Source organism: Eschrichtius robustus, chromosome 13 (assembly GCF_028021215.1).
Source record: "Eschrichtius robustus isolate mEscRob2 chromosome 13, mEscRob2.pri, whole genome shotgun sequence".
NCBI lineage: Eukaryota > Metazoa > Chordata > Mammalia > Artiodactyla > Eschrichtiidae > Eschrichtius > Eschrichtius robustus.
In genome coordinates, this window is record NC_090836.1 from 17682625 (window position 1) to 17784716 (window position 102092).

Genomic DNA, 102092 nt, shown 5'->3' on the forward strand with positions numbered 1-102092 from the left:
TCCCCCTAGGACTTGATCCCTCACTCCTTCTTTGTTCCAACATCAGCTTTTTGGCGGCCTTCCCTGACCACCTTCTCTAAAATAGTATGCACTGGCCTTCTTTATCCCCTTAACCTTACTCATTTCTCTTTATAGCAGTTATCACTCCTCAATATAGATCTTTTTGTTAATTTATTTATTGTCTGCAAGCGCCACAAAGTGTCAAGGAATAGTTGTTATTCTCCACTGTAATGAACTTGGAACAGAGTAAGTACCCAAAGATTGCATGAATAAAACATCCCAGACTTGAAAAAGGTAGGAAGGACAATGGAGAAAAATCTAGAGATGTAGAAGACTTCTTCTCCATTAAAAAAGAATCCATTTGTCCCTGAAAAATATGTAAATAGATGTCACATACTGGAAGCTAACAAACATTTTACCCAAAGTTTTACATGGGTTACTCTTTACGAAAAGGCTTTCTTAAGGTATTATTTACAATTAATTGGACTTTACAAGTGAGGTTACTCAGGTGCATCTACACCTAAGACCCTTGAATAGATTGCATTTTCTATCATTCAGCCTCCAACATCAGTACAACTAAATCTTAGGTTATACAGTGCTTTAGGCCAGGTCTGGCTTGGGTTAAATCCACATTTTACAAATCCAGGCATTGATTTATTTCATGCCTAAGGCCACTGTGATTGGAACATACTCCGTGCTTCATAAGCAAAATCCAAAGTAGTGAAAGATTCCAATTCCAAGACAGAAAAGTATTCAGGAGGTGAACAAGTGCATCTGTTTTTACCTTATTCAGAAACACATATTAAAAAAAAAAACACAACACCACCCTGCCAGAACCCTGGCCGTGTTGAAAGTATATAGTTTACTGCAATTCTGAAATGGAGTCTTTGCCATTCTAAATCTGGGCCATGATCACCTAGGAGTTGGGCGAGTGCTGTATCGGTACTTAGACATCACCTACCCTCCTCCCCACTTTGCTGTACCTCAGGGAATCCAGTCACCCTCACTACGGGGGCACTCATTCTTTGCCTTCATCCAAAACATTCTACAGTCCTCAGGAATTTCCCAAATAGCCAGGGACATCCATTGCTGTTAATGAGTCCCTGGACCTGCATTCTTCCTTTTTCCTGCCATTTCCATGCTTCCTGCTCCTCCAACTTGTAGACTGCTCAAGAAATTGACACAGGAAATTTATAAAAGCTCTGGGTGTGAAATAAAATACTGCTCCAGCTTTCAGCTTTTCTCCTACATTATATTCCCACTAGATGGTAAGTTCCTTTCTCTCCAGCTATTAAATATTAAAAAAAAAAAAAAAAAAGACAAGAGAAAGTAAAACAAGTCTCTAGTTCCGACAGCTCCCTCTAGTTTCTGTTTCATCCCTCCTCTTATTCTGTAGCTAGGTTTCCAAAACTATTTCTGTAGAATATTAATAAGTATTTATTAATCACTATGCATAGGCATTGTGCTAACTGATGTAAATATAGACCCTCATTTACTGATCAGGACAGTCCAGATGTGTGTACAACTCTTATCCCTGTGTTCGAAATGAGGAGGACACTGAGGCCTAGTGAGGTTAACAGATTTCGACAAAGTTGCACAGAGAGTACACAGCAGACCTGGGATTCAAATCTACACTCTTGCTACAATGCTGCCATGTTCTAAGATGGCCAAGATATGCTCAAGCTCAATACGTAATCATCCTACCATACACTATAACCCAATTTCCAGATAACAAAGTTTCCAACTCAATATATGAATTTTAGCCATTTTTTCTTTCTTTTTTTTTTAAGATTTATTTTTCATTTATTTTATTTATTTTATTTATTGTTGGTTGCATCAGATCTTAGTTGTGGCACGTGGGATCTTCGTTGAGGCAGGCAGAATCTTTCCTTGTGGCACACAGACTCCTCTCTAGTTGTGGCATGTGGGTTTTCTCTTCTCCAGTTGTGGTGCATGGGCTCCAGAGCACATGGGCTCTGTAGCTTGCGGCACGCAGGCTCTCTCGTTAAGGCATGCGAGCTCAGTAGTTGTGGCGTGTGGGCTTAGCTGCCCCACGGCATGTGGGATCTTAGTTCCCTGACCAGGGATCAAACCTATGGCCCCTGCATTGTAAGGCAGATTCTTTACTACTGGACCATGAGGGAAGTCCCTTAGCCATTTTTTCAATCTTTCTTCAGCACTCAATACCTTTAACTCTTTTTACTTGATGACGTCAGCTCTCTAGGCTTCCCTGACTACGTTCTCTTTTGGACCGTCTCCTACTTCTCTGACTGCTTGCTCTCAGCTTCTCCTTCATTTCTATCTCTTCTGAATTTACGTTTTTTATACTCATACTTGCACCCTCCCCTAAGTGATTTCTTTTGTATTCAAAGATTTTTATCTACCATGTCTCCTAAAAGTGACATCTCTAATCTAGAGCTGTCTGTTGGACACATTTCTATTTAACCATAGATGTCTCAAACTTAATTTGCCTGTGAGGAAATTACCCCGACATTACTATGTGTATGTGCCTTTTGCAAGTGGGAAGACCTATAAGGAAAATACTTCCATGCTTGTTATTATATTGGGTCATGGAAGGATAAGGTAGGTTTTAATGTCATTAACCTGGGAAAGACGGAGTCCTTAGACAGAAAATTTGACTAAGAGAGTGGAATGTAGGTCAGTCTCAGGCTCCACTCTGAGTCTAGTCACCAAATGATTGATGTTATAGGTTTTTACTCAATATAGGTTTTGATACAGAGCCCAACATAGAGAGTAACGCCAATAGCTAGAAAGGGATAAAATTCACAAAGGCGGGGGTTAGCAAACTTTTTCTAAAAAGGGGGCAGACAGTATACATTTGAGGTAGGCCACATGATCTCTGTTACAACCACTTAACTCTGCCATCGTAGCATGAAAGCAGCCAAAGACAATACATAAATGAATGAGCATGGCTGTGTTCCAATGAAACATTTTTTTGAGAAAACCATCAAGGGGTTATTTTGGTCCTCAGTATGTAATTTGCTGACTACTGATCTAGAGGAACAGAAAGTAATGATTAATAAGCTATTACTATAAGACCACCCCCAGCCCCTGCTATTCCTAATCCCCTAGCATTTAGTTTGAACGTTTTACTGACTCTTGAACTGCATTCAATGAAATTTAAGGATTTGATAGTTTGTCCATGCATGATCAAGAGTATTACTTAGGGAGCAGCACACCCCAAGGTCATTCATTTTATCTACCATCAGTCTGTGAGCTTCTTGAGGATGTGAACATAACTTATTTGTTTGTGTAGATGCCCAGCTCTGCGTACATTGGTTAGCACATTAGTACTACTCAATAAACTTGTGTCAGTTGAATGAGTTGAGTCTTCAGCACTAGTAGGTTGTATTCAGTCTCCAGTATTCAGCTACTTTCCGTAATCCCAAGACTGATGTAAAAGTTCCTAATGTATAAAGATGACACAAATAATCAGAGATCAGCTCAAGCCTATATTTCTCAACATATGGAAATAAAGTTGACTTTCCCCAGCCTTTAAGTTACTAATGTATTGGTAATCTTGTTCCAAAATTTAGTTATGTGTTAAGGGACTCTACTCCTTTACCTTGAGGCTGACCTGGCTGGGACTCCAATATCAGAGTTTTTTCTCTGACATTGTCTATCCCACTGGCTGTGTCTTTCCTTCTAGGACAGATGGTGTTGACTAGATGGCCTTGACTTCATATTCCATTGGTTATATCCAACCTTGGAGGCCAGCGGAGGAAGAGAGATGAGGGATGAAGATGACAGTTACCACCTGTATTATTTTCCTATTACTGCAATACAAAGTATCACAAACTTAGTGGTTTAACACAACACAAATGTATTTTCTTACAGCTCTGAAGTCACAAGTCTGAAATTAGTTTCACTGGGCTGATGTCAAGGTGTCAGCAGGGCTGGTTTCTTCTGGAATCTCAGAAGAGAGAGAATCTGTTTCCTTGCTTTTTCAGGTCCTAGTGACCTCTTGTATTCCTTGACTCGTGACCTTTTTCCTCCATGCTCAAATCTCCCTCTACCTGCCTCTTAAATGACACTTTTGATTACATTTAGGACCCATCCAGATGATCCAGGATACTCTCCTCACATTAAGATCCTTAATTATATTTGTAAAGTGACTTTTGCCATGTAAGTTAACATTCACAGGGTCCAGGGATTAAGATGTGGATATCTTTTGGGACCATTCTTCAGCCTCCCACATCATCGTTCTCCATTGCCCTTCAACTTCTTATTACCTACATTTTACAAGGGATACTGCTGAGCTATCAAATCCTGAGAAGAGACACCATTCAAACTTCTATTTAATTATTCACAATTTTACTAACAAATATTTAACGGGTATCCACTAGGTATCTGGAACTGTATCTTAGCCTTTGAAGCAAACATTGTAGATATATCCCTGCCCTCATGGAGCTCATAGGTCACACTGAGACAGGCTGGGACCTGGGACCTGGGACCCTTTGCTGCAGTGCTTCCACCTGGACAAAAGTCTCCTCAAACAACAGAATACAAAGAAACTATAAGGGACTAAAAACTGTGTGAATTCACAGTTGGGGTAAATTATGGACAGCAAGATACAAAAAGACCAAAAACAACCAACTGCCACTTCTGAAGAGCCAGGAGCAAAAGCAGGGTACTGCCCATGCCCCCTGCACAGAACACCACCTAAGGGGTGGGCAAACCACCTAAGCAACCCCTTCAACCTGACCCCTGGACACACCCCTACCCTCACCCCATGTAATGAACCAGCTCTCCCCTCTAGGGGAGCGAGCAAGGGAAACTGTTACTTGTTTTTTTACTCACCACTGCCACTGCAGGAGCCCCAGTAAAGCCTTGCCTGAATTTCTTGTCTGGCCTCTTATCAATATCTATTGCTTGGGGAAGGCCAAGAACCCTGATAGGTATCAACATCATCCCCATTACTAAATCACATTTGCCCTCCCACTTACCTCCTTCTCTGTGGATTTGCCCTTCCTAGTCCAATCCTGCCTTCCAGACCCTAAGTCAAATAGCACTGTCTTTTTAGGAGAATGAAGTAAGGTAGAATTCATTTACCAGGTAAATGATTAACTTATTAGCATTAAAAACCTACTCAGATGATGTTTTAGTCTTTTGTTATGTTTACTTCACCTAACCTGCAGTTGCATAGAAAATACTGTAATATCCTAGGCATGGGTTAAACTTGTGAAGGCTCCTAATCTCCTTTGAATAGGGATTAGTGGCTGCATAAATATTGCCCAAGAAAGAGCAGATTCCTGGAGAACGAAAGCTGCTTTTACTGCAAAGTGCTAAATAACTACTCAGATATGTGAGCTGTTTATAGTTTCCCTCTTTACAGACAGGAGTCTGCTTCCACCTACTGGCTGAAGAATTTCACAATCATCAGTACTATACAGGTACTTTCCACTTGGGTCTTGGGATGTGCTTCTGATTTGTAGCCATAAAGTCAGCTCCCATCTACTTAGGACTTCTTTACTCCCAAACCTACCACCTCTTCTTGTCCTCACTTCTGGAATGATTGATTAAGCTAGCCAGTGTGTTGTGTTATGAAAATTGTTAGGCAGCTACAGATATCCAAGAGAACATCTGAAGCCATGAAGTCCATGGGACACGACACACTTAGAGAAGCCTGAGGAAAATGGACAAGATGATTCAAGGAAGTCAGGTCATAACTGGAATTTCAGGGGTTTCTTGATTAGCAGTAGTTGAGAACAGGAGAATTCTGTAATTCTGTTGCTCCAAAGACAATGTTGGGGATTGTGACTGGTCTCTGTTATATCACGTGAGAGCAAATAACTTGAGAATTATCCAGTAAAGTTAGAATTTCCAGAAAAACAATGTTTATTGTGTGGCCTGTAGTATTAAGAATATACCAGAAAATAGGGCTAATCAGGATTCCTATTACAGAAAACCAAATGCTATACTGGTGCTGTTCAAGAGGACACACATTTTTGCCATTTGAGGATGAAAAAACATTATTCTGAGTTTGAGCCAAAGATAACTAGAAAGAGATGAAGGAAATAATACCTGGGTCATATGAAATATATTAGAGGACTTTATCATAAGGTCTTATGGAATTAGCATAAATATGTTCTATAATCAAATAAGTGAAAAATGAAACAACAGTGAGTTTCCATTTTGCAACTAATAATCTAAGATTGAAAAAAAGATATGACAGATATAAATTGAGAAGTGCAATATATGTGGAGGGACTGTTACTGATAGAACCCTTCTGGAAAGCTATTTAAAAAGTGAGTTTTTAAAAGCTTACACTCTTTGAATCAGTAATTTTGGTGCTAGAATAGTACACCATAGAAGTAATCATAGATGTTTTCAAATATTTACATTAAAAGATGTTCATTATGGTATTGTTTATAATTAGAAAAGTCTATTATAATAGCTACCACATATTGAGTGATTATAATATCTGACATTGTGCTTGATCCTTGATCCTGAGAGACAGCAGGAAACTGAAGGGAGAAAATAGAGGAGAAAGAAGGAAATCATATATGAAAATAGAAGTAATAGAGCATTTCCTATCCCCTCTGTGTCTTAACAGCCTAATGATTTGGTATTTTGGTCCTTGGAAAGAGTTAGGTTCAAGGTAAAAGGCTTAAGAATTGTTTAAGTGAGATTTTGTGACAGTCTTCGGAAAAGGCCATTCTTCCGCTCCACCAGGGTACAGATTGACACCCTGAAGTTATGCCATCCAATAAGGTAGCCACTAGATACATGTGGTGACTTAAATCTGAATTAAATAAAGTTAAAAATTCAGTTTCTAATAGCCATGTGTAGCTACTTGCTACTGCATTTGAGAATGCACTTATAGAACATTTTCATCATCACAGAAGGTGTATTTGTACAACACTGCCCTGAAGGCTCAACACAGACAGCCTCGAGTAGAATTTCTATGCCTCTTTGAGCAGTGGGAAAATGCACACCTCTATTCAACTAGAGTCACCCCATCCTGTAGCCATATTCTGGTATTTGTCATCACCTGGAACTGCTCCAAAATAATGTATTTAAATTTCCACTTTTTTCCTTCATCTCATTCCCTCAATTTCTCTCAAATACCCTTTCTCCTAACTCATTGGACTGCCAATTTATTGGACCCTCTATTTTCTCCCTATCCATCAATACCTTGATGTCCAATAAAAATATAATGAAGTATGATAATTATATAAGTATTCTGGTAGAAACTCTGTATTACCTTAAGGAAGTTCTAGTCATAGTTTGCTAAGTGTTTTTATCATAAGTGAATGAAGAATTTCATCAAATGCTTTTTCTTCATCTTTTGAGATGATATAAGTTTAAGGATTTTTTTCTCTTTATCCTACTGATGGAGTGAATTACCTTGATTGACTCTTGAATGTTAAGTCATTTGTTAATGATTTAAAAAAACTCAGAAAAAATAGAAATAGCAGGCAAGTTTTTTAACCTACATCTACAAAAACGTACAGGTAGCATCATGCTTAATTGTGAAATACTGAAAATTCTATCCCCTAACATTGGGAACAAAGCAAGGATGCCTGCTCTCACCACTTTTATTTTGTGATATGAGAGCCCAGAGAGGGCACTGGAAGTCCTAGTCAGTACACTAAGGCAGGGGTTGAAAACATCCAAATTGGAAAGGAAGAAAGAAGTACAAGTGTCTTTATTTGCACAGAACATGGTAACATATATTAAAAATCCTAAGAAACATATTTTTAAAAATCCACTAGAACTGCAAAGTGAGTTTAGCAGGATTGTAGGATATAAGTCCAATATACAGAAATCAATTTTGCACTGAACAGTCAGAAATTGAAATTAAAATAAAACAATAATAGTATAAAAATATGAAATGCTTAACAAATTTGACAAAAGATATGAAAGACTTGTACACTGAAAACTACAAACTGTGCTGAGAGAAATTAAACAGGACTTAAACAAAAGAGAGATATACCATGTTCATGAATTATATGTTTCGATATTGCTAAGATGCCAATTATACCAAAATTGATCTATACAGTGACTGCAATCCTGAGCAAAATTCCAGCAGAGGTTTTTTTCAGAAATTGACAAGCAGATCAAAAAATTTACATGGAAGTGCCAAGGACCTAAAATAGCCACAACATCCTTGAAAAAGAAGAACAAATTAGGAAGACTTAACACTATCTCATTTCAAGACTTTTTTTGAAGCTATAATAATCAAAATACTATGGTATTGATGTATAGATAGACATATTGATCAATGGAATAGAATAAAGAGTCTGGAAATAGACCAACACATTTATGTTTCACTGATATTTTACAAAGATTCTAAGTCAAGTTAATAGGGAAAGAATAATCTTTTTAACAAACGATACTAAATAAATTAGATAACAATGGACAAATTAATGACCCTTGACTTTGCCTCACACCTTACACTAAAATTAATTCAAAATAGAATATAGACCTAAATGTAATAGCTAAAAATATAAAATCTCTAGAACAAAATGTGAAAATCTCATTGACCTTGATTTTGGTAAAGATTTCTCACATAGAACACAAAAAGCACAAACTGTAAAGAAAAAATAAATTAGACTCTATCAAAATTTTAAACTTTTGCTCTTGAAAATGTTTGCAAACATTTATCCAAGAAAGGCCTTGTTTGAAGACATCTAAAGAACTCTTACTATTCAATAATGAGGACAAACATTCCAGTAAAAACTGGGCAAAGGATTTGAGCAGACATTTCACAAGGAAAAACAACTCAAAATGAAAATTATATTTAGGGAGATGGACAACAAATAAGCACATGACAAGATGCTCAACATCATTTGTTATTAGGGAAATGCAAATTAAAACCACAATTAGATACCACTACACATCTACTAAAAGGACTAAAATTAAAAAGACTATTTATACCAATTGTTGGTGAGGATGTGGAGGAACTGAAACTCATACACTATTGATGGGAATGAAAAATGATACAACTGTGTTAGAAAACAGTTTAGCAATTTCTTAAAAACTTAAACACACACCTCCTGTGTAAGCCAGGCATTCCACTACCAGGTATTTTTTAAGGGAAATGAAAGCATATGTACACAAAAATACTTATAAACCAATGTTCACAAGACTTTTATTTGTAGTAGCCCAGAACTGAAAACAACTTAAATTTCTATAAATAGGTAAATAGATAGTGACATATTCATATTTGGAATACTAATCAGCATAGAAAGAAATGAAACTATCGATATACACAACATGATTGAATTTCAAAATAATTATTTTGAATTAAAGAAGTCAGACAAAAAGCAGTATGTACAATTTGATTACATTGGTATAAAATTCTATAAAATGTAAATTAATCCATAGTGCTGGAAGCAGATCAATGGCTTGGTCTAGGATGGGGAATAGTAGAGAAGGCAGGAGAAAACTTCTGGGAGTGACTTTTATTTCACTATTTTGGTCTCATCGGTGAATACATATGTCAAAACATTAAATTGTGTTTGCATTAAATTGTATTGTAGTAAGTTAAGAGGAAAACCACAGAAGATGGTATCCTGAGGAGAAAGTAATCAGCTCTGAAAAAATGCTGCTAATAGGTCAAGTCAGCTGAAGACCATTACATGTAACGTTTAGGTAATTTATGACTTAGGCAAGAGTAGTTTGAGTGAGGAGTTGGGGGCAAAACTTGCTTGAAGTGTCCACAAGGGAGAATATGAGGAAAGGAATGGAAAACATTAATTATACATAAGCATTTTGACAAGATTTTTTTTTAATGTAAAAAACACAGAAATAAAGTTAATACCAGGAAAGGGAATGGGATCAAAAGGGATTTTTGAAGATGGGAAAGTGATGGCATGATGATATGCTGAGGGGAACATTTCTCTAGAAAGGAAAAACTGCTATCCTTGGGAATGCCAGAGGAAGTAATCTGGTGCACAAGTGGAGGCTGGCCTTAGCTAAAGCATAGACAGTTCATCAAAGCAGAGTATGTGGTACTGATGCTATAGGTAGACAGATGTGGTGAAAGAAGATTTGGGAAATTTTGATCTTCATTTTTGTTAGTGAAATCATCATCAGCTGAAGGTGGAAATAGGAAAAGATGTGTTAGAGTTTTGAGGAGAGAGATGAAGGCAAAAGATAGTCACTGAGAAAGCAAGACGACATGGATTGGGAAAATGCAACACGATACCTAAGCCCAAGAAAGACCCATTTGAACTTCATGATCCTAAATTTAAAGTCAACACGGCTGAGGGTTTTTCTTCAATCACGTTCAGCAGCATGGATGAATGGACAGAGTAGTCTGAGAGTTGTATTTAATCCAGGTTGTGTTTTGTCAAGCAATTAAAATGATGCCAGGGTCACAAATGACTTGAAGATATATGGAAGAAAATGATTACCATGACCATTAAATTTAACCCAGATATGGAGGGAAATGACAACATGAAATAAGGCACAGTGAAACCTCTGGTAAAATCAATCAATGGTCAGATAGATCCTGGTCAGTGGAAGCATTCGGGGTACTACAGTGTGGAGCTGGCAAGATAGATAGTGGAACTCCAATTCTTGAAACTTGTATTATGGAGAAGTTGCAGTTTTGATGTGCCAAAGTCTAGGATATGTCCATTGGAGTGAGTAGAAGCAAGACTATTGAAGAAGAGAAAGTTGAAAAGCTAAGAAGTCAGGGAATTAGAAGGATTCTCTTCATGGTCATTAAAATTACCAATAATTATGACAGCAGGAATATTTTGAAAGATTGGCTTTGAACCAAGAGCTAAAACTCATGGAAGAAGTGGGAGTGACTCAAGGACTGGTAGATGATTCCACCAAGAAGAAGTGATAGAGTCTTTAGATATGAGATTCATAACGATGGATTCTGAGAGAAGAGGGTGTGAAAATAGAAAGGAAGTAGCACAGTAAGGGAAATTGGAGACCAAGGCATCTGGTATGGAGCAAAATGGAGAACAATGTAGCCCTCATTGATCACAGCAACTTTGAAAGGCAATGTCATCAGGGAAGGGCCAGGTTTAAGTTAAAGCAAGAAGGTGAAGCAAAATGTGTCAGGGAAGAGGCTGAAGGTAGAGAGAATTCTACTTGTGATTAACCATGAGTTCCAAACATCTCAAGAGAAGTATCTCAGTTCAGGATTGGGAGAGGGATAGGAGATGAGGGCAAATACGGGAGGGCGCAGAGCCATATGGGGATTAGACAGGAGCTGAAGAGAGTGATCAGGGAATCAATCCCTCCCTTCTCATTGTGGTGACCAACACAAGAGAAATGATGGCCACAATAAGATCAATCATGACAATGCCAGGGCTCTAGTGGGTAGAAAGATGTGAGGTTCTTTCCAGGAGTTGTCTGCAGCCTCCCAGAGCTGCCTCTTTTTTTAAAGTTAATTTTATCAGAGTATAGTTGATTTACAATGTTGTGTTACGGGGCTGCCTCTTGACCATTACTAAGAGAAGTATGGCAGGAGGCAGCTGCAGGTTGTCCTTGAGCCTGAAGTCTCCCCCTTCAAGAATGCCTGCGGACCCCTCTGAGTACTCTGGAAATAAAAACTGCTGGGTACATGTCATGGAGATTTTATTTTTACTCATTTCATATGAATTAATTGCTTTGAGTATTTATAATACACTAAGGTCGTACAATGAATCTTATTAGGTATCAAATCTGTAACTTGTCAGGTACTATGCAAAGCACTTTGCATACATTATTTAATCCTTACCCCAAGTATTGTCTTCCTACTTTACAGATACGGATATTCATGTTCAGAAAAGTTTAGATAACCTACTTAGGTTCATACTGCTAGCAAGTAGCAGAGACAAATTGGCATCAAAATCTATCAGATTTCAAAGACCATGATATATCATCAGAACTGGTATGATTATCTCTGAAGTAAATACCAATAAGATTATTTTTAGCAAATTTTGCAATTCTATTGACTCATGGATGTTAGCATAATATTGATCTTGAGAGAGCTGTTGCAACGTCTTTCCTGACCACTTTTATTCTTCCACAAGTCACACAAGAAGAACAGTTCAAGTACTTAAAACAGTCACGTAAGAAAAAGAGCAAATGCTCTTTGACCTCTGGAAACACTCCAGAGTTTCAACAGAAAACTTTAGTTTAGGGATTAAAAAAGGCATACTAATTTGTACTGTTTTACCTTCATTCTTTCAACACAGCTGTCTCAAAACAAAGTGATGTGACTTGGGTAGAACAGAAATTTAAAGAGAAAATCAATAGCATGGGAACCCCTAGACTATATCCCTACTCTGAATGAAAAGGAAGTTCACAAAATTAACTGAAAATGTTCTCTAGCTCTGCTACAGTGGTTCACAAAATCTGGCATAACATAAAAGTTCACTGAAGTGCTTATTAAAACATCATAATCTTTGGTCAACTGAATCAGAATCTCCTGAGTGTGGGCCCCAGTCTGCTATAGATGACTGGATCCTAATCTTCCCAGGCCCAGGTCTTCATTCCTCAGTTCCCTTTAATTGAGAAATTAACTATTTCCTAACCTTTCCCCTCCACAGTCTCTGATTCTTCCCATGATTCCAACATTTCCAAGGATCGAACCAATTTATCAAATAAATGAGATATAGGACCTAAATAAACATTGTTGCAGCTGTATCAAGGATTGTCCTGCAGGAGTGATAAGGGGTAACTGTGTTTTCATATATGCATCTTCACACTGCTATATATGTATGTACGTATATATATTCATATGTGTATGTGCATATCTATGTACATGTATATACATTCACATTGCTATCTATATATAATAGCCATATATATATATACACACACATCTCTCTCTACATACATATATATTATATATAACTATAATGAATAAATAACATATATGTATAAAACATATATAATATACATTATTCATGTGAGAGAAGAAGAGTATGAATTTTATTTGCATTAGTACACCTCCAGAACAGAGCCCAATATCTGAAGTAGAGAGGTATGGCAGGGATTCAAAAATGTTTGAGTTACTGAATGAACAAATGAGGGCATGAAACTTCAAGAACCCCAAGAAAATGTTCAATTGTGTCAAGCTCTCCCCGTCTCTAAAAACCAAGTGAAAGAAATAATGTGACCTACTTTCTGTATACCTTGATATAAGACATCTATTATGTAAAGTAGTCTTGACTTTCATCATCTTTAAAAGTGTTGTCACTTAGAAGACCTGTCTTGTAATGAATTGGCACTTTACTATTCCATATGGGACATCTGGTATCCAGACACATCATATTAGAATTGCACCCAAATATCAAACAAAAGAGTATATTTGATTTTTTGAATGCTAAAGACATTCAAAAAAGATTGAAAGATTAAAGATTTTAATCTTTAAAAGATTTTTTGAATGCTAAAAACCTGTAGACAGATTTTTAGTTTTAAAAATTTTTCCCCATTTTTATTTTTTATTTTATCTATTTATTTTTAAACTTTTTATGTTATATTGGAGTATATCAATTAACCACATTGTAACCGTTTCAGGAGCATAGCAAAGCCACTCAGCCACACATATACATGTATCCATTCTCCCCCAGACTCCCCTCCCAACCAGGCTGCCACATAACACTGAGCAGAGTTCCCTGTACTATACAGTAGGTCCCTGTGTAGACAAATTTTAAAAATTGCCTTGCAGTCTTTTCTATGTGGAATTGTTTTATCACTTTGGATAATCTGTTGTATTTGTATTTTTAAAGAAAAATATGCAAACAACTTAATTGAGTAAGCAAATGTAAATTATTCTCAGAAGTAAAGCTTAATTTTTGAACTTTTACATACAAGTAATTTGTAAATTCTGAGAAATTATTAACATAATCTTTAAACTACAGGCATTCAGAGGAGATTCTTAGGATAAGTAGTTAATTTTCTTCTATTTGCCTGGGACAATGACCTAAGAAGGTAGTTAATCATCATTGGACTGTAAAAAAAAAAAAAAAACCAGCTAACTATTTAACAAGAGACTATAACAACAGATAAAGGGATGGACCTGTGGCCATTGCTGTAGGATCCTAAGTCCAGGTAAGAACCTTTGAGATTCTCGAATTTCAATGTTTCTTATATGTGAGAAACTTCCAGAAATTTCAAGGGAAAAAATTGTTTTGATGGACATGATAAATATTACATATTTTATGTTATGTGTCTTCTACACCCTTATGTTCTAAACCTTTAAAACTTATTAACTATCCCTTCTAGAGGTAGCTCTAGAAGCTCTAGAGCCTCAGGTTGATGTTTTTAAAAATAAAATACAGAAAATCAGACATTTATAATTTAAAAATAAAGACTGAAATCCCGTTCCTATTACTTTCTATTCAAGTGGAACTTCAAGTCTGAAAAAATAATGTGGGTTGGAGAGTTAGTTGGCAAACATCAAGAAATGGGATGTGCCTCATAGCCACCTACCTCAATTTTCCTTGTTTCAACTCAAGGGGAGGTCAAAAGAAGAGGTTTTCCAGATGATTTTATCTCTGATTAAATGAGAACAAAATTCTGCTCGGCACAGTTTCTTGCACAAACTAAGGACTCAAAAATATTAGTTCCCTTCTCCAACTCAGGAAGGTGGCTACCCTTATAATTATTATTAATATTATTTAATTAAAAATTATTAAATTATTTACAGACCCATAAAAGGTTTAAGAAGTTGGTAAATGCTGTTTTCCCTTTTTCCCTCCTTAGTACCACAGGTATTGTACATGGTAGAACCTGGGTCACTTGGATTGCACTGCTTTTCTATGATCACGCAAATAGAAAAAGCTTGCACAGATAAGCAGAGGCTGGTGAGATTCTTCCCTCTGCTCCACGCCAATCAAAAGGGAGCAGAACTGGACTGTACTATTATTCAAGGAAGAGTTGCAATACTGCATCTGAATGCCTATCTTATAGAACATCGTGGTTTATGTTATAAACTTATTGCGTCCCCAAAATTCATTTACATGTTAGCTGTTTAAAACTCTGAGAAAAAAAATATGTCCAGAGAAAAAATTGTTAAATGTCTTCAAGTCAGGCTTAAAATGCCATGGTGACGTGGAAAATATGGTGTTTAGAGTCAACCCTGAATTGATATTTCAACCTTTTAATTACTATGTAGTGATTTGTTATAATTTAATCTTTTTCAGAAATAAGGTAAAAGTGCCTACATTTCCAACTTTTTATCTGGATACTTTTCCCCAATATGTAAGAGAGAGGTGTGGTCTAGCAGTCTGTTTGGGAAAATAGTAGAAATACAGGGAAAAGGAATGACTACATTACAAGGGATATTGTCCAATGGAGCAGCAATGTGGGAAAGGTTATTTCAACCAGGAGTAACAACAGGAAAATATCTAAGAGGGGTGAGTTGGGGCAGAATTACAAACAAGAGATGAAGAAGAACATTACAGGTTAAGAAGAAACATACAGGTGGGCAGAGACCTTTCTTCTGGGGACAGTGGTTCCATAAGGTGGAAAATGTTTATGGGTGTATTGAGACTAAAAACAAAGGCTGGTTTTAGTTTGGGAAGAATATCAAATACTATATGTGAGTTTTATTTTGTGTGGTACAAGAGACCTCTGAAAGATTCTAAGGATGGATGTGATATGCATAGGAAAGGGAGAAGACTAGGAGACAGGACAATAATTTCATCAATTGCAATCAACAAGGATAGGAGTGGTGAGATCATAGCATTCAGGAATGTTTGTTGAGTAGCCAAACCAACCAAACAAGCAAAAAACTAAAGCTAAAGGGTGAAAGGTATCCACCTTTCAAATAATTCAGAGGATTAAGTGGTAAAAATGATTTCCTAACATTTAAGTCCTGAGCAAAGATACAGAAAGAGGTGTTCATGTAAAAATGACATAAAATTTATCAAAAGGCTGCCTGTGACTTTGGGACCAAACTACTGATTCCCTCCTCACTCCACTTCACTCAGTAACTGAACAGGTCCAGGTATATATGGACCACATGCCAGAAGTATAGAATAACTAGGATTCACTTACATGTACATGGGTGTGGGTTTCTGCATTCATGTGTGTGTTTATATACGTTCATATACACACAAGTGATAATATCTTCAGATATTTATCATTTCTGTATTTGTACATTAGCCATTTAATATGCATTATGTATATTCATGGACTTTATATATAAATTCTTGTTGCATGAATTAATGAATAGAATATACAGTTGATCCCCATCATTTGTGGATTCTGTATTTGTGAATTTTCCTACACACTAAAATGGATTTGTAACCCTCAAATCAATACTGCTGCTCTTTCATGGTCATTCACATACCTGCAGAGTGGTAAAAAATTTGAGTTCTCCCACATGAATGTTCCCAGCTGAGGTTGGACAAGATATAAGATATGGCTCTGCTTTCTTGTTTTTGCTCTCCTAATATAAACAAGTGACCTTTTCACAGTCTACTTAGAGCCATTTTTTGCATTTGTGTGCTTTTGCTATTAAAATGACTCTCAAGCATAATGCTGAAGTGCTGTCTAGTGTTCCTAAGTTCAAGAAAGCTGTGATGTGCCTGATGGAAAAGATACATGAATTACATAAGCTTCCTTCAGGCTTGAGCTGCAAAGTGCTATTGTCCACAGATTCAATGTTTGTGATCAATAATACAAATTAAATAAGGTGTCTAACAGGAAGGAGACATAAAACAAGGTTATGTATTGATTGGTTGACAAAAATGTTGTGACCACAGATAAACAGGAACCAAACCCTGTATTTCCCCTAGGAGCAATGTTTAGTAATTGCTAATTCAGCATTTGCAAGAACGTTATAGAACACAACTACTGCAAATAATGAGAATCAACTGTATATAGAACATGTATTAAATATACTGTATAATTAGTGCCCTATTAGTAATCATATATCTATGCTTATGCTTGTTTCTATACATAAATAGGTATTTTTGCTACATAAATATGTATTATGCACATATGAATAAATAAGAATACATTTTCTAAACCTCAGTGAAGAACACACCATTCTACAAAAAAGAGCAAATCTAAGAAATAAGTTGATTCATTTTACTAGTCTTTAAGACAGGGGCTTAATAACTCTCAAAATTTTAATCCCTCTTACATTTGACCTCAAAACTCCACTTGTAGGAATTTTATCCTACAGAAATGATCACACATAAATCAAAAGACATACTAACAAATTTTTCTAATATGGAATAATTAGATGCAACCTAATCTAAATTAGATCCTACCTAACCATAAAACTAGATAGATAAACTATAGACAATGGAATACTGTACAACCATAAGAAAACTGAGTAAGCCATATTAATATAAAGTTAAGTATATAAATAAAGCAGAGCAAAAAGGCAGATAACTGTAGTAACGGTATGCTGCTATTTGTGTTAAAAAAGGAAAATATTGTGTATTTAATTAAAAATGCATATCATATTTCTGGAGAAGATTCATTGAAAGCTAATAATACTCTTCCTCAGAAAGAGAAACTGGAGGAGGGTTAGAGGAAGAAGTTTTCCTATATGTCATTTTTTATGTTTTGTGCTTTCAACTTCAAATATGCTCTCTCTTCAAAAATAAATAAACAAAATTAAAATAAAGTGGAATCATGGTGATGGTAAGTTCAAGCACGGCCACAGTCCCTCTACCAGTTACTTAGAGTACACTAAGCTCTTTTAAACAAATCCAAACTTTCTCTGCTTTTTGAGCCTGGTTCCAGAGGTATTAATATTTTCTCTCTGAAACCTTTTTAGGCCACCCTAATTATAATTAATTACATTATTTTTCTATTCATTTTGACTATCTACTATATGCAAGGTACTGTTTGGCATTTTGTAAAACCAGAAAGATGAATTAAACACTTATTTGCCTTCCTAAATCTTATAATGTAGATATACAGAAAATATAATAAAATTTTATTTCTAATAGGTAATTGTTAATAATTTATTTAATCTAATCTAGTGTGTGATTCTATATTACCTTATTTATTTGTTGTTTCAAGTTCCCCTCCATAAATTTATCTTCCTAAATTACAATCTCGCTAAAGCTAGAAATTTGTATATGTGTGAGTGTGTGTGTGTGTCTGTGAGTGTGTGTGTGAGTGTGTGTTTCCTTTTGTGCCCCAGTGCTCAGGACATGGTAGGTCCTGAATGAATATTAGTGGAATTATTGATTGATTGATGTTGACCTTGAGGCTTTTCTCATTTCTGAATTGTTAAAGTGAAATAAATTATACCTTTCCTCCCCAAAAAGGTGATCATTTTGAACGAAACATCGACAAAAATTGAAAACATTCACATGATATCTGCAGTTCAATGATGGACCAAAATCAACATTTGAGTAAGACAGCAGAGGCACAACATTCTGAGAAAAGGAAAACTAGAAACTACTGCAATGGATTCAAGGTGGAATGCGTTTCATGTTTTAAAACTAAAATAAGTAAAGGGAGAATTTTGATTTAAAGAAAAAGCAGCCAGTTTTTTAAAAGAACATTATATTTCAAATTAGGGTTTTCGACTGAAGCATACATTAAAATATTAACACAATGATATATTTCTTAATATAAATCAATCTTTAAATCTGAAAAAAAGGTCTTTGGTGACATTTCTAGTTAAGAATTTATTAATGTTGAAAATTTAGAAAGATTTTGATATCTTCTCTTTGATTCTTGATGGACAAAAAGATACTTATAAATGTGACTAAAATAAAAGCAGTCTCTGTGTAATGGATAGTATGTAAAAAAAAAAAATTCTTACATTTGACCTATAAACAGAGAAGATTTATCAGTCTTGTGAATCACTTTGTGGTCTTGACCTATTTAATTTTTTTTTTTTTAAAGAACAGCATTTGTTATTCTATTAACTTAAATAATATAGTCTGAAGGGAACTAAAAGACCTGGCCCAAAGACCTAGTTGATGACTTAGGAAAGTCATTTAATTTTTCCATATGCAAGTGGGTAAAAGTGATAATCCTGTCTCTTGCTTTTGTCACAAAATGGTGAGACACTGAATGATATAGACTGTATTGCAATTTTCACAGACAGGAAAAAGCAATCCTTGAGCACAGAGTCAAGGAAACCAAGACTCAAGGAAGTTGAGAAGTTTGCGTGAAGTCATCTAGGTTGTAAATGGAAAACTCTTAAAACTAAATCAAAGCCTTTAAACCCCCATAGAGAAGACTAGAGGAAATTAAAAAATCAATCAGGGCTGACTTTGATCAATATTTAAAATGTTTTCCTCAAAGTTATAGTCTTATCTAGCTGAATAAAGACCAGAGATCAGATTCAATTGCAATCATGTTATATAAAGTCTGTTTTAACTTTGTCCAGGGAACATGAAGTCTGTTTGTTTTTCAGAGATTATTGGTAAAATCAGTTCTGATGAAATATTTAAGTAATATTTAAACAGAAAAGCAGTCACCAGGAGAAAGAACTGGCTAATGCAACTGGACCACATGCGATTGCCTAGGGGTAGTAGGTTGTGCTGGCTTATTTCGCTTTTAAACATGGAGGGTTACAGTGATTCATTTGCACATGCATTCAAGGTGACAACAAACTAGCTGAAGCAAATAAAATTGCCTGGGTAGTCCCTTGCAGCATATTTGGAGAAAATCTTCGAGTTAGCAAGTTGTCAGTGTGTATAAAGTATGTTAATTGCAGCCCAATAATAAAGAACAGAGAAGCAATAACAGTAATAGTATATTGAGCACTTACTAAATGCAAGACACTGCTCTAGTATTTTAGTTCTACTAATGGATTTATTCCTTACCACAACTGAGTCAGCCATATGCTATTATCTCCCTTTTACACATGAAAAAAAACTTAGAGGGTGAATGATTTTCTCTAGGTCCCTAGGCTGGAAAGTGGTAGAGCCAAGGTCTGAAATTAGGCAGTCTGATTGCAAGTCCCATGAGCTCAATTGTACTCCATGTTGCTAAGGTACCTGTGGGTTTCCATAATATTAGTACCCTCAAGATGTTCTGGTAAGCACAGATTTGTAAGTGGGCTATTTAATAATCTTCCTCATTCTGTACTTCTAAAAATTCCCCTTTATACTGAATAATTGAGTTTCAAGCAAGCATATTTGCCTGCACACACACAAATACACGTTGTTACTGATGTGGGTATACAGACTCAGCAGGTAAAAATGTGTAAAAGTGCAAATAGATAATAATTTAGAATAACAACAGCGTAGTTTGATTATTTCTTACCCCTTTCCCTCAATTTTTGAACTGAACCAAGTAGGTTATATAAACCCTGCCAGTACATTGTTCATCTTTACACTTGTCATTTCTGTGCTTCAGGTTTCTTGTACCGCTGCGTTGTAATGAAAATTCTTTAAAAACACAAAAGTAGTGCATCATTATCAAAAAACATAAATAATAGGGCAAAAGTAAAAGGTCTCCCATTCTACCTTCATTCCCACTCCCCTTCTGGAAATCATTAGGATAACCATCCCATTTGTAACCACCAACAGTATCCCTACCCCACAGTTTTCCTCTGGCTAACCTTCTTCTGGCCTATTAGACTTTTTGCTGTTTCTCAAGATGTGAAGTGCACTTCTGACTTGGAGAAGCTTGCACTTGCTCTTTCCTCATCTGAAATGTTTGACTCCCAGATATCTTGCTCTTTCATCTCATTCAAATCTCTATTTAAACATTACCTCATCCCTGACCACCCCATATAAAATAGCATTTCCTATCCATAACTCTTGAACCAAATTTTATTTTTCTTCATAGCATTTATCACCTCCTGACACTGACATTCAAATGCACACATATGTATAGGTGTGTATGTGTATGTATGTCTTTAATAAAATAAAACAAAACAAATTTATCACAGTTCTGTAATAATCATACAATTCTGAAGTTGAGAAGTCTGAAATAGGTCTCAGTGAGCTAAAATCAAGATGTTGGCTGAGCTGTGTCCTTTCTGGAGACTCTAAAAGACAATTCATTTCCTTGCCTCTTCCAACTTCTGGAAATTGCCCAAAGTTCTTGACTAATAATTCTCTTCCATATTCAAAGCTAGTGATGGTCAGTGATGGTCATTGACATTGACTTTTCTGCTCCTTTTTCCACATTTAAAGGACCCTTAGGATTACATTGAGTTAACCAGGATAATATAGGATAACCTCTTCAAGGTCATCTGATTAGCAGCCTTAACTCCATTTGCAACCTTAAGACCCCCTTGCCGTGCTACCTAATATATTCATAGGTAGGCAGAGTAATGGCGTGCAAAGATGTCCAGGTCCTAATCTCCAAAACCTGTAAATATATATATTTTTCCTAGAGGAAGTCATTTGCCCTCTTTGTATCTAAGTTTTTTCATCTGTGAAAGGGAAATAATAGCATCTGGCTGACAGAATTATGGTAAGGAATAAATCCACTAACAGAAGTAAAACACGAGAACAATGTCTGGTATATAGAAAGTGCTCAATAAATGCTAGCTACTACTATTTTTATTGCTTCTCTGGTCTTTATTATTGGGCAGCAATTAACATACTTTATACACACTGCCAGCTTGCTAACTCGAAACTTCTCCACATACGCTGCAAGGGACCATGCAGGCAATCTTACTTGTTTTGGCCAGATTGTTGTCATCTTGCTGTACACGTGAGAATGAAATCACTGTCCAGCACATTGAGATGTAAAGTTGGGTGGCTGATTTGAGATCGTTCTTCTTTTTTTATGTAGCTGTTTATCACTATGAAATTCCTTCTTAATACTGTATTTGTACATCCCATATGTTTTGGTATTTTGTGATTTCATTTTTGTTTGTCTTGAGATATTTTCTAAATTCCTTTTTGAGTTCTTGGCCCTATTGTTGTTCAAGAGGGTGTTGCCTAATTTTTACATATTTGTGAATTCTCCAGTTTTTCTTCTGCTATTGATTTCTAGTTTCATTCCATTGTGGGTAGAAAAGATACTTGGGATGATATCAATCTTCTTAGATTTGTTAAAACTTATTTTGTGGCCTAACACGTGATATATCTTCGAGAAAGGTATGTGTACATTTAAAAAGAATGTGTATTTCACTGTCATTGGGTGGAACGTTTTTTGCATGTCTTTTAGGTCAATTTGGTCTATAGTGGTGTTTGAGTTATCCATTTCCGTATTATTTCTATCCACTATTTAAAATAAGGTATTAAAATCTTCCACTATTATGGTATTGCTCTTTATTTCTCCCTTCTGTTGTGTCAATGTTTGCTTTATATATTTAGGTACTCTAATGTTGGGGATAGAAAGATAGGTAGATAGATAGATAGACAGATAGGGATAGAGATACTTATTAAATCTTCCTGGTCAATGGACCCTTTTATCATTATATAATGTCCTTTTTGTTTCTTGTGACATTTTTTACTTAAAGTCTATTTTGTTTGATATAAATACAACCACCCCTGCTCTCTTTTGGTTACCAATTGAGTGGAATATCTTTTCCCATCACTTCACTTTCAGCCTTTGTGTGTCTTTAGATCTAAAGTGAGTTTCTTATACATAAGTCATAGTTGAGTCTTGTTTCTTTTCAATTTTTACTTTTTTAATTGAAGTATAGTTGACTTACAATACTATATTAGTTTTAGGTATATAGTCTCTATATACCTGAGACTCAGTAGTTTTACAGATTATACTATACTAGAACTTATTACAAGATAATAGCTGTAATTCTCTGCACTATACCTTATATCTTTGGTGCTTATCTATTTTATACATAGCAGTTAGTATCTCTTAATCCCTTACCCCTAATGTGCCTCTCCTCCTTTCCCCCTCCCTACTGGTAACCACTAATTTGTTTTCTGTATCTGTAAGTCTGTTTCTGTTTTGCTATATACATTTGTTTGTATTATTTTTTAGATTCCACATATAAGTGATATCATATGGTATTTGTCTTTCTCTGTCTGACTTATTTCACTAAGCGTATTTTCTAGGTCCATCCACATTGCTCTAAATGGCAGATTTTCACTCTGTTTTATGGCTGAGTAATATTCATATGTGTGTGTGTGTGTGTATACCCACTACATCTTCTTTATCTGTTCATCTGTTGATGGACTCTTGGGTGGCTTCAATATCTTGGCTATTGTAAATAGCACTACTATGAACATTGGGTGTATATATCTTTTCGAATTAGTGTTTTTGAGGTTTCCAGATATGTACTCAGGAGTGGAATTGCTGGATCATGTTAGTTCTATTTTTAGTTTTTTGAGGAACCTCCATACTGTTTAGTTTTTGAGGAACCTCCATACTGCAAGTGGCTGCACCAATTTACATTCCCACTGACAGTGTACAGTGTTCCCTTTTCTCCACATCTTCATCGACATTTATTACTTGTAGACCTTTTGATGATGGCCATTCTGACAGGTGTGAGGTGATATCTCATTGTTGTTTGGATTTGCATTTATCTAATAGTTAGTGATGTTAAGTATCTTTTCATGTGTCTGTTGGCCATCTGTATGTCTTCTTTAGAAAAATGTCTATTCAGGTCTTCTGCCAATTATTTAATTATTTTTTATATTGAGTTGCATGGGCTGTTTATATATTTTGGATATTAACCCCTTGCCAGTCATATTATTTGCAAATATTAACTCCAACTACAAAGGTTGTCTTTTTCTTTTAATCCATGGTTTCCTTTATGTACAGAAACATTTAAGTTTAATTAGGGCTCATTTGTTTATTTTTGCTTTAATGTTTTTGCCTTAGGAGACAGAACCAAAAAAAAAAAAAAAAAAACGTTGCTACAATTTATAATTGTCAAACAGTGTTCTGCCTATGTTCTCTTCTGGGTGTTTTATGGTTTCAAGTCTTACACTCAGCTCTTTTATCCATTTTAGTTTTTTTTGTGTATGGTGTGAGGAAGTGTTCTCATCTCATTGTTTTGCACGTAACTGTACATTTTTCCCAGCACCACTTGTTAAAGAGACTGTCTTTCCTCTATTGTGTATTCTTACCTCCTTTGTTGAAGATTAACTGACCATAGACGTGTGGGTTTATTTCTGGACTCTCTATTCTGTTTCATTGATGTATATGTCTGTTTTTGTGCCAGAACTAGGTTGTTTTGGTTACTGTAGCTTTGTAGTATTGTCTAAAATCTGGGAGAGTGAAACCTTCAGCTTTGTTCTTTTTTCTCTAGATTGCTTTGGCAAATCAGGGTCTTTTGCAGTTCCATATGAATTTTAGGATTACCTGTTCTAGTTCTATAAAAGTGTCATGGGTATTTTGATAAAGATTACATTAAATCTGCAGATTCTTTGCGTAGTATGGAAATTTTAAGAATATCAATTCTTCTAATCCAAGAGCACAAGATATCTTTTCATTTCTTTGTATCACCTTCAATTTTATCAGTGTTTTAAAGTTTTCAAAGTATAGTTGTTTCACCTCCTTGGTTAAGTTTATTCTTGGATATTTTATTCTTTTTGATGGAATTTTTTAAACTTTCTCTTTCTGATAGTTCATTATTAGATATAGAAAAACAGCAGATTTCTGTATGTTAGTCTTGTATCCTGACACTTTGCTGAATTCATTTATTAGTTCTAACAGTTTTTGGGTGAAGGCTTTAGGGTTTTCTATATAAAGAATCATGCAAATAGTGACAGTTTTAATTTTCCCTTCCAATTTGGATGGTTTTGGTTTCTTTTTCTTGTCTGATTGCTGTGGCTAGGATTTCCAATGCTATGTTAAATAGAAGTGGCAAGAGTAGGCATCCTTGTCCTTCTCCTGAATTTAGAGGAAAAGCTTTCACCTTTTCACCATTACGTATGATGTTAACTGTGGGTTTGTCATAGATGGACTTTATTATGTTGAGATATGGTCCCTTTATACCCATTTTAATGAGAGTTTTTATCATGAATGGATTTAATATTAAACTGCAAGGGAAGAAACAAAAAGAAGAAAAAATGTATAGAGAAGAACTACAAAAACAACTGGAAAACAAGTAATAAAATGGCAATAAGTACATACCTATCAATAATTACTTTAAATGTTCATGAACTAAATGTTCCAATCAAAAGACATAGGGTGGCTTACTGGATGAAAAAAAAAAAGACCCTTCTATATGCTGCTTACAAGCAACTCACTTCAAAGCTAAAGACACACACAGACTGAAAAGTGAGGGGAAGGAAAAAGATATTTCATGCAAACAAAAACAATAAGAAAGCAGGGGTAGCAATACAAAATAGACTTTAAAAGAAAGACTATAACAAAGGCAAACAAGGGCGTTATGTAATGATAAAGGGATCAATACAAGAAGAGGATTTTATACTCATTAACATATATGCACTCAATTCAGGAACATCTAAGTATATAAAGCAAATATTAACAGACATAAAGGGAGAAATTGGCAATAATACAATAGTAATAGGGGATTTTAACACCCCACTTACATCAATGAACAGATCATTCAGACATAAAATCAATAAGGCAACAGTGGTCTTAAATGACACTATAGACCAGTTAGACTTTATAGATATTTATAGGACATTACATCTCAAAACAACAGGATTCACATTCTTTTCAAGTGCACATAGAATGTTCTCCAGGATAGATCACATGCTAGGACACAAAATAATTCTGAACAAATTTAAGAGGATAGAAATTATATCAAGCCTTTTTTCTGACCACAATGGTATGAAACTAGAAATCAATTACAGAAAGAAAAATGGGAAAGGAACAAACATGTGGAAACTAAATAACATGCTACTATAAAACCAATGGATCAATGAAGAAATCAAAGAGGAAATCAGAAAATACCTCAAGACAAATGAAAATGGAAACACAACACTCCCAAATCTATGGAATGTATTGAGAGCAAAAGCAGTTCCAAGAGGGAAGTTCACAGCATACAGGCTTTCCTTAAGAAACAAGGAAGATCTCAAATAAGCAACCTAATCTATCATCTAAAAAAATTAGAAAAAGAAAATCAAACAAATCCCAAAGTCAGCAGAAGGAAGGAAATAATAAAAATCAAGGAGGAAAAATGGGGATCAAAAAACAATAGAAAAGATCAATGAAACGAAGAGCTGTTTTTGTAGAAAAGATAAAATTGATAAACCTTTAGCCAGGATCATCAAGAAGAAGAGAGGGAGTACCCAAATAAACAAAACCAGAAATAAAAGTGGAGAAATAACAATCAATACAACAAAGATACAAGAAATCATAAGAGAATACTATGAATAGTTACATGCCAATGAATTGGGTAACTTAGAAAAAATGGACAAATTTCTAGAAACATACAACCTGCCAAGACTGAATCAAGAAGAAATAGACAATTTGAACAGACCAATCAGTAGTAGTGAAATTGAGTTTGTAATAATAATAATAATAATAAACTCCCAGCAAACAAAAGTCCAGAACTGAATGGCTTCATCAGGGAATTTTACCAAACATACAAACAAGATTTAGTAACTATCCTTCTCAGACTATTCCAAAAAACTGAAGGAATGGAACACTCTCAGATTCATTCTATGAGGCCCCTATTACTCTGATACCAAAACCAAAGACACTACAAAAAAAGAAAATTATTGGTCAATATCTTTGATGATTATAGGTGCAAAAATCCTAAACAAAATATAAGCAAACTGAATCCAACAGTATATAAAAAGGGTCATAACACCATGATCCAGTTGTATTTATTCCAGGGATGCAAGGATGATTCAATATTTGCAAATCGATCAATGTGATACATCATATTAACAAAGGAAGAAAAAAAATCACATGTTGATCTCAATAAACACAGAAAAAACATTTTTAAAAAAAATTTTTTTTATTTTTTGAAAAAACATTTTTTTAAAAAAACATACATTCAGCCCCTTTATAGTTTTTGATTGGGGGGGGGTTGAACCATTTATATTTGAAGTAATTATTGATAAGAAAGGATTTAGTATTGCCACACTGTTAATTGTTTTCTGAGAGCCTTGTAGTTCTTTTGTCTTTTCCTCTCTTATTTCCTTCCCTTGTGTTTTGTTGATTTTTTTTGTGCTGATATGTTTTGATTCCTTTTTTATTTTTCTTTTGTGTATATTTTGTAAATTTTTTGTGTGTAGTTACCTTGGGGCATATATAAAATATTTATAGTTATAACAGTCTTTTAAAGCTGATAACAACTTAAATTCAATAGCACATAAAAACTCTACATTTTAACTTCTCCCCCTCCACATATTTTACATTATTGCTGTCATAGCTTACATCTACTTATCTATCTTTTAAAATATTTTCTTGTAGTTATTTAAAAAAAATTTTGTCTTTTAGTTTTATGCTAGAATTATAAGTGATTTACCCACTACTATTATAGTAATACAGTATTTTGTATTTGTCTCTATATATACCTTGCCAACAAGTTTTATGCTTTCTTATGGTATCATGTTGCTGTCTAGTATTCTTTTATTTCAACTTGGAGAACTCCCTTTAGCGTTTCTTGTAAGGGAGGTCTAGTGTTGAGGATCTCCCTCAGCTTTTGTTTGTCTGGGAAAGTCTTTATCTCTCTTTCACTTTCGAAGGTTTCTTTTGCTCAATGTAGTATTCTTGGCTGGTAGGGTTTTTTTTGTTTTTTTTTTTCTCTAATACTTTGAATATATCATCCCATTTCCCCTGGTCTGCAAGGTTTCTGCTGAAAAACTTGCTGATAGTCTTCTGGGGGTTCTTTTCTATGTGAAAAGTTGCTTTCCTCTTGATTCTTAAAAAATTCTCTATTTGTCTTTGACTTTTAATAATTTAATTATAATATGCATTGATGTGGCACATTCATATAGATATTCTTAAATTATCTATTTATCATTTTTCTCCCAGAATTCATATATATTTAAATGATTAAAGAAATATTTTATGCCAAAAGAAGTTAGTTTTTTATAAAGCACTTTAAAATTTGTAAGCACTAAAGCTAATCACATAGGCAACTACCAGGATATCACCAAAAGCTAGGGATTATGTCAGTGAATACATAGAATTTGGCTGAAATGACTCAAATAAAAATGCATGGAAATAAACAGAAAATAAAAATGATAAACTCTGTAGAAATGCAAAAGGAATTAACCATAAGATGTTTATTTGTCCACAGTGAATTTTAAGGGAATATAATTGCCTGTAATTAGTAAATAATAGAAAAGAGAAGAAAGATATCAAATATCAAAAATTTTTAAAAAGTGGTTTTCTCAATGTATTAAAAGTATATAAAGCAAAATTAAATAAAAGAGATGTAGATTTACAAAGACAAGGAAATATTTTTAAGGTATAAGGTTAATATTTAATAAAAATTAAATCTTTGGGCTGGGTATTAGACAAGGGCTTTATAATTTTTTCACTCTATAATATACTTGCTTCTAACTCAGTTATGATATGTCTTATAGAGGTGGTAGGAAGGGCTTTGGCACTCAACACTCTTCCTGTTCTTCCACTAGTGCAAAGAACAATATAGTAATTGAAGAGTGTGAATGGAGCAAAGTTTCAGAAACAAGTCTTATATTAATAAGAAGAAAAAGAGAGGATAAATCTATAGTAGCTTTCCAAATTCCAAACATGTTTGGTACATTGACAGACATTCAAAACCATATCCATGACCTCATGAACGTGATTTCCTTTGAACTTTACAGTGACCCTATTAAATAAATAAGGTAACTATTTATATATTATCTTGTAATGGATTAGGAACCTGAAGTTCAGTGAATTGTGTAACTTTTTCATCTTTGTTAGGTTAGTAAGTTAAGAAAAAGACAACTGGATCTAGACCTTCTGATTGCAAAATACATTATTTTTTCTTGCATCACATGCACACCAGATAATCCATGAATAATTTTCTACTTTTGCTAAGAAGAAAACAGTGCAGTGGGTGGGGGGTATCAGAAGAAAGAAGGGGGAAAATATGAGATATGAAATCCAGGTATGAAATAAAGCCAGGTTGAAAAAAAAGAGGTACAATGTATCTAGAACCTAGTTTTTCTGAAACATACAATAAATTGTATTCCAATCTTGTTTGGAAGTAGTATAGTAACTCTATAATACTTACCTTCATTTCAGAATTAAACTAAACCTTATGGAAGTTGAGATCTAATAGTAATGACATTCACAAAGCATTCTAGCTAGGAATTCTTCTAAGCAATTTTACAATTTAAAGATGAGAAGAAAACAATCAATTTATCTCAGGAATGCAAATAGCACAGTAATTTTAGATTACAAATATTCTGAGATTAAGACTAATTAGTGGGTGACATCAGAATCATGGTAAAGTGAGATTCTCCCTTTTTCTGTCCCCTTCAATCTACAACCAGTAAAACATCCACAGCCTAACAAAGGTGACTCTGCCCAACACACCAGGACTCCAGAGAATTCCACACATCTGTACATCCAAAGTTGAGTGGACTGGAATACACAGAGGAGGTGGAATTGGGGCACAGCAGAGGCGGTTCCTATGATCCCAGATCCCCATTCATGGCTGCCCAGCCTGCTGTCTCAGAGAACCTAACAGCATCAGGGGAGGCAGTACATACCGCTCCAGCCTCCCACGCATAGCCGTGCCCACAGCCATAGGAAATAGGACAGCAGTGGCAACAGAACCTGCGATGCTTTCCTCTAGTCTGGGAGGTGCCCATAACTCTGGGACACACCTCCCAACCACAGGAGGTGCACCCATGAATCTGACAAATCTGGATATAGCAGAGGCACCTGGCTTCCAAGCCACCCTTTCCCTCCCTCTGTGGTGGAGGAGCCTGTGACTCATGAGATTTTGGAACGTGGAGGCATCGCCATTCCAGTGACCCAGGTGGTGACACTGGCAGCAGCAAGGCACCAACAACCCCAGAGTCACAAGCAGTGACAGTGAAAGTATCAGGCTACACCTCTGACAGAGGTGTTGGAGGGTGGAAAATGCTCATTCTCAAATATACCAGAGGCAGCTCAGGTAAGAGTAACCAAAACTTGTGCTATACCGTCACCTACTGAAAAACAAAAGAAAGTCCTCTAATTTCTAACCTGTTAAATCATTAGAATCAAGTTTTTTATTTAAAAAAAAAAAAAAGGTTTACCTAAAGAAGAAAGGTGTTCTCTGTTTCAAATGTGATCGCAGAGGAAAACTCATTAAGCATCATGAAGAACCACAGTTACACTGAACCACAAAAAGGTAACAATTCTCCAGAAACCAAACTTAAAGTCATGGAGTATTGTGATCTGACTGATAGTGAATTCAAAATAGCTGTCATGAAGAAACTCAGCGAGCTACAAGAAAACTCAGAAAGGCAGTTCAATAGGCTCAGGAATAAAATTAATGAATGGAAGGAATACTTTACCAAAAATATTGAAACTCTAAAAAAAAAGAGAGAAATTCTGGAGGTGAAAAACTCAATAAACCAGATAAAGAATGCATTAGTAAGCATTGAAAATAGAGCAGACTATATGGAAGAGAGAATTAGTAAGCTCAAAGGTAGAAATCTAGAAATGATACAGGTAAAAGAGGAGAAAGAATTAAGATCTAAAATGAGGAAATTCTTTGAGAACTATCTGACTCTTTTATGAAGGGAAATATTAAGATAATGGATATCCCAGAAGAAGAAGAGAGGAAGAAGGGAACAGAGTTTATTTAAAGAAATAATACCTGAGAACTCCACAAACCTGGGCAGAAATTGGAAATGCAAGTCCATGAAGCTAAGAGAATACTTAATTACTTCAACACAAAAAGACCTTCTCCAAGACACATTATATTAAAACTATCAAAAGTCAGTGACAAAAAAGGCTTTTAAAGGCAGCCAGGGGAAAGTGGATGGTAACATATAAAGGAACAAATATTTTCAGCAGAAACTCTACAGGCCAGGACAGAGTGGAATGACATTTTAAAAATACTGAAAGAAAAAACCTGTCAGCCTAAAATACCCTATCCAACAAAGTTATTCAGATATGAAGGAGAAGTTAAGACTTTTCCAGACAAACAAAACTTGAGGGAGTTCATCAATACTAGACCTGCTTTATGAGAAATGTTGAAAGGAGGTATTTTACCAGAAACAAAAAGGCAAAAATACACAAAACTTTGAGTAAGGTGATAAATAGAATCAGAAAATTGCAACTACATATCAGAATAGGTTTTATAGCATAAAGGTTAAAGAAAAAAAAGTAATAAAAATAACTATAGCTACTTCAAGTTGGTAACAAACTCACAATATAAAAAGTGGTAATTTGAGACAACAAAAACATAAAAAGTGAAGAGGAAAAGGACAGACTCTTACAGGCAAATGAAGATAAGGTGGTATCAGCAGAGAAAGGATTATTTTATCTATGAGATATGTTCAACGAACCTCATGGTAACCATGAAACATAAATCTAAAGCAGAGATGCAAAACATAAAAAAGACGAAACAAAAAATGAATTCTCCCCAAAATTCAAAAAAGATATAATACCTATCCTCAAATTCTTCCAAAAATATGAAGAGGAGAGAACACTTCTTGACTAATTTTATGAGGCCAATATTACCCTGATACCAAAACCAGACAAGGATGACACAAAAAGGAACACAGACCAATATCCCATATGGTCACAGATGCAAAAACCCTCAACAAAATATTAGCAAACTGAATATAACAATACACTAAAAGGATCCTATACTCTGATCAAGTGGTTTTTATTCCAGGGATGCAAGGATGGTACAACCTCTGCAAATCAATCAATGTGATACACCACATTAAGAAAATGAAGGATAAAAATTTTATGAATATCTCAATAGATGCAGAAAAAGCACTTGACAGGATTCAACACCCATTTATGATAAAAAATAATCCTCAATAAAATGGGTATTGAAGGAATGTACTTCATCATAATAAAGGCCATAAATGACAAACCCACAACTAACATCATAATCATCAGTAAAAAACTGAGAGTTATCCTTCTAAGGTCAGGAACAATACAAGAATGACCACTTTTACCACTCTTATTCAACATAGTATTGAAAGTCCTAGCCAGAACAATTAGGCAAGAAAAAAGGGGTATCCAAACGGAAAAGGAAAAAGTGAAACTGCCACTATTTGTGGATGACATAATTTTTTATAGAGAAAACCCTAACGACTCCTCCAAAATGCTATTATAAATAATAAATAAGTATAGTAAAGTTGTAGGATACAAATCAATACACAAAAATCTGTTGTGTTTCGGGCTTCCCTGGTGGTGCAGTGGTTGAGAATCTGCCTGCCAATGCAGGGGACATGGGTTCGAGCCCTGGTCTGGGAGGATCCCACATGCCGCGGAGCAACTAGGCCTGTGAGCCACAACTACTGAGCCTGCACGTCTGGAGCCTGTGCTCCACAACAAGAGAGGCCGCGATAGTGAGAGGCCCGCGCACCGCGATGAAGAGTGGCCCCCGCTTGCCGCAACTAGAGAAAGCCCTCACACAGAAACAAAGACCCAACACAGCCAAAAATAAATACATATGTAAATAAATTAAGGAGTTCCTTTAAAAAAAAAAATCTGTTGTGTTTCTATATGCTAACAAATGAGCTAGCTGAAAGAGAAACAAGAAAACAATCCCATTTACAATTTCAACAAAAAGAAGAAAATACCTAGGAATAAATTTAAGCAAGGAGGCTAAAGACCTGTACATTGAAAACTCTAAAACATTGATGAATGGAATTGAAGACAACACACAAAAAAATGGAAAAATATTTTGTGCTGATGAATTGGAAGAATTAACATTGTTAAAATGTCCATATTACCTAAAACAATCTATGGATTCAATGCAATCCCTATCAAACTCCCAATGATATCTTTCACAGAAATAGAACCAAAAAAATCCTAAAGTTTGTATGGAACCACAAAAAACCCCAAATAGCTAAAGCAATCCTGAGAAAAAAGAACAAAGCTTGAGGTATCACACTCCCTGATTTCAAAGTATATTACAAAACTATAGTATGTTAAACAGTATGGTATTTTAAAAAAAACACATAGATCAATGTAACAGAATTGAGAGCCCAGAAATAAACCCGCATATATACAAACAATTGACTTATAACAAAGGAGCAAAGAACATACTGAAGAAAGGATAGTCTCTGAAGTAAATGGTTTTGGAAAAACTGGAAAGCCACATGTAATGACATTAGACCACTACCTCACACTATACCCAAAAATCAACTCAAAATGGATCAGAATTAAATGTAAGAACGGAAATCATAAAACTCCTAGAAGAAAAGATAAGCAATACACTCTTCGGCATTGGCCTTAGCAATAACTTTCTGGATATGTCTCCTCAGGCAAGGGAAACAAAAGCAAAAATAAACAAATAGGACTATATCAGACTAAAGATCTGCACAACAAAGCACACCTTCAACAAAATGAAAAGGCAACCTACTGAATGGGAGAAGATATTTGCAACTCATATGTCTGATAAGGGGCTAATATCCAAAATATATAAAGAACTCATAGAACTTAACAACAACAACAACAACAAACCTGATTAAAAAATGGGCAGAGGAGCTGAATACACATTTATCCAAAGAAGACATACAGATGGTCAACAGGCACACTGAAAGATGGTCAACACCACTAATTATTTGGGAAATGCAAGTCAAAAGCACAATGAGATATCACCTTACACCTGTCAGAATGTCTATTGTTAAAAAAAAAAAACAAATAAAAAATGTTGGCAAAGATGTGGAGAAGAAGGAACCCTTGGGCACTGTTGGTGAGAATGTAATACTTGGAAAACAGGATGGAGCTTCTTTAAAAAGTTAAATATAGAACTATCGTATGATCCAGCAATTCCACTCCTGGGTATTTATCCAAAGAAAACAAAAACACTGATTCAAAAAGATATATCACCCCTATGTTCATTGCAGCATTATTTATGATTGCCAAGATATGGAGCAACCTAAGTGCTCATGGATAGAGGAGTAGATAAAGAAGGTGTTGTATGACTATAGAATGGAATACTACTCAGCCATTAAAAAGATGAAATCTTGCCCTTTGCAACAACATAGATGGACCTTGAGGGTATTATACTAAGTGAAATAAGTCAGATGGAGAAAGACAAATACCATATAATTTCACTCATATGCTGACTATGAAATACAAATAAACTAAACACAAAATAAATGAACAAACCAAACAAAACAAAAGCAAACACTATGGATACAGAGAACAAAGTAGTGGTTACCAAAGGAAAATGGGTGCAAGGTGGTGCAAAATGGGTTAAAGGGGACACTAAATTTTTAGTGGTTGGCATGCTGTAGTATATAGTAGAAATATAATGTTGTACACATGAAACTTACATACCGTTATAAAATATAATATTATAAACCAGTTACCTCACAAAGAAGATTAATTAAAAGACGGTAAAACTTATACTTGAAAGGCAGAAAAGATGTTAGAGGTAGTTTTCAACAGGTTGTTGAAAACAAAGAAAGATCAAATGTAATTTATAGTATTCAGTCAAAAAATAATTTTGCATCCCAGTTAAACAAGCTAAAAGAATGTCCTTATAACACCAAATTGACATGAAAAATAAACACGTTTTAAAAAGTAAGAGCTCTGAGAATAGTAATGTGAAAATAAAGAAGGATTAAATAAATTTCCACACATTAATTAGTGTATACACTCATCCTATGTTTGCCTGACTTCTTACCATTCCTAAGAATACTAACTTATTAAAGAAGTTTCAAATAGAAAATCAGTTAATCAATAATAGTTTGATTTTGTTTTTAACTCAATTCATAGAATCAAAGTAAAGTTTTTGAAAGGTCTTCCTTCAAAGGTGAAATTTCTAATATTATTGTAAGCACTATTATATATTTAATTTAAAAATTCAACATTAATAATAAAACATGTTTTCTTGTGGTGCTCATACAAATACAAATTTTACTGGACGATGAGAGTAACAATAAAAAACAATTTACTAAAACAAAAAAATAATGGAGCAGAATGTTTTTAGAACTGATTAAAATGAATTTATAATCCATAATTGTGTCCGGCCTGAGATATTCTACCAGTTGAATTGAAGCTGTCATCAACAGTTACATACATATGTGAATAATTGAATATAAAAGTTTTGGGAAGAAACTGATCTTTGTTATAAAAATAAGTATCCTTCAATGACATTGGACATATTCATAAATTAATTCTGTAAATTATCATTGCACTTTCCTCAAAATAGATTTGAATTCTTTGATAAAAATATTTAATGAAGAGTCAAAAACTTCCATTTAAAAAATTTTTTGTATATTGCTATTATTGAAATCACAATTTTTGCAAACAGAATGTTGAGAGCTGAACAAATTAATTGGTTAGAGATCATATAATGTACAAAATGTAATTTTGTAATTCTAAAATTGTATTTTAGAATATCTTGACATATGGAAAAATTATTTTAATACAGGTACTATTTGAATTGGATAAACGTATATTCTTTATCTGAATAAAAAGTAGCTGAATATACCTATAATTTTCCAGTGACAAAAATTGGCAAATGTTAAAAAAAACATAAATTTTTCTTATTTAAATATTTTTCAAGAAAGATACACTAAAGAGAGGCAAAAATGATAGCACCTGTGATATTTAGAATAAAAAATGTACATAGGCAAATATTTTAAAAAAGGAATTGAGAATATTTCCACTTAGCACAATTTGCTGTGGGCTTATTAAGGGAATATTTTCTTCATTAAAAATATTATGATCTACAGAGAAGAGTCAATTGAAATGTTGACAATTTCAAATTCAGTAATCATAAAATGCAATTTTGATGAAGATTTCAGATAATTTTTTAATAAACTAAAATGTCTAATTTGAAAATTATCCTTCAGAAAAATAATAGTGACATAGTAATGGAGATACTCATAAGAAACTGAATAAAATACATGGATATACATGGATACATATTGGCATACATAAAAATATACTAATATATCCACCAAGAATAATTATACTGTGTATTATTTTTAAATATTAAAGTAAGCAATGAAAGGAAAAAAAATTTAATGTTTCCTTCAATTTACTTGGATATGTGTTTTTTATTTGAAAAAATTAGAACAATAGTAACAAGCAATTTATTCATCAATAAAATTTCAAAAACTGTTCTAAGCTTAATTATTTTTTACCACTCATTTTGCTCTAAAAATTATTCCAGTTTATATGATAAATTATATATTTACACTAGATATAAGAGAGATAAAAACCAAATTCCTATTAGTCAATATATAGCTTCACTAAAGAGGTGTCACTGAGGTGGGTATTAAAAAGTTGAATTCATGGAAACAGCATAGAATGGTGGTTGCTAGAAGCAGAGGGTGTGGGGAATTGGGTGATGTTGGTCAAAGGGTATGAACTTTCTGTTATAAGATACAGAAAGTTATATAAGATACATAAGTTCTGGGGATCTAGTGTACAGCATGATGACTCTAGTTAACAATATTGTATTATATACTTGAAATTTCCTAAGAGAGTATATCTAAATGTTCTCACTACAAAAATAAAACATAGGTAACTATGTGAGGTGATGAATGTGCTAACTAATTTTATTGTTCTAATCGTTTCACAATTTATGCATATGTCAACTGCAATGTTATACACATTAAATTTATACAATTTTATTTGTCAATCATACTTCAATAAAGTTGGAAAAATAAAATTACATGCAGTATTCCCATTGCTGCAAATGGAGGAAAGCAGGCAGAATACTACAAATAAACCAAGTGAGACGTAACAAGGATCTGATTTAGGAAAATAAAGAGATGAAGGAAAAGTGGATTAGTATATTGGATCCAAGAACTGTTTTGCTTTTCGTGTGTGAAATACTTGTGTTCAAATCACAGTTCTGCTACAGTTTTAGCCTTATTCCCCTAGTTAAATAACTTTGCATCTCTAAACTTCATTATTCTTACTTGTAAAATGAAGAGAGTAATGCATACCATGCAAGGATTTTGTGAGCATTAGAAATAATACTTCTAGAATACCTGGAACAGTCCTAGCAAATATTAGCTTCCACATAACATAATTCACATTCATATCCTTCCTGTATTAATTGGAAAGAGAAATATCCAGTGGATGGGGAGACATTAAGTTTTCTGTAGGATGTCTGATGCAAACCTTCATCTTTATCTCTGCTATCAAATATTTTTGAAAGCTATATTGACTATTGATAGTTTCTGTTTAGGAAAGTTTGGAGACTTACTAAGATCTACATCATAGGAAAGCATAGGTTACAAAGAGAGAACACACACAACACCTATCCAGGAGATGTGGCATAAATTAACATCTTGATTATGCATATTATTTCAGATACTGTATCTTTTCTCATTCTTATAACTTCTTTTTACAGTTTTCTTGTGTGTGAAATTTTCTATTTTCATTCATTGTGAGATAACTTTCCTTTACATCAAAGAGCTCAGTTAGATTAGTTGCTTTAAAATTCTTGTCCAGTAACACTAACATATGTGTAATCTAAGGGTTAGTCTTGGTTGACTGTGTTCTTTCTTGAGAAATGGTCACATTTTCTTGGCTCTTCATATGTTGGTAATTTTGAACATTGTTACATTCTTCCAAAGGGTGTTGATATTTTTTGTTTGTTTTACAAGGCAATTAAATTTGTTGACCTGAAACTGCAAACTCTATCTCTTAGGAAATAGTTCAAATCTCAATTAAATTACTTTATCTATAGGGCTAACTTGAGTTGCCCTGTTCATGAAGAGTTCAGAGGTCAAAAATTTGGACAGTTTATATGCAGAATTTGGGGCTCCCCATTCTCTGGATCTCTCCTTTATGAGATTCTCCCCTATATTTTAACCTAAACTCTTCTTCCTCATTCTTCAGGCCACAAGGACTGTGATTTTTCTAAAAGAATTTTAGCTTTTGTGAATAATGCTAACTGTGACCTTACCTTAAAGCCATAAGAATGAGAAATTAACCTTAGGCATTTCCTTCTTTTAAGGGTCAACCCCTGTCCAGAATCTGACTGCTTCTGTTTGCTCTCCCAGGCCTTTGGGTGTTTTTTGTTTTCCCCTCAGACTTTACAATGGTTATTTGCTGCAGGATCAGTCCAGTGGGAACTTATTCAGCTACATTGGAAGTGGAAATAGTTATAAGTATTTAAAAATCATGCTGGGTGTGGTGTGAAAAAGAGTTGACAGTGAGGAAAGAGACACCAGTTAGAAATAGTAGTATTCTGGGTGAAAGATGATGGTCATTTGAGGTAGGAATATAAAGTGAAGCATATTAAAAAGAGAGATGTTCACAAGAGTAAATATTTAGCTTCGGGGGACTGATTGGATGTGATATATAAGAGAGTAGATTCTAAGTGGTGACACAGGAAAGGAGGTGAAAGGGGAGGAAGAAAAGGATGCAATCTGGACATTAAAACCAAAATGGAGCTCTAATGCAGGCATTTTGGAACAGCAGCTTAAACCTCAGCAAAAGCAAGCTTGGCTTAAAATATAGATTTGGCATCAGCAGCATTTAGGTGGCAATAAAAACAATGACAATTTATGAGTTCTTCCAGAAAGAGTATGTAGAATAAAAAGAGAAAAGAGTTTGAAACAAAACCCTGAAATAAAGTTTGGAATAGCCAAAGTATCCTAGGCCTGCTGAGGATAGTTTAAAAAATGATGCAAAAAATAAGATCTGATTCATGCGAACGTAAACAACTCTCAGTTTTGACTGGAAAAAATGAGAGAGAGTTATGGAAAAGCGAGGATGCAGTGGGGCAGGGGGAGTTTTTTTAATGGAATAAGACTGAATATGGATTAATTGTACAGTTATCCCCTGGTAGATCTCAAAACAACTTCCAGACAAAACTCTCTCTTGAGCACAAACCCTGCCTTAGTTGTGTCTATTTAGTAGATGTTTATTTTTAGACATCTCAAATTTGAGTTTTGAAAAGATGATTTCATTGTCTTTAACCCTAAGACTTCTCTTTTTCTCATTCCAAATAATAGTATTACTACATACAATTATACAAACTATAAAACAAAATCAGAATACTTATTTTCCATTATTCCCACATCTTAATGGTTCTCCTCTTAAACTTCTTCCAAGTGTGTCTGTAACCTTTTAGTCCCCTCTTCCCATCTCTGCTCATCTTTTTTTCTGAAATCAGCTTTCTAATTAATTTATTTGCCATAAATTCATTTTCCTCATGGCTACCAGAATTAGCCCTCTAAAATTTAATCTTACATCACATTTAAAAATGCAGACTGATCTCCCAATGGTTGGCATACTTCTATCCTTATATTCCACCCACAGATATTCTTTCTGTTTTTCAAATGATCTGTGTTCTTTCACTACTCTGGGGCTTTTCATGTGTTTCCTATTTTGTTTTAAATGTTTATTTCTTCTTCGGTTTCTAAGCTTCTATTAACCCCTAAAGACTTAGTTTAAATGTTAGCACATCTATAGAAACTTTGACCTGTGTAGACAGAATTAATCACTTTTTTCTGTGTACTCATATATTTAAAACTGTGTAGCAATTACAGTACTCATTACATTATTATACTGGCATTAATTGTTTATTTGCCCAGGGAAATATTAGTTCTTTGGGGGCATTTATTACATCTTAATTGTTTTTACTTCCCTCCTTACTCTGTGCCTGTCTCAACTCCAAGGTTTAGTGGAGGAACTGCCATATTGTAGTTGCTCAATAAATGTTTGCTGAGTAAATTTGTTTGAGGTTCCTATGAGTTAACTGAGTTAATCATGGTTGTACATACGGCAATGTAGAAACTTGGAACTGTCTTCTGACCTTAATTCTAACACTCTTGCCATCATAAACAAAGGACTGACCTGCCACGATTGCAGGTAAATATAGACTTTACCTCTTATCTCAATGCTAGCTGTGTCTTTCTGCCTGTGATATTTTAAAATCTATTTGATTGTGAACATTCGTATCTCTGTTTTGAAATCCCTCAATCTTAAATTCGCTATCCTTATGCTTTGGTCTTTTAATATTTTTCATTGCAGATTTCAGTTTTATTATTATTTAATTTTTTATGTTCTGAGAAAATCATCATATCACTCTTTCTCTGAACTTCAGCCTCACATTAGGAACATGGTTAAAAATGCCCATCTCTCAGGGTTATAGTTAGAGAAAAAGAAAGCACATTTATAAATCGTCTATATTAACTCATTTCATATCCTTCTAAAATCCTAACTTATTGGAGGAATCCTACTGTAGCCATTGTGTTTGCATCTGTTACCCTTTTCTTCTTTGAAAAACCAATTTAGGATTATACTGTACGAATTTTGACTTTATTGAGTCCCTCTTTTGTCTTGAGCTAATCTTCCTTTTAAGATTGAAGACATGGACATTACAAAATCTTTCTCTGAACTTTTAGAAAGCTGCTCTTATATAGGACAGGTTTTACATCTGGTTATGCTTGTATCTGCTTACTGAGATGTTCTGTTACTTTATGAAACTCCCTCCTCTTTGATTTTAGCAATTAGTGTTTTGATGATAAGGATTTAGATAAAAGTTTGCCTCAGTATTTCTTTAATAATCAATAAATCATTTTGCCAGTATGCTCATTACTGATTCTGCAGCACCTGAAATAGTGCCTGACAAAAAATGTGTTTGGCTAAATAATCAGAGTCCTATTTTTATTTGACCGAACTTACAGCCAAAAGCTGAATGATGATAGCTCAGAGTGGTAATAGAACCAGACATTTCTCAATACTATGTGCCAAAAATTTTATGTATATTATTTTAATTAATCTTCATAACGATTTTACTGTAATTATCTCCATCTAAAAGCCGAGGAAACTAGGAAATGAGAGGTTTCACTACATGTAAGTTCTGTACCAGATTTATAACCTAAATTTGGGGAACAACAATTTATTCAACAACCAAAAAACATTTATTGAATACTTACTCATTACGTGTCAGGCATCTGAGTTTGATAGGGAGCCTGATAACACTTTTTTTCTATTTATTAGAGAAGGAAAGGCAGAACTTGACTTCTAGTTCAATACGGTAGACAGAATAATAAGGTTGAAGCCATCTCCTCCCCCCTCCAATTTTAATAAATAATGTAAAAGGTATCAAAGGCAACTTGTAGACGTGCTAGAAAAAAAGAAGAGATACATTCTGTAAATCAGAAAATATGAGAGTTTTCTAAAAAGTAAGAAGTAGAAAGAATTAGGTTAAAGAAAGAAATCACAGCCCAAGACAAGTGCAGGAAAAGAAACCTGAAAAAAAATGGACATGGCTCCAAGCGTGTTTCAAAGGCAAAAGCCACTGATAATGGGATCAAGAGAGGTCCCAGGGACCACCGACAGGTTGTTGTATAGGGTATTCCACTCAATCAGAGAAACATGCTTCTTTCCTTGTTTAACATCTCCCTTGATCATCAAATTACCCTCCCCCACTTAGTCCAAGCAGCAAACTGCAGAGACATCTACCCTGGGCAGGAGGTAGTGAGCGTGGGCAGATGCCCTCCCGGGCATATGGTGCAGAACCGTGTCTCAAGTGGCTGGCAACACCCATGAAGAAGTGAGGTGCACATATGCAGATTAACTATTAACTACCCTACTGCTAAAGATTGCTGCCTCTCCATCCCAGATAGACTTCACAAAGACTGAATATTCAGAGACAAGGAAACGGGAGCTTCCATATGTAAAACAAAGCAGACAGGCAAGAATCACCAGAAATTTTCATTCACAACTCTTGAAAGGAGGCAACAAACTCAATAAATTAAAAAATTCTCCCATGGCTGTACACACACACACACACACACACACACACACATATATATAATATATATGTTTATATATATATGATTTATTTATATATATATATATTTATATAAAAGAACAGAACTTTAAAATAAGTAAAGGGTGGGGAGAGGAATGGAGGAGGGAAGGTTTACCAAGAAGTTCTACATCTGTATAAAACTTCACAGATCAGCGGACAACAACACAGTCAAGTTATGAGAAAAAAATGAAATTATGTAGTAATGTACCATTATCCTTCAGCCAGTAACACTTTGAACATATCCAGTGGGACATGTTACTTCTCTCAGCAAAAGACCACCCACATTTTTTTCAATGGGAAAATGCATTTTTTATTGTGGTAAAACATATAATGTTAAATTTACCATCTTAACCAATTTTTGAAGGTACAGTTCAGTGGTATTAGGTATATTCATATTGTCGTACAACAAATCTCTAGACTTTTTCATCCTGCAACACTGAAATTCTATACTTACTAACACTCTCTCTTGTCTTCTTCCAGTTTTGGGGAACTGAATTTTTATTTTCTGCTTCTATGATTTTGACTCCTTTAAATACTTCATATGGGTGGAATCATACAATATTTGTCCTTTTGTGACTGGTTTATTTCACTAAGCATAATGTTTTTGAGGCTCAGCCATGTTGTAGCATGTGATAAGATTTCCTTCCTTTTAAGGCTGCATAATATTCCATTATATGTATATACCATATTTTCCTCATCCATTCATCTGTTGATGGACATTTGGATTGCTTCTACCTCCTGGATATTTTGAATAATGCTGTGATAAACATGGATGTGCAAACATCTCTTTGAGATCCTTTTTTAAAGTCTTTTGGATATATACCCAGAAGTGGGATTGCTAAATCTTACGATGATCCTGTGACTCTGGGTAAAAGCTTTACATGCAGAAAGAAAAGCAAAAACAAAGGAACAATATAATAAGCATGGAATGCTTGAGGTACAGCAAGAAGACTAGGGTTGCTGTAGGGGAATGACCTAGGATTAGAGTCACAGAAGATGAGATTCAAAGGTAAAAAGGAGCAGGGGAGAGGAAAGACCATTTTGTGCCTTGGAGGACTTTGGGAAGACTAGATAGATGAGTGAGATGAAGAACAGGGAATGCTGTCATGATCTACTTTTCACTTTGAAAGACCTTTCCTACCTAATGTGTTGAGAAGAGACCGTAGGGGACCAAGAGCGGAAGCAGAAAGGTCTATTAGGAAACTAATGCAATGACCCATTCTAAACATGATGGTGCCTAACACTTTGTAGAGTAGGAGGTAATGAGACGGGCCTGTCTTAACCAGCTTGGGCTGCTATAACAAAATACCACAGACTAGGTGGTTTAAAAAATAGAAATTTATTTCTCACAGTTCTGGGGGCTGGACATCTGAGATCAGGGTACCAGCATGGTTGGGGGTTCTGGCGAGAACCCTCTTCCTTGTTTTCAGATGGCTATCTTCTTGCTATGTTCGCACGGCGGCAGAGGGAGAGACAATAATCCTACCATGAGGACTGCCCCCTCATGGCCTAATTATAGGTGTACCCTGCTTTCCAAAAGTTCGCTTTACATCATTCACATTTACTAAAGACCTACATTAGTACCTGTTTTTGCTAACTGAAAGAATTCCAAAGAGAAGTTTTGCTTTTACAAAAAAATGGTGAAAAGCAAAAGTAGCATTTAGCCTTTGTTTTGCAGCGGGCCATTAAAGAGGCGGTGGGCACCTCGCGCAATGACGGCAGCACCTCTAATCTCCTTCCCTGGGAACTGCATTCAGGATCTCAGCATCAAGCTGCCATAGATTTGAACTGTGTCTGTGAGCATCTCTGCTTTATCTCAGTTTATCTTGTGCATTTGCTAGCAAGGTGTGTCCTAAGGTAATTGCTTCTTCGCCATTTTGGCTTATGAAAATTTCAAAGGAACGCTCTACTTTTGGATAGTGGGGGAAACCTATACACCCAAAGGACCCATCTCCAAATATCATGACTTTGGGGATTAGAGTGTCAGCATATGAATTTGGTGGAGACACTAATATGCAGTTCATAACAGGATGATATATATTTTTAAACTTTTTATCAATATTTTATATTGGAGTATTGGTGATTAACAATGTTGCGTTAGTTTCTGGTGTACAGCAAAGTGATTCAGTTATGCGTATACATGTATCTATTCTTTTTCAAATTCTTTTCCCATTTAGGTTGTTACATAACATTGAGCAGAGTTCCCTGTGCTATACAGTAGGTCCCTGTTGGTCATCCATTTCAAATATAGCAGTGTGTTTAATACTGGATGTAAAAGGAATTTACTTATGGATATAAATGTGGGCTGTAAGAAAGATGAATAAATAAATTTTGTTAAAATTAAATTGAAAATAAAACATCTATAACCAGTGGGCTTGAAAGTCTTCTATTTTTTTTAGAACACTGACTATATTGTTTTGTTGTCTTCATTTTAATTTGGTTTTCTCCAATATTAGCGAGGTTTTATAAATGAAAATTTTTTCAGCTGACTTCCTGGAAATACTACCTTTGAGAATGTCTAGCTACTCCCCTCACAGTTCTCCTTTGCTATTCATTTGGGACTAAAGAATAGCTTGTTACCATGGCCATCTCACATCATTATCTAGCTTCTTAGAAACCAGCTAATGACATTAATTAAAAAATAACAACTTTGACTGTCCTGCTCTAATAATCTGATGTTGTAACCAAGTTAGAAAATGAGGGACTTCCCTGGCAGTCCAGTGGTTAAGGCTCCGTGCTCCCAATGCAGAGGGTGCAGGTTCCATCCCTGGTTGAGGACTAAGATCCCACATACCGTGCAGCACGGTCGGAATAACTAACTAAATTGGCTTTAAAAAGAAAGGAAGAAAGAAAATGGTGCTTTATTGGTACAGTGATGTTAATGTTAAAAGGACTAAGAAGTACCAACTGGAATAGAAGAAAGGTGGGTATGCTTTTTATGATAAAAATATTACTAAGTAAAGAAGAAAAGCTATTTTAATTCTATGCAGATATAAACATTATGTGATCTTATGATTAATTATTTTTCCCTTTCCTTCTGCTTTTTCTTAGATGTTCTTGGCAGCCCTCTCACTCAGCTTTATTTCTAAGGCACTAAGTGCAATCATTATGAAAAGTTCCATCACTCAAATAGAAAGGAGATTTGACATATCATCTTCTACTGTTGGCTTAATTGATGGAAGCTTTGAAATGGGTAATTTTTGTTTCTGTTTTGATTATTACTTAGTAACGAGATTTGCAGAGGTAAAAAAAGTGTTCACATATGCTCTACACCACTGATCCTTAACCAGGGGTAAATTGCCCCCATCCCCACCCCCTGCCCAGGGGCAATTTGGCAATATCTGGAGATATTTTTGGTTGTCATCACTGAGGATTAGGGAATGCCACCGGCATCTGGTGGTAGAGGCCAGGGATGCCTTGAAACATCCCACAATGCACAAGACAGCCTCCAAAACAAAGAATTACCGTGTCCAGAATGTCAAAAGTATAGAGGTTAAAAAACCCTGATTTACACAAACTCATTGCCTGCAAACTAATATTTTGCAGGGCTAAAACGTCTCTTTCTCAAGATGCCCTAGTGCAAAAAAAAGTTGGAGAGAGGATTATGATTCTGATGATTTGAGGAGAGGAGAACAATTTTGAAGCAATCTTTGTTAGGGTCTACTGTTGAACTGGGTATAAAATTTGGGGTTAAAAGTCTTTTTTTTTTTTAGAACATTGAGTATATTGTTTTGTTGTCTTCATTTTAATTTGGATTTCTCTAATAATAGTGAGGTTTTATATAATTATTTAACATTCTTTTGTCTTATTTTATGAAGTGGTCGCTGATTACCTCCACCCATTTTCCTTTTCCCCCCACTTTTTAACGATTTGAAGGGATTCAAAAATTATGTCTGTTGTATAGATTACACATATTTTTTACAAGTTTGCTCTTTATCTTTTAACCTTTTAAAAATATACTTGTTTATTGAATATTTAAAAAATAATTGTATAAAGGAAGACCCATCTATCTTTTTGTCATGAATTCTGCCTTTTCATGATTCAGAGACTATTACACCATATATATCCTTCACTTTTCCACCTTCTAGGTTTAATGAAACCATCTAGAACTTCAGTATTAGACTGTGATTAGCTTTAAATTCTAATTCATTGTATATCTCTTTATATTGAGGAATTGATTCTTATTATCTTTGTTAAACTTTGTAGTTATTTAAAAGCAATTATTTGGACATGGTTATACTTTTTATTCGTTTCCTTCTTAACACTATTTCTTGAACCTTATGACTTCAAGTCTCATCTTTAGTTTTTCTGGAGTATATCTTCAAGTAGTTTTTTTTTTTCCGGAAATAATTGAACATAAGACATACTTTCTGAGCTCTTGCATGTTGGAAAATGTATTTATTTTACTATCATAGTCAACTGATAATTTGAGTATGAAATTAAAACTTCAGAATCTTTCTTTCTCAGAACGTTTAAAACATTTATCTACTGTGTTATAACACAATATTATACATAAGAAATCATTACCAGTATCATTGTCATGCACTGATAGGACCTCTTCTTTATGCCTGAATTTCAGAAATTTTACCAACATATACCTAGGACAGTCTCTTTTACATTATTTATGCTGTAGAAATGTAGAAATTTTTATCTGATGCCTTAAGCCTTCCTTTAGCTCAGGAAATTTATTTTCTATATTTAAATTTGTTCCTTCCCCTCTATTTTCTTCTGAAACATATATGAATATTAAATTTTCTGGCTATTTTTTCACTTTAAGTTTTTCTTTCTAAAATTCGACCTTTTTTTTTTCTTGAAACTCCATCAGTCTTTGCTGATGCCGTCTTTCATCTTATTGTATCAGGTCCCAATATGTACATTTCTGTATAGTATTTTAAATTTGCAACAATACTTTATTGTTCTCTTATTATTTTTAGTCTGCCAGTTCTTATTTTATGGATGCAACATACCTTTGTACCTCTAGAGATACTAACTGGATTTTTTCAAAATGTCTTCTCTTCTTAGTTTCCTCATTTAACTGTTTTCTTCATGGGTTACTTTATCTGCTGGTTCAGTTTGGTGCTTTTATTTCATGTTATTTTTTTCCATCAAATGTTCAGTAATTCTTGGTTGTTGTCTGTTCGTTATTATACTTGTAGCTCCAGATGGACTGGAATTGGTCATGACCCCCTCCACTTAGATTGCTCTTCTTCCTCTTTTTAATCTAAATAACTTATAGCTAACATTAAATCTCAAGTGACCTATCCTCCAGGAAACTTTCCTGAAACCTCTAATTAATTTAAGCTTCCCCTTTCTGTGGTCTAAGAGTACTTCTGTCCATTTATCTATTTTTGTCACTGGTAGGTAAGTTCTTTTAGAGCAGATACCATGCACTGTTTATTCTTTTCCTCTATTTCTGGCTTCTAACCCCATGACAGGTACTTAATAAGAATTTAAAGATTTCTAGGAGTGAATGAAAAATGCATGAATAAATACCTTCCCTCAGGTATTTTTGTCCATTTTTCTCCATTCCAGTACAACCCACTCAACTCCAAATTCTTCATAAAATTTTGCTTCACTAATATCGCCAAGTAATTCAAGTACTTTAGTTCTTATCTAAAGTCAATTCTGCTTATTATTAACACAATACAACTTTATAGTGAGTGGCTTAAGGTAAGTGAGTTTCATCTTAATTAAATTACCCAGGGACTTCCCTGGTGGTGCAGTGGTTAAGAATCCACCTGCCAATGCAGGGGACACGGGTTCAATCCCTGGTCTGGGAAGATCCCACATGCCACAGAGCAACTAAGCCCATGAGCCAAAACTACTGAGCCCACGTGCCACAAGTACTGATCCCACGTGCCACACTACAGAGCTCGTGTGCTGCAACTACTGAAGCCCGCGTGCCTAGAGCCCGTGCTCCACAACAAGAGAAGCCACCACAACGAGAGGCCTGCGAATCACAACAGAGTAGCCCCAGCTCGCCGCAACTAGAGAAAGCCCGTGCACAGCAACAAAGACCCAACACAGCCAAAATAAATAAATAATAAATGAATGAATGAATGAATAAGTAAATAAATAAAAGGCAGAGTCTATTAAAAAAAAAACAATTACCCGATCTTTGAGGCATGGTACCATGTCTTATGCTCTATTTGTATCCATTCTGTGGCCTTCCATTCTACTGAACACAAAATTGGACTCAGTCACTGTTTGCTATAATCAATTATATCAAAATAATTTTGTTTTCTTTCTAGGAAATTTGCTTGTGATTGTATTTGTGAGTTACTTTGGAGCCAAATTACACAGACCAAAACTAATCGGAATTGGTTGCTTCACTATGGGAATTGGAAGTATTTTGACTGCTTTACCTCATTTCTTCATGGGATAGTAAGTGGCTCTATGCCATCAATGATCATTTCCTTGTAAATTAGAGGTAGAATTTCATTTTTTTCCTTTTAAATAAGCAGTCCCCTTTTGAGAAGAATATCCACTAAGTGTGTGTAGAAATGGAGTATATTTTCTATGTAATAATTAAATTGTTTTATCTACCATGACTCTCATTCATATTAAAATATCAATAGCAATAAATGAGTAGTTTCACAGAAAATAAATAAGCTTTTTGTGACTTTTTAATATGATATGTACTTCATGTCTTTGCCTACAAGATTTTGATAATATTTAATAAGTCTTTGTTACCAAACTCAGGTCCAGCTGCTCACCACTCGAAAATCAATACCTGAGAAGCAATTGTTGGTAGAAAGGCAAGTTGCTTCTAATCAGAATGCCAACAATCTGGGGAGAAGGTGCACTCATGTCCCCCCAACCAACTCCCATGATTCTGTTTGGCTATAAAAGTTTTTAAAGGGAAAAGGGAAGTAATGTCAGTTAATCATTGAGATAGAGGGTCAAAGTTGTCACCATCCCCCACTGTGTGCAGGCTTGTTGACTTCCTGTGATGTTTCTTTAGATGTTATCTTGTTCACATAGTTTGTTCATGAGATTACTGAAGGGAAAGCTAGGGAAGAGATCTGGTCATCTGTTAATTACTCATTCTTCATTTCTACTTCTTTGATCTACAGAAAGAACCAACAGGTTAGGCAAGGTATTGTGTGATCAAAAGATTTGAAAGGTGTGCTTGGGTTGGTGATGAGTAGAGTATGGGGCGCCTGATTTAAATGTTAGTTACAATGTAGTTTTGCTAAAGTGACAAGACAAAGGGGCCTCCTGCAGAAACCTCTTTCCTGCCAAAAGCTGCTTACAACTTCACCACTCAACTCACTGCAGTATGGGTTTTCCCGCTACCATCTCCACTGAGACTTCTTTCTAAGTCACTGTGTAGTTTTAATTAGAGTCAGATACTAATGACAGAAAACCAAAAATAGTGATGGCTTAAATAAGATAAGAGCTTATTTTTTACACAAAAAAATGTAGCCAACCCAGCTTTGACTGGCCTTGACTTCACGGTCTAAATTGTGGCAATGTTGTTCCTTGCAACAGGATAGAAGGGAAGAAGAATAAGAAGAAACAGAATGCACACAGGCTGAGACTTAAGAAATATTTTCAGAAGCATTAACACTTCTACCGACTTCACATTAGCCAGAACTTTGTTACACCTCACATTCAGATAGAAAGTCATTGGGAAAAATAGACTTTACTTCAGGCGTCTCCTTCCCAGCTAAAGATCCCAGGTTCTGTTACCATAGAAGGAGAGAAGAATGGATATTGAGAGCCAATGAGCAGTTTCTGCTAAAGATATCAATTACTTACTCATTATCAATGCCAACAGCCATGCCTTTTGGTTACTATATTAATTACTCTATTTGACCCTCATAAGTTCTTTCTTCTTCCTGGTGCTGTTCCTTCTTATTTTCATCATCTTACTCTCTCTTGATTTATTTTCTCCTTTTGGCTTCTCCATCATGCCCATCTTTTCCTTCTGCTACTGACACCATAAGGTCAGTATTGCCTAAGCTCCCTCTTCAATCTTCTTCACTTTTCATTCTACATGATTTGTGTGGAGTACATGCATTAAATGTAACTATCACTGTACACAGTGAATTTATCTTATACTCAAGATGTATATAACCAACCACCTCGTGGTTATCTCCAACCTAACATCCTACAAACATTTTGCATCCATATATTCAGAACAGAATTCATCCCTATGCCAAAACCAGCTCAGATTTTTCACATTCACTCTTTCAGCAATGATTCATTTAGCCACAGAGGAACTCAAACTAAAGTCAAGGGTCTCATCCTAGACTTATTTTTTACTTCAATACACATGACCAGTGCTCACCAAATCTTGCTTATTCTGCCTGCTATCTGTCATAGTTGTTGCCCTTAACCTGATAGAGGATTCTATCATCTCTGGCCTGGACTTTTTGCCTCCCAACTCAACTTCATTCTAACTCATATTCTATACTACAGTATTGATTTAAAAAATAAGAATCTAATTATTTTACTCCCACTTAAGACTCCCAATATCCTAGAGCAGTATTTTTCTTTATTTTTTAGTATTTATTTATTTATTTTGGCTGCACTGGGTCTTACTTGCGGCATGTGGACTTCTTAGCTGCAGCATGCAGGATCTAGTTCCCCAACCAGGGATCAAACCCGGGCCGTCTGCACTGGGAGCTCGGACTCTTACCCACTGGACCACCAGGGAAGTCCCATATCCTAGAGCAGGATTTTTCAAACTTCAGATCCTGAACCACTCATGGACCAATAAATCAATTATGATTATTAAGACCAACAATTTTTTAATAGGATAGGATAGGATAGGATAGAATAGAATAGAATAGAAGAAAACACAATGAGAGTGGGGATAAATATTATTCTGTGAAAGTTTTGTTTTGGTTGTACATAAATTTGTGAGTGTGTGTGTGGATATCCATGTATTGTGATTGTGATGCAAAATGTATTTCTCATTGTTAGTAACAGTCAAAGTATTGAAAGCCTTTTGCCTATGAATTACTATCTAGGCTCATTTGCATATCTAAGCTCATTTGCATATACAGGTCACTCACTGATTTGGTCCTTGACTACCTTCCTAGCTTCATTTTACACTGCTTCCCATGACTGAGGACCACACTCTAGGCCTACAGTTTGCCAAATGTGCCATAATATGTCATAGCTTTGTTCATAGTGTTTCTACAGCTTTGAATGCTTTTCCTTCTTTGTCTGTCTATTAAACCCATATCCATCTTCAAGACACATCTCATATGGAATCCTCACTGTGAAGTCTTCTCTAATCCACACCTTTACCAACCTGCAAGCCAAGCTGATAATCCCTTTCTCCTTTACGACAACTCAGGGTTTATCTCTGGGCTTTCTATCCTGTTCCTTTGATCTATATTTCTGATTTTGTGCCAGTACCATACTGTCTTGATTACTGTAGTTTGTAGTATAGTCTGAAATATGGGAGCCTGATTCCTCCAGCTCCGTTTTTCTTTCTCAAGATTGCTTTGGCTATTCAGGGTCTTTTGTGTTTCCATACAAATTGTGAAATTTTTTGTTCTAGTTCTGTGAAAAATGCCATTGGTAGTTTGATAGGGATTGCACGGTATCTGTAGATTGCTTTGTGTAGTATAGTCATTTTCACAATGTTGATTCTTCCAATCCAACAACAAGGTATATCTCTCCATCTGTATCATCTTTAATTTCTTTCATCAGTGTCTTATAGTTTTCTGCATGCACATCTTTTGTCTCCTTAGGTAGGTTTATTGCTAGGTATTTTATTCTTTTTGTTGCAATGGTAAACGGGAGTGTTTCTTTAATTTCTCTTTCTGATTTTTCATCATTAGTGTATAGGAATGCAAGAGATTTCTGTGCATTAATTTGGTATCCTGCTACTTTACCAAATTCATTGATTAGCTCTAGTAGTTTTCTGGTAGCATCTTTAGGATTCTCTATGTATAGCATCATGCATCTGCAAACAGTGACAGCTTTACTTCTTCTTTTCTGATTTGGATTCCTTTTATTTGTTTTTCTTCTCTGACTGCCGTGGCTAAAACTTCCAAAATTATGCTGAATAATAGTGGTGAGGGTGGACAACCTTGTCTTGTTCCTGATCTTAGTGGAAATGGTTTCAGTTTTTCACCATTGAGAACGATGTTGGCTGTGGGTTTGTCATATATGGCCTTTATTATGCTGAGGTAAGTTCCCTCTATGCCTACTTTCTGCAGGGTTTTTATCATAAATGGGTGTTGAATTTTGTCAAAAACTTTTCCTACATCTATTGAGTTGATCATATGGTTTTTCTCCTTCAATTTGTTAATATGGTGTATCACATTGATTGATTTGCATATATTGAAGAGTCCTTGCATTCCTGGGATAAACCCCACTTGATCATGGTGTATGATCCTTTTAATGTGCTATTGAATTCTGTTTGTTAGTATTTTTGCATCTATGTTCATCAGTGATATTGGCCTGTAGTTTTCTTTCTTTGGACATCTTTGTCTGGTTTTGGTGTCATGGTGATGGTGGCCTCGTAGAATGAGTTTGGGTGTATCCCTCTCTCTGCTATATTTTGGAAGAGTTTGAGAAGGATAGGTGTTAGCTCTTCGCTAAATATTTGATAGAATTCGCATGTGAAGCCATCTGCACCTGGGCTTTTGTTTGTTGGAAGATTTTTAATCACAGCTTCAATTTCAGTGTTTGTGATTGGTCTGTTTATATTTTCTATTTCTTCCTGGTTCAGTCTCGGAAGGTTCTGCTTTTCTAAGAATTTGTCCATTTCTTCCAGGTTGTCCATTTTATTGGCATGTAGTTGCTTGTAGTAATCTCTCATGATCCTTTGTATTTCTGCAGTGTCAGTTGTTACTTCTCCTTTTTCATTTCTAATTCTATTGATTTGAGTCTTCTCCCTTTTTTACTTGATGAGTCTGGCTAATGGTTTATCAATTTTGTTTATCTTCTCAAAGAACCAGCTTTTAGTTTTATTGATCTTTGCTATCGTTTCCTTCATTTCTTTTTCATTTATTTCTGATCTGATCTTTATGATTTCTTTCCTTCTGCTATCTTTGGGGTTTTTTTGTTCTTCTTTCTCTAATTGCTTTAGGTGTAGGGTTAGGTTGTTTATTTGAGATGTTTCTTGTTTCTTAAGGTAGGATTGTATTGCTATAAACTTCCCTCTTAGAACTGCTTTTGCTGCATCCCATAGGTTTTGGGTCGTTGTGTTTTCATTGTCATTTGTTTCTAGGTATTTTTTTGATTTCCACTTTGATTTCTTCAGTGATCTCTTGGTTATTAAGTAGTGTATTGTTTAGCCTCCATGTGTTTGTATTTTTTACAGATTTTTTCCTGTAATTGATATCTAGTCTCATTGCATTGTGGTCGGAAAAGATACTTGATACGATTTCAATTTTCTTAAATTTACCAAGGCTTGATTTGTGACCCAAGATATGATCTATCCTGGAGAATGTTCCATGAGCACTTGAAAAGAAAGTGTATTCTGTTGGTTTTGGATCGAATGTCCTATAAATATCAATTAAGTCCATCTTGTTTAATGTATCATGTAAAGCTGTGTTTCCTTATTTGTTTTCATTTTGGATGATCTATCCATTGGTGAAAGTGGGGTGTTAAAGTCCCCTACTATGTTTGTGTTACTTTGATTTCCCCTTTTATGACTGTTAGCATTTGCCTTATGTATTGAGGTGCTCCTATGTTGGGTGCATAAATATTTACAATTGTTACATCTTCTTCTTGTATTGATCCCTTGATCATTATGTAGTGTCGTTCTTTGTCTCTTGTAATAGTCTTTATTTTAAAGTCTATTTTGTCTGATACGAGAATTGCTACTCCAGCTTTCTTTTGATTTCCATTTGCATGGAATATCTTTTTCCATCCCCTCACTTTCAGTCTGTATGTGTCCCTAGGTCTGAAGTGGGTGTCTTTTAGACAGCATATATACAGGTCTTGTTTTTGTATCCCTTCGGCCAGTCTATTTCTTATGGTTGGAGCATTTAATCCATTTACATTTAAGGTAATTATCGATATGTATGTTCCTAGTACCATTTTCTTAATTGTTTTGGGTTTGTTATTGTAGGTCTTTTCATTCTCTTGTGTTTCCTACTTAGAGAAATTCCTTTAGCATTTGTTGTAAGCTGGTTTGGTGGTGCTGAATTCTCTTAGCTTTTGCTTCTCTGTAAATGTTTTAATTTGTCCATCAAATCTGAATGAAATCCTTGCTGGGTAGAGTAATCTTGGTTGTAGGTTTTTCTCTTTCATCAGTTTAAAAATGTCTTGCCACTCCCTTCTGGCTTGCAGAGTTTCTGCTGAAAGATCGGCTGTTAACCTTATGGGGATTCCCTTGTATGTTATTTGTTGTTTTTCCCTCACTTCTTTTAATATTTTTTCTTTGTATTTAATTTTTGATAGTTTGATTAATATGTGTCTTGGCATGTTTCTCCTTGGATTTATCCTGTATGGAACCCTGCACTTCCTCGACTTGATTGAATATTTCCTTTCCCATATTAAGGAAGTTTTCAACTATAATCTCTTCAAATATTTTCTGAGTCACTTTCTTTTTCTCTTCTTCTTCCGGGACCCCTATTATTCAAATGCTGGTGCGTTTAATGTTGTCCCAGATGTCTCTAAGACTGTCCTCAATTTTTTTCATTCTTTTTTCTTTATTCTGCTCTGCAGTCGTTATTTCCACTTTTTTATCTTCCAGGTCACTTATCCATTCTTCTGCCTCAGCTATTCTGCTATTGATCCCTTCTAGAGAATTTTTAATTCCATTTATTGTGTTGTTCATCTCTCTTTGTTTGCTCTTTAGTTCTTCTAGGTCCTTGTTAAACGTTTCTTGTATTTTCTCTATTCTACTTCCAAGATTTTGGATCATCTTTACTATCATTATTATGAATTCTTTTTCAGGTAGACTGCCTATTTCCTCTTCATTTGTTAGGTCTGGTGGGTTTTTGCCTTGCTTCTTCATCTGCTGTGTGTTTTTCTGTCTTCTCATTTTTCTTAACTTACTGTGTTTGGGGTCTCCTTTTCACAGGCTGCAGGTTCATAGTTCCCGTTGTTTTTGGTGTCTGTCCCCAGTGGCTAAGGTTGGTTCAGTGGGTTGTGTACGCTTCCTGATGAAGGGGACTAGTGCCTGTGTTCTGGTGGTGAGGCTGGATCTTGTCTTTCTGATGGGCAGGTCCACGTCTGGTGGTGTGTTCTGGGGTGTCTGTGACCTTATTATGATTTTAGGCAGCCTCTCTGCTAATGGGTGGGGTTTTGTTCCTGTCTTGCTAGTTGTTTGGCATAAGGTGTCCAGCACTGTAGCTTGCTCGTCGTTGAGTGGAGCTGGGTCTTAGCGTTGAGTTGGAGATCTCTGAGAGAGCCTTTGCCATTTGATATTATGTGCAGCCAGGAGGTCTCTGTGGACAAATTTCCTGAACTTGGCTCTCCCACCTCAGAAGCACAGGCCTGACACCCGGCTGGAGCACCAAACCCTGTCAGCCACACAGCCCAGAAGAAAAGAGAGCAAGAAAGAAAGAACGAACAAAAGAAAGAACGAATGAAAGAAAGAAAGAAAGAAAGAAAGAAAGAAAGAAAGAAAGAAATTAAAATAAACTTATTAAAATAAAAAATAATTATTAAAAATTAAAAATGTAAAAGTAATTTAAAAATGAGAAAAAAAAAAGAGAAAGAAGAGAGCAACCAAACCAAAAAACAAATCCACCAGTTATAGCAAGCGCTAAAAACTATACTAAAAAAAAAAAACACACACACAAAATAAAGACAGACAGAACTCAGGACAAATGGTAAAAGCAAAGCTATACAGACACAATCATACAAAGCATACACATACACACTCACAAAAAAGAGAAAAAGGAAAAAAATATATATATCTGTATATAAAAAAAAAAGGAGGAAGAGAGCAACCAGATCAATAAACAAATCTACCAATGATAATAAACTCTAAATACTAAACTAAGATAAACATAAAACCAGGAACAAATTAGATGCAGAAAGCAACCCCAAGTCTACAGTTGATCCCAAAGTCCACCACCTCAATTTTGGGATGATTCATTGTCTATTCCAGTATTCCACAGATGCAGGTACATCAAGTTGATTGTGGAGATTTAATCTGCTGCTCCTGAGGCTGCTGGGAGAGATTTCCCTTTCTCTTCTTTGTTCGCACAGCTCCTGGGGTTCAGCTTTGGATTTGGCCCCTCCTCTGTGTGTAGGTTGCCTGAGGGCATTTGTTCCCCGCCCAGATAGGAGGGGGTTAAAGGCGCAGCTGATTCGGGGGCTCTGGCTACTCAGGCTGGGGGAGGAGGGGTACGGAATGTAGGGCAAGCCTGCAGCAGCAGAGGCTGACGTAATGTTGCAACAGCCTGAGGCACCATGTGTTCTCCCGGGGAAGTTGTCCCTGGATCACGGGACCCTGGCAGTGGCGGGCTGCACAGGCTCCAGGAGGGGAGGTGTGGATAGTGACCTGTGCCTGCACACAGGCTTCTTGGTGGCTGCAGCAGCCTCAGCGCTTCATGCCCATCTCTGGTGTCTGCGCAGATAGCCACAGCTCGTGCCCATCTTTGGAGCTCGTTTAGGCTGTGCTCTGAATCCCCTCTCCGCACGCACCCTGAAACAATGGTCTCTTGCCTCTTAGGCAGGTCCAGACTTTTTCCCGGTCGCCCTCCCGGCTAGCCGTGGGGCTCTAGCCCCCTTCAGGCTGTGTTCACGCAGCCAACCCCAGGCCTCTCCCTGGGATCTGACCTCCAAAGTCCGAGCCTCAGCTCCCAGCCCCTGCCTGCCCCGGCTGGTGAGCAGACAAGCCTCTCGGGCTGGTGAGCGCTGGTCGGCACTGATCCTCTGTGCGGGAATCTCTCAGCTTTTCCTTCTGCACCCTTGTTGCTGCGCTCTCTTCCGTGGCTCTGAAGCCCCCTCCCACCCTCCATCTCTGCCAGTGAAGGGGCTTGCTAGTGTGTGGAAACTTTTCCTCCTTCACAGCTCTTTCCCAGAGGTGCATGTCCTGTCCCTATTCTTTTGTCTCTGTTTTTTCTTTTTTCTTTTGCCCTACCCAGGTATTTGGTGAGTTTCTTGCCTTTTGGGAAGTCTGAGGTATTCTGCCAGTGTTCAGTAGGTGTTCTGTAGGAGTTGTTCCACATGTAGTTATATTTCTGATGTATCTGTGGGGAGGAAGTTGATCTCCACATCTTACTCCTCCGCCATCTTGAAGGTCTCCTTCTTTATTTTATACCTAGTAGTTTGTACCTCTTAACCGCCCTTACCCTATATTCCCCCCTTCCCCCACTCCTCTTCCCACTGGTAACCACTAGTTTGCTCTCTGTACCTGTGAGTCTGTTTTTGTTTTGTTATATTTGTTTTTTTTTTTTTTTAGATTCCACATGTAAGTGAAAATATACAGTATTTGTGTTTCTCTGCCTGAGTTATTTTATTAAGCATAATACCTTTCGGTCCATTCACGTATTTTTAAATATCAGCATTTGTCCCTATTCTAGGTCCATTCTATTGTTCCTATTAAGTGCTTCCTTATCAAATTGAAATGGATTAGAACTTTTTAAACTAAGTTTTGAAGAGTCAGGCATATGACTGTGTGTGATTATAAATTGATTTTGAAATTTTAGATTGTAACCATCTTTGAAGATAATTCAAAAGATTGATAAATACAGTTAGCAGTTTTTTAAAAGCATGAAACCAAGATATTTCATATGTTGACCAGAATATAAGCACTCCTAGGATGAGAGCAACATGGTACTCCACCTTGCCTGGGGAGTATTGCATATTTCTTAGTGAACACTCCCATTTCACTGTTACCCATCACCACTCCTAAAATATAAGCTGAGAAACTGACAGAGTATCCTGATAATTTGGAGAAGAGAATGGTGCAAATAAAGGGGAAAATTCCTCTGTATTTCTGGGAAAAGTGAAAATGCTCAGTAAATATAGTGATGTTCTTACAGTTACAGGTATTCTAAAGACACCCCTATTAATCCATCAGAGAATTCAACATCAAGCTTATCAACTTGTTTGATTAATCAAAATTTGTCACTCAATAGAACATCACTGGAGATAGTGGGAAAAGGTAAGAATTGAACTGGCACTAGTGAATATTAGTGTCACTAATAAATATTATAAAATTTAACAATTTAATTACATTGTTAAAAAACAATTGTGATATCCATTAGCAAAATTGATTTAAAAGACAAATAGGAAAAACATTTGCATCTTATGTATGTAAGACAAAAATCATAGTGTTAATATATATTATATATAAAGACCTTCTAGAAGTAATAAGAAAAGAGGAATATTTTGATACAAAATTGGCAAAGAATATATGCAATTAATATAAAGAGGAGGAAGTGGTATAAATATGTTAAAACAACTTTACTCTTTAAGAAAAATTCAAATTATTACACCAATTAAAGATTTTTTACCTATTATAACATAAATCATGAGTTTTAATTATAAATTATAGTACTAGTTAAAGATTTTCCTACCTACTAGATAGGAAAGATTAAAAATAAAAAGAAATGAGGTAGAGGATAAAGACACATTTTATGTATTATGGGGAGTGTATAAATTTCTCTTTTGGAGGTTAATTTTCAATATGGTAAAGAACAAAAATATGCACATCTGCTTAAATCAGCAATTCTACTTTTATTGCTTTATCTTAAGGAAATAATCAGGAATGTGCAGAAGGATTTATTTACCATTATAGCCATGGCATCCCTGTTTAACAGAATGAAAAATTAGAAATATTGTGTGAGTACATAGAAAAAATTGATTAAATAAATGATGAAACTTATTCAGCACACTATTATGCAGTCATTAAAATTCTGATATGAGAACATAAAGAATATTATGCATATTTTTATGTTCACTAAAAATGTGAAAGATATAAACAAACATTAGAAGTGGTACTCTGTGTGTGGAAGGATGGCAGATAATTTTTACTTGTTTTCTTTGTGATTTTCTGTATTGTCAAATTTTGTAACGTGACTATAAATCATTTTATAATTAGAAAAAAAGCAAAAAAAATCTTAAATGAAATAATTAAAGGGTTAAGTTAGTTGACTTTTCAACAGGAATGCTAAAATTAATGTTTAAGATAAAACACTCTCTTGTCTATGTAGGTTGGGAAAAGGAATCTGGGTCACATATGTGGATATATATTCTATTGGGTAATATGCTTCGTGGAATTGGGGAAACGCCCATAACACCCTTGGGGATTTCTTACATCGATGATTTTGCTAAAGAAGGACATTCTTCTTTTTATTTAGGTAATGTACAGAAAATATTAGATTTTATGGGTACTTTTCCTGGGTGTACCTTGAAATAACAGTGCTCCTAAACTCATTCTTTTACTTAAAAATTTATTTAGAGAAATACATTGTACTGTATTACTGTAAAGAATTGAATAAGAATCATGTATTATTGGCATTTGATAAAAATTTGATAAAAATGTTTTGTGATATTTTTAGGTAATTTGTTTGCAGTAACAATGATTGGTCCAATCGTTGGCTTTTTACTGGTATCTCTGTTTTCTAAAATGTATGTGGATATTGGATACGTAGATCTGAGTAAGTACAATCAGAACAAGGTAACATGATAATGCTTTTCAAGTACATGACACCATTCTTTCAAATAACTGAATTCACTCTTTCAGTGGCCTTTGCTGACTAATTGTCAAAAGTTACAAATAGGTAATGTATTAATAACTAGAATAAAAATAAAATTCAGCGCCTATCTGCATCAGGCTTTTACAACTAAGCACAAAATAAGAAAATTTAACAAACTTAAGATTACTTCGCCCAAAATAATTGCAAACTAATTGCAGGTCTCTCAATGTGCCTACTAATGTCACTTCCCCACATTTACCCTTTCTCCCATCTCTATTTGCATAGTTCTTAAAGTCTTTTCCAATATGTGGCTCCTCTTCAGAGACGTCTTACTTCACCACCTCCTACTGGCCCCAAGTTAAGTGTCCCTATTAATCACCAAGAGCATGCCTTTATTGTAGCCCTTATCACAATGAGCCATAAATATTTGTGCCACTTATCTTCCATCTCTTTTAGAACATAACTGTATGATGTCTGTCTTAATGTATGATAAGTAATTAGTGTTTAGAAATAAACAAATCTGATTTTCTATTTCACCAGGACTACATAGAGTAGACATCACAGCAGACCAACAATAACCACAATCTGAAAGTATTTTAATATAAAGCTAAAACGTGGACCTGATGGAATGTGTTATGTCTTCTATTTTGGATGTGTGAATTAGAGTAGGTTCACATTCCAAGTGTTTCTACTCGTTCATTTCCAGGTTCATGCTTGTTTTTATCACTAAGCACCCAGAAATAAATGGTTAAAGTCTTTAGAATGATAGATTTGTAACCTCTTTTCTATAGTCAGAAATCACTACTCACAGTATTTAGGTCCATGGTGATCCCATTTCTAGCACTGAACGTCTAGACCTTATTATATCTTCTCTTATTCAGTTATGGGTATGATGTAAACATATTGTGAAGTACATTTTGGCAAACTCCAATGCCAAAGGAGCCAACAAGATAACATAAGTGAATAAAGAGTGTTCGGTGTGGCGGTTAAACTTGGAAGAATTGGTGGTGGTGAACTGCCCTCTGCACACACCTGAAAGTGCATATACTGCTCAACCTCAACCTATTCTTTTCATGAAGAAATTTGGATCCAGCATTGACAAAATCTTCTGATTGGTTTTCAAGAAAATCCTGGAATCCAGATTTTCATGTGGAAGTTTTCAATTTTTAAAACAATGTGTGAACAAAAGAAAACACTTTGGCAGGCTGTGTCTAGCCAGGTTATGACCTCTAGTTCCTATGTGTACACCAGGGATAGAACACAAAAAAATGTTATCAAAATGACATTTCTGACGGATGATGAATAAGTACTTAGCATGTAGATGGAGTCACTGATTTTATCAATCATTTCTGCAGTCTGTCAGAGTTGCTGATTACGGAATAATATGAACATGTAAATCAATTTTAAACTCAGAGTTGTGCATATTTGAAAACCACTTCAGTACATATAATTAATAATTTATTTCTATATATCAAGTCAATGTTTTCTCACGTTAAAGAGTTTTCTTATAGATCAAAGAGTAACAACACCATTATTCTGCTTCAGACATCTATGGGGTGTGTGTGTGTGTGTGTGTGTGTGTGTGTGTGGTGCTTTCTTATTAGAATGTTTATATTTATAAATTTAAATATATACTGAAACTTTATATTTATTAAAACAGCTCATTTATACTTGTTTAGATATAGCACATACATGGCACTCACACAGCTTTAAAGGGAAATATTATTGAAGTAAAATGGTTAAATTATCCCTAAAATTTAGAGTCTAAATTTTAAACTCAGATTTTCATTATATGTATATCTTCACCATTATCATCCTCTGTGCTGTCAAGGAGTTGGAAATGCAGGTTCTAGGGAGAAAAACCCCACTATTGGCTCTGAGAATTTCTTGCAAAGTGCTGTAAATTTCAGTGCTTTCTTGACCTCAGGAGATGGTGCCAATAGAAGTTTTCAGACAATGAGTATCATGCTTTCCATAAATGGCCCTTAAATAGTTTGCAGGCTTCAATTGGTCAATGGTGGCCGCTGTTGTCATGTCACCAGAAAAGCCACCAAGTTCACACAGGCTCAGGCAATGACAACAATGTCATGACTGACTCCTGGACAAGAGCAATTGTAGGATGTCATTAAATGTTAGACTTACCCTTATTTCAAAGGTAAATGTGTGAGAAAAAGAAAAGAGTGTCTCAGAATTGATGAAACATCATGTACTTTCTTCATCTATGGAGGACAGCAATTATTACAATTATTACCAGAAATTCTTGCATTTCAAAATGATTTTTGACTGGCTTCTTCTAATTCTTTATTCTAGGCACTATCAGAATAACTCCTAAGGACTCTCGTTGGGTTGGTGCGTGGTGGCTTGGTTTCCTTGTGGCTGGACTAATATCCATTATTTCTTCTATACCATTCTTTTTCTTGCCCAAAAATTTGGATAAACCAAAGAAAGAAAAAAAAGCTTCAGTATCTTTGCCTGTGCAAAATGAGGAAAAGAGTCAAATGGCTCATTTGACCAAGCAGGGGCAAAATGTTAGTGGAACTGTAGCTGGTAAGTATTTCACATTTACAGTCAATTTGGAATTGTTAATCTCAGTGAAAGGGAGGGGTGAATATTCCAAAATAATAAGTCATACTCAAGTCATCTAAATAAAGTTCGCTTTCTTCTTTACTAAATTTGGCTAAATTATTCTTCTAAGATTCCTACTAAAATTTGTAAATATTTTCTGAACACATATCAACTCTGAAGAGAAGGGGATTAGGCTTGTGGTCTTTAGCAGGGAGAAACCAATCAAAGGCTAAAAATATCTGTTATTTGTAAACCAAAGAGTATATATTCATTTCCAAATTACATCGTACAAACTATGGGGATTAGAAGGTCTTTCTTTCTTTCTTTCTCTCTCCCTTTCTTCCTTCCTTCCTTCCTTCCTCTTTCTTTCTCTTCCTTCCTTCCTTTCTTTCTTTCTTTCTTTCTTTCTTCCTTCCTTTCTTTCTTTCTTTCTTTCTTTCTTTCTTTCTTTCTTTCTTTCTTTCTTTCTTTCTTTCTTTCTTTCTTTCTTTCTTTCTTTCTTTCTTTCTTTCTTTCTTTCTTTCTTTCTTTCTTCTCTTTCCTTTCACAAATAGTACCAGGAAGCATACTATGCCCTGGTAATAGAATATTGCCTCTGTTTTCCAAGTATTTACAATATAATGGGGTTGTACTGAAAAATATATAGACAATTGCCATATAGTGCCTGTATAAACAATTATGAGTGCCTATAAATTGGGCAACTTAACTATTCTTAGGTGGAGACATGGAGTATGGAGAAGGAAATCAGAGGAAGTTTCTCTCTAGATAGAGTAAGATTATTTTCTTTGTAATTATATAGAAAAAAATTGCTTACCTAAATATTAAAAAATGAAGTACAAGCAACAGTAGTAGTTAAGGTTATTGTAATCAGTCATGTGAATAAGAGCCCTCCACCATTTGATAGTGCCCTTCCTTTCAAACATAAGCCCCGAGGGCTAATGGAGAACAATTTAGGAGCAGTAATTTGGGGAACGATCCAGCAGCAGTCAGAGCAAGATAGTTGAAACAATGTTAATAGTGCAGTTTTCAGATTGCACAGAAATGGTGGAATAGTAAGAGTCAAAGCAAAGCAATGCCTGAACCTTGACAACCTTTTCAAGTTGAAGTGACATTAGAGCTTGTCAGGTGGAGCCAAATTTCTCCCTCTCATCAGTTCTTCCCCTCACTCCTTTTTTAGTTACTTTCTCCTCTCCATCACTCTAATCCGAACGCAATGGTGTGACTTGTATTGACTCATGAGAGAAGACTTAAATTTTCAGTCACATTGGTAGCTTGAAATTGGCCATGATGGGAGAAGTTACCACCATTTATTACCGAACTTGGGAAATACTCAAATCAACGTTGTTTTCCCAAGAATCAGTTGTTAAACATTTACCAGCACACCACTGATTTAGGAGTCTTTGAAATTTAACATGCACACTAAAAATACCATTCCAATAAATTTTCATTTGGTCTATGCTATTTTAACACTGCAGCAAATTAAATCCATAAAAAGTAGCGGATTATCTAAACATAAGGAACGTGGGTGACTGTGAGCCCCCCCAAAATGGAGAGGATAATGAAGATGCAAAAATAGGGCGATTGTAAACATCATCTGTGTTATCAACTGTGTTTGTAAGATAGTGACCAAAATAAGATAGTAAAGAGTTTCTTAATTATGTGCTATTAGGAATGGATGAAATAACTAAGAACATTTCGTGAGAAAATAAAATATCTAATTTGAGTAGAAACAAGACTAGTTGGTTAGAAAGAAATAAAGATATCAGTTCATTACAAAACAATTTGTAAACAAGGAGAATTGTCCAAAAATGAGCAATTTCTTTCTGAGATAGTCAGCTTAATGAGTTGTTTATTGATCCGATTATTGAGGATATATAGTGGATCATGATTGTGTAGAAGTTCAGATGACATCCAAGTTCTCACTCACCTCAAAAATTCAATGATTTGGTGAGCCCATATACCCTATTTCTTTTGATCAAACATCACAACTCACTTAGAATGCCTCACAAGTCAATCGTCCTTCCTGACTGGGGAGTCCCATGGAGAGAAGTTTAGTATTTTGACCTAACAATTTAAAATGTTATTTATTCCTGCTATACATTTCCCTACATCTTCTTTTTTCTCCTTCTATGCCCTTTGCTCTAATCTTTTTTCTTGTTATTATAAGCAGATGAAACTATTTCTTAGTTACCATTGGATAGAAGGTTTGGTTCTGATTATATCTAATGGAAACCTTTAGAGATCTACAGCACAAGATCTTTCAAAGTCCACACCATCCATATCTCAGTAACCATATCTGGTTCTGTCTTGCTAGACTCTGATACTTCCCACTGTTTTTCTAAGTGGTTTCTTCCATTTTGAACTCTCATTACAGCTAGTTAACCTGGTGATCATAGACCCAGATCACATAATTCTTGCTGGGTACAGAAGTTAACGGATTTGTTACACACTTGTTTGTAGGCATGGGTATTTTGCCCTACTGTTGTCATAATGTCACTTGAGACACAATATGTCTTTAAGAAAGCTGATGGATAATACTGCCAGATTTACTGAGGCAGGATTTTATGGTAGAAAAGCTATATACCAGGAAACAAGAGATCTGAATCCTGGTACTAAATTGAACTTTATGATTTTTGAACCTTAGTCTTCTTATTTCTGTGAGCTTTGGATTATACTATCTTTAAGATAAATTTCCAGTTAATAATTATATTATTAATATAATGATTATATTATTAAGTGCTAATAAAAAGAGACATGGCATTTCATTCACTTTTGTTTCTTGAGTGCCTAGCATATTGCCTAGTACCCAATTAAAAACCAAATGTTTGCTAAATGAATGAATAAATGAACTAATGATGTATGCAGTTGTATGGTAGAATGCTAAGAATAACAAAATACGAGGTGAACAAAGCACTTACTAAAACAGCATGTATGTTTGATCCCATTTTAGAGTAAAATGAACTAACTAAATAAATATTAATGCACATATGGAAAAAATTGAAAGAATATTTTTTAAAAAAACTGTTAGTAGGATTGCAGGGTATTCTGACTTTCTGTGCTATATATTTATGGAATTTTAAATCTTATATAAATTATATTTACAAGTAAGATATTAATATATATGTATGCTGCATTATAATATTTTCTTTCTTTTTATGTTTATATAGGTTTTTTCCAGTCCTTGAAAAACATCCTTACCAATCCCCTGTATGTTATAACATTATTTTTGACACTGCTACAAGCCAGCAGCCATATTGGAATTATTACTTATGTCTTCAAATATGTAGAACAGCAGTATGGCCAGTCAGCATCTGAGACTAGCATTTTGTTTGGTAAGACCTGTTTATGTTTGCTTGATAAATGCTATGCTACTAAATCACTGAGCTCCAAGTGACATTTTGTTGTGAAGGCAATGTCACATTTTATTAAATATAATTTTCATTTATTTTTTCAAATTTTATCAAATCGATGGGTCTTGTGATATCATCATTGCTCTGCATTTGAAGTTACAGCTCATGTTATTTTTGAAGAGATGAATTCCTGAAGGAAAAGTGACATGTGAATGGAACATGTAGATATGATATCTGCATAACTAGATCTTATAATCTAGTGCTGAGATTCTGAGGCAAATCCTTTTGTAATGTAATTATTATACTTCTATCCTTCATGGACTTTGAATCAGGACCCAGATACTTACAAAAAATAGGACATTGATGTTTCCAGGAGAAAAATCAATTTAAACACATCATTGGTATCTATATAATTCAATACAAATCTCGTATTTTAGAGAGGTTTTTTGCTGCAATATCTGTTTCCAATGACACATGGAGACTTCTTTATGAAGGAAAGGTTTTCTCATATTATTCTTTCCCTACCCCCTGTATAATATAAGATTCTTAAGAGCAGTAGAATACCCAGTACAGGGCCCAGCACATTGTAGAAACCCAATATTTGATAAGTTAAGCTGAATTTATCAAGTGATATATGAATAGGTCATAAGTAAACAAGAAAAAAATAATTCTGTAGGATGTGCTTATTGAACTTAAGATAAAAGTTAAAACTGTAAATTTAACTCCTAATAAAGTTCTCAGCCTAATTTTTTTGTTAGAGGGATCTTCATCTTTAATCAATCTTGGAAGACAATGAAATGGAAAAGTTATAAGAGGAATCAACTATTTTTAACATCACGTATAGACCTGTTTATCATCTTAGGGTATGTGTGTGTTTAGATGAATAAAGAAGAGATATTAATTTAAGTGTTCAATTCTAAACTACTGGGCAAATTTGTAGTAAGTTTTTAAGGATGGGAACTCTTCATTTTAAGGAAATGTAAAGGATTTTAGATGGTGGGATAAAAGTCTCAGAGTCAGGAAGATGATATTTTGTTGTTGTTTTCCGGGAGGGGACAAAAAGCACCTTATAAAAACCATATGTTCAGACATACAGATATTCTCAGTCACTGACTTTTGCTACTGAGGAAACTAAACCTTCAGCATTGGCAGGAAGAAATTATTTTTATCTCCCCCACATGGTGCACTGACCCTCTACCTCCATCCTGGACTGCCAGCCTTCTATTTAAGAAATAATAAGATAGGATGATTTTGGTTGATATACAGCGTTTCATGTGTAAAGACATTCAGAATAACCATATTTATATAATTACATTTTTTCTCTTCTAGGATTCATAACCATACCAACTTTTGCATCTGGAATGTTTACAGGAGGATATATCATTAAAAAATTCAAATTTACCTTGGTTGGAATTGCGAAATTTTCATTTTGTAGCCATATGTTGTCCTTCCTATTTCACCTATTAAATTTTGCGCTAATCTGTGAAAACAAATCTGTTGCTGGACTAACCTTGACCTATGATGGGTTTGTATATATATCAATATACCAATTGCACAATATATAAACCATCCAATGTAAAAGAAAGTAAGGCAAACAAGGCAGTGGCAATTTAACTAAACTTTTAACTGAGAGAAATTTCAATTTATAAATTCTTAAAACGTTCATTTCTTAAGATCTCAAAAAGTTCTTTTTTTTTCCTTCCTTAAAGAAAAGCCATATAGTTTGTAATAGTAATAGTTATTATTTATGGGGTGCTTACAATGAGTGATGGGTACTTTTATCCCCATTTTATAGATAAGGAAAGCAAGGCTTAGAAAGATACACAGATTACATGGCTAACAATGTTAAGATTCTGACTCAGATTTGAAGGTTCTGACTCCAAAACTCTTAATCCTAACCACTATGATCTTGGATGAATCATGAGAGAAATACAAATGACATTTCCAAGAGTGACTGAACAATCTTTATCTGCAGTTAATTTTGATGTTTAACAATTATCTTTATAAGAAAACCAGTAAATTCTACTGAATTCTCCTTTTTTGCAAGCTAATTCTGTTTTTTCTGGTATTGTCTTCATTAGCAGTAGAATTGATAAATACTCTATACATAATGGTATATTAGACCTAGAAAACTGTTACTTTTCATTATTATCACGCATTGTGCAGTATACCTAGTACTACAGTCTCTACCCCAAATCAAGGGCAAGATCCCTGTGCAGATTTCTCATCATCTCCTGAATATAGCCAACAATTTAAGTTTAGGAAGGTTCACGTTCAAGCAACAAGCAAAGATCCTTGGATCACAGTTTAGTAACCATGCTCCTTAGCACTGCTTATTGTTGGCTTTGAGCTTTTAAACTCTGGGTCTTATGAGGTGTCAATTTGAACCTGTCGAATCTTCCCACATTTGCTTACCTAAACATCATCCTATTCTTGGAGGCTTGCCAACTTAATCTTGAATTATCTCCCCACTCCCTCCTAATCCTGTTTGTTGTTGAATATTCCTGTTGACCACCACTCACTCTGGTATATCAAAATACAGAGTACCTAGAACATTGAACTTTAGAGGGAAGAGAATCCTGGAGATTATGCAGCCCGACCCTCCTTTATCCTCTTCCTTTGTTAGTTGAGACCTGGAGAAACTGTGACTTGTTTGAAGTCATACAGTGAACGATGCTACTTCACAGCACAAGCATACAGGCTTTAACCTAAAGCCAGTTCCCTGAAACAAGCACAGTAACTGTGCTATCTATTCAAAAGAAAGCAGCTAGAGTTCTATGGGCTTTTTTCATTCAATAAAATTTCACTGAGTGCCTCCTTAAAGGTCAAAAAATTTATAGGATACCTCAGTGCCCTCATGGAACTCATAGTCTAAGTGATGGCTATTAACAGAATCAATATATTTAGCATTTATGAAATGCTAGTCACTGGCGTAAGTTTTTAGAGTATGAATTACTGTAGAGGTTCTCAGAATGTGGTCTGAGAATCTACAGGGGTCCCTGAGACTTTTGCAGATGGTCAACAAATTCTAAACTATTTTTATATTAATACCAAGATAGTATTTTTCTTTTTCATTCTCATTTTCTAATGAGTATATAGTGATATTTTCTTTTTTTTTTTTCATTTTTATTTTATATTGGAGCATAGTTGAGTAACAATGTCATATTAGTTTCAGGTGTACAGCAAAGTGATTTAGTTATACATATGCATGTATTTATTCTTTTTCAAATTCTTTTCCCATTTAGGTTATTACAGAGTATTGAACAGACTTCCCTGTGCTTGTATAGAGATATTTTCTAAGGCTACAAGATATGTGATGATAATATCAGTCTGTTGGCTAAGGATATGTCTGCTTGTGCATTCTCATGTACTAAATTTTTCTTATTATTAATCTCTAGTAGAGTATGTATATCAGTAAGTAGAACCCACTTGAACAAAAAACCTTTAGGGTCCTCAGTACTTTTCAAGAATGGACAGGCTGCTGGGAACAGAAAGTTTGAGAACAGCTAAATTAACTTTTTTCCAAAAAAATTCTATGAGGATTTATGACTTACAAATGGCAAATCTAATTTTAGAAAGAGTAGTCACATTGCTGTGAAGTGGCAGACCTAATGTGAACACAGGACTGTCTGATTGCAATGTCTGGACTGAGTCATTAATCATTATGCTAAATCACTCCCTGTCCATCGTGTGTCCCCAAGCAGGATTAGGTATTAGATGCTTTTAGTAAAATCATTTATTACAGAATTTCTGAATCTACCTTCTTCTTTCTTCATGAAAATTACTTTCTCATTCAAAGATAATTTATCAAGATTTTTACCCAAACACAAAAGAATAATTTTTAAAAATCTATAAGCAGAAAATTAATTATATGAATAATCCATTTAATAATTTTAGCCATATTATAAGATTATATTTTATAAATACAACGATGTTTTACAGTAAATCATTATAAAATTTGTTATGGTTTCATTTAAAAAGCATACGAAGTTTTTCTTGTCTTTCTCAACTGATTCTATTATTCTTGATTTTTAAAAACTGATCCTTAAGGATTCTGCTTTGACCACGTTGAATTCTTTCCTTGTGTAGTTAAAATATAGATTAAAAAATTCAAACTAGTTAATTAACATTCACAGATTCATGAGACTTTACAGTGAGCTGGGAAGACCCTTAGTCTAACGTCATTACCCTACTGAACAGAAACCGATTCTCAGAAAAATGAAGTGATTTTTGTGTAATTTTTTGATAGAATCACAAAGACCTGTTGTCTATGTCTTACATATCCTCTTTGGTTTCTTTTATATGTTTTACTTTTTCTACATCATAAATCTTGTCTGGGTAAAGATAAAGGGTGAAAAAGTTAATAAGCACTAAAAATAAACTTTGCTATTTTGGACAAGCAAAATATCTCTATTTAATTTAAAGACAACCCTTTCCCTTATTTCTCATCTCCTTCTCGTCTCTCCTCCTTCTTTTCCTTTCCCTTCCCTTCCCTTCCCTTCCTCCTCCTTCCTCCCCTTCCCCCTCCCTCCCCTCCTCTTCTTCTCCTTCTTCTCCTTCTCCTTCTTCTCCTTTCTTCTTCTTTCTTTTTCTTCTTCTTTTCTCTCTCTTTCTGATACATGTCTATCATATATTTCCAGAAATAATCCAGTGGCATCTCATATAAGTGTACCACTTTCTTACTGCAACTCTGACTGCAATTGTGATCAAAGTCAATGGGAACCACTCTGTGGGGACAATGGAATAACTTACATATCACCTTGTTTAGCAGGATGCAAATCTTCAAGTGGCAGTAAAAAGTCTGTTGTGAGTATTACTTTTTACTTTCTTCTCCTTAATCAAAACTGCAGATTTGATTTAACTTACTTAAACTTTGATAATTACTTACCAAATGTTTCTACAACTAAGGTCACCAGTAAAAATAGAAGAAGATTCCTATTATTGCCTGTCATTGTGATGGCTGTGGTGTGTAAACAAAGCCTCACATAAAATCCTGCTTGAGACACAAACAGGTTTTTCTGTTGCTTGAATTCTCATGAGATTACTCCCACCTTTTCTTCTTGCATTTATAATACCATGACCTTTTGAAATTTAAAAACATTTATGATTTCTAGGAAGCACCTCATTTGACTAAAGGATATGATTTCCATTAGGTTGGAAGTACTTTACCCTTCAGATGCTAGGGGAAAATCCTGAGCCAACCCTTTGTTAATCTAGGTGCCTTTCCAGGACAACCATCTATATGCAATCTTCAATATAGATTCTGGAGAGTTTATCTTGAGGCTCAATACCCTTTTGACTTTTCAAGAAATTAATCAAGGCTTCATGCTCACTTGACTGTCCAATTTTTGGCTTCCAATTTTGATTTTTTTCAAGGTTGGCACTTCTCCTACACAGGATAACTTAATATTCTGCTTACCTATTGCTAAAATCTCCCATAGAAGTGCCACTGTCTTCTTCACTCAAAATATCCCCTTCCATGCAAATTATGAGTTCTCCCCAATCCCCCAAGTAACTTCCAATAGCTGGGCATCAGATATGGTGTTCTCTAGTCTACTTCCAATCCACTGAATATCTCACAAAGTTGGGGACCCATTTCCTGGGCTCTTTTCCTATCACCAATATTAGCAATATTATCAGCTATGATCATTGCTCTCTACCACAACCTCCTGTCTTTGATTTTCAAACTTTACCACTATTTTCTTGCCCATAGTCCTACTAACTGCATTAATGAAGGTCACTGAGAACTTTGAAGAACTTTGAAGAACCTAGATTCTTTGAAGCTGCGTCATAAATTTGCACAAAAATGGCCCAAAGACTATACATAAAAACCCATATCTCATATGCATGGCTATAGTGCCTTTCACTGAGAGTGCCCCATTCAACCTATGGTCCCACCTTGTCCACGAGTGAAGAGCTGGAAGAGACATGACATTAGAATCCTAAAGAGAGCTCTGTCTACTATGGAGACATCATCTTCTTAATACTTTACCATTTAGGGACCACTGCGGAGTTCTTTTACCAAATTCTTAGTAATAAGTCATCCCTTCTTAATCACTCAAAATAATGCCCTTTGTACTTAAGTTTGGTTTTATTGGCTGATAGGCTTGCTACATAAAGAATTTCTCCATACAATTCTTAGTAAAAAAAAAAAAGTAAAGCTTGGTCATCAGATAAGTATGAATTCAAATTCTTCCCCAGTTCCTCCTTCAATAATTGGTCTTTAGCATTAATGGGTTCAAACTTCCCTTAAACCTTAGTTTAGCCTAGACTCAGAACAGAATTTATTAAAGCCATCTAGCTACATAAATTTCCTGCCAAATTAAATTTCTAAAATCATTTGTTCCTAAATTTTCTCTAGCTGTGTTCTAACCTTTAGGGTATTCTGTTGTGTTGAATCTCTCTGGTAATGGCATCATCTATCCTATAATCTGTCATTATGCAATCGGATGTTGTATTTGCTGGCCAAAGTGGAATTCTAGCATCCATGCCTGGCCCATTTTGCCCTGGACTTTGCCCCATTCGAATGGGTGGCTCTAGACCCAGGTTTGACCCCTCCAAATCGACTATATTTTCTGGATTCCCTAGGCAATCCTACCCAGGGAGTGTCACTAACACTCTGTAGAGATTGTTAAAGAGAGTAAGTAGGTGTGCTATAGAAAATAAAAGTGAGTGGTAGAGAAATATTTAAACATTTTATATTGATGAGAAAATAATTTACAGAGCTTCAGACATTACTTTTTTCTATTCTTTCCTAATTTTTAATTTAGGGATGTATGAAAAGTTAATAGTAAATTACATTTTCTTGTCTAGAAAGGAATCCAGGAAACTATTTTGTCTTTCAATTCTTAAACAGCTGTATTGTTAGAACGTTTTCTTTAAAAACTGTAAATATTTTAGCTTAGATGAGTGAGATGTCTTTAAATATAATAGAATATATTTATAGCCCAGTCATATTTTGTAAATATATTCTGTCATATTTCAAAAACTATTTTTCAGATGTTTCATAACTGTAGTTGTGTGGAAGTAAATGGTTTCCAGAGCAGAAATAACTCAATGAAGTTGGGTGAATGCCCCAAAAATGATCAATGTACAAGAAAATTTTACGTTTATATAGTAGTGCAAATATTTATCTTTTTTTCTTCTGCATTGGGAAGCACCTCAAATATCATGCTGGTTTTTAAGTGAGTATGACTTTTTAAAAGCAGTTTTACATATATTAGACTATAAACACACCTAATAATGTGCATATTTTTCCATAATATATTTGGAACCCAAATTCATATTTTGTTACATTTAAATTTTCTAAGAGTGCATTTTCTTAGGATTACTGTGATACTTCACTGCCATAATTAATAATAATTTTGCCTTGACCTTTGCCACTACAAAATCTAGATTCCGTACTTTCTCCTCTTAATGAGAATTTTAAGACAGAGACTGATCGACAACTGCCTCAATGTGAAAGAATCCCCGTTGTGATTCTAAAAGAACTTCTCATTTCGAGATGCCTTATACCCTGTTGGGCCTGTCAGAGTGAATCACCTATTGATTCCATTGAAGAAAAAAAATTGGGGAACCAGACCACATAATATAAACAGTCTGTGATATTCCAAACTTTTTAATCCTAGCTAAAAGAATGGCTTTTGACCTAGTCTCTCAAATACCCTCGTAGAGAAAAGAAAAATGCATGAGCAATATTCGTTCTTTTCTTCACTGATTAGACAAATATTTAGACCACACTTGGTGAAGAATACTCCATGGTGAATAAGACAGATAAAGTACCTGTTCTCATACAGTTTAGAGTATAACAGGAAAGACCTATGTAAGACAAATAAGCTTAAAAATAAACACGTAATTACAAACTGTCGTTAGTACTACTGAGAAAAAAAGAGTGCTATTAAAGGGAATAAAAAGGAAAAACAAATTTAGGATTGAGGTGAGGAGCTGTGAGGAAGAGGACTCAGAAAATACTTCTCAAAAAAAGTGACACAATCTAAAGGTCTAGAGGGTATGCTAAAGTTAGCAGTGAAGAACTTTACAGGGAGAGGGGCTATATGCCAATGTCTCAAGGCAGGAAAGAACTGATGTGTTTGAGGAGTGAACAGAAGCCAGTTGGTTGGAACATACTGAGTGAAACAGATGGCACAAAGTAAGACTGCAGGGTTAGGAAGGGAGTAGGTAATACAAGGCCTGTTGGTGAAGTTAATCATTCAATCACCTAAAAGTGAAAGCATATAAAGACTTGCATTTAGGTATTAAAATATATATGTGTAAATATGGTGATCTGGCTTAACCTCTAGTTATACTTTTAAGACATAAGTAGTTAGCAACAGGTTCACGGTCAGCCAACAGCATGACATAGAAGGGAAAGAAAACAAATGTATTAATGTTTTTTAAAATAAGTATAAAGCTATAAACTGAGACTACAGTTGTTTAAATTCCACAGTGACCCTTAAAACTTGTCCAATTATTTATACTAATTTATTCCACAGATAAAGCTCTACCTTAACATAACATACTGTCTACTCAAAAGGAGAAGCTTTCCATATTTGCCAAATTACAGATTAATTAAATTACAGGAAGTTGTCTCAAAACTCCAAATTAGCTTGCATCTCAACAAGTCTTGGCTTCTTAATTTAAAATTTTTTATGAGGAGAACGAGAATTTTAGAGATAACTGTTACAACATTGATGATAATTTTATCTTAAGAAAGTGATAAGATCAACATTACCATTTATCAAAAACATTTATTGATTTCTCACCAACCTTTGATTTTATTGAAAGAGAACTTTTGTGAGGTAGACTGTGGAATAAAAATATAAACTTCAGTCTATTAATGATTTCCCGATGCTTACATCATAAGGCTATTATTAAAACTAGACTAAGCAGGAGTGTTGATATTTACACATTCAGTATATATGTTAGGCATGGTTCTAGGGGCCAAGGATGGAACTGTGAACAAAAGTGTTAAGGGCCCTCCTTCCATTAGCTTTCAGTGGGGGTGAGGGATGGGAAAGTGGATGGGTGTAGGAGAAGAAACAATAAATAAATAAGCATGTAAATACGTAAAAAAAAAAGAAGTGTTAAGCATTAGGAAGAAAAAAGCAGAGTAAAAATATAGAAAAGGTAATAAAATTTTAATGCTTGGAAATACAGGTGACAGGAATGAGGAAGGAATTCTTTGTACTATTCTTACAACTTTTCTGCAAGAATAATTAATTTCAAAAACTTTTTTCAAAATAATTTCAAAAACATTTTTTTACAACACTGTTTTAAAGAGATGGTAGTTTCAGGCTGTTCCCTCCCAAGAATTTGAAAGCTCAACCAACCCTGTGAATCTTTAAAAATTGGACAGGAGTTATAGAAGACGACTCATCATAAGAGCCCGTTTCCTCTTAGTAAAAGCTACCCTCCCTGCAAGAATAGTTAGGTTGTGAAGAAATCCACACATTATAGAATAATTGAGGTTAAAGCTTGTCAAAGCTTGTCGGATGTGCATGATAAACATCCTACTTCACTTCTACAAAGTGTGGTTAGTCTACCAAGTGCTTTTCTGGGGCTTTTATTCAATCACCTGTCTGAGCCTTTGAAAGAGATGGATCACCAAACTAGACCACAACATTCCATGAGCATCTGAACCTCCAGCCTCACCAGGTCAAGGGCCTGCATCTCCAGTAAAATGCAATTAGGTAATCACCATGCATCCAAAAAAATTAAACATTAAGAAGCCTAACAGCCAAGTCTTTAGTACATTGCTCAGGCCCTCGACAGAGCCCTCCATCACTAACTTCTGGTGAGGAAGGAGGCGCACTTCATCTTCACTAACTAGGGTTTTAATTACCCTCTGTCTCTGTAAATTGCGATGGCAGGGTCTGCTTTAGGATCCCCATTCCACTGTCACAACCTGACTTGATGTGCTCCTAGTGTGGGAAAGGGGAGACCATAGATGAGAATAACCTGATGAGGAAAAAAAAAAGGAAAAAAGAAAAGCAAAGAAAGAAGAGGGGGTGGAGAAGCAGTACTAATTCAGATACCTTCCATTGGAAGTCATTTGATGAGACCTGAATAAAGATTGAGGGTACAAATCATGCAGATATGAACAGGTGAAGAGCAATCCGGGGAAGGTAGCAGTGGAGGTAAAAGTCCTGAGGTGGAACATACTTGACATGTACAAGATCAGGAGGACTGTATGAAGAAGAAAGAGGTAAGAAGTACAATGAGAGAGCAAGCATGGTCCAGATAACACAGACCCTGTGGATCACAGTAAAGACTTTGGAGTTTACTCTCATTGTATTAAGAAGCCAGCAGAGAGATTTGAGCAGTAGAATTATACAACTATCTTATCCAATTAGAAGATCACTCTGACTGTTGTGTGGAAAATATGTCTTTGGGAGGCAAGAACAGAATAAGGGAAAACAGAAGGCTATGATAGGAGGTGCTTTTTGTGGAGAATCCATCCTGAGAAATGTTGATCAAAATACAGAGCTGATCAATATCAGATTGAGGTAGGACTCATGCTGCAGTGACCAATATTTTACATGATAAAAATGTGTGTGTGTGTGTGTTGAGAGTGTGCATGTAAGTATGAGCGTGAGGGTCTGTAAGTGTGCATGCATGTGAATGTAGGAGTGTGTGTGATTGTCATTGTATATGTGTGTATGTGTGTTGTGTGTCATTATATCACATAAGTCTATCATTTCCACTGAGTTGTCTAAGATTTCAAGTTCCCTTTCAGGAAGATATTATCACTATCCCCAAGTCCACTCAATTCTCCTACACACTAGCCCTCTCCCTGGGTAAAAATACAAGTTGATAACAAACATCTCAATTTTGCCTCTATTGCATCTGGCTTGTAAGCCAAATGCATCCTTTAAAAAATCAACTGCAATGAAAAGTGACACTTCAGGCACTTGTCACAGAGAATTCAACCAGGAACAAACTGCATTCTCTCTGTTCCCAAAAGCCCTTGTAAGAAATCTGATATTTGAGAGAGACAGCTAACTGGACTAGTTAACTGTCATGGCTGATTCCCTCATGACAATTTCCTCAGGGAAGAAACCACCTCTTTGAATAACATGACCTCATCTACTTACTGGCATGGCTTCACTGCCCTCAAGGATAGTGTTTTGTGTCCTCAGCTCGGCTAGTGCAAGTGTCCCTGTCTTTTGCAAAAGCAGAGAAAAAAACCCTTTCCATTCATTTTCTCTCTTAATACATAACTCTGCTGTGTTTAATTTTTATTATGCTATGTTTAATTTAATTTTTTATCCTGTTTACTTTTATAAGCTTTCTTGAATACTTTTGAGAATCTCACTCAAGGGTAGCTCTCCTACAAGGGTTAAGGGGCAATTTTGTGTAAAGAAAATTGAGGTTTAGCAGGCTAGCTTATTACATTGTATCCTCACAACACACAAGATAAGACTACTTAGCAGATAAGGAAACTGAGGCTAAGAGAGGTTGAATGACTTATCTAAAGCATTTAGTTCCTATGAAACATGACTTATCTCTTTATATCAATAACAAAGACTAGCATAGAGTCTCCTAGGAGGCACATGGCAAATGTTTGTTGAATGACTAAATTTATTTATCTCTGAACACATACAGTCATTCAAGAAAAAAAATAAACCTTTGTATCAGTTAATTCAATATTTCAGTAAAAACAGAACTTCTGAGCCTCAGTCACCCTCCCCCATCTTGCCACTGCAGTCAGGTAATTTATTTTGCTTGATATGTATTAGGTTATTACAGAGTTGGTTGTATCATCAGCTCGTTGAACATAGAAATATGGAACTGTGGAAATAACTTTCTAAATGCAAAAGTGAGTTAAATTTTAAGAGAGGATACAAGTGTATTTGCTACCTTTAAAATGACATTTAAATACACTAGACAGTAGAATACAGATACCTTTTTTGACCTTCCTGGTTATATTATGTAGTTTATGAATCATATTAGTCAACTTTTCTGTTAACAGCAATGATAGAAATAAAGTAGTAAAAAGAGTTCTGCTCAGACCAAGACCTACATAAAAGTATTTGCTCTCTCATATGGCAGGTGTCAACTAAACAGATCACACGAAATCACTGTCTTCATAGATATCATAAAGTCTATTCCAACCACTATCTCAGGATTTCCTAAGGATCAAATGTGGAAATGTTTGTAAAACTGTCTTGAAATTGTAATACATTGAATAAGTAAAGAAATAAGAACTGTTAATATCATTCAGATGTTTCCCTTCTAAAACAACTGAAAATATAACTTTAAATAATATCCGCTCTTCACTTGAGGATTTTCATTAGATCATGAAGAACAACACTGAGAAATGCTTTAATATTTAGCTCAATCTGGTATTTTAGAGATGCTTAATGTTGCTTTGCCTTTATCTTATTTCAGAAATGTTGAACCTGAACTGAAATCACTTGCCATGGGTTTCCATTCACTAACTATTCGAACACTAGGTATGATAAATACGTAGATGATAAATTCCAGGTATAAATTTTCATGTCAAAGCTCAAAGACTGAATGTAATTGATTTCCAATTATCAGAAAGTTTCTTTAAATAGGTATAAGTAAAATATCATTTTTATGTTTGTGGTAAATGAAAAATAATGAGATAAAGGAGAACTAAATGACCTAAAGTAGAATTTTGTTGTCAGTTCTATTTAGAATCAATCTGTAAGAACAAGGCGTCATCATATTTGTATTATATCCTTTCTAAAACAAAGATCAGTGGTCTCCAAGAATTTAATTTAAGACTTAGGAATATTTCTTCCCATATGCAGAGTGTAGGACCTTCCTTCTATGCTGAGGTGGGTAATGCCCAGAACAACTCAGGAGGCCTGGGAGATTGTGTAAAACAACAGATGAGGACTTTCACAGTCCCTCAGACTAGTTCTCTAAGGCTGGGGCAGATAACCTTTAATAGAAATTTAAAATGCAAAAGGGAATGGGTGTTACTGAACTCAGGTTTGGCTGTTCCCTGTTCAAAAGCCAATATTTGAGAGGCAAGTGTTGGTAGAAAGGAAAGTTGCTTTAATCAGAAAAGCCAGCAATCTAGGGAGAAGGCAGACTCATCCCAAAACCATCTCTGAAGATTCTGCTCAGCCATGATAGTTTTTAAAGGGAAAAAGGGGAAATAATCTCAGTTAATTATTAAGGTAGGAGGTCAGATTCATCATTTTTTCACTTCATGCAGACCTGCTGACTACTCCTGATCTTCCTTTGGATGCTATCTTGCCCGTGTGGTCTGCTTGCAAGTTTGCTAAGGGGGCACTGGGGATAGAGAGTCAATCATTTTTTAATTACTTAATTCTTCATTCCTACTTCTTTTAATCTAGGAAAAGAATCAACAGGTTAGGCAAGGCATGGTGCGCATTAAGTAGAGCACAAGTCAGGCGTTAGGTTAAATGTTACCTAGTGATCTGATTTTTATAATTAAGGTTTAAGGGGAACAGAAATAGACAAACAGAAAAGGAGCAAAAGAGCTGCTTGTCAGACATCATTCCATTCCATGGGATTAGGGATGAAAGTCCATCTTCTGTAATTTCATGCCGACATAGGGCACTGTATTCTTAAAGTGGAAGATGTCGACATGGGTCTGTAGTATCTTTTTGCTGATAATTTTAGTTGCCCACTTACATATACAGGCAGAGTAAACTACAATTATTTTGATGCCCACAAAATATAGATTATCATGAGCAATAATGTTAATCCCATTATCTGAAGCCAGTTCTTAGAATTGTGCTAGCCATAGATGGAGCAGCTTATGGCATGGCTATAGTCTGGTCATTAGGCGGTTAGCTTTTTTTCTTTGGTGGCAGTTATAGTATCTGTAAAACAAATCAGGGATGTACATCAGACACTGGAAAGATTCTGCGACTCTGCTGTCCTAATCATTTACTGCTTGAGCTTGCTTTTTTGTGACTCAGGAAGGCCTGGGAGATTTCATCTTTTCTACAAACAAGAGGCAGGGGACATGGAGGGACCTTTGTACTTGCGGAGGCCCACAGGGTTCTGCTTGGTTTCATGGGAACTAAAATTCTAGAACTGAGCATCTTGGAATGGGGAGTGCTCTGAATGCAAGAAAGCTCAGGAAGTTGTGTTTTTTTGTTGTTGCTGTCAAATAGTAACACTATAGAATCTAGAGGCTAAAGGCCTATTTCTAAATATTCAGATGAGGTGATTAGTACAAGATTTAGAAAATTATCCTTTTCCCCTTGTTGCCATTTGCCATTCATACCATACAGTTTCCTGTTGTTAGCTTAACAACTTCTAACCTAACCCCTGTGCTACCTCTTTTTAAGACCTGTTAACATTATATGCTTATTCCTGGGAAGTAGGAAAAGGACATGATTGCTCTAGGAACTGGGGTAGGCAACTGATCATGGCATGGAGGCAACCACTGATGGCTGAAAGAAAAGGAAATGGGAGGGCGTCAACCCTTGGGACTCTTGCAAGCAAAAGAAAGAAGCATAACTATGGCCAAATTACAATGGAGCAGTTGTCCAAGAAGTATATTTGGGAGAAAATCACAGATCCTCAAAGGTAAAAGGAGAAAATATAAAAGGTATGGGAGAGAAGGAGAAGATGGAGGTACTGCAGGATGACAAGGGCTGTGAGTGAGCTACAAAGTGCTAAGAGTTCTAAAGAGGATAGTTATTTCCAGCTGGCAGGAATAGTGCAGACTTTATGGAAGAGGATCATATAGTTGCAATCATACAGTAAGTAGTTTTTCAGACTGCCTTCTTTCAGTTAGCTATGTGCATTAAAGTTTCTACCTTGTCTTTTGTAGCTCTCTGTCCAATCCTGGCAGTTCCTCTAGATCCAATGGAGATGCCTTACTCCTAGAATCTAAGCCATAGAAGTTAGCAGATAGAAAGAGAATTTGGGGAGCCAGTACTCCTTCTGATATGCTGAAATGAGATTGAGAATAGAAGAAGGTCCTCTAGAGACGTAAAATAGAAAAAAAGGAATTTTGCTATTCTGATTGTAAGCATCCTATTTTGATAAGTCCAGTATGTGGCCCAATGGAATCTAACTCTTCTAGGGGAAAAATACACACTGAGGACCAAATGTCCAGTCACAAACAACTGTCTGAATACAATGTAAATTGTAGAAGGTATATTAAACTGAAATAGGTATTTGGAAAACAAGTTATCTGAAGTTTTAAAATTTCAATAATATAAGACCAAGTTTGTTACCTGAAACATTTAATTCATTAAGTTTGATCAAACCAGTGCTATTTTTATATAAGAAAAATAAATTGTTGGCACATATTTTTCATTTTTCAAAGGAATGGCTTAGATTTGTAGAAACCTGTGAATTCCTAATCCAGTTTCTCTGTACCAGTTTTCCTCAGATATATTCGTCTCAGACACCAGTTCCTTGACATTCTAAGATTTCTCACTCTCAGAAAATTGAGACTGATTAAAAGTAAATGGAATTGGCAAAACTGTAAACTATGAACCATTATCATTTTTATGTAACAAAATAAAATTTGAAAATTAGCATATCTCTAAAATTTGGTCAAGTTACCAATGCTTAGAACTAGGAGTCAATGTCAGAGTTTATTAAAATAGCAGTAAAAGCAGATGGGCACTTCTGCTCTAAGACAACATGTGTGTTCCTGAAAATCCTCAAATTCTACAAAAGCATACACTACAAATAAACACTGGGTTAGGTACAGGCCACTGGAGAGACCTAGGCATCATTATGATCAGAACATCAACAGAAGCAAAATTCAGCACCACAGGCCCTTGGACAGCCCAGGCTGCTTCAGGAGGTATTAATAATGAACACAATCAATGGAGAGAAAATGCTTCAAGACTCCAAGAAGGTGGGAGTGGAGCCCTGAGGCAAAAAAAAAAAAAAAAAAAAAAAGCACAGCCTACCAGGAGCCTAGCACTCAGTGAAGCTGGGCCTGTGCTTCTCTGGGGGGGAGGTCCTAGTGTTGGCATTCACCTTTTAATTTACTTAAAAATCGAGTTGAAAAATCTCTTGCCTTTGCAGCAATTGAGCTGAGAGATTTTCCCTTCCCTGTGAAGTTATAACTCTACTCCTGCTATTCTAGCTGTCCTTGCCTAAGAAAAATTACATATGAACCAATATAACTTCTATGTTTTACTGACAACATTCTCCTTTTTACCAACCAGGCTTAAGTTAATTGGCATTATACGAAGAACAATGTACAGGCATATAATCTTCCTTCTTCCCTATGTGTGTTGGCATGGTGAGGGTAGATAAAAGATGTCTATGCTATTGTATGTGATTTGAGCTTCGGAGATTCCTCATAATCTTGATTCTTGAGTAGAGTTAGACCAAATCAATGGACAAGTCCTCCAAAATTTTTAATTTCTACATAATCCAAAATGTATCAGTGTGGAATATCACTGTTTCCTTTGAAACATGTTCCTTGGGTTGACATCTTCTCATCTCATGTTGCAGGAGGAATTCCAGCTCCTATATATTTTGGGGCTTTGATTGATAGAGCTTGTATGAAGTGGTCTGTCAACAACTATGGGAAGCAAGGGTCTTGTCGGATATACAATTCCACATTATATGGGTAAGTTGTCATAAATACATTTCATTAATTGATTTTTTCCTTTGACTATGTTAATTACTAAAGAATGAGATATTTTCAGTGTAATAATAATATTAGGAATTATAGCTACCATTTAAAAAACTTTGTAAACAACTCAAAGTTATAGAATTAATTCCATTCAGTTAAACCTAATAATTGTTCAAAGTATCTTTTACATAAAGCTTCTCAACATTTAGTTAATAATGTTATGAGGTGAGTGCTTCCCAACCTACCAGGTCAGTGGTCATCAATCTTTCCTGCTCATTATAATCACCTGAGGAGCTTTAAAAAATATTAATTTCTTTTTTCTCTCTCTCTTTTTTTTTTTTTTGGCTGTGCCATGCAGCTTGCAGGATCTTAGTTCCCCAACCAGGGATTGAACCCGCACCCTTAGCAGTAAAAGCATGGAGTCCTAACCACTGGACCACCAGGGAATTCCCAAAAATTGCTAATTTCTATTTTGAAGTACTTATTTCAATTTTGATGTAATTGGTCAGGGGATGTGGCCTGGGGAATGGGAGTTTTAAGATCTCCTTAGGTGATTCTAATGTTCAATCAAAGTTGAGAATCCCTGGAATAGACCACGTGTACTAGGTAATTGTATGTGGCTTTGTGAAAAATTTTCAGTAGACCACAGGGCAGGGCTTCGTAGACAGCAAGCCTATAAGGTAAACATTGGCTCCTGGTTCAATATAAATGGATTCAATCTGATTATCTCACAGGCAGTTCATTTCCTTTATAATCTGTTCTCATTACACATGAACTAATCTGTCTCTGAGAAAGTTGAACATTCCAAATATACCTTATTTTACGGATAGCACTTGCGCAGATCATGAACCATCCTTAGTTTCTGTGGGTTAATAGTCCTTTAAAAATAATCACAAACTTCTTATGCTCCAATCAAAAGAATCACTGAAATTGCTACTTCAATATTTTTATGTAAGATTTCAAACGTCATTTTTTTAAAGCCTTCTGCATACTGAAGAACAACACTGTAAAGTGTTTTACCCAATTCCAAGTAAAAACTGACTTTTTTTCTCTTTTCACAGAAATACTTTCTTTGGCTTGACTACAAGCTTAAAACTCCCAGCCCTTGTTTTATATGTTGTATTAATTTCTGTTATGAAGAAAAAATATCAAGGAAAAGATATCAAGGCATCAGAAAATGAAAGAAAATCCTTGAACGAAGGGAACTTAGAACCGTTAAGTAGTGACGCCGGAGTGGACCGTGAAACACATATTTAAGGGGAGAAAAAAATTCTTCTGCCGCTGTGTTTTCAACTAACATTGTATTAATTGAGTAGGATGTTATTTTTGAGCAGTTCCTGGTCCTTTCACTGACAATTTTCACATTGTATACTAATGATGGAACAATGAATCACCTATGAATTTATGACAATGGAACAAACTATAAATGGGAATAAAATGGGAGTACTCACTCACTGTTAAGGTGTGGCTATGCATTTGTGGTTAAGATTAGAATATATGATCCATACAAAGTTAAAGTGAAAGGTATGGTTAATATGTAATAGAAGAAAAAGTATTTGCTCAGGTAATTGTAATGCAATAAAACCAGTGACTAGAAAATAGGTAGAGGTGAAAAAGGAAGAGAGAAATTAATAGTCTAAATAAGAAGAAAAGCTTAATACCTTTCTTTTTAAAACAAGAACCAAAACCAATTTGGACCATGTTACTCAAGCCTAAAGTCTAGTATGATGGAGAGCTTATGCTGTCATGACATCTGTCATTCATGTATTAAGTCATATATTTCCCAGACCTTATTAATTTCTAATTTGACTATCAGCACTTGATACATCTTCTTCCAACCTCTCATTAAAATACTGCTGAAGAAATAGAACTAATCGAAAATTTCCAAGCTGCAATTGTCAGACAACATATTACAGAATGTGTTAAGTTTCTTTCAAGCCCATGGAAATGGATTAAGAAACGCTGACATTAACTTGAGAAAGCAAAGCCCATTTAAAAGATGTCTTCATTTTGTTTGCCTGCTCTCTGGCAGAAATGGGGTCTGCACCAAATTTACCAACTGTCTCTCAATTGCATGGCTTTTTGTGTGTTTGTGTTTGGTGCACAGAGATCTTTCACACCCTCACAAGTAGGACAAGAAGTAGAGTGAATGAGAACAAATATTTGAATACTGCATTCGCTAGTGATGGCAGCTTTATTATAGTGAATGCTAGAAGTTGTAGTTTTTATTCTGAATAGCAAAAAAAAAAAAAAAAAAATGCGTGTCATCAGAATCACCTGTGAAACATTCTTTAAAAAGAAACCACAATCATACACCCACATGAGATTCTGATTCAAAACATTTGTGATACAGCCAGGACATCTCCTTTAAAAAAAAAATTCACATAGAGCCCTTGATAAAGAGATACAAAAAACAAGCCACGTGACAGGAGAAGATGTTCCTGAGTATACCAAAGTCACACAACATGAATGCTTGCTAGAATCTCGGAATTACACTGGAAGTTATATATATTAACCTATTCTCAAACAGTAAACCTGAGAAAAGATTCATTAATCACAAAAGCAGAAATTTGAAAAATCACCCACAGCTGGTTACTATGTGACAGGTCTGATGGGATCTTGTATCATTAAAAAAAGAGACAGAAAATTACAGAGTTGTGTTTTAAAACATTGCAAAGAAAATAAAGGCACTATCTTGAATATTTATTTCTCTACCAATTATTGAATGTCAAAAATCTGACAGGTAAAATGAAATATAACAGTAAACAAAAACAAAGAATTACACTATCTCATGGAGCTTACACTTTTTTAAAAAACATCTTTATTGCAAGTATGATTGCTTTACAATGGTGTGTTAGTTTCTGTTTTATAACAAAGGGAATCAATTATACATATACGTATGTCCCCATATCTCTTCCCTCTTGCATCTCCCTCCCTCCCACCCTCCTTATCCCACCCCTCTAGGCGGTCACAAAGCACTGAGCTGATCTCCCTGTGCTATGCGGCTGCTTCCCACTAGCTATCTATTTTACGTTTGGTAGTGTATATATGTCCATGCCACTCTCTCACTTTGTCCCAGCTTACCCTTCCCCCTCCCCCTATCCTCAAGTCCATTCTCTAGTAGGTCTGTGTCTTTATTCCCGTCTTGCCCCTAGGTTCTTCAGGACCATTTTTTTTTTTTTTTTTTTTTTTTTTTAGATTCCATATATATGTGTTAGCATGCAGCATTGTTTTTCTCTTTCTGACTTACTTCACTCTGTATGACAGACTCTAGGTCCATCCACCTCACTACAAATAACTCAATTTCATTTCTTTTTATGGCTGAGTAATATTCCATTGAACATATGTGCCACATCTTCTTTATCCATTCATCTGTTGATGGACACTTAGGTTGCTTCCATGTCCTGGCTATTGTAAATAGAGCTGCAATGAACATTGTGGTACATGACTCTTTTTGAATTATGGTTTTCTCAGGGTATATGCCCAGTAGTGGGATTGCTGGGTAATATGGTAGTTCTATTTTTAGTTTTTTGAGGACCCTCCATACTGTTCTCCATAGTGGCTGTATCAATTTACATTCCCACCAACAGTGCAAGAGGGTTCCCTTTCCTCCACCCTCTCCAGCATATATACGGGTCTTGTTTTTGTATCCATTCAGCCAGTCTATGTCTTTTGGTTGGAGCATTTAATCCATTTACATTTAAGGTAATTATCGATATGTATGTTCCTACTCCCAGTTTCTTAATTGTTTTGGCTTTGTTATTGCAGGTCTTTTCCTTCTCTTGTGTTTCCTGCCTAGAGAAGTTCCTTTAGCATTTGTTGTAAAGCTGGTTTTGTGGTGCTGAATTCTCTTAGCCTTTGCTTGTCTGTAAAGGTTTTAATTTCTCCATGAAATCTGAATGAGATCCTTGCTGTGTAGAGTAATCTTGGTTGTAGGTTTTTCTCCTTCATCACTTTAAATATGTCCTGCCACTCCCTTCTGGCTTGCAGAGTGTCTGCTGAAAGATCAGCTGTTAACCTTATGGGGATTCCCTTGTGTGTTATTTGTTGTTTTTCCCTTGTTGCTTTTAATATTTTTTCTTTGTATTTAATTTTTGATAGTTTGATTAATATGTGTCTTGGCATGTTTCTCCTTGGATTCATCCTGTATGGGACTCTCTGTGCCTCCTGGACTTGTTTGACTATTTCCTTTCCCATATTAGGGAAGTTTTCAACTATAATCTCTTCAAATATTTTCTCATCCCCTTTCTTTTTCTCTTCTTCTTCTGGGACCCCTATAATTCGAATGTTGGTGCGTTTAATGTTGTCCCAGAGGTCTCTGAGACTGTCCTCAATTCTTTTCACTCTTTTTTCTTTTTTCTGCTCTGCAGTAGTTATTTCCACTATTTTATCTTCCAGGTCACTTATCCGTTCTTCTGCCTCAGTTATTCTCCTATTGATCCCTTCTAGAGAATTTTAAACTTCATTTATTGTGTTGTTCATCATTGTTTGTTTGCTCTTTAGTTCTAGATCCTTGTTAAACGTTTCTTATATTTTATCTATTCTATTTCCAAGATTTTGGATCATCTTTACTATCATTACTCTGAACTCTTTTTCAGGTAGACTGCCTATTTCCTCTTCATTTGTTAAGTCTGCTGGGTTTTTACCTTGCTCCTTCATCTGCTGTGTGTTTCACTGTCTTCTCATTTTGCTTAACTTACTGTGTTTGGGGTCTCCTTTTCGCAGGCTGCAGGTTCATAGTTCCCATTGTTTTTTGTGTCTGTCCCCAGCAGCTAAGGTTTGTTCAGTGGGTTGTGTAGGGTTCCTGGTGGAGGGGAATAGTGCCTGTGTTCTGGTGGATGAGGCTGGATCTTGTCTTTCTGGTGGGCAGGACCATGTCTGGTGGTGTGTTTTGGGGTGTCTGTGGCCTTATTATGATTTTAGGCAGCCTCTCTGCTAATGGATGGGGCTGTGTTCCTGTCCTGCTAGTTGTTTGGCATAGGGTGTCCAGCACTGTAGCTTGCTGGTTGTTGAGTGAAGCTGGGTCTTGGCATTGAGATGGAGATCTCTGGGAGATTTTCGCTGTTTGATATTACGTGGAGCTGGGAGGTCTCTTGTGGACCAGTGTCCTGAAGTTGGCTCTCCCACCTCAGAGGCACAGCCCTGATGCCTGGCTGGAGCACCAAGAGCCTGTCATCCACATGGCTCAGAATAAAAGGGAGAAAAAATAGAAAGAAAGAAAGAGGATAAAATAAAATAAAGTGAAATAAAATAAAATAAAGTTATTAAAATAAAAAATAAATATTAAGAAAAAATTTTTTAAAGTAAAAAAAACAAACAAACAAAAAAACAGATGGACAGAATCCTAGGACAAATGATAAAAGCAAAGCTATATAGACAGAAGCATACACATACACACTCACAAAAAGAGGAAAAGGGGAAAAAATAATATATCTTGCTCCCAAAGTCCACCTCCTCAATTTGGGATGATTCGTTGTCTATTCAGGTATTCCACAGATGCAGGTACATCAAGTTGTTTGTGGAGCTTTAATCCGCTGCTTCTGAGGCTGCTGGGAGAGATTTCCCTTTCTCTTCTTTGTCCGCACAGCTCTCTGGGTTCAGCTTTGGATTTAGCCCCGCCTCTGCGTGTAGGTTGCCTGAGGGCGTCTGTTCCTGCCCAGACAGAACGGGGTTAAAGGAGCAGCTGCTTCGGGGGCTCTGGCTCACTCAGGCGGGGGGAGGGCGGGGTACGGATGTGGGGCGAGCCTGCGGCGGCAGAGGCCGGCGTGACGTTGCACCAGCCTGAGGCGCGCCGTGCGTTCTCCCGGGGAAGTTGTCCTCGGCTCACGGGAGGCTGGCAGTGGCAGGCTGCACCGGCTCCCGGGCGGGGCGGTGTGGAGAGTGACCTGTGCTCGCACACAGGCTTCTTGGTGGCGGCAGCAGCAGCCTTAGCGTCTCATGTCCGTCTCTGGGATCCGCGCTGTTAGCCGCGGCTCGCGCCCGTCTCTGGAGCTCCTTTAAGCGGCGCTCTGAATCCCCTCTCCTCGTGCACCAGGAAACAAAGAGGCAAGAGAAAGTCTCTTGTCTCTTCAGCAGCTCCAGACCTTTTCCCGGACTCCCTCCCGGCTAGCTGTGGTGCAATAACCCCTTCAGGCTGTGTTCACGCCGCCAACCCCAGTCCTCTCCCTGCGATCCGACCGAAGCCCGAGCCTCAGCTCCCAGCCCCGCCCGCCCCGGCGGGGGAGCAGACAAGCCTCTCGGGCTGGTGAGTGCTGCTCGGCGCCGAGCCTCTGTGCGGGAGTCTCTCCGCTTTGCCCTCCGCGCCCCTGTGGCTGCGCTCTCCTCCGTGGCCCCGAAGCTTCCCACCTCCGCCACCCACAGTCTCTGCCCACGAAGGGGCTCCTAGTGTGTGGACACCTTTCCTCCTTCACAGCTCCCTCCCACGGGGTGCAGTCCCGTCCCTATTCTTTTGTCTCTGTCTTTTCTTTTTTCTTTTGCCCTACCCAGGTATGTGGGGAGTTTCTTACCTTTTGGGAGGTCTGAGGTCTTCTGCCAGCGTTCAGTAGGTGTTCTGTAGGAGCTGTTCCACATGTAGATGTATTTCTAATGTATTTGTGGAGAGGAAGGTGATCTCAGCGTCTTACTCTTCCGCCATCTTGAAGCTCCACCCCGTTTGTAGATTTTTTGATGATGGCCATTCTGACAGGTGTGAGATGATATCTCATTGTAGTTTTGATTTGCATTTCTCTAATGATTAATGATGTTAAGCATTCTTTCATGTGTTTGTTGACAATCTGTATATCTTCTTTGGAGAAATGTCTATTTAGGTCTTCTGCCCATTTTTGATTTGGGTTGTTTGTTTCTTTGATATTGAGCTGCATGAGCTGCTTGTAAATTTTGGAGATTAATCCTTTGTCAGTTGCTTCATTTGCAAATATTTTCTCCCATTCTGAGGGTTGTCTTTTGTCTTGTTTATGGTTTCCTTTGCTGTGCTAAAGGTTTTAAATTTCATTAGGTCCCATTTGTTTATTTTGTTTTTATTTCCATTTCTGTAGGAGGTGGGTCAAAAAGGATCTTCCTGTGATTTATGTCATAGAGTGTTCTGCCTATGTTTTCCTCTAAGAGTTTTATAGTGTCTGGCCTTACATTTAGGTCTTTAATCCATTTTGAGTTTATTTTTGTGTATGGTGTTAGGGAGTGTTCTAATTTCATTCTTTTATATGTGGCTGTCCAGTTATCCCAGCACCACTTAGTGAAGAGGCTGTCTTTCTCCATTGTATATTCTTGCCTCCTTTATCAAAGATAAGGTGACCATATGTGCGTGGGTTTATCTCTGGGCTTTCTATCCTGTTCCACTGATCTATATTTCTGTTTTTGTGCCAGTTCCATACTGTCTTGACTACTTTCGCTTTGTAGCATAGATTCCTCCAGCTCCCTTTTTCTTTCTCAAGATTGCTTTGGCTATTGGGGTCTTTTGTGTTTCCATACAAATTGTGAAATTTTTTGTTCTAGTTCTGTGAAAAATGCCATTGGTAGTTTGATAGGGATTGCATTGTATCTGTAGATTGCTTTGTGTAGTATAGTCATTTTCACAATGTAGATTCTTCCAATCCAAGAACATGGTATATCTCTCCATCTATTTGTATCATCTTTAATTTCTTTCTTCAGTGTCTTATAATTTTCTGCATACAGGTCTTTTGTCTCCTTAGGTAGGTTTATTCCTAGATATTTTATTCTTTTTGTTGCAATGGTAAATGGGAGTGTTTTCTTAATTTCACTTGCAGATTTTTTGTCATTAGTGTATAGGAATGCAAGAGATTTCTGTGCATTAATTTTGTATCCTGCTACTGTACCAAATTCATTGATTAGCTCTAGGAGTTTTCTGGTAGCATCTTTAGGATTCTCTATGTATAGTATCATGTCATCTGCAAACAGTGACAGCTTTACTTCCTCTTTTCCGATTTGGATTCCTTTTATTTCGTTTTCTTCTCTGATTACTGTGGCTAAAACTTCCAAAACTATGTTGAATAATAGTGGTGAGAGTGGCAACCTTGTCTTGTTCTTGATCTTAGTGGAAATGATTTCAGTTTTTCACCATTGAGGATGATGTTGGCTGTGGGTTTGTCATATATGGCCTTTATTATGTTGAGGAAAGTTCCCTCTATGCCTACTTTCTGGAGTGTTTTTATCATAAATGGGTGTTGAATTTTGTCAAAAGCTTTCTCTGCATCTATTGAGATGACCATATGGTTTTTCTCCTTCAGTTTGTTAATATGGTGTATCACATTGATTGATTTGCATATATTGAAGAGTCCATGCATTCCTGGGATAAACGCCACTTGATCATGGTGTATGATCCTTTTAATGTGCTGTTGGATTCTGTTTGCTGGTATTTTGTTGAGGATTTTTGCATCTGTGTTCATCAGTGATATTGGCCTGTAGTTTTCTTTCTTTGTGACATCTTTGTCTGGTTTTGGTATCAGGGTGACGGTGGCCTCGTAGAATGAGTTTGGGAGTGTTCCTCCCTCTGCAATATTTTGGAAGAGTTTGAGAAGGATAGGTGTTAGCTCTTCTCTAAATGTTTGATAGAATTCGCCTGTGAAGCCATCTGGTCCTTGGCTTTTGTTTGTTGGAAGAATTTTAAACACAGTTTCAATTTCAGTGCTTGTGATTGGTCTGTTCATATTTCCAATTCTTCCTGGTTCAGTCTCAGAAGGTTGTGCATTTCTAAGAATTTGTCCATTTCTTCCAGATTGTCCATTTTATTGGCATAGAGTTGCTTGTAGTAATCTCTCATAATCCTTTGTATTTCTGCAGTGTCAGTTGTTACTTCTCCTTTTTCATTTCTAATTCTATTGATTTGAGTCTTCTCCCTTTTTTTTCTTGATGAGCTTACACTTTAAAGGGGAAGAAGAACATTAACAAGATTAAAGTATAAAATGTTATAAAGTTATATAAATTAAAAGAATAAATTTATATTTATATTTGATACATACAGTGAAGGAAAGGAACATTAACACATATACAGTAGATTATTTGATCTACTTCAGAACCAGCAATCCAGAATAAATATTAATATTTAATTCAATGGCATTTATTAAACATGAATACAGATCCTAGGGGAAAAAATTCAACAGAGATAAGAATATGATAAGTAAGATTTTCAAGGAAGCAAAATAATGCAAGAGTGTAGTTAAAATATGCATTGGATAAAATTGAAAGAAAACAATGGCCAAAAACCCAAATCCATGTTAAAGAAGATACTTTTGAAGAATCTATGAAAATGTGGAAGAGAAAGGTAAAGAAGCAATTTGTGAAAGAAAGGTAGGTGACTTAGAGGACAAACTAAAACACCAACCTAAGAAATCTATTTTTGAGGAAGAAATCAGAGTAGGAAGCATTAATCAGAGATTAATGCTTAATTAATCAGAGTTGGAAGCATTAATCAGAGATTTAGTGGAAGAATGCCTTCCTGCTCTGAAGAAAGACTTGAGTATCCAGACTGAGGTCTCCTTATTTACACCATGTCTTCACACTCCCTTCCATTTTCATGAAATGGGGTCTTTGATCATGATGTTTCTCTCTCCTGAAATACTCTTTTTTTCCATGTAATTGCTTCTCAGCATTCAGATCTAAGCTTAATCACCATTCCTTCAATGTCTCAGACTTCTTCATTGGTGAGAATTTTTCCAATATATTTGTAGTAATGCAGCACTTATCAAAATGGTAATTTTACATTTATTATGATTATTTAATAACCGTCTGTCTCCCCCACTAGTCATAAGCTCTAGGAAGGTAGGAAGTGAACTCATTTTACCTACTTATTTTATTCCCAGGATCTAGCTTGGTGCCAGACAAATAGGTGCTTTATCAATTATTTTTGAAAGAATGAATGAATGAATGAATAAATGAACTCCAAAAATGCCAGTCACATGAATGTTATAAATAAGAACTAAAAACAATGTGCAAAAATAAAAAGAGCTGTATTAAGTCATTGGATAGGGAGTGATGATTTCTGATGTTTTGAAGATTTTCTTTAATATCTTTCAACAAAAAAAAATTTTTGTTATGTCAAAAAAGTGGTTTTTGACTGCCATCTACATGCTAAGCACAGAGATAAAAACATTTATGAAATAGAATCTTGGCCCTTTGGGAGCCCACAACTGAGGTGGAGAATAGGCATATAAATGTAGGATAATATACACTGTAATCAATACTATAATAGAATAAAAAATGTTCATGTGTCTTATTCATAGGGACCATGCTAGTCTCTCTGTTTCAATTTCAACATATATATTTCTGGAGATTTTACCCCCTCCAAAAAAAAGTATTGAGAATTTATCACAACAAATTTGGCAGTGGCCATTGTCACTTTCCTCTTGTGTGCCTTCTACCCTTCCTAAGTAGACTTGCTCACCACCTGGAAACCAAGAACTAACCTGATGAGAAGATGATTAGACAAGCAGTGTGATTTCCCCAACACCAACTCCAAACCTGACTGCCATAGTTTATAAGACTAAAATGTTTTGTAAAAGGAGTGTCGGTAGAAGTAGTTGAAAGGTAGAAATTTAAAAATTATCACTAAAAAACAACAACAACAAAAACCCACAGACATACCTCTGACTCCCAACCAGTCTCCATTGTTAAGTTCGAGGCTGTTTCAAGTTCTATCCTTAGAAGCTTATACCTTTGAATTGAGACTTTGTTTAAATTGGAAGAGATCATATATTTATTAGGTGCTTCACAGTAGAAGTGAGATTCCAATCATTTTAAAGCAATAGGTTTTTGAAAGGAGTGGAAATGGAAAACAATGAACATATTCAGAAAGCAAAAGCAAAGGTAACAGAAAAGTGAGATGATTAGCACCAAAAATCTTTTGTCTATTCCCCATTTTGTTTAAGACTGATCTTACCAATAATGATTCTATACATTTAAACCCTCTGTAAAAATGTTCCTTTGAGTCACATTCATCTTTAAAAAGCCTTCATTTGTTTAATAATTCTAATAATATGTCTATACTCTGTTTTATATCTGAGTTTGGTTCGGATGATTGCTTTGCCTATTCAGATTGTGTTTCTTATTACCTTTTTATGTCATACTTTTTGTTGAAGGTCATAAATGTAGTATAGGACAGGTGATACGGAGGTAAATATTTTTCCTACTTGGAGATGAGCACATCTTTCCTTCTACTAGGCCTGTAGCATGGGGTTTCTATCAGGAGTGGGGCTGGGTTTGAAGTTTGTTGTTGCTATGGTTACCCTCAGTGCATCAAGGGCTTCAAATTCCTCTAGGGAAACCTTGTATTTAGGGTCTACTCCCCATGTGGATTTGGTTCTCCCTTTGCCCTGTTACCCACAAACAATCTGTCTCTTGCCACTCTCCTCAATATATACAACTTTTATTTTTACTGTATGCTTGGTTTTTTTTAATATATATATATTTTTTTTAATTTATTTATTTAGTTTTGGCTGTGTTGGGTCTTCATTGCTGCTCGCGGGCTTTCTCTAGTTGTGGCGAGCAGGGGCTACTCTTCATTGCGGTGCACCGGCTTCTCATTGAGGTGGCTTCTCGTTGCAGAGCACGGGCTCCAGGCGCGTGGGCTTCAGTAGTTGCTGTACGTGGGCTCAGTAGTTGTGGCGCACGGGCTTAGTTGCTCTGCGGCATGTGGGATCTTCCCGGACAAGGGCTCAAACCCGTGTCCCCTGCCTTGGCAGGCGGATTCTTAACCACTGTGCCACCAGGGAAGTCCCTGTATGCTTGTTACCATGGGTGGACGTGGGTATGGAGGACGGAGACAGGCAGACTGGGTAAACCAGGGTTTAGGGGTGACGTGCCCCTCTCTCAGGAGTGGAGCTTTTCTTCCTGCTTCCCTTCCCAGCTGTAGGAGTTTTCACCAGCACCCTCAAGCTACAGTTTTTGTTGACCATCCCCACTGAAGAGAAAAGCTTCCATTCCTTAGAGGAGAAAGGGGAGACTGGTCTGAGCAGAATGGGAAAAGGAGCTGCTGTTCTGCCCCAGCTGGCACCCCTGGTGTCCTCTCTAACCTCCCCCGAATGGCTGGTTGAGGTTCTGGAGGAATCAGCTGCAAGAGGTGTGACCCACCTTCTGTTGGCCACCTTCAGGGGCTTCACTTTCTCATGCCAACCTACACTTGGTCTTTAGCAACTCATTAAAAATTTCTATCTGAATCTTGTACTGACTTATTTGGTATTAAGTGGTTTCTGCCCCAAGTCAGTAAATGTTCAAATCCTGCTTCTCCCTGCGGGATCCTGACTCTAGCTATCCAGTTAGCTGTTTATCCACAGACCTCAGCTCACTGATGGGTTCAAGAAAAGTTGTAATTTACATTTTTTCCAGCTTTTTCTTATTATAGGAGTATGGAGGCAATACTGCTTCCTGCTCTCTGAATGTCTGAGCTGAAACCAGAAGTCTCACTTTCATTCCCTTGATGTAAAGGAAAGCGTGTTTCAGCTAACTTTAGGAATTTTCAAGACCTATTTGAATTATATGAGAGTACCTCTCTTCCTTTCCCTCACCTGATGCTAGTCAATAGATTCTCCAATAACTAGGAAATTATCTATTTGGTAAACAATTCTAAGTACAGCTATCATTCTGAAATAGACCTTTCCTAAACTCACTCATTCCACAGGGCCAAGTCATCAGGCAAGACGGCTTTTATTTTGTTTCTATTGAGTTCCTTCTATCTTCTCAGTTGAATTTTTTTTAAGACTGACTGGAAATTTTTTTAAAATAGTGAGTCTGGTTTTGTTACGCTGGATTTTTTACCCAAAGATTTATCCCTAGCACCTGTGCATAAAGAGTTCTAGCGATGTTCACCCAGCAATATCTCCCATATTCTTATGACCTGTCCATTAATATAAAGTCTCTAGACAACTGATAAGAAAATAACAAATAATGCCATTAAGAATAAAGGTGGAAGAAAAGGTATAATCTTGCAAATACATCTGGTATTTGGGATGACTACAAGAATATTTCCAATGTGGCGAATTTGCTAGACGTTATTAGGTGTATACTATGCTGGGTCTGCAAGGGATTTTTCTCCCAGGTCATAAGGAAACATGCAGAGTTATGAAAAGAATGAGGTTTTCCACACATATTAAAGCCACTTAAATATGTCTTCCCCCATACTAACCATTCTAAGAAACTCAGCACAGTATATCTTTACTGATGGGAAGAATCTCTCTCTCTTCCCCTCCTTTCATAATTTCTATTGCTGTCATTTCGTTTAGTTATCAGAAACGATATTGGTGAAGGATGTATTTTTTTATTGAAGTATAGTTGACTTACAATATTATATTACTTTCAGGTGTACAACATAGTGATTTGATATTTTTATAGATTACACACCATACAAAGTTATTATAAAATATTTATTATATTCCCTGTACTCTACATCCTCGTGACTTATTTATTTTATAACTGGCAGTTTGTACCTCTTAATCTCCTTCCCCTATTTTGCTCCTCCCCCCACCTCTCTCTCCTGTAGTAACCACCAGTTTGTTCTCTGTATCTGTGAGCCTGTTTCTGCTTTGTTATATTCATTCACTTGTTTTATTTTTAGATTCCTCACATAAGGAAAAACATACAATATTTATCTCTCTCTATCTGATTTATTTCACTAAGCATAATATACCTTCCAGGCCCATCCGTGTTGTCACAAATGGCAAGATTTCATTCTTTTTTTATGGTCGAAAAATATTCCATTGTGTATATGTGTGTGTGTGTGTGTGTGTATATATATATATACCACCTCTTCTTTATTCATTCATAAACACTTAGGTTGTTTCCATATTCTGGCTATTGTGAATAATGCTGCTCTGGATGTTGGGGTGCATGTATCTTTCTGAATGCGTGAAGGATGTCTTTTGAATCTACCAAGCTTGATATATCATTAGGATATGTTAAGATCATTTTATTTAGAAACTGACTTCAACAGTGTTGGAGGATGGAAGGAATGAAAAATGCCCACTGAACTGAGAAGGCATCTTGAAACTGAAAAACAAGGCAGGCAGCTCCATATAATCAATGGATCAGTTTATTATAGGGTGACATTCACACGATGGGATTGGGCAGACAACGATCCAGAAGCATTCACAGCTGCACTCACACTGCCAAGGGGCCACTGGGACGATTTTAGTTAACCTAGGGAATGGGGTAGCTGCTTGGAAAGAGGGCGGGCATTCCTAAGTCAAGATTTATGAATGGGTAACTAGTCTTGTGGATGCTGAGAATATGTCAGGGAAGGTTTTCATCACTGGGGACTAACAGAGCATACAGGCTACCTGTTCCTAATGATTATTAAACAGTATCTATTCACCGTGAATCCCCTCATGACAGAGAAGTGATTTACTGTACAGTCCAGTCCTGGGTAGAGTCAGCAGAAGGACAGGAGAAACTGTTAGTGCTCACGATGGTATCAGTTATGCTAACAGCCATACAGATAGGAGTTACAGACATCTGAGGGCTTGAAGAGGCTTGTGATTTCCTTTTTATTTTATTCCATTTTATTTTAAAGTAACATTTGCTTGAATTTTTCTTAGGACTGATTGCAAGAAAAGTTTCATATTTTGTTTTGCCAGGCTTTACTTCAATAGCTTTGTTTATAATAAAGCTCTGAGTACTGCTTGGGCCATTTCTATAATTTGTGTCCTGTATGAGTCACATATATAAGTCGTATACATATATATCAGGCTATAAATTTGAGAACAGTTAAAAGGAAAGTAAGTGCTTTGTTTAAAAACATAAAAATAATCTACTCAGGCAGTTGTTTGTTGGATCCACAAATCTGTCGAGTAATAAATTTAAAAATTAGATACATCGTTCATAAATTTTAAAATCACTTCCAAGATTTCTTATGCCTGCTATGTGGTTGAACAAATGCAAAAGCATTTTAAATATACAATCAATAAAAGAAGCTCTTTGTTTCTATTCATCCTAGAGCAGGAGGTAATAGGAAATCAACATAAATTTCAAGGCTACAATGTTGTGTAATAGCACTTATTAATCTCGACCTAGACATAGGTGAGCTTAGTGTAAAATACACTTGGCAATATGCATCTACTCTCTGGATACATAACATCCAACATAATATTCACTTTCTAAAATTTATCAAATATTCAACTGTTTTCGTCCCCTTCATCCTTTCCTGGTCTTCTCTTTTCTTTCCCTTCCTTTCTCTTGTCCTTTTCCTTCCAGAATAATTCAATCCTGAGCCATTAGATGGGGCCAAGAAAGTACATATGTAGGTAGGTGCGGGTGGAGGAAAGCTGTTTAAGGGGAACTACAGGGACCTGAGTGGGTGTAAGAGCCCAAGCGTCCAAGCAGTGTTAGGAGAGTGTCCATAAGAGGGATAGTCCAGCATAGGTGTCAGAATCCAAGGAAGGGTCTATTAGTCGGGTTTTCCAGAGAAACAAAACCAAGAGGAGATAGATGATAGAGATAGATAGATAGATAGATAGATAGATACATACATACATACATACATACATACATACATAGGTAGTAGGGGGTAGCCTAGAGACCCAGGGAAGGGTTGATGTTGCAGTTTGAGTCCAGAGGCAGTCTGCTGGGAGAATTTCTTCTTCCTCAGGGGAAGACAGTCTTTTTTTATTAAGGCTTTCGACTGATTGGGTGAGGCCCACCCACACTATGGAAGGTAATCTGCTTTACTCAAAGTCTACTGATTTAAATGTTAATTTCACCTAAAAAAGACCTTTACAGAAACATCTAGAATAATGTTTGACCAAATATCTGGATACTGTGTCCCAGCCAAGTTGACACATAGCACCAACCATCACAGGAGTATAAGGGGGACATCACACATGGGGCACCCTGCCATGGGTGTCAGACCTGAATAGGGTGAAGAAGACATCACTGTGGGGGAGAGCAGAATGAAGGCCGGATGTGAGGTGTTGGAACCTGAATAGGGTGAGAAGGGTTTCCAGGTAGGAAAAGAGCAGCCCAGCACCGCATGGTGTTGGACTCTGCGTGGGGTGAGGAAGGTCTCTGCAAAGAAGAGAGTGGCACCAGGGATGGGAGACTGGCGTCAATATCACACTGGCTTAATTCCTTTAGCTTTACAGGTCTTAATATCTGATGCTGGGCTTCTCCAACTTTAGCCTTCAAGATTGCTTTGATTTCTTCTTGGCCCTTTACATTTCCATGTAAAGGCCAAATTAATCTTGTCAATATCCACATTTCAAAAAGTACTGGGATTTTGTTTGAGATTTCTCTGAACTTATGGATAAAATTTGGGAGAACCGACATCCTTAAAATATTAAATCTTTCAATAAATGAACATGATGTAGGTCTTAGTTTCTCTGAATACTGCTTTGTAGTATTGGGGATAGAGGTCTTAGACACCTGTTATAAGATTTATTGCTAGGATTTCAATGTGGTTTTATTTTTTGTTTTTTGTGGTTTTTTTTGATGCTACACTAAATAATATGCTTTACTAATATCATTTCCTAATTGCTATTGATATATGAACAACTGCATTTGATTTTGTGGATTGCCCTTGTAACCAGTGAACTTTGTTAAAATTCACTTAATCACGTTCATAGCTCATCTATAGTAACTTGTGGATTGTCTGCAATACAAACATGTCAATGATAGTTTTATTTTTTGTTTCTTTTCTTATCCTTACAAATTTTCTTTTTCTTCCCATTTCCATGGCTAGGACATAATGTTGAATAGAAATGGCAATAGTAGCCATTTCCTTCTCACTCCCAACATCAGCAGGAAAGCTTTATGAAAATTAAATTTCCCATTAAACTCTAATGTTTGCAGTAGGGCTTTTTTTTAAAAAAAAAAAAAGTCATGATCATGTCTGGAAGCATATCACATGGAACCTGTTGTGATTTTCTGTTCTCATTCTAAGTAAATTATCACTCTTAATTTTATTTTGTATTCATCATTTTGAAACTTTTTATAGGCCTTCCTCTCAAATTTGGTAAACTTAAAAGCCCGCAAAACTCAGCCCTGCCCCTGCTGGTGGCCGGGCTCTCCCTGTCTTCCTGCAACACCACGTTTCATCATCTTTCATCCCTATGCTTTTGCCTCTTGGTGGCAAGATGGCTTCTTGCTCCTCCTTGAGGCCTAATATCTTCAGTTCCAGAAGGAAGAAGGAAAAAGGGCAAAATGTCTTCCTAGAAAGATTTGTCTTCTTCTTTTGGAAAGAAATTCCTTACCAATTAACATGCTTCTGCAGTGTTTCCCAAAAACAGAATGGGAAGTTTTTACAAAAAACTCTGATTACTTAGTGACTCACCATATGTCCATAGGGTATGAAATTACCTTGTGCTGTTATTTGTCGTTCTGTCATTGTTTTCTGTGTATATTTATTCACCCTAATAAAATGACACCCACTTGAATTTTACAGCCTACAACTTAGTTCATCACCACCTTCCTTACATACACACACCAAGACACATATCCTCTAGAACCAAGGACAGAAACGAGAAAAAAATTGTTCAATAAACATCCATTGGACAAAGTGAGAGAGTGGCATGGACACATATACACTACCAAACGTAAAATAGATAGCTAGTGGGAAGCAGCCGCATAGCACAGGGAGATCAGCTCGGTGCTTTGTGACCACCTAGAGGGGTGGGATAGGGAGGGTGGGAGGGAGACTCAAGAGGGAGGAGATATGGGGATACATGTATACATATAGCTGATTCACTTTGTGATACAGCAGCAACTAACACAACTTTGTAAAGCAATTATACTCCCATAAAGATGTTAAAAAATAATAAACTAAAAAAATGAGTAAATAAATAAACACCCATTGGAGAACCTTTGAAAATCTCACAATTGGAGGACTCAGTTCTTCCCTTTCTGTAAAATGCCCTATTTTATTTCTTTTATTATTATTGTTTTTGCTGATGTGTTTTCTTTATGAAATTTTTTTTCATTGTATTTTACATGCACAAGAGAAAAGAAATCAGAGTACAAAAGGGACAAAAATGAAAGGCAAATGCATTGTTCTTTGCTTCTCTTCCTGCTTCCAATGCTACAGAGACAACCACTTCTCAGCAGTTCTGATAAGATGTGTTTGCCAATTTTATCTGAATTTATTAAGCTTAAAATATATTTTAACTCCATGCTATAAAATATGAAGAATTCCTCTCCTTCCCTTTATGCTTTTTCCCAATTTCTGTGGTTTTTCTATGTACTTATTTTTAAAGTTCCCATAAATATCGGTTATATTTAGAATTATAAATAATATATTAAACCATTTCTAATTCCATAAACTTAGACTCCTCACAATATTAAATAAGATAATGAACGATCCTAGACTTCCCACTACTGGTTTTCCCGCTGTTTCTCTCCTCTACTTCCATCTGCTATGCCTTTACTTCTACCCTCTCCTGAGGGAGGACAAATGCTCAGAAAAATAACTGACTTCTCCAGGCCTCATGGACTTGAACAACAGAGGTCAGGAGAGGTCACAGACCACTCCAATACTCACTTTCTCTGATTTTCTTTCCTCCACCAAGAAGTGTCAAAAGAGAACCCTAGAGTAAAATGCCATCATTCCCAGCAGGGGATAAGAGTGAGCCCAAGACACTGGGTCCAAAATCATGTCTCTCTGGGCCTATCCTGCTCCACTGAGGGTATTCAAGTGGTTGAACTGTGCACAGAGTTAAGGCTCAGCTTTCTCTGATCAACTTAAACCCATCAATAGAAGTCAAGAAAGAGCCACAGGTACTCAGGTAAGATTTTGATTCTCCAGTTTGCCTCCATGACAAGGGGTCATGAGTCATGACCCCTCCTAATTTTGACACTCACAGTGTCACCAACACTATCTGCCTTGAAATCTATCAGGACTAACCTCATTATGTCAGTTACCTAAAAAGTCCCAGAATTCCAGATGATCTCTCGTTCCCCTTCTAATTTTCATTCTCTAAATTTCCATATACCTCTAATTATCAACTCTTTCTCTCAGACTCCAATTTTGAAATCTGCCCCCTTTCAGTTTGTCCCCTGGAACTCCAAAACTGTCCATATTCTCAAACTCATAAACCAGCATTCTCTTCACGGCTGCAGCCTCACCAAAATCTGGGTTTCTCCTGAGGACAATGCTTCCCCCAAAAGCATCTCATGTGGTAGCTGTTGACTTTTTCTCACAACTCTCTGGATATAGGGTGAGTCCTTCCTCCTCTTTTAGCTTCCATAGCATTCTCCGCATTTCCTCCCTTCCCAAATAAAGCAGCTCTGAGTTTCATGTCATCTGATCCTAACACGCAACTGTCCCTCATCTGCCACACTTCCCCTGAGTTGGAACTCCTCACTTCCAATGGTTTTAGCTCCTCTCTCCAGTGTCAACACTGTTCCTGTCTTGAATCACGGTCTTGATGAAGTCTCAGACTTTGCGAGCAGAGAACTTAACTCTTGAATCTTCCCCCTGAACCTGTTCTACCCAGTCCCCTCTGTTGCTTTCTCCTTAAATGATGCATCCAATTCTCAGGAAATCATATTGGTCTGCAAAGTATACGTAGACAGTCCTTCAATTAACTGGACTATTTCCTATCTAGCTTGTGGTCTATTTTCTGTCTGACTTGTATTCTTTGAACTTTCAACTCAGAGGTTCCTACCTACATCCCAGGCTCCTTCTAAGTGCATCCTGAATGACAGCCCCTGCCACCCTGTTCTATCCCTGGAGACACTCCCATTCCCTTTATTTGACACATAAATCATCAGAGTATATTGACACCCACTTCTCCAATCCTCCCTCTCCACATCCTCTTCACCCTTAAGGGAGTTCTATCATTACATCTATACTGACTGTCCTTTCAGTGGGAGGGAGAATAAGAAGTAGATAAACATGGCTGTTCATTCTATTCTCTTGAACCAGAAACTCCATATCATCCATAAGGTCTCTTGTGTCTCTAAAATCCTTTCATACTTTTACTGTATCCCTAAGGTACAAAATAATAATAAGGGTAGATTTAGTTTTAAATGTACATCTTGAATTTTATTAACCTCAGTTCCATAACAGAAGGTACTTTTTAAACACTTCATTCTCTAAGAGGATGTAAAGAAAATTCGTGTTTGTGTTCTAACTTAGGACACCTTGGGTGATATAAACGTTAGACTAAGGAGGCCTCCTGAGTCTGGGAAACTGATTTTTTGGATAATATCTGGCAATACAAACAGCCTTTAAGGACTAGTGTTTTTCGGGACTTCCCTGGTGGCACAGTGGTTAAGAATCCGCCTGCCAATGCAAGGGACACGGGTTCGAGCCCTGGTCCCGGAAGATCCCACGTGCCGCGGAGCAACTAAGCCCATGCACCACAACTACTGAGCCTGCGCTTTAGAGCCCGCCAGCCATAACTACTGAGCCCACGTGCCACTGTTACTGAAGCCCACGCACCTAGAGC

The 102092-nt window shown here is 36.0% G+C and overlaps 1 protein-coding gene across 1 annotated transcript; it reads left to right on the forward strand.

Moving 5' to 3' along the window:
* The first annotated feature begins 13998 nt into the window (after window positions 1–13998).
* Window positions 13999–83157, forward strand: LOC137774717 (solute carrier organic anion transporter family member 1B3-like). Its single transcript, XM_068559912.1, has 15 exons — window positions 13999–14031; window positions 18219–18370; window positions 44702–44843; window positions 47902–48034; window positions 57571–57692; window positions 58744–58890; window positions 59092–59190; window positions 61540–61776; window positions 64962–65126; window positions 66474–66669; window positions 69785–69950; window positions 72144–72328; window positions 77535–77599; window positions 81585–81702; window positions 82770–83157. The coding sequence occupies exons 2-15, from the start codon at window positions 18281–18283 to the stop codon at window positions 82963–82965; spliced, it is 2061 nt and encodes a 686-aa protein (XP_068416013.1). The 5' UTR covers window positions 13999–14031; window positions 18219–18280; the 3' UTR covers window positions 82966–83157.
* The last annotated feature ends 18935 nt before the right edge of the window (window positions 83158–102092 follow it).

Coding starts and splice junctions, on each gene's coding strand:
- LOC137774717 (XM_068559912.1), top strand. CDS start 18,281: ATGATGGACCAAAATCAACATTTGAGTAAGACAGCAGAGGCACAACAT. Junction 48,035..57,570: donor CCTCATTTCTTCATGGGATA/GTAAGTGGCTCT, acceptor ATGTTCTTACAG/TTACAGGTATTCTAAAGACA. Junction 69,951..72,143: donor GTGGCAGTAAAAAGTCTGTT/GTGAGTATTACT, acceptor ACTATTTTTCAG/ATGTTTCATAACTGTAGTTG.